The 144,179-nt window shown below is 41.9% G+C and overlaps 2 protein-coding genes and 1 long non-coding RNA gene across 5 annotated transcripts; 2 read left to right on the forward strand and 1 right to left on the reverse strand.

The window, feature by feature from the left end:
- Nucleotides 1-36,800: 36,800 nt before the first annotated feature.
- Nucleotides 36,801-43,354, reverse strand: LOC306930432 (uncharacterized protein). Of its 3 annotated transcripts, none has more exons than XM_079511394.1 (8): nucleotides 43,336-43,354; nucleotides 43,088-43,170; nucleotides 42,293-42,327; nucleotides 42,089-42,154; nucleotides 40,523-40,615; nucleotides 39,680-40,018; nucleotides 38,723-38,860; nucleotides 36,801-37,017 (listed from the first exon to the last, which is right to left on the reverse strand). In XM_079511394.1, the coding sequence occupies exons 2-8, from the start codon at nucleotides 43,167-43,169 to the stop codon at nucleotides 36,889-36,891; spliced, it is 882 nt and encodes a 293-aa protein (XP_079367520.1). In that variant the 5' UTR covers nucleotide 43,170; nucleotides 43,336-43,354; the 3' UTR covers nucleotides 36,801-36,888. The 3 variants fall into 3 exon arrangements, with proteins under 3 accessions (XP_079367520.1, XP_079367519.1, XP_079367521.1); XM_079511393.1 differs by having other exon boundaries at nucleotides 43,328-43,346; XM_079511395.1 differs by lacking the exon at nucleotides 43,336-43,354 and having other exon boundaries at nucleotides 36,801-37,014; nucleotides 43,088-43,329.
- Nucleotides 43,355-55,326: 11,972 nt separating this feature from the next.
- Nucleotides 55,327-102,744, forward strand: cntn3b (contactin 3b; the record flags this gene model as incomplete). Its single annotated transcript, XM_079511342.1, has 22 exons — nucleotides 55,327-55,381; nucleotides 61,233-61,368; nucleotides 71,202-71,377; nucleotides 77,109-77,207; nucleotides 81,114-81,317; nucleotides 82,566-82,668; nucleotides 83,017-83,201; nucleotides 83,603-83,739; nucleotides 84,442-84,571; nucleotides 87,026-87,176; nucleotides 87,958-88,085; nucleotides 88,972-89,147; nucleotides 92,137-92,254; nucleotides 94,267-94,425; nucleotides 94,567-94,716; nucleotides 95,357-95,427; nucleotides 96,087-96,321; nucleotides 97,609-97,718; nucleotides 99,273-99,459; nucleotides 101,082-101,194; nucleotides 101,317-101,482; nucleotides 102,131-102,744. The coding sequence occupies 22 exons, from the start codon at nucleotides 55,327-55,329 to the stop codon at nucleotides 102,223-102,225; spliced, it is 3,084 nt and encodes a 1,027-aa protein (XP_079367468.1). The 3' UTR covers nucleotides 102,226-102,744.
- Nucleotides 102,745-108,556: 5,812 nt separating this feature from the next.
- Nucleotides 108,557-114,974, forward strand: LOC306929690. The gene is made up of 3 exons (XR_013790832.1): nucleotides 108,557-108,713; nucleotides 109,015-109,071; nucleotides 114,875-114,974. It is a non-coding gene; the product is annotated as an uncharacterized lncRNA (long non-coding RNA).
- Nucleotides 114,975-144,179: the final 29,205 nt, after the last annotated feature.

Below are 144,179 nucleotides of genomic sequence, written 5' to 3' on the forward strand. Positions count from 1 at the left end.
CTGTGAAAATCTTAAGCCATGAACAGAGAGAGAATCAGTGAAGTTGTCCCAATTAAGTTATCTCCTTTGCAGAAAACTTGATTATCTTAGCTTGATCTCCAAGTTATTGCTTGGTATTTTACAAATGAAATGTGGGCCCACACAAGTATATGTGTGTTTTTTGTTGTTGATGTGTGTATGTGCGTGCTCTGTCAGTGATTCGTTGGCTTGCCATATTCATGGCACAGGTACATTATGCATGATGCACAGCATTTGCCAGAGGACTTAACACTCTTTTTGTGAATGCTTAAGATGCTGTAACATGAATAATTGTCTTGTCGTCACCATGGATACGTGTTAGTTATAGTATAACTAACACGTATCCATGGTGATCCATTACCCTTTTCATGTCACGCACCCCCTGCAGTTCGTCCACGCACCACTAGGGGTGCGCGCACCACAGTTTGGGAAACCCTGAGTTATACTATATCTGGCCTAGCTTAGTGGAGTGCAGGAAGATCGACATCAATGTCAAGAAAACAAAGGTATTGGCATTTAACATGGAGGACAAAACCATTGCCACTGTCGACGGGACGGTGCTCGAGGGGACATTTGGTTCCATCTGTACACCCCAGCCTGCATGTGTGATTTCTGGTCTAGAGGGGCGTGTGCCGGCGAAAACAGCTGGTGGATCCTATTGGTTCACCAATCTAAGCCCGCCCCCCTCCTCCCCTCCCCTCCGCTCCCCGGTAGAAAACAGCGGAGAACACTGACGTCACCAAATTTGGAGCGACGCCCCTCTGCACTTATTATTAACGTTATTGGTTAGCGAAACACAAGTTGGCTCACACTTCCTATATGTATAGCCTCGGTCCCAGCCTTACTCATCTGCAAGAGAAAAGCCTGGTCACACAACCTACATTAAGGCAGAGAGTGTATCAGCGGAAGTGTCGGGTCGGAACATCCGGTAGATATATTTTTCGACCAATCACAACACTTGTTTATTCATGGTGAATGTAAACCGATTTGTAAAGCCTCAACGCCACTTCCTTGAGTGGTACTTCCGGCAAAATCCTGCTACTTCCGTCGATACACTCTACACAGCGTAGGTCTTGCCTGGCGTGCTTCCTATGCCAGATTTTCCGATGTGGCTTCCCCAGGCTTTTCTTTTTGAGCCGAATGCGAACGAAAATAAAAGTACCGAGGCTAGCATGGCGATGAATCCTGCGTATGATGCGGCTCATTGTGCTCTTGTAGATCTATTGTTGGTGTGCGACAGAGTTGTACGACAAAGTAAAAATCACACCCGTGTGAACTGAGTGGTGCAAATCCCCCCCCCCCCCCCCCCCCCCCTCTCTCTCTCTCATTAGCAGGCAACAGTGCAATACTATCTCTCTGTCTCTGTTTCTGGCACAACAGCACCCCTACTGGTACTCATGAGTCACACATGAGTCACACACAAACATAGGTTAACACGAGTCACAAGTCACAGACATTGCTGTTCCTTGGAGTGGTTGCACCACTCAAAAATATGTCTTGAAAGTAGCTGGCCACCACGCCACGAAACAGACTGCAGATAAGTGGTGTCCAGACCACAGAGGTGTGCTGGGGTGAATAGTTTAGCCTTTTTCAGCCTGATTGATGACCACCTGTTCCCCATGGATTGTGATAAATGAAGCCTTTCAACATCAGATCACAAGAGCTTTGACAACTTCTTGTGCAGGCGGCATGAGAAAAAGGAAGTAGATGGGCAATAATTCATCAAGAGTAAGATATTGACCATTTGAAGACCTGTAACGTTTTAATTATATTAATACTGTATAATGTCACGTCAAAGACATTCTAATCATTAATGAGAGAATTGGGCCTCAGGATCAGGCAGTTCACTGATTTAACAAAAACAGACATTTAAAGATGCTGTAAGTGATTTTTTTTGTGGGGGTTAAAACAAAAAGTGCATTGTTAAAAAGTTAAAGGTCTATACTGATCATTGCTACATACATCAGGAGATTCATACAGGGAAGAAATAGACTACAATGTCATGCAGTATAGGACTATACTTTAGGTGCACTCAGTAGCTAATACTTGAGTAATAACAGTAGTATTAATACCCAACCCAACAATTGATTGATTTTGCTTTGGCGTTATCAATAGAAGCTACCGGTACCTACACATTGTTAACACTCTATCGTTTCTGAATGGCCCAGGAAGAAAATATCATGGATTAGATTTTATGTACTTGGATATGTAATGCTTAAAGTCTCGTCATACTCAAATGAACTGCCTGGAATTTGTTTTTGTTTGTTTGTTTATTTGGGGGTTTTTTGCCTCAGAAGCAGATTTTTATTTTCTGAAAGGAAAGAAAAAGAAAAAAACACACACACATATGATATGAACAATCACTGAGTAAAAAGGAGAACTGGCCCATCTGTGACGAAAAGGTCCACTCAGCACTAAATGAAGGAAGCCTGATTTCAATGCCTTGGCTAGACACTAAAAGACATGGTGTATGACTACCCAATTCTGCTATACAATAGCTTATTTCATTTTGGCGAGTTCATTCCAATAAAATGTGTTTCCAGACTAAACAAAGTTCCACATGAGCCCAACAAGGCCTGGAGTTTTAGCGACATTGCAAATTCCACTTCCGTCCTCTTCCCTTTGTACATTTTTGGCATTTTAAATGTTCCCAATTTTATTACCACTCCTTCTGGCACCAGCATGAAGTGACCTAGAGCAAGACTGGATATCTACAGTATCTGCTCCCGATGAGCAGGTGTGCAACTGTGCATGGCTGATGTGTGAATAGGACGGGTGAATGTAATGCACGCTTTGGAAAAAGGCACTGTATAAATGCAGACCATTTACCAATTACATGCATGCAGCTCACTGGCTTGGATGAACAGCACTGATTGTGGATGTGGGTAGAATTCCACTGCACCAACGTTTCCCTGCAGCTTTCCAGTCTCATGATCAGCGTTGGTTCATTGTCCATGTAAACGTTTTCCTTTAATATGCATCATCTACTGTACTGCTTGGCAAAATTAGCTTTGCAAAAGAAGCAGTTTAGGAGATGGGCCACACCAGGTCATCTTAGTCTGTGCTGACAATCTTTCGCAACATGTTGTGGATGTACCAAAGTGCTATACCACCATGCCTAACCTTATGTTTAACCTAATGTACTGTTCCAGCTGGATGTATGTATCTGTATATGTATCTGTATATGTAGTATCTATGTGTATGTAGATCTTACATTTTTGCCTATCCGTGATGTGTTTCTATTTACGGTCTGATTTATTTTTCTCCTTGCCTGCCCCCACCCCCTTCTTTTCATTAAAAACAACAAAAACATAATTTGCAAAAAAATTACAATGGAAGGATAAAGCTCTGCATGGTTCTGCTTCATGCTTATGACAGTTGTTCTTTAGTGGGGTAGGTGAAAGTATAAAAAACACAATCCATGAAGTCTTGCTTAACATTATTTTTGTCGTGCAGACAACTGTGGGGTGATAAGAAAAAAAATCACACCTGTGTGAACTGAGTGGTGCAACTCCCCTCTCCCCTGCCTCTCTCTCTCTCTCTCTGTAATTAGCACTAGGCAACAGTGCAACACTATCTCTCTCTCTCTGTTTCTGGCACAACAGCGCCACTTTTGCCCCTACTGGTACTCATAGTCACATAGCCACACACATAGCCACACACATAGTCACATAGGTTAACACAGACATTGCTGTTCCTTGGAGTGGTTGCACCACTCAAAAATAAACTACTCCGTCTTCAGGTGAAATAATATTGCAAATGTATTATTTGAGCAAGCAGACCAACGCATATCGACTCTTCATGAAGACTTTAGAGTCAATAATAAATTCAGAATATAATTTCACCTGAAAACAAATGAGTCACATGGTTGTCTGACTAATGTCTAGATAATGAACACAACCCTCTCCTCAGCATTAACTACCAATGTTGATGCTCCCCAGCGAGCAGCTGTACTTTTCACCCTTTATACTGACAGCTGTCGTATTGAGGAATGCTTGTCTGAATGTCACACTGACACACCAAACCAATACATTCTAAAATACTCAATACTAGATGATACAGTTTTGATTTCTCTCCTAGATAGTTCCAGTGATCCTGGACTGCACCAACACAGAGTACATAAGGTGGTTGAATGGAGTGATAACAATGCTCTCATCATTAACACAAAAAGGACAGAAGAGATTGTTTTTGGTACACCACCAGAGATACACAGATCCCCCATTACTATTCATGGTGAACCGATCAACCAGGTATGTTCGTACAAATACCTAGGAGTGGTAATAGACCATCTGTTGTCACCAGTTTCAATTGAAATGGGCCTCCACCCTCAAGGGGGCCTCCAAGCTCCAATTGACCGTCAGGCATCAGTCAACTCCCCGCCACCCTTGGCCCTCTCTCTCTCTCGCTCGCAGCCTTGCTCTCTCCCACGATGTTAAGTTACACCTATAACCTAACTAATGACAGGATTAGGAGAGGTGTTGTTGCTACGTAATTGAATGGCTGTGCGCGATATAGAACAGTCCAAACTATTTGAATCAATACGGCTGTATCAACAGAATATGTGATAGATGGGGGCCTCATATTTGATCTTGAAACGGGCCTCCAGATTCCTGTCTGTTGTCATGGAAAGATCAGATTGATTCAGTGTGTAAGAAAACAAAGCAAAGAATCTACTTCCTTCGCCGTCTAAGATCCTTCGGTGCTAGTAGACGGATTCTTCTTTTGTTCTTCACTTCTGTTATTATGAGTGTTCTTCAGTACTGTAGTACCACCTTGTATGGATGTTTGTCTGCAGCCCTAAAGTCACAATTGCTGCAACAACTGAACATTTGTTCAAAGATTGTTGGACAACCACTTTATACATCCACATATGATAACAGCATCCTAAGGTTAGCAAGGAATATCACCTCTAATACTAAGCATGTGTTGTATGGAGAATATAGGTTGCTACCTTCAGGAAGGAGATATGGTGTACCAGCATACAATAAGGTCAGACTAAAGAGGTCCTTTGTCCACCAGTCGACTTTGAGGCTTAATCAGGAGTTGTAGTAGCCATGGGGTTATCTAGGCGGTGGACATTGCTCTTGTCTTCATGTCTTTATGTATGTAAATTGTCTTGTTCTTTGTGTTATGTCAAATGTGTGTATATGTGTTCTGCATACTTGGCTGCTGGGTCGCAAGACACATTTCAGTGTGAACTGACAATAAAGTACTATCATATCATATCATATCATAACATTTAAGGACAAATAACATGCAAGGCTTCCTTGATTCTGGAGTATTTGAACATTATCAGAACCAAAACATTTTGACACATGATTTGAAAGAATATCTTGCGCAATGTTGTGTAATACTTTCACTTTGTGACAGTGTGAATTTGTGACACCATATAATGACAGCATATGAATTAGTGATAGGCTACCATATTCTATATGGTTTACACATGCATAGCCTGGAGCCTTTCACATCTCCTCAACATGTTGTCCCAGTCCCACTGCAGCCCTTGCCCCAGCCAATGGAGAAATCTCACCTCAAATCATTCAGTGCAGTTGTGCTGAGGGGCTTGGAGACTCAGCTGAGACATTATGTTGCTGTCTGACAGCATTGATGGCGCTTACTCAGCACTCAGAGACCGGTAAATCAATGATCCTTCAACTGTTAATCAATCACAGCTCATACTGCTATCCTCATAAGACCACTGGAGCTTCATTAATGCTAACCAATTAACACTACCAGGAGACAGAGTCCTTTACAACTGATGGCCATGATTAATGCTGATATAACATTTTGTGGGAGGTGTCGAATGAATTGAATGAAAAAACAATGTCTATCTATATTTGTAAATGCCTGCTATTATTATTTACTCTAACGCAGAGCACATATTGTACACAGTCAGTATAATGATGTGCCCTCCCCCCAGGACTGAAACATATTGTGGTACATTTCAACATTTTATTGTCTCTGCAGTGCTAGCCAGGCGGCAGAGTCATCTGTCCGTCCATCCCTCCATCCAGCTCCCACTTTGGTCCCAAACAGGATATCTCGAAAACTAGAGGCTGGATAATGATTGTTGAGGCATTATTGCTTTTTAATTATGGTACCGTTTATGTCACTTTAAAGCTTTTGCTATCATTTGTTAATCCTACAGGCACTAATAATAACTATCATCAGTATCATCAGCGGTCCAAAGGTATGTTTAGAATGAGACTATGGCTGTCACGATGATGACATTTTAATCATTACTCTCTGGCTTAAAATGCTGGATCCATCCCTATCTGCCCCAACCATTGTTAAAGTGTGTCACAATTTAAATCAGTGAGCCTACAGTAATTACTATTTGTACTTCCTTATGAAATGCTACTTGTGGTATAGGCTGGAATACCGTACGATTGATTGGTTTCCAGTGATCCAGTTTTAAACGGACTAGCTACTAGGAATTGGCAGAATACGACACTGGTAAATAGGCCCAGAATATGAGATGTGTGTGAAAACAAGGTCGCACCTCCTACTTGTAGCTGTCAGGCATTACATATTGCATCTTGCAACAAGAAGAATGAACTTGCAACTCTTTCTCTCTCTCCCTCTCCCTCTCTGATTACCTTACTCTTCAGTCTAGAGTAGACTAGAGATTTTGAAGCGAACAGAAAGACCCTTCCCAAGGATCACAGATGGCGCTCCTGCTAATATGGGGTTAAAAGTGTTGTGATGTATAAGGAATAGACTTGACCAAGCAAAGTAATCAATACAATGATTAAATACATTTGAAAACGAATAGGGAGAGCTAATAAAGTCAGGTTAAAATGTGCTTCTGCATTTCGTAGAGTGTGTGTGTGTGTGTGTGTGTGTGTGTGTGTGTGTGTGTGTGTGTGTGTGTGTGTGTGTGTGTGTGTGTGTGTGTGTGTGTGTGTGTGTGTGTGTGTGTGTGTGTGGACTCAATTAAGCACTGTCACATGCGCCTGCTATATCATGTTTATGACTATTCCCAAATTAATGACCTAGCATGATTGTGTCTGCAACCAAATCAGGGAGATGTAAAGTCGTGTTTCTAGCAGGCTCTCCAGCCTCATCATGTAATCAGTAGTTTCCAGGTAATGTAAGGATGGGTGGGTATGTTTTTCATTCAGTTATTGGTCTCAAAATCCCAGGTTTTTCCAGTACTTGACATTACTGTTATTATGACATTAGCCTACACTGCTGCTACTCCATCAAGTCCATGATTGTGTCATGTGGCTTGCATTCCCGTTCTGGTTTGCCATCACAAGATGCTGCTGCTCTGGGTGTCACGATATGAATGTACCACAGCTTTTAATGGTGATGTATTTTGAGACACTTCAAGTGGCATGAAACCTCAAAGGATGGTGCTCTTTAGTATGAGATAGGCTAGACTGACTTAACGAAACAAAACTTTAAAGGCCTTTACTGTAAGAATGTGTGTGTATGTGTGCGCGTGTTATTTGTCATGAACGGAGATTGTTGTGAATGCCTGGATGGGGAGAGAGGAACAGATCCGACAGTCAATATGAACAACAGGGCTTTTTAACTGAGCCAAATTACAGCTGGAAAATTAAATGTCCAATTGCTATAGAGGGCTTCAATTCCCATTTCTCATTATTATTATTTTTTTTAAATCTTTACCATACATGAAGAATTGAATGAATTGTTCATGGGAGATTTGTTTTTGTTTTTAATACTTTTTGTAAAAGACCCACATGTACTACTGTGTTGTCAGAATCTAGTTGTACAGTTCCTGAGTTGAAGTAACAAACAGTTCACTGGTGTGTTCAAGCAGGCATTTGTATCCATCATGCATTTACTGTGGTGACTTGCCTATTTATAACTACACTGAAAATATGGACTACATTTTTGCTTTTTTGCAGTTTAAAGTGCTGTTAGTTCCCATGGGCAATCAATTTTTGATGAGAGCATTGGGTTACAGTCCTAGTTAATGCCTGTAAAAGCACAGAGGAGCAAAATGCTTTTTTTGCAAATTGCTTTTGTTTTCCTAATTTAACATTTTATTCAGAAAAAAAAGAAAAGACAAAAATGTGCTGACAACTGCAAACAGTGCGTCCGAGGAAGTAGGCCTACCTGATGAATACAATACATAAGTGATCTTTTGTAGGGAGTTACAATTACTTACTTAGTTATACGGCTTGGTTGAATGCTTGATTCTGATTGATCAATCAATGAATTCAGCTGTGCATGTGTTATTTGTGAATCATGACCGATGGGCTCAATAACAGACCGCTGTCTAGTCAAAGCCTCAGAGCACCTGCTGCACCACTTGAATTTGATGCTGTATCCAACATGACAGCCATGTCAACAAACATACATTGTCAATTATTTACAACCAAACATTGCTCTCAAGAATGATTTTGAAAACATTTGAAGCGAAAATAGATAATGCAGTAACCAAAATTCCTATTTGATCAATACTTTCTTGTTTTTCGAGGTGATCCAGCGCGCAACACATGGAATACTTTCATTACCGCAAGGAAATATTTGTTTTGTTGTTACTTTTCGGTAAATGTATTAATTAATTTATTAAGTAGCCGTGTGACAACAATGACCGGATGGCTGTAAATTATCCCTTGCTTATCAAAAAGGAGAAATACTGAGGCAGCTATGGTAGTAAACATTTAAAAAAGAAAATTCTTGGCTAGTTTGCAATATGTTTCCCCAGAACTTTTTAATGTTCAACAATAAAGTTGCCATAGTTCATCCAGTATCTCTGGATCACTTCAGCACTAAAATAGCTCACATCTCCCATTGATCTTTTATCTAGATGTATTTTTTATTTTTCATACTGCTGCTTACCAATCCTTTCATCACAAACTGAAGCAATCATGGGAGCCACTGCCGTTAGCATGCAAGTGTTGGCATTTCTAACCCCAAAAGGTGCATACGTGCTATATAATCATGTTAGGAGAACTTCTGTACTGGCTGCCTCTCAAGATGAGTGTGTTTTGAGGCCTCAAGCCCTCTTCATACTGTCCCTGCACAGTTAATAGACAATCTCTGATACACTGACATGATCTACAGTTGAATAGAGTGCTGCAAAAATAGACAGCATATTTGATTTGAAGTCATTCACATTTAAACCCAAGGACAACATTTAGAAAAGTGAAATGCAAATATGTGATTTGTTATTATTCCAAAACACACAAAAGTGTTACTTGGGGTTTAGTTCATAATAAATGTTAATACTGTAGGTATCGTGGCAATTGTGTGGATTTAATATGAGTATTTTCACATGGCTACATGGCTCAATCAATATACGTAGGTGTTCAGTTCAGCCAACTGGTCCGTTCAGGTTACATATCCAACTTAAATTCTCTTAGGAGGTGTTTGCCACACAAACATTAACAGTGCTTTGGTTTCTTTTCCTCAACTAAACCATAAATCCGACTACCCAATGTTCCGACCATAGAGCCCCATGCTAACCCTATCCCAAAACCCTAACCCTAACTGCACGCGGAAGCCACGGGTAACACGTATCCTTCCATTTCACCCAGTGCCAATAAAAATAAGTTGCTCCCTTTCATAAATTGGGATTGTAGCTTTAACTTACAGAGAAACATGTACCGGTAGTCTACATCTGTTAACTGTGTTAATTTAACTATAAGGACCGCTATGGAAGATGTTGGCTTTCTTGCTATTTTCATCCTTTTGATAATTGTGACAGTATTTTGTAATTTACCTATGTTTAATATCAATAAAGAGGTCGAAGTCAAACTTTGCGAGCTACCATTGGAAAAATTAACACTGAGCATTTTACTGTGTACATTTTTCTTGGTACACATCTTCATACAGTACGTACATCAAGTACCAGTTTTCAGTTCAGCACACAATGATTCATAATATGACAGTGATAACAACATATTATAATATTAACATATTATAATATAATATTATTGTGATAAATATATTATATTTGCATTGTGGCATTTGTTTGTTTAACTGTATGTAATGTGTTTTTTGTGTGTGTTTTTTTGTTATTATTATTATTATTTTTTTAATTTGTTCTGTAAATATGGACATTTCCTGATGTTTCTTCGAAGATTTTGTTTGTATTTGTGCTGCCATGGGGATGTGGGGGGGGGAAATATATGTGAATAATTGTTTTGAAATTACTATTGTTGTTGTAAAGAAAAATCAATAAACATTATGTTTAAAAAAATAATAATATTTGCATTGTGAGAGAGGGACAGTTGACCATGGATGTACAAGCTCCAGACAGTGTTCCTAAAGGTTGTGTTGTATGTGGGTGTGAATGTTTTAAAAATCCAACTGTAGAAAAACATATTTTGCAATGTGCTAGTGAATGATGGCCCCAGGCAAGCTCAAAGTCAAATTCAAATGCTAGAATAAATCTTTCTTGATAACATACACTACAGTATAGTGTTGCTGTCGTGTTCATGGTCATTGATGGAGATTGGTCTCCAGGAAGTGTTTAATTGACAGTGTTTAATTAAAGAGAATAGAGATAAAGCAGCAGTATGTATATATTGTGGCAAAGCAAATGCATATTGAAAGACTGGTAATACGTGTCAGCAGGCTTATTATTTCTGTGTTATAAGGCAGAATGATGCTATGCTTGTTGAAAAACAGGTTAAATGTATTAATTAATGTTAAGCGGTGTACAGAACTAACAAAACTAACAAAACAGGTTAAATGTATTAATTAATGTTAAGCGGTGTACAGAACTAACAAAACTAACAAAACAGGTTAAATGTATTAATTAATGTTAAGCGGTGTACAGAACTACACAAATAAAAAATCGTGCTTGTGGTGTGATTTACAAGTGTGTTTGTTTGTATTTTATATGATGTGCTCAACAGAGAGTTTACAGCTATAATTGATATTTTTTTCAACTCTTGTCCCTAGTTACAGTTGGGTGCAATATTAAAATTAGTACTGGTTTGTTTTGCTTTCAGGCAGCCGTCTGAGTCAACCTTTGTTGTAAAATGTATATAGCTGGAATTCATTAGATTTGTTGGTAATGTGTTTTAAAGTTTACAACCGTTTAAGCTGATGTTGTAACGGATAAGCGGTTGAAGATGGATAGATGGATGGATGGATGGATGGATGGATGGATGTGTTGTTCTACAATGTGATATTTTACAATTGTCTTTCACCATGCTCCTAGTTACACTCTTGTCTGTTGATATCATCTGGAAAGAAGCTCAGGGGCTAGGCCGCTAGGCTGTTAAGGTCCTTGTAGACTGGACGTGATTTTCAGAAAAGTGGCGGCAAAACGCTGCTAAAAATCTGAAAAACGCAGCACTGTGCATACACATTTACAGTCTGCTTTACCTGTGTTATGCAACCTTCCCATGTATCCGCTCTAGCATTGTAATCAATATCCTCTAGAGAAGATCAAAGCAGCATAGCCTTATGCACTAACATAGGCACATCAATTATGGATGCCTCCGATTAATCGATTTTCCGATTAATTGCGGGAGTCTCCAAAATAGATTTTAATATTTCATAATAAAAAAAAATTAAAAAAAAGTATAGCCAAAATATAGGCTAATAAGTAAGACTGCATGATATATCGATGTACCTTCATCAGAGTGGAGAATAGAAGTATAAGTCAAATTGAGCACAGTTAACGATCACTCGTTAAGTGCCTGCCAGACAGAATATCAGCTGAAATGAAGGCAGCTGTAGACTAGTGAACTGAACGTTTGCTGTTTATATCAAGTACTTCATACCAGCCCCTTATGAAACTTCTTCTCCCCGAACGGATTTCATTTTCCATCCTGAATGGCAGTAACTAGCCTACAATGAGAACTGAGAAGATCTCCACAAAGGTTTACTCATCAAAACTGATTATAAAACTGTAACCATCAAAGCATGCACTCAACATGTAATGGTTATGTGACCATGGCATGTGCATAATGTAAAATCTTCAAAGTTTTATCTGATATTGATTCAAAAAATAATTAATCGATTATTAATCGTCAGAGCTGCCGATTATTCGATTTGGCTGATGGTCACTTTCTGGCATCCCTTACATCAATAATACACACATTGTGTCCAGTGCTTGTCTTGCTCCAATTCCATGGAAACTGCAGAGCTGTTTCTCCATTTCTGCTTTGTCCATAAATAAACTCATGTTCATGGACCCCTGTCAGGGTGCTTTAGGTTGTAGCAGAGTAGAAAGAATTCCGGACATTCTCTGAGACCTTGAATTTCCTCAGCTGGTTGACGTGGTACAGGCACTGCCTTGCCCTCTATGCCACAGCCTTGCATTCTCCAAGTCAGGTCCTCTGTGTTGTGTGCCCCGAGGTACATGAAGCTGTCCAGTAATAATAAGCAGACTTCCCACTGTGAACACACTGAGGTGAATCTACCTCCACATGTCTCTCCAAGCATGAAAATAAAATGTTGGACAGGGAGACCCCAGGACTCCGCCACATACTGTACACAAAAGGGACCACGGGCGAACAGGAGCTGGATTAAACATGGTCTGAGTCATGTTTGAATATGTCCTCATGAGGCTTAGTGAGACTGACTCCTCGCAATCGCATCTCAGAGCCAAGATTCTCTAGTGGTGAACAGATGAAATCCAAACTTAATTTCACTGCTTGTCAGTTACAGCATGTTCCATCAGGAATGTGGAAGAGGCTAACCTGGGGGCTGGGGTGTGGAGTGTGAGAGTGCGCTGTTGTGAAACGCTAAAATCAATAGATGGATAAAGACAGACAGATGGATTATCCATCATCCTTGGACAGATCGATAGATGGATGATGGAGAAAGACAGAGAGAGTGGTAAAGATTGATAGATGGATAAAGATTGATAGATGGATAAAGACAGACAGACAGACAGACAGACAGACAGACAGACAGACAGACAGACAGACAGACAGACAGACAGACAGACAGACAGACAGACAGACAGACAGACAGCAAGGCAGGTGGTACCAGCCTACCAGGCAGTTGAATGGTTAGTGCCACCCCCCCCCCCTCTCTGTGCTCCAGTCAGCTGGGTGAAGCTGAAATTCCCTTGTGGGATAGGTATAGAGAGAGAGAGAGAGAGAGAGAGAGAGAGAGAGAGAGAGAGAGAGAGAGAGAGAGAGAGAGAGAGAGAGAGAGAGCATAGACATAGACATAGTTACATATTCAGTTTAGTGCAACAGGGAACAGGTACCTGTAACAGGCTGGCATGAAACTAGCAACATAGATTCAGAAACACTGAAACATTGACTAGTTGACACACTAGAATATTCAACGATGATCTGAGAAACACCGAAGGGACATACACATAGGTACTGGGGACTAATCACAGGACAAGGCACAGCTGGAGTGCAGAAACCAGAATTAGCTGTGAAACAAGAGGATTGGATAACAAGCTGACTAGGGGGGTGTGACAGCCAGGCGATACACAGGGCAAGGTTGACGAGGCTAGCACAAGACAGGTAGGGAAATGCAGGCTGGGGGAGGAAGAACACAGGGAAACAAACACACAGACAACCTGACAAACACAAAATACTCAAAAGTCCCAAACATAAAACTGTTCCACCAATCAACCTGGAATCACTCCTATAATCTAATTCAACTCAAAGATGGAAATCAAACAAAGCTTCATACAGTGAAATTGTGGTATGGAGACAGGGCGAGCATGTCAGATAGATACAGTAGCTAGAAGGATGGAAGGATCCAATGAAGTAGATAGATAGATAGATAGATAGATAGATAGATAGATAGATAGATAGATAGATAGATAGTACAAAACACAATCAAACTTGTAGGCTTACCCTCTCACAGTTAGGAAACTGTACAGAGGTTAGAGAAGGACACAGATAAAGAGAGAGGTAAGATTGTGGGGCTCTCGCCGTCCACAACCCAACCCGCACTTGCAAACCTGAGAACATATGTGAATGTGTGACTGCACTCTGAATCCCACCGCTGGGGAACTTGAGGTTGAATGTGACATGATTGATTGTGTTGTTATTGCTAAGGACTCTCTTCCGGCTGGCTCCAGGACCCCTTTCCATCCATCCTGTCTGTTGGTACTTCTGCTCATAAATTTTATAGCCTGCGCTGGGAACCCACTGGGAACTTAAACAATTGCGTTATTGATGATTCGTCTCATACGAGGACGAGCACCACAGCCTGGTATGGGACTCTCCAACCCCAATAAATCTGTTCATTGTTTATTACAGCAGTTAATTAGTATTTGTGTTCCTTTTGATGCCGTCTGATTAGTACAGCGTAAGGTCACACAGGCCTGGGCTGCAGTTGATCATTTTCTTCTCTCAGACGAAATGTGTCTTTGAATTAACAATTTAAGCCCTATATTATTATAATGAATAGTGAAGATAGGTGATCTACAACAAGCTCATTTTCTCTTAATTTTTGGGGGAAAATGTTGTTTAACACATTCCCTCCCGAACATGAGTTACCCGAGTTATGTTTTACTTTTTTTTTGTTTCGTTTTTTTCGCAGATTTTGATAACTTTTAAGACATACAAGGTTTTCCGCTGACACTTTGGGATACGTCACACGTTTGGATCACGTGACCGGAAAAAAATAAAGTGTTCTGTCGCTCGCTTCTCACGGCTTCTGGGTAATCGAGTCACAATGCAATCCTATGGGGAATCATGGCAGCCTACTGGTCGCTCTGCTTCTCTTAATTGTTTTGGACGGCAGTGGTGGAATATGTCTCGACATTATGAGAAACGATCGCGCTATTTTAAGGTGGGCGGTCGTGAAATGGAGCTATGTTTACGACTGGGTGATTCTTCAAAGGTTAGTGAAAAACGGTGGCAGTGAAACGATGTTTATGATCGAAAACTTTGCGGCGACAAATTCAATATTGGGTGGAAATGTTTGCCCATAATGACATGCCCAAAATAGGCACGCCAGATTGAAAGTGTTTAAGTGGTGAAACTACTGTAGGGAAGTGCCAAAAAATTTTCCGCTTGGCAACCATTTGCAATGTTGGTGAGAATTATTCAGCTGTTTTCTTACCTTTCCTCCCCAACACTTCGACGATGGACGTGAAACTCGCACAAAATCACATGTTTTGAAATTAACACAATAAAAGTAAACCTTTTGTTATTCCTTGTTAGGAAAGAAAATACATATCTTAGCTGTACAGTAGTTTATGTGTGTGTGTGTGTGTGTGTGTGTGTGTGTGTGTGTGTGTGTGTGTGTGTGTGCGTGCGTGCGTGCGTGCGTGCGTGCGTGCGTGCGTGCGTGTTAGAAATATAAATGTGTAAAGTATAATGTACAGTCTATCACCAGAAATACGTGTGTACCGGTAAGTGTGCATGTGTGCATGTGTGCAAACGTCTCATGTTTCAAGGGCTTTTCTGTGAGTTTAATATGATACAGGTATGTGCACATTTGTGTGCAACAAACGGTGCAGTGTGTGAGGCTATTTATAGGTGGTAAACGCATGCAAGGGAGATATCATAATGCATGCACAGTATATTTTACTAAGCAATGTTTCATGCTACTGCTGCACATGTATTTCTACCAACCTATGTTATGTTCCACCAGTGTGCATTTATATTCAAAATATAAATGCACAAAACATAGGTTAAACCTATATCTTTTTTTGGTTTTTTTCTTTCTTTCTTTTTTATTAACTGGTGGGTTTTTTTAGCTACAAAAGATAGGTTAAACCTAGCTCTGGTCCATAGCCTTCTACTGCTTCTACGATTCTGCCCTGCAGTACCTAGCTCTGGTCCATAGCCTTCTACTGCTTCTACCGATTCTGCCCTGCAGTATAAGGCTATGGGACTTTCGGTTTTAAATCTCAAATCGAAATCAGACCAGCCTCTCCTCTTTAGTGGAAATCTCACGAACGTTTGACCTACTCACCAATACAAAGACGGGTTGTGTCAATAGAAAGCCTACTTTCCTTAGTGGACGCACTCTGAGCCCCCCACCACACGTATAAACGGTACTTTTTGGCCAAAAGGGGATTTTGTTTCCACCGGAAAAAAATTATTTTAGTTACTCCAATGCGCCCTCTACCGATATTACCCAGAGAACTGCCTCATAGAGAATATTTTTCCTCCGGTGAAAAAAAATCCCTTTCTGGCCAAAAAGTACCGTTTATACGTGTGGTGGGGGGCTCAGAGTGCGTCCACTAAGGAAAGTAGGCTTTCTAATGACACAACCCGCCTTTGTTTTGGTGAGTAGCAAAAACGTTCTTTTAAAATACGCTAAAGAGGAGAGGCTGGTCTGATTTCGATTTGAGATTTAAAACCGAAAGTCCCATAGCCTTATACTGCAGGGCAGAATCGTAGAAGCAGTAGAAGGCTATGGACCAGAGCTAGGTTAAACCTATGTTTTGTGCTACCAATGTGCATCTAGGCTATATTCTACTAAACTATGTTACTGTGCATGTATATTCTACTGAACTACTGTACTGTATGTGCTACTAACCTGCATCTGTGTGTCAGACACACAGAGAGCGAGAGAGAGAGAGAGAGAGAGAGAGAGAGAGAGAGAGAGAGAGAGAGAGAGAGAGAGAGAGAGAGAGAGAGAGTAGATGTATAGTGAGAGAGGATGCAAGTTGGGGAAATAAACAGTGATGGCCGGGCTATACACATTATTTCAAAGCATTCACACCAATGGTCTTTTTAATGGACACAAGTTCAAGAACACTCATACAATATAGACTATAGTAGTCACGTCTTGAAATCAACAATTCAACGAAGGCAGTGTGGCTGTTTTTAGAAAGCAAATATTGCAAGCGATACATGTTTAATTCTGGACAGGATCAGCCCTGGGTTCCTGGTGAGTCAACAGGGGGTTGGGGAAATAGGATCGTGAAATATTAATCAGACCACTGCATATTCAACTGAGGGTCCTTTGTGAGTGCTCATGTGATCTTCGGCAACACGTTCACAAATTAAATATTTATCGTATTTAAATAAAAAGGCGAGAGTGCCCGACGAGAAGGGATGACTGGGAGAGTGAGGGGAGCAGCGAACGGTATGTTATCAGGGATGATTGGTGTGGTGTCCCATGGGACCGCGGGGGTGGGGCGGCAGGGGGGGGATTGGGTTGCGCTGAGCCTGTCAGGGTGTACATAGATATGAGACCCACCTCCCTATCTACTCATTCCCAGAGAGTGGATTCAGCCCCAGCTTAACCAGAGCACTGCGGCTACTGAAGGGGGCTGAGACACACAGACGCCATCCTCCGCTTTTTGTGGCCCGAAGTGCTGAGACACAGTGGTGCAAGATAAAAGGTTAAAAAAAAGACTTGAAAAACTAAAAGCTTCTGCTAGCTAGAGTCAACTGGACCAAAGGAATGTGAACCGACTGACAAACATTGGCATCCTTGGGGGAGGTTGTATATTACTGAAGGCTCGATGCATATTACATCAAAAGCTATAAAAGTGAAATGAAATAAAGTACCATAGTATAAAAGCTACAAAGTGTCTTTTGGCCTAAAGGTGGCGCAAAATGAAAGGACAAAGGGTCACCAAAATCAGTAGTGGTTATCCTTTGGGGAGCATGAAGATAGATAGAAAATTCCTCTGCAAGCCAGCCAGGCGAGCCAGCAGTTTCTGACATACAGTATGTTGTTTGGGACCAAAGTGTTCAGTGGACGGACAGATAGACTGACAACATGACAGATTTTCCACCAGTTTGCCTTTGAAAGACACCACTGCTTTGGTGTAGCCTCACGTAGCCAGATAATATCTCACTGCGTGGATATTAGTCTGGTTAACGCCTTTTGTTTAGATATTTTCCAAGGGGCGACGCAAAAAGCTTAAAACAGACTATTGGTTAGACCTACAACTGCAGCGCAGCCCACTGTGTCACACAGGGCGCGGGCACATATACGCGCCAAGAAGACGCCTAGTCCAGGCGTCTCTTCCTGGTTTTTAAACAGCTGGTGGATGAAAATGACGCTCACGCACGGCTTCAACTTGCAGCGTCGGCAAAGCGTTTCCGTTTCTTTGCCCTGGTTGGTTGGGCCTTAGTTGGTCCTCCACTACTGCTAGTCTGAGAAAATACACACACAATTGAGCGACACCAGACTCAAGGCTGGCTACGCGAGGCTAGCTTTGGTGCTGCATGCTCATGTGAGTAGAAGCCATTTCTACCTGTTTGAATGTGCAGACGGGCTGTCAGTGAAGGGTACACTGTTTCAGCTTCAGGAAAATGTTCCTTGCTGTTCGCGGGCTTCCATGTGAAAGTGAAAGTAAAATCATTGCATGAATACTATCCCAAAGCTGTCAGCATGCCAGTTGAGGCTCTGTTATTAACAGAATACCAAGACAGGCTGAGGTGTAAACTGTATTTTACAACAACCACAGGAAGAGGAATACTGAATAAGTAGCCGGAACCAATGATTCCCGAGCCATGGCCCATACAGTATCTCCTGTTTACTTAGTGTATGACAGCTTGATGTAATATAAAAGTACTCCCCTTGGACATGAGGCTAGTACCGGATGTTGCAGGGACTTGCAGGGTATTGAGTGTCATACCGGGAGGCATTGGGTAAAAGATTTTATAGTCTTTGTATGACTGGCGGGAGATTGAATCCCCGACCTCCCAATCTGAGGGTGGACCACAAGGCCATTGAGTTTGTTGGGAATACAGAATAAAGCCAATGAAAAGAGGCAAGCTATGCTTGCAATAACTTGTACTGCTGACGGTGCTAGAGGAGCATTACTCCACATTCACTTGTGTGTTGAGTCTGTTGACAAGTCACCAAAGCCTGGCATTCACACCAAAGGCATTAAGGCCATGGATTCCTTGTTGCTGCATCCAGCTTCATTTTTTAGGAGCTCGGTGGACCAGCACTGGACCACCCGCTTCGAATTTTATCAACCCATAATAATCACCAGTATGTTACTCCTCAAGACCATGCAATTGGCCATATGCACACCGCGGCTATCTTGCCATATAAGTTAATGGCAGATTGGTAATTAGGTGCAATTTCCCATTGACAGCCCATACATCCAAACAGAAAAGTCCTATCTGATTGTATTAAACAATGTCAAACCAACATTGCAGCTGTACGAAAAGCTTGAATTATCCTCTTTTTATGTGCAAAGTGTTTGTTTCATAAACATCCACTGTGGACATATTTCCTTGCAGGTGATTATTTTTTTAAGTGTTGCAGTTTGGAAGTGCTCGTTATATCACTCAACTGCCCTGCGTACCACCTGTTTTGAATTTGCACATAATGCAGGAGGCAGCAGGGATACCGGAGAACTCGCCAGTTTACCAAGTCGCCGGGGCGAAAATTCTTCATCAAAGTCTTCATCGTTATGCTAACATTCTGTCCTCATCAGTGTAGTATGTCAAACTCACAGATGTTATAGTTCATTTCTAAAGTGATCAAATTATTTTGTGCAATTAAATGGTCAGCTAGATAATGATAAAAAGGTGAGTACCGGTATGTGAATACCAATGATAAGTAGGCCATTTCAGGATATTGTTTACTAATGAATTACATTGTTTCGGTAAATGCACTAAATCGCGGCGACTTGGTAAACTGGCGAGTTCTCTGGATACCAGCAGCAGGACGTTGCTTTACTGAAAATGAGCGCTTCCAAACTTTGATGGCAAGATGGCCGCGGTCTGCAAATGGTCAATTGAGCCAGTAGGCTCTACTGGAGCCTACTGCCTGGAAACACTAGGAAACGCGGAAGTGAAATTACTGCCGCCGAAGCGAAAACATTGTGAAACTGCGCTATACAACTTTGCTTTATGTTTACTTACGTGGCCGGTTAAGACTGAGGTTAGGTTTCTCACGTCGGACAATGACAGACAACAACATCTGTAAAGTAAAAGTAAAGTTCTTTGTTTACCCAGGGTGAATGGACTAAGCTCGAGATGCTTGTTTACAGCCAGACCCTGCTCATAGAACATTTCATGGTAGGGGTTCAATGCCTTGCTCAAGGGCACTTCAGCGGTGGTAATTTTAACGTGCCGGTCCGGGGATTCGAACTGGCGACCTCCGATAACAAGACCGCTCCGCAAACCGTTCGGCCACCGCTGCCTGTTACACCCAACGTGACTAAATCTCTCCAATAAGTCTCTTCCAAGGAACAGGCAGATGTGTTGTTCTGTGGACTGGATTTAGTGTGAAACTGAAATAATATACAGAATAGCACACTGCGGGGGTGGGCGTTGCCTGTTCCCTGTTCACAGAACAGGTATTAATATGCTAATACGGTGGCTTTTGTTTCACTGCTGCCAGGTAGACTAGCGAAAAGGACTTGCACTCAGTGGTTAGTTTTCCTCGGAAACCCAAACGTTTTTATTTAGTGACGACTTGCCTTCTAGCCCCCGGATAAGGATAACAACAACACCACAGCCACCACCCAACCCCTATACCGGTAGACGTGACATTTCTATCACATAGCGTGCAGATTGCACAGGGAGTGAGTTGACAGACACAACAACATGACAGCAGTGTGTGTGTTAAAGTTAAAGAAATGTTTTTTTTCTTTTCTTGTAAAGCTGTGCAGGACTTGGGGGGGCACCCACTGCCGTTATAAGAACTATTCGTGCCTGGGCTGCACCAAGCCCCCAGTAAGGCTATCCAATGTTGAAGCTGCCACTACCTACTGGCGAAATGTGGAATTACAGCACTTTCATGGAGGTGGACGGACGTTCATGACTTCACGTGCGTAAGCCCGGACCTCAAATTTGAGATCCGGGGCTAGGCTAGGCTAAACTTCCGCTCGCTCGAGCCATTGAGTTATAATTCACCCTTTGTCAAGTCCCGCCCGTGGTTTTGCCCCTCTGTTGGTTGGTCAGTCAGGGACCAATCAGAAGGCTGACAAAGGGTGAATTGTACTTCAGGCAGTCTTCCCGGGTGCTTCAAAACGCCACTGAGCAACTTCTATTGAAATTAATAGCGGGAGTGACTTTGGGGCAGGCCCGTCTAGAGGGAGGATGGATGGGGAAGGATCAACATTATGGAATGTCAGAAAAGGTCAGCTCCATATATGGAGATCTAAGGGTTTGAGCTTTGAGGTCAGATGTAGAGTTGCTGGCCAATAGAGCGTCGCAGTCCCACCCCCTACCATGGACCAGGAAATGATTCTCTGTTCATTTTCCTCATAGACATTTCAGAAAGTATTTATTTAAAGACGTTTACGCCGCGGACAAAGCCAACTCGAGTCGTGACAAATCATGAACAAATAATTAGAAAGAAGAAAAAAACGGCAGGTTACAACACTTTTTGTTGTTTTTCTTCTTTGTAATTATTTGTTTAGTCCAAAATATTGTTTGTGTTGTCATGAGTTGTCACGACTCGAGTTGGCTTTGTCCGCGGCGTAACCGTCTTTAAATAAATACTTTTTGAAATGTCCTGGTCCATGGTAGGGGGCGGGACTGCGACGCTCTATATTGATGACATACGGGATCTCCATATATGGGCTTAATATTGATGACATCAGGGATCTCCATCCCTGATGATGTCACGTAATGTCACATGCTCCATCCCTGATGATGCCACGTGATGTCACGTGCTCGACCAACACACTGACTGGAAATGCATGATTCCATAGTTAACTGCGACCTTCGGTCGCAACAAGTAGGCCCAAAGCCTGAACTAACATCACTGTCATGGATGGCAATAAAGTATACAAAAATGTAGAACATGTATCACATCCACTTACTCATTTTGCCACTCAAAGGGCTAGAAACCAACAGATGGCTTTGGATGAATCTTCAGATAACATGCTGCATGTTCCCAACATGTGGAAAATGGGATCCAGGATCAGGTCACTTCCTGTGCTATTTGCAGCGACTGAAGCACAGCAACATAAACAGCGCCCCATGGAGACAGGGAGGTATTAACCTAAAGAGCTATGTAGCAACTATGTCCCCTAGAGGCAGTGAAGTAAATCAAGGAATATGTTCCATTACACTAGTACTGGCTCCAATAAGTAACCTACTGGCTGACACAAAAATAGCTCCTGGTTGTATATGCTTCACTTTTTGCCAAGTTCCATCTCATCACTCAACAATGTAGCCAATAGCCATTAGCCATTGAAAATGAATGACTGCCAGTCGCTTTGTCGCTTGTAGTCATTTATTTTATTTTATTTCCACCACAATTACGTGGAAATAAAGGTGGAATTAAGGTGGAGAAAAAAATCAAGCATTATTAACTGAAAAATGCATGATCACATTACTTTACAGAATAATTAGTCTTTAGGTTCTCTACAACAAGGGGAGCCAACCCACTGAGACAAAGACATCAGAAATGAAGCAAACATAATTAGCATACAGATAACCAGCATGTAGGGTCTTTTACATCAACACGTTATTAGTTTATGACAAAATTACTATATTGATGAGAACAGCGTAGCGTAGCATGGAGCAGGCTATAAGTCATAATATGTCCCACTGAGGTTTAAAATAATTGTCTCTTACTCACTTAAGCCAGCATGTTTCTGAATATGATTTGGCAGACACCTCAGTACATAATAAGGTAAAACAAGTTAAATGAAAAGACTACACAAGTTACACCCTTGAAACAATGCTTGTTATGAGAGCTTATTTATTTGTAGGGCAAATCAGCTATTTTGTCCTAACAAACATTAAATGCCATTGACAATGAATGGAGCACCATAAGAGTGCCCCTCACTTCTACAGGTGTGATTTTTAATGGAGGCTAGCCCCTCCTATATGCTTTTCGTCAAACTCATGTCATCTGCCATTGACAATGAAAGGAGAATTTACGTCTCATGTGTCTGAACAAATCGGCTTTTTTGCACAGTGCAACTGTTTAAATTCAGCTCGGGCATATATATATATATATAAAATCACACCTGTGTGAAGTGAGGGGCGCTAATATAGTAGTCTAACTCATGTTGATTAGGTGATGCAATGGTGATGTAAAACAAACATTAAACGCCATTAACAATAAAGAGGCAATATGACATAAATGACACATTATGTAAAATTTCCCTTCATTGTCAATGTGTTTACTAAACAAACATTGAACTAAAGACAAACATTAAACCACACGTCTCAAGATTTGCCATCGACAATGAAAGGGGAATTCAGGTCAAATGTCCGCTAAATCTTGTCCCCACACGTCTCAATATTTGCCATTTACAATGAACAGAGAAATTACGTCTGAATTCCGCTAAATATGACGTAAATTAAACATCATTCAAAACATTAAATGCCATTGACATTGAAGGGAAAACTTACGGCATATGTAAACGAGCAAATCGGCTAACCAATCACATGTTGGTGGGCTTTGCCAAAAAGGGACCACCTTTTGGAGCAATGTCAAATGTCCGCTAACATAAATTGATGTACAATGACAAGAGCGCCCCTCATTTCACACGGGTGTGATTTTTAACAAACATATAGCCTATATGTATTTCTATTTTTGAGGGGCGCTAGCCCCTCCTATATTCAGCTATTAGTGTAGATTTGTCTTACACAAAAAAATCCCATTGACAATGAATGGAGAATGTGGACGAGCAAATTGGCTATTTTTGTCCTACACAGCTTTTGAATGCTGCTCTCAGGGCAGCTTAAATGCTATACTGTACATAAAACCATGTTTGCTATAGCTACGTTTGAAAATGTTAACACTGAAATTCATGCAAGAGAAGTTCCACATTTAAGATGAACAGCTAGAGTCAACATAACAGATTAGTTATGGTAACATTTGATAGCTACAGTAGCCAACACTAGCGAAATGAGATGAGCACCTTGCTAAGTTACAAGTAAGGGAATCAGTGAGGGGAATTGTCTCAGGTAGAGCATTCCAGAGCCTATAAGAACTCGGACAGCGTCTATAGCATCTCCATGTACAATTAAATTTGCCAGATCAGACGCATTTTTTTCCTCCAAAATGGACCCCTCCCGCACATTTTGGAAGCCAATCATAGCCAATTTTACATTTCTGACTAATAGGCCTACATCATATGACTCCAGAGAATATATCCCAAATCTTGTCTGGCCTACAGTATATGAGGAGTTGCATCATGATGGTTCAATAGTTATAGGCCAAATGTGAACCGCCCTAGGCTATTGTGGTGCCACCATGAGGCCTTTTTCTGTGTGAGTGTGAATCAAGGTGTTGCTGAAAAATAGCTCATGTAGTACCTGGAACCAATAGCCTGACTACTTCACCTCCCGCTTGTTGAGGGGGACAGGAGGAACCCCTAAAAGATGTACACCTTATAACTGTACTGTATATTATCAACTAATGTAACTGACCAACTTCCCGTTAACAGGAACAATATTTACGAGAGGCATTTGTGGAAAACATATAAACACTTTATTTCAGTTTAGCTTCACAGTATAAATTAAACAACGTTAGGGCAATATGTAAGTAAGGCAAGATATGATAGTGACAAGTGTATGTTTAGCTCTCCTAAAGGGCGGGTCGGCCCGTGCACACAGTAGACTAACTCAAAATGAAATGGGGAAAGAAAGGGGACAGGCCTAGCACCAAAACTAACACTTCAATAAAAACAATAAAATCAATACAAAACATGCAGTGCAGGGGGTTAACAAATACACACCAATAAAAACCCAAAGGTCCCACAGTGCAGTCCCAAAGGAGAAGAAAGTGCTGTGTGCAGCGGGGCGGACCCGGCCTTTAACAGAGTTACACTGTAACAGAAAATGGAGAAAACACAATTAACACATGCCAGTAGGGAAACAATTCAAACCAAACCTACAGTGCCCCAAATATAAACTAAATTGAGAATTCAAATAAACAAAACAAAAGGGTAAAATAAGTGGCTGGACTGGTCCCTTTAACGAAACATAAAAAAAACACATTAGTGCCAGCCCTAGTAGTACACAAATTCAAATCATTATTAAAAGAACAATAAACCCTACTTTGATTTGCAGTGAATTAACTACAAATAATTAAGTGCAATAATCAATGTGAGGGCAAAGGCAGGGGGGGGGGACATCAACAGCCTCACAGCTATAAGAGAAGACAGTGAAGTGATATTACAAAGCTGCATTTAAATTCAAATACATACAGTGCATGGAATATATATACCGTTTTACCAGTCTCAGTCTCTAAGCACAGCAGCAGATCACTTGAGTATGGTGAAGTCATTGAAGATTGAAGACTGAAATAAACAAATAAATACATTTAAATAAGGTAAAATAAAACACTATCGATAGATAGTTTTAGCATAAAATGCTAAAACAATGGCCAAACGTGGCATGTGCTGTGCTCTACCCAACAAAAGCCATTAGCAGTATTAGCCGCAACAGCTTTGGCCTACCATGCTTCACTCCATGAGAAGGAAACACCAGTTCTTGCAGCAGAATCAAAATGGCTCTCTACTAGGAGGAACAAGGCTTTTGTACTTCCTGCTGGTCATGTGACTAGATCACACAAATGGTGCAGTAGGTGCACCATTCACCTCGATTGTCAATCTCCGTCCTATTTATCAATCTCCGCCTCCTTCGACAAGGTATTTGGGCCCTATTCCTCACAGCAATAGGTCTTTGAAGAGCTCTCCCTCCTCGTACAGTCGGCCCTGCAGGATGGTTACGTTTGTTGTTTTGCGTACGGCCAGACGGGGAGCGGCAAAACTCACACCATGGAGGGAGAAGACACGGAAGATGGCTGGGGAGTCATTCCACGGGCAGTGCAGCAGGTGTTTAAGGCAGGAAGGAAACTGGAGGAGAAAGGCTGGCAGTTCGCATCCATACTGGATCATATTCGTGTGGTATTTGGCAACGCAGTCAGCAGGGAGCTGATCGAAGTGGGCTGCGAGGATCGGAAACTGGCCTACAAGCTGAAAGGCTATATCTCCAATGCAAACTACTGTCAAGAAATGCATTCTCATCCTCTTCATCAATCATCGTCTGGTGGAGTCAAGTGCCTTGAAGAAAGCCATTAAGACGGTTTATGCTGCATACCTACCCAAGAAAACCCACCCCTTTCTTTATCTAAGCCTCGAGATTGCCCTGTGTAACATCGACGTGAACGTCCATCCCACAAACTACCCAGAAAAAGTCATCGTTGAGAGTGTTCAGAAACACGTCGAGAGCAAACTGCTGGGCTCCAACTATTTCACACACACCTTGCTGCCAGGGCTGTCAGTCTCTGCCAGCAGTGAGGTGAAGCCCTCTTCTAGCACAACGTCTGAATCTGGCGAGCGAGTCTACGCACATCAGATGGTGAGGACCGACTGTCTAGCTCAGAAGCAGGATGCCTTCCGCCGCCAGCCAAAGGAGAAGGCAGCAGTGCCTGTCGCCAAATCGCCGGGCACAAGCAGCGGGGAGGCTGGGACCAGCGCTCAGCTCTCTACCATCGATGTGGATGAGATGGACGATGCAGAGATGCTGGAGGCTGTGACAGGGCAGGAGGTGGGGGGGTCCACAATATGGCGGCATCGCCAACCCAGATCTTCCCAGTGAGGCTGAGCTAAAAGTCCTGTATGGGGTCAAAGCTGATCTCGATAACATTACCAGCAACAAGAGACATGGGAGAAACTGACCTCTTGCCAGGAGACGGTAGCCCGCCAGAGGGTTGAGATCCACTTTGGCGAGATGGAGCGACGGTTTCTACATAACATCCAGGAACATCAGAGTTTTCTGTAGAGTGCACCCTCTTCTGGCTGGAGGGATGGGTGGCCACATCCAGCTCCCTGCCCATGATGACAAGACCCTGATTCTGGCCAAGAGTGAGTCTCATACAGGTTGTACAAAGAACTACTCCTTTGACAAGGTCTTTGGGCCAAATTCCTCACAGCAAAAGGTCTTTGAAGAGCTCTCCCTCCTCGTACAGTCGGCCCTGCAGGATGGTTACAATGTTTGTCGTTTTGCGTACGGCCAGACGGGGAACGGCAAAACTCACACCATGGAGGGAGAAGAAGACACGGAATATGGCTGGGGAGTCATTCCACGGGCAGTGCAGCAGGTGTTTGAGGCAGGAAGGAAACTGGAGGAGCAAAGCTGGCAGTTCTCCTTCACAGCAAGTTGTGATAAAGTGACAAGTGTACGATTTAGATCGGGAGTTATGAACGTTTTAAGATTTTCGTTTGTCAGTAAAACAGGCAGGGAACACTTTCGATGACGTGTCACTCTTGCGCGTCATCGAGGATTGGGCAACAATCGCTCCTAGGCTGTGGAGTGATGCGATCGGTTTTGATATCATTAATCTCAGTCCTATTTATCGATCTCCGCCTTGGGCACTTGACCATGAACTTGAACTTGATGGAGATCTCCGCCCCGGGCCTCCATGGTGTTAACAGAGTTACACTGTAACAGAAAATGGAGAACACACAATTAACACATGCCAGTAGGGAAACAATTCAAACCAAACCTACAGTGCCCCAACTATAAACTAAATTGAGAATTCAAATAAACAAAACAAAAAGGGTAAAATAACAGTGGAAAACAGTGGCTGGACTGGTCCCTTTAAGGAAACATAAAAAAACACATTAGTGCCAGCCCTAGTAGTACACAAATTCAAATCATTATTAAAAGAACAATAAAACCTACTTTGATGTGCAGTGAATTAACAGTGCAATAATCAATGTGAGGGCAAGGGCAGGGGGGACATCAACAGCATCACAGCTATAAGAGAAGACAGTGACGTGATATTACAAAGCTGCATTTTAATTCAAATACATACAGTGCATGGAATATATATATACTGTTTTACCAGTCTCTCAGTCTCTAAGCACAGCAGCAGATCACTTCACTTGAGTATGGTGAAGTCATTGAAGATTGAAGACTGAAATAAACAAATATACATTTAAATAAAGGTAAAATAAAACAATATCGATACAGACTAAAATGCTAAAACAATGGCCAAACAATGGCATGTGCTCTACCCAACAAAAGCCATTAGCAGTATTAGCCGCAACAAACAAACAAGCTTTGGCCTACCATGCTTCACTCCATGAGAAGGAAACACCAGTTCTTGCAGCAGAATCAAAATGGCTGAGTCTCTACCAGGAGGAACAAGGCTTTTGTACTTCCTGCTGGTCATGTGACTAGATCACATGAATGGTGCAGTAGGTGCACCATTCACCTCGATTCCCATTTCCCACACTCAGAATACCTACCCTGGGTAAATAAAGGTAAAACAAAAGGCTGATATAAAAATGTGGGGTTGTGGTTCTTGTGTGTGCAAACAAACAAACAAACAAACAAACAAACACACACACAGGCACACACGGACACAGGCAAAAGTGTCTCACTCTCAAGAGAGCTGAAGTTTGACAATGCTGCTTGCCTCTGCCCATGCTTCTGTGGGACTATAATGTCTCACACTTCTAAGGAGACACCTTGTATGGTAGCAAACTGAAGGAGAGGTCTGGAACTGGCTGACATTGTATTGGGAAGCTCTTTTTTCTTTTTAATGAATTCCAGTGGGCCTCCAAAGGACTCTGACTGAGGACTCATGGAAGATGGATGCTCAGTCAACCGTATTGTTACAGCAGTGGTAAATCCACACACATCAGCCACGTTTATTGATCTTTCCCAAGAATGCACTGTATGCATCTTCCGTCTACTCGTATTGTATATTGATATCATATCATTGCATGCTTTCACATTCACTTTTCTTTTTGCCAGCTGTTAAATGCCTGTAGTTATCTCTTGATTAAATCATCATTAAATCAAATAATTGTTATTTCAGTTATTTCAGTAATTTTCTTCTTCTTGTTATGCAGCTGAACTGCGAAATGGGCCATTTTCAGCATGGCCAGCCATTCGCAAAAGCTATTGCATGCTATTGTTGAGATTAACCCCGAGATAGCTATCCTTCCTCAAAATTGATGAGTCAGTCTGAGAGTGCAAAATGGACCCATGACTCAAGATTTCGCTTTGGTGCTGATTGCATGCACTGCAGTGTACTGTACACTGCATGCACTGCAGTGTACACTGTGCAGTAGCCTACCGTAGGTGAGCAGGTCTGTTCAGTGTTGAGAGAAGATGGGGGGGATCTCTGATATCAGACATCCATCCATACACAGTAGGTGCTCACCCTAACATAACCTCAAAAAAGAAAAGTACCGCCCAATTGGCCTGGTCCATTATACATCAGTATAATAGTATTGGGGTGATAAATATCTAGATAGCATTAACTGTCACTGGTCTTGTGAATTTTGAAAAAAGTCTTAACTCTCTTAAGAAAACTGATAGAGGCTGAACGTGCTGAATGGACAAGACAATGTGGGGAAACAGTTATGTTGTACAAACAAAGCAAGAGGGCCCAAGGGTATGACTGGGCACTTAATAGATGTGGAGTAATATACAAACTGTTTAAGTTTTGACAGAAAATATGCTCTCACATTGCTGTGACAGCGATTCTGCCAGCAAGCTATCAAAAGGAATGGATGATCTCTTGTCTTCTCCGTCTCCAAACCAAACTTGACTGGTGCATGACACAGTTCCTCTGGCAGTAGGTTGCAGGGTGGCATGCTGCCAATGAACAAAGGCCATCATTTGGCAGACACACGTGACGGAACAACAGGAACATCTTCATCCAGGAACATATAGAGTTTAAAGTTAAGAAAAACAGCTGTGTGCACTAACAGCTACCAAGGCTGAGAATGGTACTCTGCAATTATTTAGGTGTGAAAACACAGCTGGTTGCCATGCTCAGCACTGTACTGAGTCACATCAATCTATGCGCTCAGGATCTTAACTTCCTTTCCAAATGTTGCCATATGTTACAAGCGGTGCTCTCCTTTTTATGGAAAATGCACATTGCAGAGACTCACCGCCTGTGTTTGCATGCATACCAATATACCCTGGATACTGGGAATAAGGAGGTTGTGGCACTAATTAGAATCTTTACAGTACATGCATAGAATTACTGTAGTACTGGTTTGCAGCATTAACCCAAGGCAAGGCAAAGGCAAGGCAATTTTATTTGTATAGCATTTCAACAACAAGGCAATTCAATGCGATTTACACATCAATCAAAGGAAACACAATTATTATAACATTATTAAAACAAAATAAGTAAAATGTATAGATACTGTTACAGTGCAGAAGAGAAAAGAAAAGAGAACAAATAAAAATAGCCCAGTATTACATATTTTGCTCAAAAGTTGGGTTTTGCAGTGAGGTTGTCTTACGACTGTTTGAAAATGGCTGTGTTCAGAGACCTGCACAAATTAAAGGGAATGTAAGTGATTGGTTGTGAGCATTGAATAGCGCTACATTCCGATTGCAATCATTGCGTCTGTTCAATAAAGGGGGTCTCGCCATCTCTCTAGATCTGTAGTGAAACGAAATACATTTTCAGGTCGGGGGATGCCACACTTGTATCCAATCAGGAGAGAGAAATCTAACAGAAGACTCTTATACCGTAGTTCTTTACCAGGCTTTTCTCCTATAGTTGAATGAGAAAAACTTTAGGAGGTTAGGATAAACGAGTTAAATTGGAAGTGATGAAACAAACAAAAAGAAAAAACTCTAACTGGAACACTACATTTCAAGCGTATAATTTGTGGGGTTCTCTCGACTTGATAAAATCAGTATGCTAATCTGACAAATGTTCTGTTGTCAAAGAGCTGGAGAGACCCCTGTTACTGAACCAACACTAGCTATTAGCAATAACTATCGAAAAACGGAGCTTTCATTTTACCAGAAAATTGGACAGAGCATTTAAATGATCCATAATCACCCATGGCAGTCACCAAGGGCCTGATACGTGTTTTAAAGGCCTTTCTGGTTTGTCCAGTATGTGCTCATGTGTGTCGTATAGGTCATATATACTAACGTCATATTGTAGATGGCCACATGGCTAACCATATGAAGTCTGACATCCACAATGGGTTCACATTCCCATGTGGCTTTACAACCCCAAACATGTTTTGCAGACACTGTAGGCTGGCCGGATGCAGCATATCCATCCTGAAATCCACCATACCCTCTCCTTAAGAAACCTTCCGATTTTGTCAACTTGTAAGGCTTTTATACACAGACCACCCATCCACAGCCCTCCCCACATAGAAGACAGCACAGTTAAAGCATAATAACAATAATAATAAAAAAAACAAAAACAAGAGACAAATCTACTATACAGAAAAAGTTGTTTCCGGAAGCAATAGATCCAGACTAAGATAGCTGAAAATAACTAACCTATAACATTTCTGATACAGGTAAGGACACATTTTTCATATAATTCAAATAAGGTTGCCAAATCTTCATACTTGTAAGGCTTCAACTGAAGAATTGGCATAGTGTAGAAATTCTACAGTAGAGTAGATCCCATATACCGGATGGACAGCTTGCGCTCGTGGTCCATTTGCAGTGCACACACAAACGCACGCACGCACACACGCACACGCACACGCACATACATACATACACTCAACGTGACGCAATTCTATGTTTTTGTATAGTGGCAAAATTAAACATCCTATGGCATTGATTCCCTGTGTCTCTCCTGACACAGGCAACAAGCCATATGCATCTTGCATACCTGCTTTCCTTTGAAGTGACAAATCCCAGCAGGTATAATCCACCAGATGAGGGCTGCTTGGTGCTATGTGCCACTACATGGCACGATAAAACGTGTTCTGAAGTAATCGAGTAGGGCACCTTGAGTAGCACATTGCTGTGAGTGAGACCCATTTCAATCTTTCCATGTATTCATTCAGGTGGATGAGAACAAACCGTGTCACTATGCCGGATCAGTCCTTCCCAGACATACAGTAGGGTAAAACAAAGAATCACACCTGTGTGAACTGAGTGGTGCAACTATACATTTATTTGTTATAGTTACTGTACTGTACTGTACTGTACTGTACTGTGCTCTGTACTGTATTGTATTGTAATATACTATGCTCTGTACTGTACTTTGATTATCTTCAAAGTCTGAAATGACAGAGTTACTGTGTGGGAACGTGCCCAGGGGGGCGGCCCATTTCCGGGGAGCCTTCCCGCGTCCGAAATGATCGAGAAATGACATAGTTACCGTGTGGGGTCCCCGGAACATCTGGCGAGCCTGTCTGGGCTCATGGCGTCGGCTATATCTTTGGTTCAGTTGGGCAGACTACAGTACATATGAGACCTGTCACCTTTCCAGCGATGGATACACTCTCTACAGGTGCCCACCAGAGCTCTCTCACGTCGAGTGACAGTCTCAGAGAATTTGCGCTGAGGTGGTGGTCAGGTAAATGTCATCCGTCTACCTACTCAGATATGGGCAGCAGTGGTGGACATTTTGACCTTCCTACAAGAGTTCCTGGATAGAGATCTGGGAAAATCTTCAAGTAAGGTCAACCTGGCGACCATTTCAGCCTACCATGTGGCACGAACAACAGACCATGCAGTGAGTGACTTGCTGATCCGCCAGTTTATGAGGGGCGTCACGCATGCCAGACCGATGCTGGGATCTGACTCTGGTGCTGGACACCAGAGTCAGAGCAGGACTACACCTGCCGAAATCCGAGTAAGGATGCTGGCATTACCGTTCACGGAAATATATTTTAAAATATCTTTACATTTAATTTGATTTATTATTTATTTATTTAGGGGTTAATACACATTTCCTGCCGGCATGTTCTTAGGCACCTCTATTACCCTTGCCACGCGAAAACGGCAAAAAACTACATAGCATTACTACGTGGCATTAAAGTGAAGGGGTTTATTAATTGTAAATATACGATTATGGCTCGAAATGTGTACATTATAAGCAGCAAGCTATATATGCTTAGATGATTTCTATTTATATTAGGATAAATTTGCGCTACTGTAAAGACGAAACGGAAGACTGTATGATGGAAGCATTTTAAAATTGCAAGAGGAACATGCAAGACTAGACCAGACCACACTAGACCAGAGCCTGCATGGCAAGAAAGAACTGTTGGAGAAAATTTGTTGTCAAAAGTTCAAAATAGGCTGCAAAAGGTTTAAATAAAATAAATTGTGTTCGATATGATGCAACGTTATCCCTGGGTGACTCTATAGTCATTAAATATACTCACTGTATAATTCAATTACTACATTATATGAGAAGGAATTAATTTGTTAAGCATTTCAAAGTCTTAAAGTCTCATGTGTTAATCAAAGCTAAATTTGTTTCAGAATAATACAAATTACAATATGCAATGATGACAAATAAAACAACCATTCATCAATGGATGACATTGCATCACACCCCCCAGTTAATGCTGCCAAGGTTGGTACTCATGAATTCGTAAATCTCCTTCTCAAAACTGTCGATCAACCTACAGTTGCTACTAGACAAGGCAGCTTTAGATGAAAGTCCCTGTTCTATTCAGAATTCCCGTCATAGATTTAGACAATCTTGAAGTTGAGAGCAAAAGCACTGACATTCCCAAAACAAAAAAGAAAACACTGAAGGGAAATCAGAACACAAACCTTAAATATTTAGAAACAGAAGAGTCAAGATTGAGTGTGGGAGGGGGTCGAGTCGAGACCGAGACCAGAATATTTTTTTTCTTTTTTTCTCATTTGATAGGTACAGAAAACACTGCGAGAGCAGGAAGGCACGTCAGCTGCACTCTGTTACTTAACAAGATATAGCTGTCTATAAGCGCTAGACAGCTCTCTTATAATGTTATAGTGTGAATGGGCTCCTCATAATATAATACATTTATTTCATTGCATTGTAGTGACTCGAGTGGATTCGCTGGTAGTCCAGCAGCCAACATGCAGGCTTCTTTTGTTTAAAGTGGGAAATTTGGTATATATTTTTTTTTATTGGCCTAAAATATTGTCTATATACATTCCTGAATACACCGGCTGTCGGTATTGAGCTTTTTTTTTTTTTTTTTAAATAGGGGAATATATGTGCCCATACCATTAACAAGGCAAGATTTTCACATTTTCATTATGCTTTATGTAGCATATGTGACATGTCAAACTAGGGAATCCATTCCAAGCATTAGTTTTGCACAAAAAAACACTCCTTGTGCCCAATGGCCGTTTTAGTCAGTAAGTGGATTCATGAATGTATGTACCAATGCCATATTTCCCAGAATATAAGACGACCCCCATTTTTCAAGACTCATTTGTGGAAAAAGAACATTGAACGTCAAATATTCTGTCCCCGATTATAATACGACCCAATTGTTTAGGATATTTCCATTGGATATATTCTGGCCAATAGGGTATATACTATATAGACAATATTTTAGGCCAATGAAAAAAAAACTATATACCAAATTTCCCCCTCCTGGTGGAGACCTGTGCCCTTCTGGGCACAGGTCTCCACCAGGAGGATAGGAGTGTGTGTGTGATGTTTGGCAAAATGTTTAGGAGCAATATAAACAATAAGCAATATATGTGTGTGTGTGTGTGTGTGTGTGTGTGTGTGTCGCGGCTTGGCCTGTTGTAGCACCACCATGAGGCTGATTAGAAAACGGTCAAGTGGCATTTCTTCCAAAGCCTAGTGGGAATATGCATGCACAGTTTCACCACAATCGGATGCTGCGTTGTAGTAGTAGTTGTGGCGATTTGTACAAAACGGGTACAAAGCGGGCTACTCCTGAAAAGTTTAGAAGCCAATCGTAGCCAATGAGGGTGGATTATGAGAAATCAAACAAACCTGTCTTGATCACATGACTATGGAGAACATGTGTACCGATTTGCGTGAAATTTGGATAAAATCTGAAGGAGTAATATTAGAAAATGTGTTTTACATTTGTCGGCCTCCTGGTGGCGCTATAAAGAGATCCGTGCAGTTAGAGGTAAAAACACTTTTCGGCCAGTTATAGCACCACCATGAGGCTGAGTTGAAAATATTCATGTGGCATTTCTTCCTCGGCCTAGTGGGAATGTGCGTGCACAATTTCACGGTAATCACACGATGTGTTCATGATTTGCAGCATTTTGTTTGAAACTGAGCACTCCTGCAAACTTTGGAAGCCAATCTTAACCAATCAGGATGGAGTCTGAGAAATCTGAAAGACCCGTTTCGTTGAATGGCTCTAGAGAGAGACTGTGTACCAATTTGCGTGATGTTTGGACAAGAGTTTTTTTCCGAGAGTTTATATATATATATATATATATATATATATATATATATATATATAATATACTGTATTTGTATAATCTATTTAACCCTTGACATGGTGGCGTCCAAACTAACTGCCTCGACTCCAGCTAAAAGCTGAATATTGACCATATGCAATTATGCACACTGCGGCCATCTTGCCAGCATCATAGGTTGTAGTTGTAGGACTAGTGACTGGTCGCAAAAACGAGAACTGTCAATCACAACGACTACTGGCCAATCACAGCAGGGCTTTCCTAGAACTGCGGTGGGATAACTAATAACGCCACTCAGACCTTTACTGCATTGTGAATGTTGTTAGTGTCATGGCCGCCCCAATGCCTTTCCAATGGAAGTCACATGGTTTGAGGACTACATTTTGGATTACAAGCCGTTGTATGGCTTTCGGCTGTGTTTCGACTGCGCCCCTCCCCCTCATACAACACAAGTGTTGTGTCAGACCATGTGACTCCCATTGGAAATGCATTGGGGCAAGCTGTGTCACACCCTTTGTATACAGCAAGCATACAGCAGTCTGCAGTGACCGTGTGAGTGAGGCAAAGGGCCGATTCATACTCCTATTTTAGAGCCGAATAAAAGTCGGTTCGGCTCTGTAGAGCCTACAATGTGACGTCATTTGAGGTTCGGGGGGGCGGGTACCGTCCTAAAGTCGGCTCTTCGGTGCTACTGAAAATTTCTGACGAGCCGAAATGATTTCGGCACTACATTGCCGAAACAGCTGTAAAATAGGAGTATGAATCGGCCCAAAGGGTGTGACACAGTAACCGTGTGAGTGCACCCTGAGGGTGCACTCACACGGTTAATGCAATTCTCTGTGCTCGTTGGATCAATGCTGTGTAGTATCATGGCCGCCCAATGCATTTCCAATGGAGGTCACATGGTTTGACACAACATAGGGGGAGGGGTCTGTTGTATGGCTTTCAGCTGTGTTTCGACTGCACCCCTCCCCCTCATACAACACAATGTTGTGTCAAACCATGTGACCTCCATTGGAAATGCATTTGGCGGCCATGACACAACACAGCATTGATCCAACGAGCACGAGAATTGCATTAAAGGTGTGAGCTCAGCCTGAGGCCTCACTCAGACCTTTACTGCATTACTGTATGCTTGTTGGATGAATGTTGTGTAGTGTCATGGCCGCCCCAATGCATTTCCAATGGGAGTCACATGGTTTGACACAACATTTGTGTTGTATGAGGGGGAGGGGCGCAGTCGAAACACAGCCGAAAGCCATACAACAGCTTGTAGTCCAAAATGTGGACTACAAACCATGTGACTTCCATTGGAAATGCATTGGGCGGCCATGACACAACACAGCATTGATCCAACGAGCACGAGAATTGCATTAAAGGTGTGAGCTCAGCCTGAGGCCTCACTCAGACCTTTACTGCATTACTGTATGCTTGTTGGATGAATGTTGTGTAGTGTCATGGCCGCCCCAATGCATTTCCAATGGGAGTCACATGGTTTGACACAACATTTGTGTTGTATGAGGGGGAGGGGCGCAGTCGAAACACAGCCGAAAGCCATACAACAGCTTGTAGTCCAAAATGTGGACTACAAACCATGTGACTTCCATTGGAAATGCATTGGGGTGGCCATGACACTACACAACATTCATCCAACAAGCATACAGCAATGCAGTAAAGGTCTGAGTGAGGCCTAAGACCGATACATAGTTGTCCCTTTTGTGCTTGTGAGTTCTTACCTGTTCTGAGCCAGACAATAAATTGATGTTCTCAATCCAGGTTTACATAGACTATAGCTTTTTGTATAAAATGTGGTTCCTATAATCATCATGAATCAAAGTAACCCATGGAGACATATTCTGTGAACCCGGAGGCTTAGTTTATTTCAATTTATTGAAGCTGGCTTGACAGAACACTTTTAACATCACATTTAGATCATCAATTCTTAAATTTGTATAATGCATGCAGCCAATAGTAACTCCACCCCTCCTGAGTCCTGCTCCACCTCTGGGATCTTCCTCCTCCCGGCGCCACGAGGGGTCAAAGGGGGTACTTGACCCCTCAACCCTGCCTGCTTGACGCAGAAAAAAAGTTTTTTTCTCTTTTTTAATAATGTCAATAATAAAATATAAAACTACCTTTTGTGCTGGATTGGGTTTCTAGTGATATTTGGCAGTGATATTCACTAGCAGCACTGGTTATAACAACTCGAAACATGCTGCTACAAACAAAAACATGTATTGTACAGGCATGCAAGGAACATCTAACATCTAACATCTCCCATCTGGAAAGAACAGGAAGTATGACTTTCCTGAGGCACAGGAATTTAACACATGTTAATTCGGATCAATGTATGTGTCTGACATATGATGGTCTGCCATGGGGGAGGGGTGCTATTGATGCAGTGGATCAGAGCAAGTGGCAAAGTGGGCTGTGGACTATTGTGGACACGCTGAAGAATGTATTCTCTGAGCACAGACTCAGTTCACTTAATGCGGTCTGCAGGTTAATATCAGAATACTGATATGTTATTGATTTCAGCTGTTACAATTCCAAACATGACCCACTTTAATTACTTCAGTCTATATTAGTAGCTTAATGACTAGTACTAGCATTTTTTATGTCCAATATTTGCATTTCAGTTCATAATCATAAAGTTAACATAACATATAAATGTATTTGAAATTAAATAAAAAAATATTACTTTTCCGGATTCCAATTAAAAAAATGGGTGAAAATAATTCAGGATTCCAATTTAAAAAAATAGCAAAAAAGCAAATCTACAAGCTCAAAATGCATCGCACTGCGACACGTTTTGAGCTTGTAGATCAGCTACTCTTGACTATATGCATTGTGGCCCTCTGGCGTGAGTTTGAAATATAGTGGCCCTCTCCATCATCAAAGTTGCCCACCCCTGTTTTGTAGCCTACTGTGATGTTGGCAAATGGCAATAATAGCACAGTAAAGATGATAATAATCTAATATGATGTGTGTAGTTCTTTATAGATCTAGCCTCTTCATTTTTATCTCAAAGTGCACCAGATTGAAGCATTTTCATCGCAAATTAAAATAAAAAGTCTGGACCCCTGGACCCCCCCTGGCGGGGCAGTGCTATCATTCCAATATTGCATATGACCAGCTGAGTCATAGAACTGACACTGCCTGCTTGCTTTAGCAACATAATAATATTGTGTTGCCCCCTCAAAAATCTCAATTGACCCCTCCGGCATTTCATCCTGGCGCCGGGCCTGCTCCTGAGTCCTGCAGGACCTGCTCTCCTTCAGAACACGCAACACACAAAAAAGAGAACTTAAAAAAAAAACCTTAAAAAAGTACGTAATTTATTCTAATTGTTGTTATTGCAATTTACGAGCTGCGTTCGCTTCCCGCGTCCGCGCGTCTTACTTGCAGTGGCGTGCACAGATAGACACTAGGGGGTGCTAGAGCACCCCCTGCCCTTTTGGCAATGTGCCCTTTTGAAAAAAAGAATGAAAAAAAAAAAAAAAATCTTTTTGATTTTTCAAAAATAGCAGACCTACAAGCTCGTAGCGCGCCACTCGGTGGCGCGCTATGAGCTTGTAGATCTGCTATTTTTCCCGCCCAAAATGGATTAAGGCAACCGGCCGGTTCCACGCGCTGCACAAGGTGCCCTTTTTTAACTTGAGCACCTGCCCCTCTAAATGTCTGTGCACGCCACTGCTTACTTGTACTTAGTAGTATTACAAATAGTGTAAATAGCATTTTATACATGTGGGTCTGTCACTATCCGTTCACATTACCTGTTCAGAAACACGACGCACAGCAGTAAGTAGACCAGGATCACGACCCAGAGCACGACGAAGGCCAGCGTTATCGAGGAGAGTAGCACGAAGGAGAGCCTTATAAAGGAGAGCAGCAGCTTGACGAATGTCGGAACCCTAAAGGGACAGAATGTTTCTGAAGTTATACAGGTTGTTGAAGTCCCTTTTCGTTTCCCACTTTTGTTTAGCGTACAGGGTTTGATGCGGTCAGATCATCGTATGGAATGAAGTCTGTATTGGCCACATAATGTGACTGTTTTTTATACAGAGACAGTCATGGCAGGCGGCAAGACTATAAAGGTGCGTTCAGACTTGGATGGTTAGAGCGGCGCGATTACTTACAAAGTCAATGCAAAGACGAGAATTGCTCGAACGGGCGCGGCGCGACCTGGCGCGGTACAAACGGGACGAACCGAGGCAAATATATATTCTAGTCTGAACGCAGCTTAACTGTTCAGGAGAGGAGGAAAACTTATTTTTTTATCCAAAATGAGTTAATAGCACAGGCAGACTCTTCACATATACTAGAGCATGTCTGAAATAAGTGTCAGAGCTGAAATCGACATGTAAATATGAAATAAATGCTTAAACATGTAGCTAGGTGTAATGTTAGAGACCACAGAAGACATGTAAATATGAAATAAATGCTTAAACATGTAGCTAGGTGTAATGTTAGAGACCACAGAAGTGAACCTTTCAAACCTGTTCTCAACTCGCTGTTTTCTGCAAGACATTACTCTATAAGCCATATCTCCAAAACTGGTGGGTCAAACTGAACAACCAATATGTCAATTTTGAAGCTATATGATTCCATGACATGAAAAACGGAAATAAAAACAATAAATGGGGCATGTCACGAGGCGTGACGGACGGACGGACGGACTGAATGACATGTTTTTTTTCATAGTGGAATGTGTCTGTATGTGTTCACGTTACCTTAGGCTGATCATTGTCCGGTGTCCTGTCGTTAGAAACACGGCGGACCCTCGTAAGTATGCGAGGATCCCGAAGGAGAGCTGCATGAAGGTCAGCATCATCGAGTTGAGCGGCGCGGAGGAGAGCGTCACGAAGGAGAGCACCAGGACGGTTGTCGGAAACAGCGCCCCCTGCAGCAAGGCCAGCACCGTGACCGACAGCACGGCGGATCTCAGCGAGGAAGTCGGTGAACATGCGAGGATCACGAAGGAGAACATGGCCAAGCTCAGGAAAGCTAAGGACAGCATCGCAAAGGACAGGGTCACGATGGCAAGCACTGTCAACTTGGTACCGAACATCCTGAAAAGGGACAGAACGTTTTCAAGGGTTAGAAGTTGTCGAAGTAGCCGTTTTATAGGTTCCAACTTTTGTGATCAGTGGTTCCCAAAGTGGGGTCCGGGAACCCCCAGGGGTTCCCTGAGGGAGTTCCAGGGGGTCCCCAACTAAATGATAGTTTGGAACCATATTGACCCTTATGGGCCTGTAACTCTGAGAGTGTACAAATGGAACCAAATGGACCCCATTTTGGGGTCCCAGAGATAGAAATGCATGCCATTAAATGGGGATCCGTAGACTAATATGCATGTGAAAATGGCGGGGAAACGGGTTGAGAATCACTGCTAGCCTAGGGCCGTAAAATTATTCTCCTATGAGGCGACATTGCGTATCTTTTCAAACGGGGGGTCCGCTGGCTAATTAATTAGTCAATTTGGGGGTCCTTCACATGAAGGTTTGGGAACCACTGGTTTAAACATAGCATGTTACACGGGTCTGTCACTACGCGTTCACAGACATTCACATTACCTGCGTGGTGTGGTCGGAACCAGCATCGTCCTGATCATCGTCCTGATCCGCTGTTGGGTTGTCAAGCCGTTCAAGGGCTCTCCAACCAAAAACCTACAAGGGACATCAAGTTTCTGAAGTTATACAGGTGGAAGTCTTAGAGTATATATATGAATAGAGACGGCACCCGGAGGAAACCCTGAGGAGAAATGGACATGGTGGCCGAATTTGGTATTGCAGCGCTGGCCCAAACACATGAGCGCGCTGGTCCGTTGACTATCATTGTGCACGTTCACGATGACACGTGAACGCTGTTTCATACGTGAACGCACGTGAATGCGTGCAATGATAGTCAACGGCAGACTCTGTTCCTACCCGGAAGGAGGAGTGAAATCGCCTCATGCGCTTTAGGCCTCACTCACACCTTTCGATCTAGCATACAACATTGATGCATGCTAGATGTAAGCAAGATGTAAGTGTCATGGCCGCCCCAATGCATTTCCAATGGAAGTCACATGGTTGTCACATTTTGGACTACAAGCTGTTGTATGGCTTTCGGCTGTGTTTCGACTGCCCCCCTCCCCCTCATACAACACAAATGTGTCAAACCATGTGACCATGTGTACTTTTACTTAAGTACTGTACTTAAGTACAATTTCGAGGTATTTGTACTTTACTTGAGTATTTCCAATTTCCAGTACTACTTTCCAATACTCCACTACATCGCAGAGCCAAAATTCTTACTTTTACTCCACTACAATAATTTGAAAACTTTAGTTACCTTGGCGATTTTAATTTAACCACTTCAACCCTACACATTTCGGCCATTTTCAATAGATTTTGTACACATTTTTAACTTGTGAAATGGCACCTTCTGCACAATGAGTACTTTTACTTTTAGTACTTAAGTACATTTTGATGCCGATACTTTTGTACTTTTACTCAAGTACATGCTCAATTCCGTACTTTTACTTGTAACAAAGTAGTTCTAAATTGCAGTATTGGTACTTTTGCTTAAGTAAAACAATTGAGTTATTTTTCCACCACTGCTTACTACAAATAGTGTAAATGGCATTTTATAGGAGTCTGTCACTCTGCGGTATAGAGAGTCGCAGCCCCGCCCCCTCGAGAGACCCGGAAAATAAATCCCCATTCATTTTCCTCATAGACTTTTCAGAAAGTATTTATTTAAAGACGTTTACGCCGCGGACAAAGACAACTCTTGTCGTGACAAATCATGACAACAAAACACAATTTTTCGGGCCGAACAAATAATTAGAAAGAAGAAAACGTCACGTTACACTTTGTTTTGTTTTTCTTCTTTGTAATTATTTGTTTGGTCCAAAATATTGTGTTTGTTGTCATGATTTGTCACGACTCGAGTTGGCTTCGTACGACGCTTAAAACGTCTTTAAATAAATACTTTTTGAAATGTCTATGAGAAAAATGCATTGGGATTCATTTCCTGGGCCTGGCGTCGTCATGAAAGGGGGTGGGACTGGGCCTGGCGTCGTCATGAAAGGGGGTGGGACTAGGCCTGGCGTCGTCATGAAAGGGGGCGGGACTGTGACGATCTATATACATTACCTTATAATCTTCATCCAAGACAGGATCACGGTTACCAACATCAATGGTGGACCAATCAAAATAATCCTGAGGGACAAAAAGTTTTCTGAAGTTACAAATTGAAGCCCCTTTTTGGTTTTCTACATTTGTGTTTACTTTACAAATTTAAAAAGTGTAAATACAGCATTTTGTTACAATAAATCTGTCAACGTGGGTTCACCTTACCTCATCTATATATGGGTGGTATATCCGAGTCCCGTCTTAAAAGAAACAAGGAAGAATTAGTTGGTTCACTCTGACATTTATTTTTGTTTACTAATGCCATTGCCAAATACAACATTTAACCACTTAAAGTGTATTCATACTTTCAAACAATTTCTAAAATAACAACGGGTCACAATGTGACATGTTGTGAGCTCATATAGATTGTCTCGTTTAGCCATTTTGGAAAATGCGTGACTTCAAATGGCCGTGGTTGAAAGTAGTTTTTAAGTAAGAGTTTGCCTCTATATTGGGGAATTAGTGTGCACAATGTAGGCCTACTTGTACTATATAAATAGTACAAATCATAACCTTTTGTATAGTTGTATATTGCAATAATAAATGTGTGGTTGCCGAAAAGATCCCTGCGAGACCTCTGAGCTGTAATCTTGACAGTTCTGAAAAACCTCATGATTCCATGTCAGTGGTTCTCAAACATTTTCATGTCAAGGACCCCCAAAAATATATGTAATAAGCCACCGACCCCCATCTGAAAATATGTTGTTCCAGGAGGCAGGGACCCCCCCAGAAGCAAAGATTTGAGTTAGAAACGTTCGCTCTGAAAGAATATACATTCAAAGATTTGCGCCACATTGTCACAATTTTTCAAAAATAGAAGATCTACATAGCACGGCTCTCGGTGCCACGCTATGAGCTTGTAGATCTGCTATTTTTCAATAGCTAAAGTATAACATAATGCTTTAAAACACCAAAAGGGGGTTCCCGTCTAGATTAAAAGATTCAGTTTGAACCACTTACCAGCAGCCCAATTTATGGATTTAGCGTCCATCGGATCCAGAAGTACCAGCATGGACACAGCGAGCAGCGAACACATCTTCATTTTACAAACAACACAAAAAGAAGAACACGGAATGCCATTACGCGTGTAACAATAGTTCTACTGCTAATTGTGCTAAATGCATACACCAGTAATTTACGACAATGGGTGCCGGCAGACACTTAGCCACGATGCCGTATATTTATTGAAAAGAAACCAACGTTTCGACCTGTCTGCCTTCTTCAGGGAATAAACAAGCCAGAGGACAAACACACACTTATAGGGGAGCAACAACAGGTGGACTCCATAGGGGGGTGTGGTCGTCATCAGGAAAAACCAATCAAGTGATTGGGAAGCCATTTTGAGGCAAGTAACCATGCATAAATGACAAATATAACCAGAATAGAGCGCCGTCGCCACGGGGGGCACTAGGGGGCAATGCCCCCCCAGATAGACTTGGTGCCCCCCCAGTCCAGAACCCTACCCCACCATTATTTTAATGTTTTACAGGTTTAAAATATATATAATGTGTTCTTTTCATGTTCTTTGTGATTATAATAAATATACATTTTCTAATGAAGTCATAGTAATAGAAATGCAATAATAAAAAGTAGACTGGCGGATTCGTTTTGATGCAGCGCACCAAACGCTACGTCATTACCTGTGTGTGGGGCGGATCAATTCAAATTGAAAAGCTGTATGAAAAGCTTGAATTAACCTCTTTCTATCTGCAAAGTGTTTGCTTCATAAAAGTCCACCGTAGATATGTTATGAGCTATGCCTCCTGCATTATATGCAAATTCAAAACAGGTGTCACGCAGGGGTGTTGAGTGATCATATCCAATGAGCACTTCCAAACTCCAACAAAAAAATCACCTGCAAGGAATTTCTTGACAGGAAGTATAGCTCACATATCTTTTTTATGAAACAAACACTTTAATTGCAGATAGAAAGAGGATATACAAGCTTTTCATACAGCTGCAATGTTGGTGAGTTTAACATGGTTTAATTAATACAATCAGATAGGACTTTTCTGTTTGGTTACTGTAGGCCTATGGGCTGTCAATAGGAAATTGCAGCTAGTTACAGTAGGCCTACCACCTTGCTGGCAAGATAGATGGCCACGGTGTGCATATGGTCAATAAACATTGAGTTGACCACTGCCAGGTAGGCTACAGTAGGCCTAGAACCATCATGACCAAGTAAACTGCAACTTGGAGCTCCTCTTTTATGTCTTTTGTATTTTTGGTGTCAGTGAATAAACTTCAATAAAGCACTTTTGGTTGCACTTACAAGCGCCTATAAACTCAAGCTCAGCTCTGGTCCAGAGCGTTATAGGACGAGCTCATTGGCTCGAGAAAGCTCAGAATAATGGACAGGGTCAGCTTTTGTTATTAAACACAACGCAGATCGTAGACGGAGGTCTACTTTAATTGAGCAAAGCAGCAAAGCCATGGGTTGGTACAGTTGGTACTTGGTAGCGCATTACTAATGCGCGCGGGTGTTTCCACGTGCCACCAGTAGGCGCTTTCTGCCTCTGCACAACGACTGGAGCACAGGGATGCGCACAATCTCGGCTCAGATGCACCCATGCCTCCCTCCTGGCAGCAGCTTACCTTGTGGAGTGTAATACAGCGGCTAGAAGTCGAAGAACAATCCTCGGGCTTACTAAAGGCGTACGTGTAGCCTATACACAGCGATTCAGCGGAGCCCAGCATCCTGACCTAGCCAACTTGATCGGATGATTCGGGAATAATTGCAAAAAAAAAAGCTCATCCTTGCCGAAAGACGGACTCGTACGATGGTGTAGCGCGCACACTCTGCAAACACTGGAGCAGTGAGCATTTGAGAAACCGTCTAATTGGCTTCTGAGGGATCAAGACAAGAAGACTTGATAGAAAATGCGATCCAGCCACTAGTATATTTTACTACTAGGCTACTACATCTCGGACAGTCACGTAGGCTGCTACAGTCCTTATGGATATTGGAATTAATTTTAATCCTATTTGATGAAGAGGAAGAAAACTGCACCCTAGAACAAGTGAGTGTGTTGCTCCAATAATATTCGATTGCAAATAGACTTGTAATAATTAACTACGGTGGCATGCTATATACGCAGTCCTTTTCTTCAGGATTTTAGATTTAGGACAGCTGCTTTTTTGCTATACCTGGTCCTCAGATCTGCAGTGAAATGTGTTAAAACTTATTTAAAGTATTTCCTAACATGAATGGAAAACAAAATATTTACTGTATGGAAAATGCAATTGTAGGCTACCTATAGGATTTAATTGAGAAATACTTTCTCCCCTAAAAATCTGTGAAAAGGCATCATTAAATATTTACCAGAGAGAGAGAGAGAGAGAGAGAGAGAGAGAGAGAGAGAGAGAGAGAGTGTGTGCGTGTGTGTGTGTGTGTGTGTGTGTGTGTGTGTGTGTGTGTGTGTGTGTGGTCGAATTGTTGTATGAGACAATTGGGATTTCTACTGTTGGGGCTCATTTTTTTCAAATAGGACCCTAGTCCATATGGTGTTGGGTGTTGCTGCTCCATTCCGATCAGTCACACAGATGCCTATGTTCATTTAATTTCATTGCAATTCTGTTTCAAAGTAGGCTTATCCTTGATGATTACAACTCCAAAGGTCTCTTTCAAGTAATTAGGATTTTTTTTAAAGTGCTTGCCTTGGAAACATGGAGAAAATGATTTCACTAGTTCACCCTAGCTGACTCTCCCTGTGTTTTCTGGGAAACCAGTAATAGACTGTTCTCCACAAGTAGCCCATTTTCTTTTTCTTTTTCTTCTACTTTATGTTGTTTGCGTGGCCTCTAAAAACAGAGAACCAACAGGAGCACAACAACAAAAAACAGCCTGCTGTATATCTTCAAAGTATGTTACTATTCAGTGGGGATTGTGATTCTCCTCTGTTATATTCATGTATATTTATAGGTTCTTTACACATTATTTGGATACTAACAAGCACAGCCAAATGAGAGGTGTGAGCATCTTAGAAGACATATGTTGAATTATTCTCTAATAATAATAATGCAGCCATATCAGGCATGCTAGTACAAAGGACTTGTTCTACTTCATCTTTCAATCCTCTTAATGGCTTTGGAAGCCCTTTAGAGATGGAATCACAGGGTAACAGTTGCATAGAGCAGGTATTGTGTGGGAAATGTGTGGTGACGGTGGTCCATCAGAAACACTGTAGGTAATGATGACAAATTGGCTAGAAGTGTGTGGGGGGTTTGCAGACTGTAGGCCTCAGTCCAACGCACGCACGCACGCACGCACGCACGCACGCACGCACGCACGCACGCACGCACGCACGCACGCACGCACAGACAGACAGACAGACAGACAGACAGACAGACAGACAGACGCACAGTCCAGTTTGTGTCTCCAAAATATTCCTCTGTTCATCCTTGACCTTCCTCAGTCACGTGTTTGCAGCGGTAGCCTATCTCTGGATGTGGGTCTGGGGATATGCCCTTCTTTGATGATTGGGACCGTTCACTTCTTCCTCTCTCTTTAAGCGCACTTACACTCTGCTGTCCTGTGTTAGGCAGCAGCCTTGCTTAACATCACAAGGAACCACTGTAATCCAGGAATTTAGTTAATTTCTCACATGTGTAAATGTAAATTGTCCAATGTATTTTGTTTATATATGTTTATATTCATAAAAAATCACACTCATGTGCGGGCATGCACAAAGTCCATAGACGTCACGGGGGGCATGCTTAAAGTAAACATAAAAAGTCCATAGACTTGGCTGCCACATGACGTCAGGGGGGAATGCTGATCTTTTGTGGGAAATGCAGTTTTTGGGGGGCATGAATAAGACAAACATTACAAGTCCATAGACTTGGCTGTCACATGAAGCCATGTCTGAAAGCCAGACGTTCGCCCCTCAAAAAGGCTGCTTGTTACTGTAGCTATGACATAAGTTAAGGCTTTTTAAGGACTGTCATTTTTTTTTTTTTTTTTTAACTTAATTTTTATTTGCAGGTAGACATAAAAATAAAAAAACATAAAATGACAATTACAGTGCAAGAGTTCAGATACATCATTAATATACAACATATTCCAGTCCATTTATGAATGTCCATCATTATTAACATTGGTGTCGTTTTGTTGATCCTTATAGTCAGTCCATTTCTCCCATTTTTAAATGAATAGTTCCTCTTGTAGTCTCAATATATGAGTTAGTTTCTCCATTACAAATATCTCCTCCACAATGCTCAGCCACTGCTCACAAGCTGGGGGTTCTCTTTTGTACCATCGCCTTGTAATTGCTTTTTTACTAGCTGCCAATAACACTTTGACCAGGTAAATATCTTTTCTCTGTGTATTATCCTGTGACAAATCACCCAGATACAGCACAACACTAGTCTTAGGTAAGCACTGTCATTTTTTAATGTGAAAAATACAATAAGTGAACCTTGTTATTATTATTTGAGTGACAGAAGCCACTATCCCACTCAGTTACTCACCATTATGTTGTCCTCTACAACAACTATCTGAGTGTTAATTTAACTCTGACAGGGTAACAAGCATGCATATATTGAAGCCCACGGTGCAGTGGTGAGGCTATTCAGCCACCCGCTTCTCTCATGCCTAACAACACCAATGTGTGTACCTAAAACAGAGATATTTTGCGTAGGCGGTGTTGCAGTTCATCCATGATGAACCTGTCCAGAATGTGGCATTGTATGCCCACGGCTGGGATGTGAGGAAAATGGACCCATGCAGTGTGGTCTCATCACAGTTGGTCGCCTAAGTTATTCATTTTTGCACAATAGCGACATACCAGTCACGGTTACGTATTAAGTGGTTGCTTTTTACATTTCATGCCTCCAAAGTTGTGCTTGAAATTGAATAGCCAAAATTGGGAATTGTTCTAAAGTAAAAGCTGCTGGGCGGATGTGGTCATTAACATTTTTTTTTTAAAACAATATATTTATTGACATTCTTTTTCAATTATATAAAACATTACAGTTATAGCTCTCTTGTTAAATAAAATGTCCAGAAAAAACAAACATAACAGATACACAAATACAATACAAATACAATGACAACAAATAAATAAAAAATACAATCATAACAAACACAACTCAACAATAACAATAAAAAACAAAAACAAATAAAACAGATATGTTTTTTTCCTCCCCACATTACTGTGGATTATCTAATACCGGTCCTAATGGATTGCTGTTCATAAAATGCATGAACTGTCCCCATATTTCTTGAAAGTCATCAGATTTCCCTTTAATGGCTAAAGTCAGTTTTTGGTCATTCACATTGAATGCTTTGCTATTTGAAATCTTAATGCTTTCTATTAGCACAGGCATCCCTTTATTAGGTTGGCTTGGTAATGGTCGTAGTGTAATCAATGTAAAAGATGTCCGCCATCGCTGAATCGATTCCTTCCTTTTGACATGTATCCCTAGCTAGCCTATACGTCTAAGCTGTGGTATTGAAATGTTAAGCCTTATGTTTTGATTTGTTAATCACGTACAGTAAATGATTTATGTAAAATGGACTCTGTGAGTCCTTAGAGAGACTACATTGGGAGGCAGCGGTGCAGACGATGGCAGATTCATTGGTTCATTGGTTCAATCACAGACCAGCTATGTATTCAGGCTGTGTCGTTCTCAACTGATGGATCCTTCTTTCCCAGGTTGTCTGCTGACCTCTATAATGGAGATGGCACAAAATCGTTGTTGAAAGAAAAACAACTATGAGCTGTTTGTACAGTGAATGAATACCATTTTAGCAGCATACTTGATGGCATGCTTTGGGAGTGCTACAGAATTTCCTTCATCACTTGTAATTGGTTTGTCCAGCAGCTCTGTGTAGCTTGTACTCTGGATGTGATCTGAATACAGACCACGCATACACATTCTCACATGTTATGATGGAACCTTTCTCCTTTGCTCCTTCCCTTATTAGATTCTTTGCAATTACGGTGCCCCTCGGGGGGAAATGGATGCCTTTAACCACCTCTCCTATCAATTATGTGCCAAACAACAGCCCCTCTAACCAAGAAGGCATCTAATTTTCTCTGGAATACTTTTAGCCAATGACTTCCATTAGGCTTAGCTACTGTGGAGGTGAGACCATAATGCCTCATTATGTTTGGCAGACCAATCTTGTTTTCATCACTATGGTTCAGATTGCCCACATAATGATACCCTATCATTATATATGGGGTGGCACTGGCTCTGGTAGCAGAGTGAAGGTCTTGAAATGTGAAGTTTCCTGGCTTTGTGTCCTTGTACTGCTCCCTATGAACAGGCTAGTGCCTTGCATGGTTGCATGTGAATAGGTGAATGTAATGTGTGTTGTAAAGCACATTGTGTATGTGCTATTCAAATACACAGTATTTATCAATTTATCCTAATCACCACAACCTGTGCAAGTACTGTATGACACTGGCTCTCAAAGCAGAAAAGCAAAAGCAAAGATATAGATCTGCCTATATACACAGCATCAAAAAACCAGCAGGTACTGTATGTACATGATGTTAGATATAAAGTGCAAAAGTGGCAACTCCATCGATGATGAGGATGGATCCATCAGAGTCAGAGATGTCAGCTCATACAGTAGTGCTCTGAAATTGAAGGCACATTTTTTTCCTTTCCTCTTTTCATTTTTTTCTCCTTTTGCCAGTATGATCTCAAACCGTGTAATCCAATGTGATGGAATCTTAGAGTGGCAAAATAACCACTATGAAAGACACCAGGAAATCCCACTCCAAATCTAGCTGTGCTTGCAATTACAGAAGATGAGGATCAATGAATGCCATCGTGCTATGCCAGGACTTGCTGGATTATTACATTATTAATACACAGCCCCCACTGCCCCCACCACCCAACCCCACCCCCGCTGTGTGTTTCTCCTCATCTGTTCAGTTCTGTTTACTCTACTATTCTGATGAAAAACTAACATTAGACTAACAGACAGTCCTAGCTTGAAGCGGCTGAAGCCACATTTGCAAGTTGATAAAACAAAGTGACTAGTGTTATTTTGGATTCCTTTCAAGGATCCCAAAGATACCGCTGGGGTTAATCCATACTTCAGGGCCAGGTAATTATGGGGATGTGGGGGCACGGGTTAGAGTTCTTAATCCTAGGAGACATATCAGTTACCAGTGACTGTGATTTAGATTAAAGCATCAGCAGGAGCCCTTCTGCACAAGTGATTCAATTCAAATTCAAAACAACTGTAGGCCTATTAATCCCACTAGGGGCAATTAGTTATGAATACCTTGTGCACAGACAAACACAGTAACATGCAACCGAAAGCACAAAGGCACTAAACCGGGGAATAACATATATTTATAATCTGGAAAATAACCTTGATAAACAATAAAGATTAAACACATTGATCAAAAGTAAAAACAAAAAAAGAAAGAAACATACAGAGCATTTAAAACTCAGATTTCAGTTTGTTTTACAAGCAGGTAAAATGACACCCGGGTGGCAATAGAGACAATTCACTTGCAAGGTGGTCTCTTTGTTTCACTCCATTAATCTGGTTCTGAACACAATCTTTCAACAATACTGTTCAGGCTGTTTCTGTCTTTTTCTGTAATGCTGTGCAACCAGCAGATAAAAGCTCAGTCAGAAGACTCTCAGTAAAAGATTGACGGAGCATGTTTGGTAGAGCATGTCACACCAACATTTCTCACACACGCACGCACGCACGCGGCACGCACGCACGCACACACACACACACACACACGCACGCACACACACACACACACACACACACACACATATGAGCATGACAAATAAATCTCTTGAATTGGGCCTGACAGAAAATTAATTTAGTTCACGCAAAAGGTGAATACTCTATTCTTACAATAGTGTTATAGTGTTTACAGTACATCGCATCCAAAATTCTACCCAAATATTTGTCTGGTGTTGTCAATTTCAACACTTTCATTCTGTATGATGCACTGTTTGTGCTTCTTTTACATCTAAAATCAATACATGGTTCGGTTTTAGACACATTCAAGTCCATCACACCAATAAATTAAGTACATGAGAGCAGAAGGGAGAAGGGACAGCATCGCAGTGTCATCAGAAAATGTGACCGAATAGCTGCCCTCCCGGGAGCTCCTAGTGCATCTGTCAGTGTACATAATAAAGAGTAAGGGTGAAAGAAAGGATGCACCACTGTGGCGAGCCTGTTGACATAACTACGAGTCTGAGAGATGGCCTTTTACAGAGACCCTCTGCTCTTTGTCAGTCAAGAAGTCCAAGATCCACAGTACAAGCTTGTGAGGCAAAAAATAAAGTCACATAGCAACCTTTCTATTAAAATATGTGGCTGCATCGTGTTGAATGCAGATGAAAGATCTGTAAACACACGTGCTTTATATAGGTTATTATAAGAAGTATTAAACACTTTGCATCCTCTACAGTCTACACATCTCCCTCTCTGGTAAGAACATGTATGTTAGAGTGCACGTCTAAAATTATCAAGTAGGATTGTGTTTTTTAAAGATTTGGTTACATATGAAAAAGGACACTAACACTAATATCACAATGTCCACCCACAAATGTGATCTGGAAAATCTCTAGCTCTTTGTTAATCTATTTCAAAATCTATATGTTATTAACTATGAGACTGCAATAATAATAATAATAATAATACATATCTATCTAACTATATGTGCATATATATTTTTAAGCCCCTTCTCCCCAATTTAGTCAAATTAATTCCTCCCACGCCCCACACATTTGTCTCTGCTGTTGCATCCTGCTGACCCACCTGCCAATGAGGAGCCCCCACCAGGATGATGTATTGTACAGCCTTTGTTCTACTCTTTCTGCCCAACACTCCTGACAGGTGCCGCCCCAGCCCTTAGGAATACATGCAGAGACACCCTCCCTGCCCGGTTTCCCTCACCCGGCCCGAACACCTACCAATTTTGTTTGTATAGACGCTCGACAAAGCCGGATGCACCACCGTGGTGCCACGGTGGTGGGCAGATACTTTTCCACTGTGCCACCTGTAAATGCATTTATATAGCATCTGTTCTAGTCTTTCCAACCCCTCAAATGTGCTTTACAATTTCACACACACCACAACGGTAGAACACTCACATTACGTCTTCTAAGCAGTATCTATCTAACTAAAATTCACTCAATGTCGGAATTAATGAATGTCTGTCTGAATGAATGTCTGAAAGTCTGTCTGAATGTCTGAAACACTGTCGCTGCTCCTCACTGGCTGCACCAATCGCTTTCACTTTTCACACAGGCATTGACCATAACATTATGGAGGTCTTAACGAAGCCCTTTTTTCCATTTAACAAATTATAAATTAATATATGCCCCTAGCATCACTAGCATCACAGGCCACCGTTGTCAGTGTTACCCCACTGTCATGCTTCCTCTGCTACAGCCGCAACACAACAAACAGTGGCCTATACAATTCCGCGCCTGGCCCAGTGCTACGACTGCCGACCTGCCAACACACTGTGACGCCCCTATTTCATCTGCTGCACTCAGTGGCCTGGACTCTAACATTACACCACGGCGAACACGCGCAGGGTCATTTGGTTACACTCCCAACGTTTACTTACTGTGTACTATCTGTTGTATCCTAATATACCGATAATATAATCCACCACTCGAGGGAGGGGGAAGACAGCTACAGCTCTTGCATGGAAACGAGTGGCACGAAAGGACTTTTTTTTTCCTTAATTTTTTTGTTTATAATTTTTATCCCACGATTTTGTAACCCATTTTTCACCCCCTGTGTCAATTATCTAATGTGATCCTGGGCTCTACACACCCTCCACCAACCTAGTCCCCCTATATGGGGGACATGGGGAGAGCAACGTACTTGAACTCATGCTTCCTTCATGCCTGAGTGTCCAAGTTGCTATTATATATCTTCAGCTTTGAACGTACCTTCAGTCCCCAAGTCTCTAGCCTAGCTGCCTTTAGCCATACTGATAAGTAACGTGTATTATCACTCTTGTTTCCTCCCCATATCATAGCGACAACTTTGCAATGTTCGAACATCACTCGATATCACATCAAACCAAACGCGGGTGAAACAGCACAGGCATCGTGCTGGGGGGTGTGTGGCAGACAGGCAGCTGAAAGCCTGCTGATGTAGTCTCAAGTAGTCAAAGCCAAGGACAATGTTACAATAGCCTAATGCACCGAATGTGATTTTTTTTTAAAACATCGCCTCGATTATCTGTCTCACGACGGGTCACGCGCACGTCATTCACAATCCCTATAAGGTGGTGCCGTAAACACCCGCCCCCGCCTGTCAGTGTACTGTGCACACGCCGTCCAGGGCGCTGCTGCTGTGTCAAAACCAACTCTGGGGCATGTGCCGTGTGTGCGTGTGTAAGTGTGTGCGTGCGTGCGTGTCTCAGCCACACAGAGACGTATTTGTCTCTGTGTGGCTCCGCAGACCACTTGCCTAATAATATTAACTTTGTGCCCTTCTCAAGCTCATCCGTTAACAATACCCTCCCAATCAATAATGTGATCTATTACTCTATTACTATTAATATCTCATTACCCACACTGTACCTAATTTGGTGTTCATATAGGTCAGGACTAGTATACAACTGAGAAGAGCACACTTTGTGCGCACACAGCTTTGTGCACAGTTCGGGTGGCCAAGTCATAGACTTGCGGAGTATGCGTAAGTGCCATTTACGCCAGTGCTTTGTGGCCACACTAACTGGCCCCACTAACTTTACCTCTGCGTTTTCAACCCGGCTTTGTGGGTGTTCGCAGTTTCCCTTTCTGTCATGTGTGATTGACCGATTATTACAGAGCGTCCACATAACTACATAAATCGCTGTCTGCCTTCATTCCCTCAGATCGCAATGCCGTTACTAGTAGCCTACATTCACATGGCGATGGCAGAAAGGCAACATGCAATGAAGGTGCCTCTCAGAGTGTTCTAAACTGGTTCTGAACACAATTATTACAGGAAGGACATTTTTGTGTCATATCAGGGAAATATGACATAACTCGTGTTGCACAATGGACCCAGCAGAGGCACAATACCTTAGGCCTCTGCTGTTCTCACTATATGCTTACACTAGGTGATGTCAGACTCATTAGAGAACATGTTAGCTTTCATAGCTCTGCTGATGAGACACAATTCTACATACATGTTTAACCAAACAATGCAGAAACTCCCTGTTTGTAATCATTAAATTAATGAGTAATACATTTCTAGAATGAAAAGAGCATAGGACATTTTGCCCCTAAACAAAAGGGGACGAGCTCTTTAAAAGATTTGGAAGCCTGACTCCCCGATCAAACCAAAATACTCTGATTTGAGGTTTAATTCCCAATAAAACAAAGTGACCAAAACAGCATTCTTTCATCTCAGAAATATTGCTACAACCATTGCTATCTCAGCAGCAATCCTTAAAAACGAATTCATACTTTGCTTATCTCAAGTAGGTTAACTACTGCAATGCACTTTTTATAAGTCAGCCTCAGAAGTCCTTTGAAATGCTACTGTGTGAAGTGAGGGGCACCTTTGTTTGCTTTTCACGTCAGGGGGGGCATGCTTAAACCAAACATAAAAAGTCCATAGACTTGGCTGCCACACACATTAAAGGCAACACATGCATATTGAGTTGTAAAATTATCCACCAAACCCTTGAAGTAGCATTAAGTGGCATTTTACTGCTGAGAGTACTATACTAGCACATTGTCTGCCGGCTCCTATTAATAGTCAGATACAGTAGGCAGAGGAGAGTGTCGTTTGAGGTCAATCATTCCCACCCTCACTTCCCTCTGAAGAAGTAGAATTGAGCTTGTTATGCAGGATGAAACAAAATGCATTGTAAAGAAAAAAAACATTCACATTTTTGTTTTGTTTCCTTTTTGGCATGACAATGAGTTCTGGGGACTGGGGTTGTATTCTCACGTTGTATAATACGGTATAGTAACTGTAGTTCATACTTCTAGGAATAGGATTAACTTACTCGTACCTCTTACAGACAGTAATTCACAGTAAACTAGTTAAACACATGTTCTAACAGTATGTAGGCAATGCTAATCATCTTTGTTTTGATTAATGCTTGTAATATGTTGCACAAAATTATTTATTTAAAAATGTCCTTGATTACTTTCCCCACAGATTGAGGTTTCTGTTTCTTCGAGAGCTTGTCATTCACAAGCAGTTGGATGAGAGTCATATTTGCCCGTGGCAATTGAAGATGATGTTACCATGGAAACATATTGTACTTCTAGCAATCACTGGATGCCTTGCAGGTAAGACATTTTACTACACAATTTAATGGAGATGAACTGCATCTGATATGGCCATCCATGTCATAACACCATTTCTTTTAATAGCTTGAGGTGATTTCTAATGTACATTTCTTAAAGGATTAGTTTGCCCAAGAAATTACTTTATTTCTATAATTTACTCACCCTGTGATGTCTTGAATACAAGGCAAATGTTAACATTCCTTCATAGCTAATGAATCCAAAAAATAAGAAAATACTTGATGAATTGAGGTAAAATGCAGGCCAAGATTAACAGCAGGAAAACCATATAAAAAAACCTGCATTTTACTGTGGGAGCAACTGGGAGGGGTGGGGAAAATGGAGAACAGGGGGCAACTGGGAGGGGTGGGGAAAATGGAGAACAGGGGGCATCTATGAAACAATTCAAGGCCAACATGTACAGTAGGTTGAGACAGGATTATAGGCTGATTCAGGGTACATATGTTTTGGTGTGGTGTTCTCCTTTAACGATGAACTACTCCTTTAATGGTAATTTTTTTTTTAAACATTATATCACACTGGGTAAGACCTACGCTGTAGAGTGCATTGCTGGAATTTGGCGGAAGTAGCGGAATTTTGGCGGACGTCTCGCTCAGGGAAATGATGCTGACGCTTTACAAATCTGTTTACAGTACATTCATGTGTATGAAACGTGTTGTGATTGACCGAAAGATATCGTATCCGCCGGGGAAATGCATCTGACGGATGTTCTGGCCCGACAATTCCGGCTATGCAATCTCTGCCTTAGATTGTGACCAGGCTTTTCTCTTCACAGATGAGTAAGGCTGGGGCCGAGGCTACCATTATATAGTATACTTTTATTCTCCATCAATATTGTGATCATAACTGTAGAACGTTAGAATGCTACCAATAAGGTTATATTGATTAAGTTGCTGTTATCTTCACTATGGTGTCCTTCACCAATTCCCACAGCAACCTCCATCTGTTCATTTACAAAACACTGTCAGGGGCATCTGGGATTCCATTCCTATTCCTGTTTGTGACATGTCCGAGATTATTATCAGAATCCCTAGAATGGAACTGGCTCTGCATTTTAGCACAATCTACTTGCTAGTGTACCTTGTTCTGCCCTTGTGGCCACATGGGATTTGAAGAGGAGAAATTCAGATACTCTACAAGAATGTCAACCTTTGCACAAATGACATTGTAAATCCCAATGAATGTTATTCAAATTGGCTCATGGGTAATTCACACCCACGTCTCGGGGGAATAAGCTCCAAGCAAACTAACCTTAAAGGACAGTACTAGTGGTATTAACATTCAGGTTATTCTGCTCTTTGTTCTGCCTTTTGTAGCAGTTAATACAGACCATTATTAATATTAGCTTTACATTATTTAGATAGTAGTGTTACTTTTATACATTTCGGTAACGCTTCCGTAGGGTCCATGAAGTAGGTTTAATTTATTTGTCACTACTCGTGCACTTCCCACACATGCGTTTTGTTGCTAGAGTAGTACCAAAATGAATACACCCACTTGATTCTGGAATCACTGTATCTGAAAATGGACTCAAAACACCAACAAATGAAATGCAAACTGTGAATGCAAACTGTGAATGCAAACTGTTCCACCACCCGCACATCTTATTCTACGTGTCTCTGAGTTATGAGCTGCAGGTCATTTTGACCTTGACCCTTGACCCTTGCAACCCAAAATGTAATAATCTCTTCAAAGAAGATTACTGATCATTCCAAGTTTCATGAAAATGTGTCCATCCACCCTTGAGTTATTTTTTGTTCACAGACAGATAGACAGACAGACAGATGCACACACATGCGCGCGTGCACACACACACACACACACACACACACACACACACACACACACACACACACACACACACACACACACACACACACACACACACACACACACACACACACACACACACACATACACACATACACACACACACCAATTTCAATACCCTGCTATGCATGCGGGCAGTGTAACAACAAGCTATCTAATTGGTTTAACCCTACTGTTTCTGTTCACCCAATGGCCTTTCCAGCCACCATTAGGCCAAAACGTCCACTTTCACACAATCTAAAAAATGAATGGGCAGATTGTGATAAAACTTCTAGAAGAGATGCTCCCCGAGCAGTAATCATTTGAGTGTAAAGCCCAGTCTGTAAACCCAGTTCTAGTTGCCAAATGAATCATGCAGATGGGGTCTGTGCACTGTGCAGCATGCAGGCATTTCTTAGTGTCTGCTGTCACGATCATGACTTGACGATTGTCACACATTGTTGCGATTAATGATTCAATTGTGTTTTTGGCATTAATGGACATATACGGTAAATAAATATTTATATAATATAATTTATTTGTTTGCTTTTTAGGCTTTGTAAACAAACGTTGCACAGGGAAGATTATAATAAATAATTTAAACTGGGAAAAACCCTGCCCTGTGGGCATAGTCCCTGTGGGCATAGTCCCTGTCCAGAATCAGAACCCTGAATCACTTTATTTATCATTTTCCTATGTACTTGCATACAAAAGAACATGAAATACCGTTTCCCCTCAGTTATTGGCAGTGCAACATAAAACATAGAGCCTATTTAAAAAACACAAGCTAAAAACTAAAACAAAACACGGACAAACATTTAAAAAGTTACCAACACCACAACCTATAAATAAATAAAGTGGCATGGTGCTATCCTTAAAAACAAAACGTTACCAGCACCGTTTTTTAAAGTGCTGTTGTGCATCAAAAGTGCATTTTTTGTCCAATTCAGTCCAACGCTTCATTCAGGTTTTTTTTAAATTTCCCCCCCAATATAATTCTTCCCATACCCTGTACCCCCCAACTCCCCCACCTCCATACCAACACGCAGCGGCATTGCTGTGTGTTGTCACTGCTGGTGTATCCTACTGACCTACCTGCCAGTGAGGAGCCCCCACTGGGAGGGCGTAGAGCCTTCGTCCTACTCCTCCCGCCCCCACTCCCCACTGACAGGTGCTGACTCACTTGGTAGGTCTTCTTGTAGTGACAAATATAACCTTCCCCGCCTGGCTTCCCTCCCCCGAACACGGGCCAATTGTGTTTGTAGACACTCGACAAAGCCGACTGCACCGTCGTGAATTCAACCCCCCAGACTCCCCAGTCTGTGCCACACAAGCCGTAGCCTGGGGTCCACCTTTGCTTTCTATGGCATAGGCAGCTCCCGGCAGGATCCGCCGGGAGAATCTAGACGCAGCTGCGCGACATGAGACTAATTAATTAGAGCGACAGAGAGAGAGAGGAGTGTGTGTGTGCGGGTGTGCGTGTGTGCGTCAATTCAACAAAGGTGCAGACAATCAGAAATCAGCAGAGAGTGATCGACGTTTGAGCTACTCTATGCCGAATTGAAGTGGACTCGGTCGAAGACTTTTTCTTTCTCCCTGGAAATAAAAACGTCTGTGTTTCCGAGGCTACACAAGCCAAAACATTGTTATAGAATAAATCTAGCTCACAACACAAAAAGTTGAAATATGGAGATACAAGATTTCTGACTGACAGCAATGATGACTGCAAAGGTGTATGCATGTATCTTGCAATGGACGAGTGCTGCATGCCTCGCTATAATCTGCTTGACCTTGTCAAAGCAGGCTGGCTGTGGTTGTGATCCTTGTCAAAAGCAGTGCAGCACTGATCTGCAAACAACACAACCCCTTCTGCACCCCACCTCCCACATCAGCATGCAGCAATAAGGAACCCCAAATACCAAACACAGGTGGGAAAATACACGCCACTGCGACTCAGGAAATTGTCAATTCTCCCATCTGCCACATGCCTCATGCTACTGCCCCCAAATTCTGCAGGGCCCTTAGGTTTTTTCAGAATAGACAATTGGGCTATAAAGGCTACAGATTGCAGTGAGCTTCCAGAAAACCAATTTCCAGCATGGTAAAACCATTATTTAATGTTTGGTTCAGTATAGCTTATCACTTATTATTCAGATATCTATCTATCTACTATAATTCACATAATCTCTGTCTGTGTATCTCACACACAAAATGTGTCCCAGGTATGACTCGGAAAAACGTCCAAACGTTCGGTCTCAAACCTGGCGTGTGTCTCATATGCCCCCAAGGTGTGCTCTGCAGAATGGCAACATTTCAGACCAACAGTTTCGGAGAACCCAAAAAAACACAAATACTGTACCTGAGAAAGAGGCAGAAAACCACTCTAGTGTCTCCGACATTTATGTTTGTTTTGTTTATTAATTTCTACAAGGTAACATCATAATGAGAATCAAGAGTTAAGATTGTATCCCTACAATCTGCCAGGGGTCTGCTATTAATTTGCCTTCTGTTGACTTTTGGTTCATGTTGGACTGTTTTTTACATAATTTTATCCTCAGCAGCTTGCAAAGCACATCTATGAAATAAAGTGTATTAATAATGGTTTTGAAAATTGACCACATCGTAATAATCAAGTCAATTATTCAGTAAATCTTGAAGGAATTATCTTTAAAATGCTGATCCCTGATGTGGAGATTTTCCATTGTAGTCATAAACTATTTGTAATTGCTTGGCTACTGATTTTCACTGTCCCAGTTATGCATAGCATTAATAAGCACCCCAAAATGCAGGAAAAATTACTCATCTTGCAAAATATTCTATCATATGATAATATGGAGCAGCCATATGGAGCAGACGTTGCATACATACTGTACAAACTATGCAAATATGGCACTAAATGAAACCACAAAATGTGGTTATTTGGCTTGCAATCATAGGAGAACCTCTTCCATCCTGCTACGCCTTTAGAAGTGTGTGTACAGATGGAGCCGCAATGATGACTGGAATAGTTCTTTAAAAGGATCCCTGGCTAATCCCTGGATGCCTTGGATGCCCCTGTATGCCTTAAAACATTATACTTGCCCTCTATAACTAAAAATTAAAACTTAAAACACCATCAATATTTTATTTCTTTCATAAATAGAGAATCTAAACCAACTAAACCAAGCTGAAGCACCATGAGTAGAGAACCATACAAAAGGTTAAACAGGTTCTTTGTAAGGCAGTGGTGCTGTAGCACGTCAACCTCTCCAAAGAACCACTGAAGAGCCATTTGTTTGTAATGTCCCGGTTTGTAATGTATCGGTATAGGTGGAGATCTCTGATCATATGGCAACATGAGACTAATGATGACATTATAAGTGACTATAATAACTGGGCTCTACTTCTGCTTGACAGTAGGCACCTACACTGTATATTTAGAAATATAATGTAAACTTGTTGCATCATTAAAGCAGAATAAAATAGTAGAAGTAATAGAAGTCACATCCTACATTTACGTTTGTCTTGTGTTTTTACAGATATAATAAAATGGTTCGGAACAAAAGTGCTCACATAATAAACCTAGCCTGGTAAACATCCCGGTCAGGTGAATTCACATTATTATGTATCTTCTGCAGACCGTCTGGCCCCGAGCGCTGTGGGCGTTTTGCAGAAACCAAAAAGTGGAAGAGCCAATCAGCACCTGTCAATCACAGGGCCCTGAGTGCAGACCAGGCTATCATATAAAGCATAGTACTATATCTATGTATCATCAGTATCTATGCTATCAGATCTGTTGATGATGTTTTGCTCAGTTCGCTCACTTTTTTCTAGCAAAAAAAAGGGAACCTTCAAAGAAAGAAGGGGCAATACCGAAAAACACAACAATCACAGAGTATTTACCCTGCACGCCATCCCACAACTTGGTTGTTCAGATACTGTATATCCTGTATTGAGTTTAATCTTTGTACTATTTTCTCTGGGGGTTAAAGGGACTTTTTCTGTCTGTAGTAATATCATGACCTTTCTCTCTGCCTTTCTCTAGCCTGTGCAGAGGATGTGATATTTCAAGGGCCAAGATGGAGGACAGAGCCCAGTGACCTTATTTTACCTATCAATTCTCCAGACCAGCAAGCTACCATTAGATGTGAGGCAGAAGGGAGCCCTTCTCCACAGTACAGGTAAAGTGCAGAGTCTAACTTACATTACTGCCATGTCATGGAAAATCTCCATCTGCCCACTGTTTACTCTGCATTACCATCACATCATAGAAAACCTCCATTCGATGGTGCCTAATTGGTTGATGCTTGCAAATCTTCACTGCTGCATTAAGCAGGATACCGATAGAATAGATTGTTATTGATTTGGTTTTTCTGGATGTAATTGCTTGGGGGAGATACTGTACCGTCCAACAAATAAGTTAAGCTTGAAAGAGTAACTCCTTAATTGAGTGTCTCTTCCTAACTGAAAAAGTTAGGAAGTTATTTCAGTTTGATTTTGAGCTAGTGTCAGAAAGCTAATGCATTAGGTAATGCATACACCATAGATGTGAACAAGGTTAACTTAATTAGTCATGAGATTTACGCGGCTGCTTTATGATTGAAGCTGATATGTTATAATATGGTGCAAGGATTAAGAAATCATTAGACGAGTAAAAAGGATTAAGATGACTAATTGCACCATAGATCCTTTGATATTCCCGTTGCTGCGGAGTATGCCTGAATACAGCAGATACAGTAGTACTTCTTTTGTGGTAGATTGTGTTTCACAGCTTGGTCAGCATCATGTAAATGCACAGCAAGCAGTGGAGAGATGCAATAACCTTGTGAGTGACATTCCGTTAAATGCTTACATTTCCTCTAATGCGTCTGTGCTGGAAACATGGTTTAAGCGGAGCACCAGGGGGTATCATTATACTTTGTGTTGTGCCAGCTGAGCTATCCTGGATGAAGTCTCAGCTGTAGCTTGCATACCGAAACAAATGGAGTGGAAGGGTTTCCACCAGTAAGTTAAACCATTTTGACATTCACTTTTGTTGTTCGAAAGCACATTTGGATTGCTTTTGGGCCTAATAGCATGGTATAGTAAAATGTGTTGCTGTCAGTAATGTATTTTTTTCCTAGCTATGAACAATCTTAGGTTTTCCCGCTGATCCCTGCTGTGAGAGCGCTATATCTATATATTTTACCGTGATTCAGTACTGAAAGTTACTGCTTAGTTACTCACTTCAGCTTCACCTACAATAAAAATGTGTGTTTTGACGAAAACAGTGAAAATTTACATTGAAATGTACATTGTACCATTTTTTAAATATGGATGTTTGCCCATGTCAATATTGCAATTTAAGCAGCAGATGACCTAATACTTCAAACTCAGGATTACAGTAACCACTTTAACCCTATATGGTTGACCGGAGTCTAGGCATGTAACAATTTATCGTAAAACGATTTTAATCAATATACAGTGTATTTCCTTAGAATAACAGCTATTTTTGCAAGCAACCTCTCTGAACTTGAGATTGAAATGTGTCATCATTCTTTTAAAGGCACTAGTTTTGTGGAACATTTTGTGGCTTTAGTTGGTTATGTCGAAGGTTGTTTTCCTTTACACTGACTGTACTTGACTTGTTTCCCTTCTGGCAAGGAGAGGACTTTTCTTTTTTCATTCCGTATGATTAAATGGAAGAGATAAAACACTCAAATGTCCTGATATTGCCCTGAATGTCCTTTGGAAATATCCTTTGGAGTTGTTAATGCCTTGACACCATCATTTGTAAATATATTCATATATATACTGCTGAATGATACCACGTGAATAAACATGAATTTTATAATTAGTAATAAATAGTTTTGCCTTTGAAAAGTGTAAAACATTTCAAGCTTCCAATGTGTAATAATTTCCAATTTAACAGTATTTGACAGTACTGTATTTGTCCATAAGAAATTATTTGACATTTGTTATGCACCAGAAATATCCTCTTAAATAATACTGCCTGGTCAGTGTTTATCTTTAATATTAGGCCTACTTCCGGCTAGGAAGCCAAACATTCTCAACTCAAAAGAAACGTTTGGTGTCTTTCCAGGACCAAAACTTGCATTATGAATTAACTACAATTATGAATTAATGAACTGCATTGAAGATCTTTAAGTAGTTATGACCTTGACCTTGTAGATATGCTATTTTTGTAATTTGAGAAACAAAAAAAAGCATGCTATTCATGCTATGTTTATAATTCATTATAAACATATCTGTACCTATAAATGCATTATAATCTGCTTATAAAACTATATAATTATAGTTACTGTATAAGAACTCAGTTATACGAACATGGTTATTGTTATAAGCATTATGATAATTGTATTAATTTATGACTACAACTATAATTACACAGTGCTATATATTCATGCAGATTATAATGCATTATAAGCATGTTTATAATGCATTCTCAAGCTTTTCTGGATCAGGACCCACTTTAAATGGTGAAAGTGTTCGTGCCGTTAAGTGTTCATGAAGATAGAGCATTCAGAGCATGTTTATTTTAATTCTATCCTCACGGCCCACCAAGGAGTCACGGCCCACAGGTTGAGAACCACTGAGACATTGAAGCATGCCAGGCCTATAAGAATAGCCTGATTCATGATTCATAGCTGATGATTCAGGGTTCTCTTGGCCCCTCCCACATCATAATGTAACCCCCTGGCCTATAGCATACCTGGGCATGGTATAAGTCCAAATATTGTCCATCATCCGTTGCTTCTGTGCTCATAGATCGAGGAAGTGACAATTCCGATTCACTCTCATTGTTATGTATATGACAAAAACGTTCTCACCCATACAATCAGTGGCGCCGCTGACTGTTTGCTCTCTATTTGATGTATTTGATGTATGTACTATATATATGTATTTATATACTTTATAATGTTGGTGCTACATAAACCTTAAACTCACTGTTAGACGAGGGGCTGCTTCAGTTCTTCAGCTCTGAGCACTGTGTGTGTCTTCTTGGTACCCATTGCCCATGCATGGGTGAATTACCGGTATGCACAAAAGCTACAGGCCAGTCAATGACATCAATACTGTGCTGTGATTGTGAAGCTGTCTATATCCGTACCCAGCTGTGCCTACCTAGGTTATTGCGTTGTAGTTGTGTATGTCTGTCTAAAATCAGTATCATTGCCCAGGTTATTATCGCTGTAGTTTTGAGGCCAGTCTATGATGGCACATGGCAGGCATCTATGATATATCAGTACTGTGATATCAGGCATGTCCATTATTATGGGCATAATTCAGGAACACAGACACTCTTACCTACAATGTCAGCTTTATCACGAGGAGAAAATGCGGTGCGAAACTTGCCCAGTATTGCTGGTATTACTTATGACAATGTGCCGCGTCGCGAGTCGCGACGTGTCAATCTGCATGTTCAGGTTTTAGTCCTCGCAGTTGGCCGGCTTACTGTGTGGATGTAATATGGTCTCCTTTTCCCTACCTCTCCCCATCTCTATCCTCCCCCACTCAATCTCTCTCCTCAGTCCTCACCCTAACTCTCATCTCCCTGTGTGCTCACCCATTCTCTTTCTCTCTTTCTTTCTTTCTTTCTCTCTCGTGCGTGCGTGCGTGCGTGCGTGCGTGTGTGCGTGCGTGCGTGCGTGCGTGTATTTGATGGAAAACCTCAAGGTCAGCCAGAGTTCAGTCAGACCATGTCAGACCACAGACACAATGAAAGTGATCGGCAGGAGTCTTTGGACTTTGTGCTGGAGTATTGTACTAAAGCCTGGTTTTATACTTTACGACAGTGTCTGGTCTGGTGCCGAAAATAGCCAATCTACAAGCTCACAAAGTGTCGCAGAGCATATTGAGCTTGAGATTGCACATCTGCTATTTTTGGCACGGGACACCGTCGTAATTAAAAAAGAAATAAGATTGCCATGGTGGGGTTAGGGTTCATTTATAATATGTAATATATTGTCTATGGTATAGGGGGAAAAAAAATCCAGATATCAAGCAATGTCTGCCATTTGTCCATTATACATCAGGCAGGCTGATAACAGTTTGACTTCTAAAAAGTAACAAATTATCGAAAGGAAGGTGCCATGTGGTTATGATTCTTCCACAAAATCTATTAAGCTCTTATAAAAAAAACACAGCGAGGTGGGAGTATTAGTATGTATCCAATGCCTGTGTGGCCGCTCTGAGGTCTGAGTGGTCCCTTTGTCAATATCCAAATGTCTTCAATTAGTTCTTAAATTTAGCAAAAATAAATAAATAATAATAATTATTATTATTATAATTATTTTGACTGGTTTAGTACAAAGTAACTACATTATGTAGAATACTTCCATGCAAGTAAAAATAGTACCTCTCCTCCTTTTTGTCCTTGGCAAGTTCAAGTTAGTTGAGTTTCATATTATTTTGTTAAATGTGACCTGTTCTCATTTCCAGCAGTTGTATTCTTTTCTGGGACTCCACTAGAGTAGCGTTGCATGATTCACAGTTAATTCTTTTCTTATATATATTCTTATATTATGCTTAGGGTCTTTGAGACTCGAAATTCAGCCTCTGCATATCCCAGCATTTCCCAGGTATAGCAGGTGAAATACCCCTCCCCTCCCCTCACCCCCCCCCCCCCCCCCCCCCCCCCCCCCCATCTCTCTGTCTATCTTTCTGTCATCTATATGACGTCAGTTCTGTGACATCAGTTATGTCCATGTTTGGGCATAATCCAGGCCCACAGACACCTTGAACTTTATATGTGGAGATTGCTTGGATAGACAGGATAGAAACAGGAATGAAAAGGGAGAAAGGGGGGGGGGGGGGCAAAAATCAATCAAGTGGTGTCCTTTCACTACAGCTAATGGCAGACATTTTATTGTTTAGCTTTGTTCCTCCGCTCTTTCACCCGTTGATCTTTCATCATCAGTACCTCTCACTCCATAGACAGCTTATGAGGGCCAGGGTTTAGAAGTCTTTTGTGACATGACAGTATGTGAAGGTTGTTGATGACAGGTTTCTCATGTACTGCAATGGCACAAAGGCTAGGTTATCTAAAACCTAATTTATAGTTTGTCGTACCAAAGGGTTGTTCATCAATCAATATTCTTTTTTTATCTGTCATTTTTAGCGAGCGATGCCATCATGGAGCATAACTCAGTCATACGGTGTCGCCGCTGCCAGAGTGGGTGTCTTAGAGCAGGGGTTCTCAGCCCGTGGGTCGCGACCCCTCGGGGGGTCGCCAAATTAGTTTAGGGGGTCCCCAAATTATTTTCAAAAAAAAAAAAAAAAAAAAAAAGATTTTCACGATTTTTCAAAAATAGCAGATCTACAAGCTCGTAGCGCGCCACTCGGTGGCGCGCTATGAGCTTGTAGATCTGCTATTTTTAAATAGCTAAATTATAACAATGCTTAAAACACCAAAAGGGGTTCCCGCCCAAAATGGTTTAAGGTTATTGTAGCAGTCGGGGCGGGGGTCCCGAGACGTTGCCAAAGCATTTCCGGGGGTCCCCGGCCAAAAACGTTGAGAACCCCTGTCTTAGTGCTTGTGCGCAGATATCCCCACCTGCACCCATGGCAGCCATGTGCTCTAGATGTGTGTGATCTGTTCAAGCTTCCTGCCATCCTCTCGCATTAACTTGAGGCATGCTGTGTGGCTGCAAATATAGCCAGCTTCCCCATCCTTCTCTTGGGATTCTTCCCCGTTCATTCCTCCTTTCCGCTTGTACAATACTGTACATACAAGATCTTCCTTCCCACTGAAATCATCCTTCCAGCAAAAACACCAGCGGATTATGTTACACTGAAATGGAGAACGGCAAGCACAGCTGGAAGGAACAAGTGCAGCATTTTCCACACAGTATAATCGAAGATTGGAATAGTGAAATGTCTGTTTATTTAACAGATAGCATAAGCTAGTGTATGCCATATGAATTCATATACTTTAGAAATAATTTTGTTTGCCGAATTGACAAAATCAGTCAGGATTAACAGTGAAAGGGCATAGGCAGGTGGGAGAACAAGGAGAGCCCTGCTATTTTTTGTAGTTTGTGATTTTTATTTCCCGTAATTTTACAGTAGTATCATTGCCGAGGCAGTTACTAAAAGTATCATCCCAACCATGTATCATATCTTTTTTTTTTACAAAGCAAAGCACTATTGAAATTTTACTTACAGTATTTCTGTAACATCCTCACTTGCTAGAATGACGTTCCTTGCATACTGTGTTTTCAGAGATGGCTAAAGTCCCATCATTAGGATGCCATTCATTGTGGAACCCCATCAAACAATCTGCCGACAGACATATATAGGAATCTGACGCTATAATCAAGTTACTTGTGATCCATCAACTGTGCTATGCAGTTTATCTTATTTAGGTACTTATTTTTGTTTTGTTTATACAAGTGCAAGTGCAATATGTGTGTGTGTGTGTGTGTGTGTGTGTGTGTGTGTGTGTGTGTGTGTGTGTGTGTGTGTGTGTGTGTGTGTGTGTGTGTGTGTGTGTGTGTGTGTGTGTGTGTGTGTGTGTGTGTGTGTGTGTGTGATGAATGTCAAAAAAAATATTATTGAAAAATAACTGTGCTATGCACATTTTATCAGTCTAAACTCTATACTCTATAGTCTATACTATACTTTGGCCGTGAATTAATTACTAAGTAGTGTTTGATTCTATAGTTTTGACAGCTGTAATGGATAGCTTTCTAGTTTTTGTGTGCTCATATTAAAGTCATTATGTGATATGAAATTCATTAAAGGGTCCTAATTATAATTTTGTGAATTTCAAATAGGAAATAATCTGCTTATCATGCTGCCAAGCCAAATTTATTTCTCATTTTTAGAATTGTGCCCCCATTAAACATAACATACAGCTTGTATAAGTTATATTGATACTGACACAGAGAAATGAAAATCATACTTTGAGTATAACTTTATTGATTTAACATGATATGTGAAATGTAAACATTATGTTTACATTTTCTCTGAAGTCATTAAAGTGTTACGCAACTTATCTGAATAATTCAGCATTGGTGAAACCTCATTGCATAAGTCATGCACTTTTGAATTTCCTTCAGAAATCAATCTTTTCTCCAGAGACTATTTTCAGGCAGCCTTTGCAAATGAATAGGCTAGTGTGTGTGCTTTAAATGCAATATTAATGTAAATTTGACCACCAAACTATAAATAATACATAAAACATCCCACACAGGGATATTGAGTGTATGGGGTTGTCTGTCTCGAGAAATTGTCTGCACATTTTCATACCATTCTGAAATGAATTGAATCTATGTGGCTTTCTCAAAACTGATACAAGTGAACTTGTAAATTGCTTAGAATGGAGGCAATGTCAGACTGAAGCTTCTAGCTTCACTCAAATAATCAGGTTACTGTAGTGCAACTTTGCAATGTGCAATTTATTGTTGGGGACTACGGATACAAATAAGTATAAGACGCACGAACGCGGGAAGCGAACGCAGCTCGTAAATTGCAATAACAACAATTAGAATAAATTACGTACGTGTTTTTTGTAAGTTTTTTTAGTGTGTATGTGTGCGTGTGTGTTTTTAAGTTTTTTTCTTTATACGTTGTTTTTTTAAGTTAAGTTTTTTTTTAAGTTAAGTTTTTTTTCAAGTTTTGTGTGTGTGTGTGTGTGTGTGTGTGTGTGTGTGTGTGTGTGTGTGGTGTGCGGGTGGTGTTACGCTGTAACAGTTACAGCGTGACACACACACAGACAGACAGACAGACACACACACAGACATGTTCTGCTAGGTCTCATAGTTAGTGCTCACTGCGTTCGCAATTATTTACATTACATAATGTATATGTGTGTGTCAAATACACCAGAGTAAGGTGTATTTGAGGATGCAGGATGCATCCTCAAATACAGGATGCAGACGCATGCAGGATGCAGACGCATGCACAAGGATGCAGACGCATGCACACCGCACAGACGCACAGTTTGGTAAGACGTAGGAGGACCCTAGGCAGGAGGCAAACCATAGTCCTACAGACCTCTCAGTGCCTGCAGTCCAGCAAGAACACACAAGACAGAGAGAGCCTCCTGTTGGTTCTGGCATGAGAGAAAGGACAGTGGGTGGATCCGCGGGGGGGGGGGGGGGGTGCCCTGGACATTAGAAATGGATTATAATCGCATCTTTGATGTATATTACAAACTAAATGTATTGTCCGTCCATTACTATGCGTTGTCCCATCCAAGTAAACAAATAGTAATAATAATAACTAGAGAAAGGGCCCTTTTGGGCAGGAGCATAGGAGTGTGTGTGATGTTTGGCAAAATGTTTAGGAGTAATATACATGTTTGTTTTGTGTGTGTGTGTGTGTGTGTGTGTGTGTGTGTGTGTGTGTGTGTGTGTGTGTGTGTGTGTGTGTGTGTGTGTGTGTGTGTGTGTGTGTGTGTGTGACGCGACTTGGCCTGTTGTAGCGCCACCATGAGGCTTATTTGAAAACTGTCAAGTGGCATTTCTTCCTCAGCCTAGTGGGAATATGCATGCAGTTTCACCGCAATCGGACGCTGCGTTGAGGAGTTGTGGCGATTTGTACAAAACGGGTACAAAACAGGCTACTCTTGAAAACCTTAGAAGCCAATCGTAGCCAATCAGGATGGATAATTATGAGAAATCAAACAAACCCATCTTGATCACATGACTATGGAGAGCATGTGTACCGATTTGCAAGAAACTTTGGATCTGATGGAGTAATTGTAGAAAATGTGTTTTACATAATGTCGCTGTCATATTGCGCTATAAAGAGCAGATGTGAAAAATGCAGGCAAAGGTATTTCCTTGGCCTCTAGGGAGTGTACCTACATACAAGGTTTTACACAGATCGGTGCAGTTATAGGTAAAAACACTAATTGGTCAGTTATAGCGCCACCATGAGGCAGTTGAAAGTTTTCAAGTGGCATTTCTTGGCCTAGTGGGAATGTGCGTGCAAGATTTCACGGAAATCACACGATGTGTTCATGATTTGCAACATTTTTTTTGAAACGGAGCACTCCTGCGAACTTTGGAAGCCAATCTTAGCCAATCAGAAAACATCTGAAAGACCCGTTTCGTTGAATGGCTCTAGAAAGACTGTGTAACAATTTGCGTGATGTTTGGACAAAATCTGTATGTGTACTGTCAAAATATTTGTTTTGCACAAAGCGGCCTCCTGGTGGCGCTATAACAGGCCAATGTGAAAACTTTGGGGCAGAGGTTCAGCTCTGACATTCAGGGAGTGTGTGTGCAGACAGAGTATGGCTGCGATCAAGCTAATGGTGCCAGAGATTAGCTGGTCACAGACGGACGGACGGACACACAGACGGACGGACTGAGTGCAAAACATACTCTCTCCCCATGCCTTCGGCCTCGTGGAGACAATAATAATAATAATAGTAATAGTAATAATAATAATAATAATAATAATAATAATAATAATAATAATAATAATAATAATAATAATAATAATAATAATAATAACAATAACAATAACAATAATACTAATAATAATAATAATAAGGATAATAATAATAATAAGTAACTCTCTGGAAGGTGATTACAACAAAATGTAAAACAAGCATTGCTTGACCTTGGGGATGACTTCCAGACCACCCCTGTGAGTCACCCTATGGTGGGATGATCAAGTGTGTATCAAGAAAGAAACAAGAAAGATGCAAAGTAAAGTCTTCAGTGTTCATTTAACGACTTGAATCCTAGTGTCCTTATTCTGGGAATCTGGGCATGCCATAATAAGTGACCATTCGACATGCCGATTTTACTCTGTACTCTGAAGGTTGAATAATTCTCTATTAATAACTCAACTGTATGTATTCAATACATTTTGATTTTGATTTCTCTCTTAGACAGTAGCTGAATAAGATACTGTAGATTCCAGCAGTAACTTATTACTGCCTGTTCTGTTCTCTGAATGACATGGATGGACCAATCAAATCGATCCCTTTGATAATGTTTGTGAGTGTGCTTCTCCAGGGACCTGGGTACTGATTGTGTTTGCGTCCTCCCAGATGGTCGCTAAACGGAACAGTCATTGATCTGGGGAATGACTACCGGCGTCACATGTCTGGGGGCAACCTGATCATTAGCAGTCTGGACAGGGACCAAGACACAGGGATATACCAGTGCACTGCCTTCAACGTGTGGGGGTCCATCCTTAGCCGAAGAGCCAGCCTCCAATTTGCATGTAAGTGTCTGTGCAACTCATAACATAATTTATATCATTAACTTTTTTTGCATATCACAGAGTGTGAACATGTTTTAGTGAGTGTGCAATTTCACTGTGGCCACTCTTCATGCATGTAACATGGTTTCGGTCTGGCTCCGGTCTCATTTAGCATTCCAATTGCTCATTTGGCATGCCTGGGAATAGATTTCTGACAGGGAAATGGTAATCGAATGAAATGTCAGATGCAACAAACACAGAGGGCGAGGCAGCCTCGGACTGCCTCTGAACTCCATTGATTCTCATTAGCAGTTCCAGCTTTGACAGCATCTATGCCGAGACCACATTGACTCATTCTGCCAAGCGATACGCTAGCCGTTGCCATCCGGACATGGAATGAAGACCAACTCAAATGCTTAAAGGACCACTTCACCACTTTTCAACATCTCTTCATATATTTTATCATGAACATTAGTGAGGACCAATTATAGGAAGAGAAGTTGAAAAGTGGTGAAGTGGTTATTTAAGAAGTGTCCGTAACTTTGTAATAGATGTGTGCACTGATGAGACAGTGGCAGTCTCCTTGAATGCCAGGCCTTTTGTCCAAAGGAAGGGATGGGAATGCGATGCTGCAAAGCAGGACTATACTTTTGACAGCAGACAGCGATGAGGCACCTCCCTCCTCTCCTGATCAAGCCTGCTGGCTATTGATCATGTCCCAGGGACAGAGAGCCTTTCACTTCCTCTCAGGAGATGCTCTGTACATTATCCCTATGGCTCAGTAATGAATATCACTTGTGCGGTGGACTGGGTGAAGAGCAGAGCTGCTTGACATTTATTGTCTAGCTGCATGTACAGAGAGCGAGTTGTAGAAGATCAGCATGTTTGCAACAGCCATAGATGGATCTTTATTTTTTCCTCCTTGTAATGAAGCTACTGCCATGATACAGGAATGCCTCATCTGTCTTTTCCTGCCTGTTTAAGTTGTAGTTCATGGTAGTTTCTATTTTTGGTAAAACATAATTGTATATTAATAATACCATATGAAGTTTTTAATGACACACAACTCTAGCTTCCCTATTCTGGGCATGGCCAAAATAGGCGAACATTCTGTGAAGATCTACAAATCTACAAGCCATGAGCTTGTACGTTTTCGTACCAAAGAGATTTGGTGTTGAGGGGAAAACGGAGTGGACTCTGGGAGACCCTGGTCAGTGAAATTCATAGGGTTTAAAATGTAAATGGTTAAATTAAGTGTTAATTACTAACCTGCAAATTAAATGTGAAAATCTATTCCCTGGTATTCACAATTTCTCATGCCGCTTAGCCATAGCCTTCAAGAGCATTCAACAGGGCAAAATCTTGGACTGGTCCAAAGATCCTCAGTCTAGCTCAAAGACACTTGAGTAATGGTATGTATTGGATCTGACAGCCAGGAAAAGTGTTTATGTCAGAACCGTGGGCCCAGACAATCACCTTTTAGCCACATTCAGTGGCCGATGTACTATATCCCCCTAGGCCAGCCGTTTTCTGTGCTAGATGGATTCAGCTAAGAAATGTATTGCTGCAGCTTAGGTTGCCCTCGGGCAGTTTTGAGTCTGTTTTCAGAGCAGAGAAAGGGGAGTTTGTTCTGTACAGCATCTAGACCCACTGCATCAATACTCTCCATTGTTTCACTTTATTTTTCGAGTTCTTGGGTAAATAAATCATCCGCTGCTTATTATTTCCAGAGTGATTATTACCAGCTCTTTTATTAGCCACCCACTGTTTCCAATGATGAACGTCATTACAGTGATCAACTGCTGTGTAGATATGCCTTCTTCAATCAGTTGAATATGTGAGTCTCACCAGGCTGCAGCTTCAATCGTAATTTATACTTTGTCGCACGACAGTGTCACTCGGCATTGATAACTTATTTTCATGCTAACACTTTGCGCTTGAATCATGTGAAAATCAGTTATTATTCTGCCTAACTTATGCTCCGCCATATGACCACGTCGTGGAAATTGCAGATCTGTAAGCTCACAGACACATTTGTGTATATATCAGCTATTTTTGTGGTCCACGACACAGCCTTACTACACAGTATACATCAGGCTTTCATCCGCCCCACATTGTGCAAGGCGGGTGTCTACTCCTCCTGTGGCCTACTCTCTGTCCTGTCGTGACTTGGCTGTGTTTGATTTCCGCCACGGTCAGAGAGCCACTCATTAATCTTGCCCCACACACTGTCCCACTTCTCTCCATAATCTTCTCTCTCTCGCTGTCCTCTCTGTCTCGCTCTCGCTCTCTCTTTCTCGCTCTCGCTCTCACTCTCTCTCTCTCTCTCTCACTCTCTTTCTCGCTCTCACTCTCTCTCTCTCACTCTCTTTCTCGCTCTCACTCGCTCTCTCTTTCTCGCTCTCACTCTCTCTCTCAATCACTCTCTCGCTCTCACTGTCTCCTAATTTCTCTTATCGGTCACAATGACTTTCTCTTGTTTGTTTTTTGGAGGGTGACTCCAGGCGGTTAACTGCCGGTTGTAGACAGAACGCATTGCCGGCTGTAGTGTCTCACCTCCATCACTCATGAAGCTAGGGGGTGTGAGGATGATTTACCCTCCCAGGTTTGGGTTTTGTCTGCCAGCCATTCATTTGCCAGGGATAAATTGTGTTGAGAGTATTGATAGAGAGGCTAATGCTTTTAAGTGTGAGATTAAACCACATTTAATAATGCTCATTGCTCTTGGCGCCACAAAGTGTCAATTTTGTTTGGGCCTCGTTTCTCAAACATGAGCCGAACAGATTTGATCATAAATTGCTCATAAAGGGCTGTTATCATAAAAGAAGGTTATTTGACAAGTTCACATCACCTTCTGATGTTACCAGCCCATAACAGGTACAGTAAACAGACTAGCAATAGAGACCTATTGCACATTTGAAGAAAAGGTCAGAATCGACCGGTTAAGCAAAAACAAGATCATTCAACTCTATATTATACTTATTTTATAACATTTTCTATGAAGCCCATGTCTACAATGTGTTATAAACATATCTATAATGCATTATAATCTGTGTATAATTGTATAATTATAACTATATATTTATAGTTATAAGCACTGATAAATACTCATGAGTTATACAAAATTATCATTATAACACATTTTAAGCACATTACAAAGAATTGTATCATGACTTACAAGGTCAAGTATCATATACATTTCTAATCCTGAGCGTCACATTAGCCCAGGGCAAGACTGTGATTAGCAAGACTGCTGCTGACTTCCTCGGACACCACCACACGCCACGGCGCACGGACAGCGTCCCGGGACCTCGCGAAAAAACACCCTCAGCTCCGCCACAAACACTTGCGTGTAATACCCTAATTTACTACATTTACACCAAAACCCACACCTAAGCCCCGCCATCGTCCCCGCACTGCATGTTGGGAGGGACACAGCTTAATGTATGGGTCACTGATTGCTGTGCAACATCCCCCTCACATTCTCACCACCTATTTCGGCTACACCACACACACTAACCTACACAATTCTCCACACGCAGCACAGAGCCCTTATTGGCTAGCCCACTCAAATGCCGATCCCCACGGAACAACACAGCAAAAAACAAGCCCGCAAACCCTGACTTTCTACAGCCTACTTACACACACTACCACTCGCTTACAATACGCGGAAGTGGCAACACTACATCCCGTCTTTCCATTGGCTCCGCTGCCCACGAGTTTCCATGCTACACACAACTTCCGACACAACTCCCGGAAGTTACACACTACACACACACACGACTGATTCACTGATTCTAACTTGGATCATAGAGCACCGGTTACATACAAAGTCAATGCAAAGACGAGAATTTATAAGCTGTTGTTCTGTCAGCCAATTGGTCTCTCTGTCTGTCCAAAATGTTCAAACTAAAGCCAAGAGCTGGTCACATCTTAACGGGCGCACGGCGACCTGGTGCGGTACAAACGGGACGAACTGAGGCGAATATATCTATTCCGGTCTGAACGCAGCTTTATCGGGAGAAACAAGCGTCAGCCACACGGACACTCACATTGCATCGTGTCTCGGTGTCCCCCTCCCACACGACACCCTCCTTCACAGCAGTTTCACTGTTACTTCTGACTACGCCTCTTGCCACAATTACACGTAACTTCAACTTACGCATGTTTGTGCGCGCGCGTGTGTGTGTGTGTGTGTGTGTGTGTGTGTGTGTGTGTGTGTGTGTGTGTGTGTGTGTGTGTATGTGTGTGTGTGTGTGTGTGTCTGTGTGTGTGTGTGTGTGTGTGTGTGTGTGTGTGTGTGTGTGTGTGTGTGTGTGTGTGTGTGTGTGTGTGTGTGTGTGTGTGTGTGTACAACAATAATAATAATAATAATAATAATAATAACAACAATAATGCTAATAATAACACTAATCACAACAATAACAATAACAAAGACAAATGAATACATGACCTTAGTGGGAGAGGAGTTATTGTGTGTTTGTTTTGGACAAACGGCGTGCTGTTGATTTGTGTCAGCTTCATGCCAGAGTGTTTGTGTTTGAGCGCCTCAGTGTGGCCGCTGGGGGAAACTCTTCCAGAGAGAGATGGAGACACTAGAAACTCTGCTGGAGTTTATGGTTTAATATTGTGGTGGTTTCTAAGTATGTATAGCCGAAACATGAAGTGGAGGCTGTCAAATCCCGCAATTTCCTTCTGCCCATTGCGTGGCATCGTAACTAGGATTCTAGTCATACAGTTTCATAATTCGTGCACTGCATCACTTTTTCTTTTGGCCAGGATTATAGTTGTATTATAATTCCCATAGTTTGTAGTTTCTTTTGCAGTATAAGTACTGTTATAATGTATTCTCGTCCTCTGGTAGTGTGACTATAAGTCACTAATACATGTTTGATGGGTGCTTTAATAATGACATTCCTGTAGGTGTAGTCAGTGTACAACCATTATTATACATTTATAATTGACCTTTTAAGTCACTATGAATTTCTTTATCATGTTTTAAAATTTGTTGAGCGTTATCAGCAGGTTATACTGTAGGTCTATGACAGCAGCTGAGCATAATATGGTCAACAAATTGGTCCGCAGAGAAGCACTGTGGATACACTTGACACTTTAGAACCTAATGGCCTGAATGAAGAACTGAGCCTTTCATGTTTTTTATAGACATGCCCCTTTTGAGACGGTCCCTGAGGTCTTCATCTTTTGCTCTGAGAGTGCTTTGTTGTCTTGTTTTTGTTGTGCCTCTGTATTTTACTTTTTCTATATATTTTGGCCACAAGGCCCCTAATTATGTATGTGCACTGTTGTTCCTAAATATTGTTTTTTAACTTTGATGGCTTTTTTATGGTTGAATCACTGTTTTACTTTTTTTATTTTACTGTTCAACAGCGATTTTTCCATAGCCACCCTCTTAACTGTTTAGACTGCTGGTAGTAACTGGTTATTACATGTATCATGGCATCTTGTCATTGGCTCATTGATAGCCCAGCCTGTATTTAAGACATGCCCAAATGCTGCCACCCTATGACTCTGATGAAGACCGCAAGGTCGAAACGTTAGTCTTTGTATACTTTAGCACCTAATAAAAGGCTCTAAATGTCCGTGCTGCTCCAGTCTCTTCTCCTTCCATATGGTTCTGTTTGTCCCCTAAAATACTCCTCGATTGTACATCTCTAATTAACTCATCCAGACTATTTCTCTATTCTTCTTCTACTGTATGTCCTAAACTCTACTCCTACTCTACTCTGTTCAGATATCGACGACTTCAAATCCCAAACAGTGAGGAGTGCTGTCAACGTGCGTGAAGGCCAAGGAGTGGTTTTGTTATGCGGTCCACCTATGCATTCTGGAGGTATGTTTATTACAGCAGTCAAATAACTGCTTGTGTGTGTGTGTGTGTGTGTGTGTGTGTGTGTGTGTGTGTGTGTGTGTGTGTGTGTGTGTGTGTGTGTGTGTGTGTGTGTGTGTGTGTGTGTGTGTCACATGGAACTATGGTTTTGTGCTGCTGCTGGCGTAGTGATACTGGCCTCAAAAACTCTTTTTTTTTTTACGAATTCCTCCCCAGCTACCACCTTTTGTGTGGCTGTTGTGTGAGACTTACTTTAATGAGGGTTGGAGCTGGTGAAGCTGAAACTGAAATACCCCTGTGGGATCAATAAAGGTCTACATTTCACAAAGTTATAACAAAGTTTATCAGTTCTCCATTTTGCAGTCTATATAATAGAGACATAATAGAGACAGTGAGGTATGAGCTGACAAGATACTTGTCAAACATAATGGACCAAAGAAATAATGAGCACATAATCCAGAATAAGATGTGACCAGCTCTTGGCTTTAGTTTGAACATTCTGGACAGACAGAGAGACCAATTGGCTGACGGAACGACAGACCGATGTGGTCAATGTGTGGTCACAGCTTATAAATGGAGCCAGATGGCTCACTAGTGATCTACGTTGAAAACACACATCTTGGAAGGGATGCCTATACAGGTAGAGGGAGACTGTGTTGTCTGAGGGTGTATTCTTTCTGCTTCGCTAGTAAGGAAGTGGAAAATTGATATGGTCTGCTGCTGAGCTAAGTCGTTGTCCAATAGCTTGCAGACTGGAGTAGCTCATTGAATTCTCTTAACCACTTTCAGCCAGTTGTCTATATTTTGGGCATGTCGTTATAGTCGAAGACAAAGTCAAATACGTATTCCCCCCAAACAACTATAGGGTTTAAGTGCTTAAGAAGACTACAGCTCGTATTGTTGTGTGTGTTACACATGACCAATGATATACACTAATGGACCAGAGCACCTCAGCTTACCTCTCTGACACAAGCGTATGCTTAGTTTGCTGTCAGAACTAAATTACTGCTGAACACTCTGTCTCTTTCTCTCTTTGCTCTTCCGGTGAGTCACCCTCTAGCTTGCTCTCGCACTCTGTTGCATTTTTGAAGCATGAATGTTGTACATAACCTTGAACTTCACTAACCCTTTGTAGTCAACTTATACAAGACACCTGTAAAGGTTTGCATTCTAGCATTCACTGGTTCTGAAGCCTTCACAGTTTTTCCAAGAAACGGCACTAGTCTGCAAGGACATTTAGACAAAGTAGACATGGTCTACAATCTAAAGGGATTGCGTTACTTTTGTGATCCATCATAAACATTAATTTACTCTCAAGAGCTCATTACAAAGCTTTTTTTCGTCATAGCCGAATGTCACAAGTAACTTTGCTCTGTTGCATGAAAGCGTGTCCAACAGTGGGAGAAGTTGTTGTACAGCGTCTCCACTCCGCCCTGTACTTGTACTTACTTGGCAAACGCTATCATCCCACAGTCACAGATCCCCTGCTCATTTGTACTCAATCAGAACAAGTTAGTGTCCCCATTGCCATGCCTAGTACAGAGACCTGGTCCCTTCCATCGAGGCTCACTCCCTCGGGGTCTGGATATGATTGACAGTCATTGCATACACCTTGTGACTACCAACCCCTCACCTCCAAAATGCTGTCTCTTCAGAGGGCACTTCCTCGCTTCTGCATATCTGTGCTGCACACTCTTCTCAAAGTGCCGCCCTCATGCAATGTGACAGGGCTCTCTCTGTTCAGTTGAACTTGCTGGCCGAGATGCAACATGGGATGAATGAGTCAGGACTGAGGGATGCCACTCCCACACATCTACATACCCATATCCCTCCCTCCCATGCACACCCATCCATCCATCCATCTCCTTTCAAAACCTTTTTGGTAAGACTTTATATTAAGGTTGGGTCTATAATGTATTATAACCACCTTTATAATGCATTATAATCACCTATAATGCTTCATAACACTTGTTAAAAATGTTTATAATCATGCATAACAACTTATAATAACAAAGATACTTTATAACTAGCTAAGTTAAGGTTCGTTATAATGTGCTGTTCCACTGAGCTTGTTGGTGTTGTAGCACTCGAGTCCTTGACTCATCTCGAGTCCGGTCTCGAGTCCACATTTTAATTTACTTGGCCTCGTCTTGATCTCGCACATAATTTGACTACTTGGTCTTGACTCGGTCTCGGACCAAGGGACTCGATCGGGAATCTTTCTCCACCAAGTCCACTCACACATCAAATGAAAAAAAAAAATAAAATAATTCTGGTCTCGGTCTCAACTTGGTCTTTGTCTCAACTCGGACTCAACCCCCTCCCACACTCGGTCTTGAATCGGACCGCCTCTGACTTGGTGTTGACTTGGACTCGCTTTAGGTGAACTCCACTACAACACTAGAGCTTATATTGTATTGCCTTATGACCAGCTGGAGCTGGCACTAACTGTTGTTATTGACATACATGATTATAAACATTTATAATTTATAATGAGTATTATAATGCCTTATAAGCACATTATAATGCTCTGTGATTATAATGTATTATAAACCCAACCTTTAAGTAAAGTGTCAACAGATCTTTTTAAAGGCCTTTTAATTTCTTAGCATCATCATCATCATCATCATCATGGATGATGATGTAAGGGTAGCTTGCTGATCTTCTGTTTACCCTATATAATATTTTTTTTTACTTCATTGTGTTTTATTGATTTACTCTGTTTTACTGTTTCTTTAATTGTTTACATTATTCCGTTTCTTTGTAAAGACACCTTTTAACATTGTTAAGGAACTTAACAATGTAACTATTATTTAACTATGACATCCATTCATTCATCTACCTAACCTTTCCATCCATCTAGCTCACACCCGGCTCCATGTAGTAAGCAGTTGAGGAACCGGGGGAATGAACAGCAATCCACTTTGTTTTTTACTTTTGACTTTCACTTACTGTAATATACAGTAGCTATTATGTTTGCCAGGAATAACGCTTTTTCAACTAAAAACTGAGATACAGGACAGAGAAATGTACCATTCTCAACATTTCAGACCTGTGTGTGTGTGTGCGTGTCTGTGTGTGTGTGTGCGTGTGCTCGACCGGAGCAATATACGTCTACTCTGTAACGTGCAACCAGACGAGCCAGTAAGCAGCCCAGTTTAAACACTCTCTTTCCAGCGGGCGCGGTGAAGGGCCCTTCATAATAAAGCGTCTCCCTTTACCTCCCAATGAACTACATTTTACACTGCTTATTATTGACAGAAAATGTAGGCTTGCGGTAACTTAACAGTGTCTGTTTGTGGGAAAGAGAGCCAGAGAGAGAGCGAGAGTGAGAGAGAGTTTACTACCACAGTAGGAGCGGCCGCCAGGCCCTACTAACTATACGGGCCCTGATGCGACTGCTTTTGCTGCTTTGTCTATATTTTTCGCCAGTGGTTAAACTTATAGTTAGGAAAGCACAGCCCCAGACAAACATGGCAACCTTGGTTGCGATGCAGACCTATGGAGCTTTTTAATTGGGTAGTGGAAAAGGCCTTTTTTGGCATAAAATCACTGCCAAAAATCTGAGCATCTGTAAAAACAATTTGTACTTGAGCAACTCATTTTTTTCAGTTCAAGTTCAAACCTAAGTTACAAACACGTTATGTTTTACGTTCAGTTATGTTTTACAAGAGCAAACATTTTTTTACGAATACAAAATCTGTCTTACAAGTGCACAAATTATTTTACAGGTGCACACATTTTTTTTTACAAATACAAAATAATATTGGCATCAATTTGAGCCCATAGTGCGTGCGTGCGTGCGTGCGTGCGTGCGTGCGTGCGTGCGTGCGTGCGTGCGTGCGTTGACTGTTCAGAATTGAGTGCGGCCTCTCACTGCTTTAAATGCATTTGTGTTCTCCATTCTAGAGCTGACCTTTGCCTGGCTCTTCAATGAATACCCCTACTTTGTCCAACAAGACAGTCGCCGGTTCGTCTCCCAGGAGACGGGCAGCCTGTACATCGCCAAGGTGGAGACTTCAGACGTGGGAAACTACACCTGTGTGGTCAACAACACTGTTACCAGAGAGAGGGTCCTCAGCTTTCCCACACCACTGGTCCTCCGAAGTGATGGTAAAATAACTTTAAACGCATTCCCTTTCCAAATGGAGCCTTGTTGTACATTAGGCTTAAAGGACCATACCAGTGGCCAGGCATGTACTAACTCATTAGCATACAGGTATTTGCCAAAAATGACTGCCAAAGCCTTCCATGTCGATATATCGATATATCCATCAACAATAATGATATTGGTTTGGCGCATACAAATGCATTTTATTTGAGTCTAGATGAAAATAGTATCTAGAGGCACTCGGATGGCACAGGGGTAAAGTTCCTGTCCACCACCACGTAGACTAGTGGTTAAAATACACTGGGTTCCATCCAGCTTGGCCGAGCGTCAACACAATTGGCTGTGTTCAGGTGGAGGGAAGCCAGGCAGGGAGGCTGATCGTTTTTCGCTGCACTAGCAACTCCTACCGGCTGGGGCAGCACCTGTCAGAGGGGTGTGTTGAACGGGAGGAGTAGGCTGGAGGTGCTAGCTCCTCCCGGTGGGGGCTCCTCACTGGGAGCTGAGCCAGTATAGGGTACAATAGCAGTGGAAACACAGAAATGTAATTGGCTACTCTAAATGAATTGGAAATAGTCTCTAGACCGGTGACTAGAGTATACTGTACATTGATTTACAAATTAAATTATTAACAGTGACATAATTATCAGTCGGAGTAGGTAATTGTTAGGAAGTTTTATATGAGACAAGTGCGTTGGTGGAGTATGCATACAGATCAAAGAATTTAAAAAAGCACCCCACACACTATAGCTGCTTTCCCTTTGCTCAATTGTGTTTTCTTTATTGAGCAAGTATAAATACATTGTGTTGAGGTTTTTTATTATTTGATTACCTGAAGGTGTGAATCACAAACAATGGCTCTGGTAATTATTTCAAAATATGTGTTGGAAAATGGTTGGCAACTAATGTTTAAGTTCTTGCATCTAGTAATGGTATTAAAGGATAAACCCTACTGCTGTCTCTCTTCAAGATGGAATTCATGGAAAAACAAAGTTTTACAGTGTCACAGGTGATAAATCTCAACCATGCTTTCCCCAGGTGTGCTTTCAGATTCTTTCACAAACCACCTCCAATGTTCTCCCCTTTTACCATCATTTCAGTGGTCACCTTTGTTACACACACAAAGACCTTTGTGTTTGCCAGTCCCTTGTCGTGTCCTTTTGTCTTTAATCCAGGCTGAGGAATGTGTGCCATTAATCATCCATGCAAAAAAGAAAAAGAAATGCTCACCGTCAATTATCTCTCTTTTGTAGGAGTAATGGGAGAATATGAACCCAAAATAGAGGTTCATTTCCCTGACTCTGTTCCAGCTGCTAAGGGATCCGTGGTGAAACTGGAGTGCTTTGCATTGGGAAAGTAAGTCAGCATGCCTGTGTGTACACAGCTCTACTGTAGGTGTCATGCACACATTTGTGCCTGTGGTAACACCCAGCAAGTCACGTTGAGATCGGGAAGGTGTTACTTATGCAATGTGTGAACACGCATTTCTAATTTAAGCATCATCAATCTGTTGATGAAGAGCTGGGACTGCAGTATAACAACGTGTGGTTGTGGAAATTACCATAGTGAAATGGAAAAGAACCACGGATATGTGTATACCACGGACATGGGTACAATAATAATATAAATGGCCCTTTGCTCTGTAGAGCGTGTTTAATTGCATTTATCATTTAAGTCATTTAAGTTTTAATTTCTGCATTTCAGCCCTGTTCCAGAAATAAGCTGGAGAAGAACCAGTGGTGTCCCTTTCCCCAGTAAAGTCAAAATGAAGAACTCAAACGCCGTCCTTGAAATTCCAAATTGTCAGCAAGAAGATGCAGGGACCTATGAATGTGTGGCAGAGAACAGTCGAGGCAAAAATGCTGCGCGGGGTCGCATCTCCTTCCATGGTAAGTGGATGATTGGAAATTGCACAAGAAACAATCCAGAAGCTCAAGACTCAATATGTTGTTGTTTTATGGGTACTGTTTGTCAAATGTGGAATCAGAATAGGTACTGACAAAATATAAGATGGAAATGCAAAATGAGGTTTTTACTGCCTTATTAATAATATGCAGTGCATTCAATCTATTTGTTAGCAACTCTTCTACTAAATTCCCTGGTGAGAACACCATTGATATTACTGTTTACCAAGTCCTGTTTCTTGTTATGCTGATAAAACAATTGCTCAGTTGGACGTTTTGTGATTTATTGGAAGCCTGGTGCCTTGTTAGCTAGGCTATATAATAATCGTTATTCCCCAGACTTAAGATGTAACTGTCTCTGTAATGCAATCTTTGTTTATTCACAGCAAAACCTCACTGGCTCCAAACAATAGCTGACACAGCTTTGTCAATTGAAGACAACCTTTTCTGGGAGTGTAAAGCCAATGGAAAGCCTAAACCGTCCTATAACTGGCTGAAGAATGGAGAGAATCTAATGGCAGAGGTATGGAGACCTGGAACACCGGTTATAGCAAAATGTAGATGAAAATGGGCTGTCCGGTGGCATGCCGGTTACAGCCAGCTGGCGTTAGCATTGCTGCCATTGCATTGCAATTAGCATTCATTCTTAACATCTTACTGTCCTTTGACAGACAGACGAGCAAAATATTTATAAGCTGACATGGACAAGATTATGAGGGTAGGGGATGAGCATGTAAGTCCATTAAGTGGCGGTCCACATGTTGTAGCAGGTCTCCACATCTGCCTATTGTGATGAATGTGATCTGAGAAACCACTCCCACTGTCAGATCCAATGAGCATCCCCATGCGAGGGTGTGCTGCGATCACGAACCCTGAAAAGCTGATGGGGTTACAATTTACTCTAAGACATCAGCAGACCTGTCCTCGTGGCTTTTCCAACTGGATAGCCATGGGAAATAAATGACTTATTAATGTGCTACAACTGCTATTGTCAACATTGCTCCCCCTCCTTTTGCATCTAAACTGCAGGTCAGCAGTCCCCCCGCACCTCCTACCCTCCCCCGTCTCCTCTTACAAATGTGAACACAACCAGAGACTGCAATGTCTATTTCTCCTTTCCCACTCTCCTCATCCCTTTCATGGTGTAAAAGTAATAGACTTCATGTATTCCAACATAATAGACTAGCATCGGAATGCAGATGTGCCTCTTTTCTATCCCCTGCAGGGCCGGACACAAATCGAAAATGGGGCCCTCTCGATAGCAGCGTTAAACCTGTCAGATGCCGGGATGTATCAGTGTGTGGCTGAAAACAAACACGGCATTATTTATTCCAGTGCTGAACTAATAGTGTTAGGTAAGATTGCCTTCCTTCTGCTCTTATACTGCTATCTGTCTCAGTGTTTGATCATTTCCTTAGATAGAACCACCATCTGGTTATTGCTCTCCACAGCAATCAGTTGGCACACTCATTCGATGTCACTATGGTCTCCGGCAGAGAAAATATGAATCTGATGGAGTGTCTCATTTTACTACCAATCGTTTCGTCATATTGATTTGGATGCTCCAAATGCATTGCTTTGTGGCATTGGAAGGGCATTCTCATGTAAATGGCGTATCGATTTATTTGCAGAGCTTTGATGAGTTCTATGTGACTGGCTCGATGAGAAATTCAATTCGTACCTGATATTTGATGACACTGGGAGTGCTCAGATGATGGCTGACAAAATGTGATGATGACAGACAAAGCCTGATGTAGACACCGATCAGAGTCTGGGTCGGTCTGAGGTGGACTGTGGCGGGGGATGGGGGTGCTCGTGTCTTCACGGAGAGAGACGTGCATCAGTGCCTTCATCCCACCAGGCATTTTGGCTGAGGTACCCAAGGTGCACTCACTGAGCAGCAGGGGAGAGACAAAATTAGCAGATCTTGTAACATGTCACAATACAGTATGATGTATCGCAAGCTTGTAGATCTGCTAGTTCGAGTGGACCGGCAGCTGCATGCAACTAAAGCAGTGTTTTTACTATAGAGGGGAGAGAAATATGTCACTTCTCTCTCCGGTCCGTGCGGTGGTTGATCATAATAACAATGGATCATTACACTGACTGAGACAAACACACTGGAACAATTCAGAAGTACTTTATTAAGAAAACTCAACAAATGTGTGTTTGTGAGTGCGTGCGTGCGTGCGTGCGTGCGTGCGTGCGTGTGTGTGTGTGTGTGTAACTGTTAATCTGACCGATTCTGACGTTAGTAGATTATGTTTTCTTCTTGGACATGCGTTGTGGCAGGTTATTTAATATAGTATTTTGATAGCTCCGGTCCGCTCCGGGGGGTCAGGTCTTACAGGGTCGGCAGCTCCGACAGCTTCGGCTCACTTTCACCGCTGACTATAGTGCCAGTATATTAACGGCCAAACATTTGCATAACTTCCTGGAATGGCAATGAGAGACCATTTTCACATGCCGTCCTTAGCAGTAAAAGTGCTGGTATGCGACCATTTTCTCACTGTAAACAAGTCTCAAGTCTCAAGTCTCAAATGCGGGCAAAATTCGTGAGAGCCTCAAATCCATAAGGCCACCATAAACAACCTGGCACAATAAGGCAATAGCCACTTGCCCAAATGTGCCCAAATGTGATGACCTCATCACATTTGTGCTGACGGCTCTGGGCGTTTTTAGCCCAAGGAGTGTTTGTTGTGCAAAACTAAAACATGACATTTAGAAAATGTTGCCTTATTGTGCCTTAATTATTGTGCCTTAACAGGCATTTTTGTGAGGGGCATGGGCGCTCAGTTTGTTTTTCAACCTTCATAGATGATAAATCCACTGAGAAACAGACCTTTTCTCTCCGCGGTCACGGAAGTATCAGATATTACCCAACTAAGGCTCATACAGGCTTGTTAATCCGTGTAGTTGGCAGTGATGTTTCTAGCCTGAAATCTCATGTCCAAGACGACATATCTTGAAATGTCAACTTAATCGATTTTAAACGGTCACTTATGAAATCATATTAAAGACAGCTGTGCGCTGCTGTGATTTCTCTCTCTCTCTCTCTCTCTCTCTCTCTCTCTCTCTCTTTTGTTTGCCGAAAGTGTCCGAACACCAAAACTGCCGGCATACAAAATCATGTACTGTATTATATACACATGGATTTAAAAATGTCCACTATACTGCTGGCAGTGAGATGTGAAAACAACACGGTACTGTATACAGATGTGCCATTTGAGAACTTCACACGTCATGCCATTGGCGAGACAGTGGATTGTCAGTAAATTGTCAGAACATTGTCAATCGAAAAGTGACACTTTTCAGTAACAAAAGATAACAAGGCTAAGCAGTGAAAAGATCCTTGGGAAAACCTCCAGTAAAAATGCAGGAAAAGTACAGGAAAGCCTGAAGTGTTGGAATGGCACATCTGTAAGTATAACTCAGGCTTCAATCTGAGTGCAGCACACAGTTGATCTGCAGAGGTACAAGTTGATTTGCAGAGGTACAAGTTGCCTGTGTTTTCTCATCCTCGTGTTTCTCTCTTCCTTCCTTCCCTCCCTCACACACGCACATGCACACTCGCACATGCACACTCGCACGCACGCACGCACGCACGCACGCACGCACGCACGCACGCACGCACGCACGCACGCACGCACGCACGCACGCACGCACGCACGCACGCACGCACGCACGCACGCACACTCGCACGCACGCACGCACGCACGCACGCACGCACGCACGCACGCACGCACGCACGCACGCACGCACGCACACACACACACACACACACACACACACACACACACACACAACAGCTTCACCTCCCAGTTTCTCCAAGAGTCCGTTAAGGGCCCTGCTGAAAGCTCGCTCAGGCAGCGAAGTCACTCTTGAGTGCAAGCCCCAGGCCTCACCCCCAGCAATTAGCCTGTGGAAGAGAGGCAATGAGATCCTGCAGAAAACTGAGAGGTAGGAATGAAAGGGGCGGCTGATTATTCACAGCCTTCATTCACGTTCCCTGTGAGTGGACTTGTCTGAATGGAATATTTGGTATTTGTGCGGCTACATGGAAGAAAAAGCTAATGACGAGAATAAGATGGCCACAAGAGAAATGAATCATTTCCCTACAACATTGCTCCAGCTCGCATCCTCACGTGCAAAAAAGAATCTGTTTTTATGACTAGATACTGCATCATCCCAACGGGGTGGACACAAGAGCAATCTCACAAGTACACTGTCAAATCTGTTAACTGCTGTTCCATTTTTCACACTCAGAGTTCAATGAATACTTGATTGTAACTTGAATGAACGGATTTTACAGTGAAATGGCAAAAAAACAAAAACATCTCAGCACAGACACCAAATGGCAACAATGTGAGCAATACAAATGTAAGCATCTCTATCTGCTGAGGAGATTTTAGAATGACACCTTCTGCTGCCTGTTGGCATGGCATGAATTAGCTATTAGTTCACCCACTGCCGCTCTAGATCGTCTTTTGATGTATTTTGCTCCTATGGCTTTAATCGTCGAGATCGTCTTTCGACGTCTTTTTTTATATGAATTGATTACGTTTCAAAACTCTGTTCTACACACGTCTGTAACACTCTTTCTGTCTGTCAATAGAAAAGTATTCTCACATTATGGGGTCACCTGCACAAATAGAGCATCACCTGAACTCGGGCAACATTCAAAAAGTAAACCTTAGTCTGCCTTAGTCAAAGCTGTGAATAGCTGCTCTCCATCCCTTAGGATTACACTGCTTCCCAATGGCACGCTGAAGATTGCCAATGTCACCAGACGGGATGCAGCCAGCTATACATGCATCGCGAAGAATCAGTTTGGGACAGCAAGCACAAGTGGAAGGCTGCTTATCACTGGTGAGCCTGTATAATATCCCACACAGTAATATGCTGACTCCGAGAGTGTACAAATTTAACCAAATTAACTCTTACAGTACCTGTCCATTTGGTTACATTTGTCCACTCTCGGATTAACAAATGGATGAAAACACCCCCAAAATACTCCACAATGTGAATGAGCTATTATTGTGTCTCGTTCTTTTGATGGTAAAGGTCAAACATTTCTTGTAACTGTCTCTGCGTTTTATAAATCTTGTAATTATCTCTAGTTTGTTTTAAGAGGTCTGTCTCTATTATCTGTGCATTGTATTGTATTGTAATCAAAGTGAAAAATTATATATTTAATATAGTAGCACATTATGCTTAAATTAGTCAAAGGTCATCATTTATGACTGCAGAGAGCTAAAGTATTCCTCTACTGGAATCTATTATGTCCATAGCCACCTCTTATTTTTCTCATTGGCTTTTTTCTTTCTTTTTTTTTCTCCAGACAGTCAAACCCTTTAATGTGATTGAATTTAATTATGGTGACCTTTCTTGGATGAGGCTAACATACTTCACTGCTTCCAAATCACTGCCGCAGTCACCAGTGGGAATGTGTTTCCGCCTCCATAATCCTATTTGAAACATTTTCCCCCAATTGACCATGCAAATATATGACTGCACCCAAATATGTTGTTAAACGTTGCTAACGAATGGGCTAGAAATCTAAGGGTGTAATGAAAAAATTAGGATAAGCAGAGCAAACACCCGATAGCTGCTGTAATACCGTTTGGTTGATTTAGCCCTGAATAGGAGTGCAGTGCGGTGGTAGCATATTGTTTGTGGTCATTGTAGTGTGGTGTTAAGGGTTCCCAATGCAGCGACATTATCATGCGCACACTGTCATCTGTTGTCTGGCCAGAGCCCACCCGAATCACCCTGAGGCCCACTAACATGGAGATTATTGTTGGCGAGAGCACAGTGCTGCCCTGCCAGATTGCCTGCGATCCGGCCCTGGATGTGTCTTTTTCCTGGGCGTTCAACGGCCAGCTCATCGACTTCCAGAGGGACGGGGATCATTTTGAGCGAGTGGGCGGGGTGAGTCATCTCCAGCACTATAAACTAAGCTCTCCAGCTATTCTGCTATTAACTGGGACATACTACTTTGCGACGTGTGAGGGTATGCTCCACTGCCCTGTTGAGGGCTTAATAGACACTCAATTGCCCTCCAATGAAAAAGTTATGCCAGGACTTGTCCAGTCAAGAACTTTTTACATAAATTAATATATGCAGTGGAGGAAGGAGAATATTAGATGGATTAATGGGATATCAATAAGCACACACATAATTTGTGATACGCTGCTACCAGCTCTCGCTTTGCATATATTGTAGGTTGCATGTGTGAGTGAGGATGTAGTACAGTATGTACAGACCGTAGAGTACATTGCAGTTAAACATTGTTCCTGTAAAATTCAAATGATCTTTAATAGTGTTACATCAAACTTTCAGCCACATCTTTGAATACATTTTGATCCATTTCAAAATGTTTGTATTGCATGCCATCCCAGCCAATCAGAACACTGCAATATCATCAGTGGTGTAGCAGAATGCGGTGCTTGAACATCTTGGAATGACAGACCAATTAACCGTCCAATTAGAATTACTACTGGTGATTTTCATATGCTCAAGAGAATCGCCTGCATTTTAAAACAACAAATTGAGAATGAAGGCAAGGACAAAATGTTCCGCATTACAAAACTCCAGGAAAGGAATCTGGCCTCCTCTTGTAGATTATAATCATGACTAGGTTTCTTTGCTTGGACAGAGCTAAACATCACACACTTCCATTTCCATTCCTCGATTGTAGTTGTTCATACCGTACCATTTTCCTTTTACACATTTCAAAATCAGAATAGTAGATTATAGAATATCATTACAGTATGTGAACCACCGCACGTTATACTTCTGAGAATCTCTTGGGGAAATACCATTTCATTGTGTGTCATCAATAAAGTCGCTACACATTTCTTCACTTCCAAAGCCTAGTGAACATATTTTCCTATCATGGAGAAAAAGTATAAACATGCACACTCATCTGCTCCAATGTAATTTAATGACAACATTTCGAGCCAAGGCAATTCATCAGGTCAAACTCTATGTGTGTACCAAACCCACATACAGTAAATAGACACCCATATGTCACGTTATTAATTTGTGGGTGACATGTACTGTACCTCTGCTGTAATTAAATTTGCACACCTACAGTATTGTGTGTTGTGGTATGTTATGTGGTATTTTGATTGATTGAATATTGAATATTGAAAAGTCCTGGCAACAGTGAATGACACCTCCTTTCTATGGGAATTTGCATTTACCTCCACCTTGTAGTCTCCTTGTTTTTTCAGGATTCTTTTTTTAAACTCCAGTGAATGACATATTTTACATTTACATTTTGGTGGCACAGTAGTAGAATGACACAGTAGTACCCTGAGCCATCCCAAAGTGTGTGTGCATTGACCAACTTGCCTGGGGTGCACACTGTAAATGTTTATGCCTTGTAATTATAATGTTTTTGTTGAATATTTTCACCTTTTAAAATATACTTCCTTGCTCATCATTGACAAATTGTTTGGGTTGTTTTTAACAGAGATCTTATACAGTAGTACCAATCATCAATCGAGGTCTTGCCAATGTGTGTGAAGTCATATATGTCTGCCAGCCATACAGTATATCAATTTGTTATTGTCATCATTATCACTGAACATGCTGTGGTCATGCTATGTTCGTACTGTATGTAGCTGCATGGATGTGCAAATGCCTATTGCCAAATGACATTGAATGTGGATATAATGAGATATAGTTTTCCCAGATCCTGTTTCCCCTGCCCAGAGGGATTACCAGCCCTTTGCTCAACAGCTTCTGATGAATGAATTAACATAATTAAAGCAAATCTGCCTCATGACTTCCTGCCTGCCAAGGCGGGGGCGCCTTATCCGTTAGCTCTCCACTTGGCCAGCTGGTGGCTGATGCAGAGAGTGAGACAGACAGGATGACCTGAGCACATTTGGTTGTCAAACTAAAAGACACACGATTACAGGAAGAGGAAAGGGGACGTGAAAGAAAAAGAGAGAGTGTCAACTTTTACCCCTCAGCCAAATTTAAGTGCTGTTCGGCACTGCTCTGCTTTGTCAGTTCCTCAGAGAGGTGACGATCCCTGGGTGTTCATGCCCGGTTGCCACAGAGTCGATCTGTGGTCAGTGTCCGATGAGGTGATGAAATCTGCAATGGCTGCAGTGTGTCTCGCCGGGCGAGGCCCCAGGTGAATCCTCTCTGATCTAACACAATTCATCTCAGACGCTGACAGACTTGGCGACAGGCCACTTTAAGAGGTGACTTTTGGGAATTAGATACCCATAACGGGTGAAAATGATACAGTAAAAAGGCTCTGCAGGAGGATGGTAGCAGCTGCAGAGCATGTGCATTATTAATGTCTTATATTAGCCTCTACAACCCCATACGCAATGTCATTCTGAAGTTCCGGTCGGTCCGTCATGAAGTGGCTCAAAATGAAAAGGTTTTTTCCCCATGTTATCCTAGACCTAGTACATAGTTGTTTTTTCTTAATATTTGCTTTTTACGCTGCATGGGAGTTATATCCACATCTCCGCCGGGCTCATGTAATTACAGAATAATTAGGATCGCCTTGCCAATTAACATGAGTTTGTTTGTTTTGTGCGTCTTATGCGTGCGTGCGTGCGTGCGTGCGTGCGTGCGTGCGTGCGTGCGTGCGTGCGTGCGTGCGCATACGTGTGTTAGTAGTTGTTGTGGGGTTGTGCCTGAAGGACAGCCAATAGCACTGTTTGTTCAGAGTACATCAGCCATTCCTGTTTGCTTTTTGTGTGACACATAAATGGGCGGCCTGGGGACAGCCTGATAAAGCACAAACCACAAAATGAAATATACACAGTCACAAGCGGAAACTACAGCTCACTGAGAAGGATCATAATAAAACAGTATTGCATGGCTAATGGTGCAGTTCCATTAGCTGCACTGACCTTGTTTTATCAATGATGTCTCGGCCTGCTAGAGCATATCGGGGGATCTGATGATTCGGAACATCCAGCTGAACCATGGAGGGAAGTATGTCTGCGTTATCGACACAGACGTGGAGAGCCTGTCTACATCTGCCATCTTGGTTGTCAAAGGTAAGAGTACAAAATCACTGTGGTTTCACACAGCTATGTTGACATTAGTGGGGGATTTCAGGTGGCATAAGGGGGGATGAATTGTTAAATTGTAAAATGATAACATTATTAAGAAAAAAGCATGGAAAATCATGTCTTGGTTAGCAACCGCTAGGCATGAGTACATGAAACAAACACAAGCACAAGTACGAGCCAATATGGAGTCTGTTATGAGCAGCTAAATTATAGTAGTAATAGTCAGAATGTTATACTACACTCTTTGTTCTTTAATCATTCCGAGATTGCACTCCCTTTGCTGGTTATTTCAGGGGTTCACATTCCATGTTTATATTCAGTTATGTGCAAATTGTTTGTTTTATATTTCTTGAGATTAGTTTCTTCTGACATGAACCTCAACTAGCTATATTAATAAAGTCTTATGTTCTCATTTGCACAATGTTCATTGTGTGTCCTTCAAGGATGACACAAACTTAAAATGGTCATGCTTGTACTACAGTATAGTATTGTGAGAACCATGAGAAAAAACAACAAATAAAATGTAAACATGTACTCATTACTTTAATACACAGTTATGAAAACTCATAGTACGGAAAGATAACTAGAAAAAATGGATTTGTAGTAGCCATGTCAGTTATGACATCTTGATCTTGGAACAAGTGAGGTACACTTTACACATAATTGGCTAGGGGTGTGGTGACAGGGATCACGCCCCCTGTAAAGAAAAGTAATACATTCATATGAGTGCTTGCTACTATATATATATATATATATATATAAATATTTGCTTGACATTCTCAAAGAACATGCAATGCTCACATTACAAATAATTAGCAGGACCATATTGATTTGAAATTGAAAGACTGCATACATCATTGTCACACAATACTCTGTTTCACGTGAAAGCAGCAGAGGTATTATTTGCTTAGCCTGGCTAATAAGCCAGACTCAAATCACACTGTCGTGTGGTATTTGAGTCTGGAGATGCTGTGTATGGATCTTGTTTCCCGGGGGGCGGGTTCAAACATTTTCTCTTTGACGCAATTGGTCAGAGCTACTGTCAGTCAAAGGTCTCAAGCATTGAATGTCACTGTACCAAAGCCCGCCCATATTGCATACCGTGTCCCGATTGGCCACACCAGTTCTCTGGTGTAGGAAATGGGCGTACAATTGAGCCTCTCCAGACCGTAATCCGCCGGCAGGCATTTTTATTTTGCCAACGGCTGATTCGGTCTGGCTTATTAGCCAGGCTATTATTTGCTAGCCCATGAAATATATTGTCTGCTTGTGGGCTGGTGGAGCTTCATTTCTAGGTGTTGAACTGATCTGCATGTACTTTACATCTCGAGACGAGCTGCAAAGATGCTGTGTTGTAGGGATCAGTCCGCTGCCCCCCCCCCCCCCCCCCAGACTGGCAGAGGAAGTGTAGCGCCCATGATTAGATAATTGACACTGGGTGAAAAAATGGGTTGCAAAATCGTGGAATAAAAAAAATCAAACAACTGCAATAGCTGTCCCAGGTGCATTGGAGCAGCAATGTTTATCATTGAAAATGGCTATAATTGGCTCATTTACAGTATGCGTCTGCAAAATACCATGGAAGACATCTGAATAATGTAACAGTAAAGCAAACAACATCATGGTAATGCTACTACATGTAACATTCATAACACACTCATCTCTCTCTCTCTGTCTTCTCCCCCACCCTCCTAATTCCATCCTATTCCCCTCCTTCCTATGTTGGTGACCCCGTGTTCAGTAATCATTTGGTAGCCCCCACCTCACACACAGAGTATGAAAGGTCCCTGTGAGCACAGACCAAGGACGTAAGCCTTAATTAGAGGGTGTGTGATGGCCTTGATATGTAGCAAGGAGCGGTATTATGAAGCTGATAAGGGAATGCTTCTAATGGATGTGTGGATGCCGGGGATGGAGTAGCTGCATGAGGGGGATGGGAATAGAGCAGACCAGTTAAATTGTGACCAGGAATCTCACTCTATACTGTATGGGATTAGGCCCTCCCGGCCCTCCGGATAAGGTGACGGTGGAGGAGATCACGGACAGTACAGCACAACTCTCTTGGAGCCCCGGCAGGGACAACGGGAGCCCCATCACAGGCTATATCATCCAGGCGCGGACTCCCTTCACTGTGGGTTGGCAGGCTGCCGACACAGGTATGTACAGCAGGATGTGTGGAATGAGTGAGTGAGTGCTTCTCATTTGGCAGAATATGTGAGTTTTGTTATATACTATTACTATTTGTTTACCTTTGTGTGACAGCCTGGAATGACAATGGTGTAATTTCCTATTTGTAGTGCCTGAGGTTGTAAATGGCAACTTGCTGACGGCCACACTGGTGGGTCTGAATGCTTGGGTGGAGTATGAATTTCGGGTGGTCGCCCGCAACAGTGTGGGCCTGGGGGAGCCCAGCCCTGCCTCAGCCAAGACGAGAACGGAAGATGCCAGTACGTGACTCTACTCTCCCTCGACGTCTTAACAGAAAAGACCAAGTTTGGCACAGACACAGTCAGACACTGCACGCTGGCATGCGTGAGCACACACAAACGCACACACACACATTCAAAGACACTGCCACACGAGGACCTGTATGACATTAGTGTACTTGAGCCATTTGCTGATATGACAAATTTAATGCAATGCACAATTTATTCTAGTATGCCATATACATGCGAGGACTTGCTTGAGTGCCCCTTCTGCCTATCACTGGTGTCATCACCCAGCAACATACAAACAAGCTGTCAAATCGTATGGCATTTCCGAAATATTGTGTTTAGCCAAGTCTTGGCTTGTTCTTTATGCATGGTGACATTTGAGTAATTCCAGCAAGTTGCTATACTCCAAAATGGTATTGCTTATTTCCACACACTTTCCACTGGGTTTGTGGGGTGTAAAATAGAAAACAATATCTGTAGCTTACAGTACAGCATCATCATAAGGGTAGCAGTACAGTATAGGCTTGTATAGCTGGCCTGTAGCTTACAGTACAGCATCGTCATAAGGGTAGCAGTACAGTATAGGCTTGTATAGCTGGCCTGGGCTAGTGTAAACTGGTCTAATTGTGCCCCTCTGGGGTTTACCTTGCAGTGCCTGATACGGCCCCCAGTGATGTCGGAGGTGGAGGCGGCACAAAGTCTGAATTAGTGATCACATGGGAGGTAAGTCATCTGTCACATTTTACTGTTCTTCCCATCACAGAGTAATGGTTTTGCTTAATTGTGCAGAATTGAGCGGAGCAATTTTATGACCTGCACTCGAGTGGAGACACCTCCGCTCTGGGTCAGCCGCCATTTCTCCTCCAAATGGGATTCAAGAGCAAAAGCATTTCCCCTGACTTACTTAATGCATAGTTATGAAGGAATGCAGGAGGAGCTACAGTAATAGGACAAAATGTGGTCTGTTGTTTATAGCTGGTGGTGCAATGGCAGCCAGTCTAACCATTGCAGTGCAATGGCAGCCAGTCTAACCATTGCAGCCCACATGGGGGCCCATTTTGACAAAGTGCTCAGGACGGTTAGGTTAGGCCCCGGACGGTCAACCGTCTGGGCACCTAGGCTGCCAAGCCATCCGGACGGCGTGCCGCGGGTTTGACTCCCGAACCCGATGGCCTTTGCCGTGTGTCACTCCCCATCTATCTCCCCCTTTCCTGTCTGTTTACTGTTCCCTATCAATAAAGGCATAAAAAGCCCCAAAACTAATTATAAAAAAAAGTTGCCGGCTCTCTGATCGTCTGCTGTCTTTAGCGCAGAGACGGGCCCGTCTGTGTCTTTGTCTGTATGCATTTTAATATCACTATAGTTTTGTGTTTTGCTCCCAGCCTGTGCCTGAGGAGATGCAGAATGGCGAGGGTTTTGGATACATCATCGCCTTCAGGCCAGTGGGCACCGTCACCTGGACACGAGCGGTCATCTCCACGCCTGGGCTGGCACGCTACGTCTTTCGCAATGACACAATCCCCCCCTTCTCACCCTTTGAGGTGAAGGTGGGAGCATACAACAACAGAGGGGAGGGGCCCTTCAGCCCCATCACCAGCGTCTACTCAGCAGAGGAAGGTACAGTGAACACGGCCAGCCAGACAATATCCTATCCCATATTAAAATATCCCGTCGGTCGGATCGGCATAACATAAGTGTGAGAGCCGAACCTCTAGTTGCTTGTCCCTGTCCACAAGTCCCTGTCCACATGTCCCATGGTGTGGTTTTAATAAATGTACATGTCAAGTATTGTCCCTAAAGGAGCTTTATAGTGCCTCTATCATTGCCCTCATTTAGCATTCCATATCCTATGAATATGTATAGGCTTCGTTTGATCCTCAAGAATTTGGTTAATCCAATGAGTGTCCACAGAGAACATCCACTAAACTCACAGCAGCAAAAACACAAGCCAGTCATATCCTCATGTAGATACGTGACTTTCTTGGTCCGGCAGTTCCAACTGGCATATTGATCAGTTACTGGCCATGGGAGGCAAACTGGAGCCAGGCTTGTCCAGCATGCAAATAAATGCAATTGATTCATGAAAATAAAAGAAGACATTTACACATTTTCTGATGTCTTGTAGATGCTACAGTATATACATTTATACATTTACTGAGTATATCCATTTACTGAGGTACATGATTTACTGAGTACATGTATATCCATTTTCTGAGGTACCTAAAGAGCACAAAGTATGTTCCTGACTGGGCTGTCTAGTCTGGAAACCTGACAAATCTGCTAGAGTGAATACAATACTGCCCAGCCAGAAACAATAAACAATGATAAACAATAGATCAAAAAAGAGCATGTGATATACCTTTATTTTCCTGAACCGTTTATCTGACAATGGTTGCAAAAACAAATTGTTTATAATTTATAAGCTTGTTCACCTGGCTCTCTTTGACTTCAATGCATTACATTGCATTTCTGGCTCCAATTTGCATCACAGTGCATATGATTAATAAATCATTAAAAACAACTACAAAAAGACTTCACACTAAAGTTTGCTCCGGCACTGTGGTTGCCAACAACACCCCCCGTGCCCCCCCTCTCCTCCCCCACACTCAAGCTGGGAATGTCAACTTGATATTAGTTATTGCGGTGGTAGATTACAGGAAATCCTAGCAGACATTTACCACACCGCGCTGTCAGGGAGGTATCCTGTTAATTGAATTTGCCGGGCAGATAGTCTTCCCTTATGTCAGTCACAGATCCCATTAAAAGGAGAGTGGGGGAAATAGCTTTTTAGTGAAACTACAGGTCTATTCTGTGCCTTCTTCTCATTGCTATTAGTGTGTGTATGCGTGTGTGTGATGGTGCTGGGGTGAGTGTGGGATTTTCACCAGTGCTCTATTTCTGCAGTCCCCAGTGTGGCTCCTAAGAGGGTTAGGGCTGGAAGTGTGTCTGCGGATCAAATTGAAGTGATCTGGGAAGCTCTCCCTTCCACCCCAGAAAGAGTGCTTGGATACGAGGTACGTATATGTTTACGGTTCATATAATTCAAGAGAGAAATTGAAGAAGAAAACAAATTGTTTTGCCAAATCACATGGTCATTGTGCTATTGCTTTATTTATTTTTGTATCATCTGCTTTTGTGACTATATTCCATCATGTCACCTTTCAATTACATTTTATCTTGTATCCCTGCTGTTGTTTATCCCTATATTTGGCCACGCATATCTCTGCAGAGGTTTGACGTTAAGATTTGTATCGTAAAATGACCTTGCTGCTTTTGGGAACAGCATCAACCTCTAGTAAGTGCCCCCCTCCCAAAAAAAATCCCTCATCCTTTTAAGAATGCGAGGAGGGCTCCTACATTTTCTTCCCGTTCTCTTTCAATATCTGTCACCTCTGGCCCTCGGCACAAAGCACCCTTGTTGCCATGGAACTGGCCATATTGTCCTGGTAGAATAGGGCTCATTTCTCCAAACACAATCCTAAAGTGGATTTAACATGCTGAATCTCAATGGGCAGCCATCAGTATGCACTGGGAGTTACAGACTACATTATTCTGTGCTTGTGGGAAAAAAAACAAGCTGCTACACTATGCTCTTACAGTGTGGCCAATATGCCTACAGTTATGAAAATTCCAAATTTACATAATGAATTCTTTTTGTTATTATTATGATAATTACATTACTATAAATTCAAGTTTGATTTTGCAATACCCAATCCTCAGTGTAGTGTTTTACTGATAATCCAATGCAAAATAATTTATTGTAGCTGCATCATGAATCCATGGAATAGTGGTGATATCCCAATGGCGGACTTCACATTTCTATTTAATTATTTATTGACGTAACTCTTATGTCTCTTAATCCCAGACACATGAATATTGACCAAATATTGTCAAAACTAGCATTTGATTGCTTCATTTTCTTCATAGAATATCTCTTCACCTGCACCCTTAATTAGAAGTTAATACCCTGAAGGAAAGTAATTAAGAGCGGAATTCTGTACCGGTGTTGTATTTCTAGTGCAAATACCTATTTCTTTTTTAATGGATAGATTTGTGTTTATCCATAAATGATCTGCAATTTATGGACGACTTGTTTCAACACTGTGTTGTGAGACAAACACATCTATCTGAAATTTCTTTATTAGGAACAATCCCTTGAGATGAACCATCTCGTTTTCAAGGGGGTCCGCGATTCACAAAGTACACTTCATACATAAAGACACTTTTTACAGACAATTCAACCAGCCAAAACACATGTGTTTAAGACAATGTTATCTCACGTTTCCACTCTGTGGTCAGGTTTGTATGGTCTACTAATGGCCATGTTTCTATGAAAAGAATGGGGTTGAGAGGATGTGCATCAGCAATAGCCTGTACCCAGTATTGAAAAAAATGCATTATTCATCAGCACTTCACCTTTTCCCCTACTGCAATGAATCCAGATAGCATTTTAGATTGGCTTATGTACGCTTTTCACAATAAGAAAATGAAACAAATCTGGGCTTCTACCTCATACAGTAGGAATCTGACAGTTTGTGTCTATTGTCCACACTTCTGGTGTTCAACAGGTGGCATACTGGGAAGATGATACCAAGCCTGACACAGTCGGCAGAGTGAGAATATCTGGAAACTACACACTGGTTAATGTCACAGGGCTGAGTGCAAACACACCGTACTACCTTGCTGTGGCTGCTTTTAATACAGCTGGAACTGGACCACAGTCAGCACCCATCAACACCACCACGAAGAAACCTCGTGAGTCTAAACTGTGTTCATAAAGCATGTTAGCTCCAGTCCACACAGATGATGTCATTCAGTTGTTATCAATGTGGTCCACGTCTCATGCTGTGTCTTCAGCCTTGTCGAATTCTGATTTAAAGAGAGCTCTACTGGAACTGCTATTTATACCATTTTGTCTTGTTTCTTCTGCACCTAGATATAGATGGAATAGCAGAACCTTGTGAGGCATTGTGAGCTTGTAGATGTGATCTACAAGCTCACAATTATTCTATGTACTGTCCATAAAAGGTTGTCAATACTGGAATGAGCTCCCTCTCACACTGAGGGAGATCCCCACTTTCACAGCTTTTAAAGGTCAATTGAAACAGTGGCTAAAAAACAACCAGTCTTCTGATCACGTATGACTGTCAGTCCACAATAGAGTTGGCCCTAGAAATAGTATTAATCTTTTCTTATTTTACTGTGTTTTGAAATGCATTATGTTTTTGCATGCTGTCCTCTCGTGTCTTGTAATGTCAGTTTTGTTTAGTGTTCAATGTCCTAAAGGGACTACGGATGTGTTTAGTGTTCAATGTCCTAAAGGGACTACGGATGTGTTTAGTGTTCAATGTCCTAAAGGGACTACGGATGTGTTTAGTGTTCAATGTCCTAAAGAGACTACGGATGTGTTTAGTGTTCAATGTCCTAAAGGGACTACGGATGTGTTTAGTGTTCAATGTCCTAAAGGGACTACGGATGTGTTTAGTGTTCAATGTCCTAAAAGGACTACGGATGTGTTTAGTGTTAATGTCCTAAAGAGACTACGGATGTGTTTAGTGTTAATGTCCTAAAGGGACTACGGATGTGTTTAGTGTTAATGTCCTAAAGGGACTACGGATGTGTTTAGTGTTCAATGTCCTAAAGGGACTACGGATGGAAAATAGCATCTCTGCTAAATCCGGTGTATTTACGCTACATTTGTTTTAAAATGTACTGTTCATTAATATGCTCTGTCCCATCTAAATAAACAAATAAAGTAAAGTAAAGTATCTATATATATATATATTTTTTTTTAAGTAAACAAAAGAAAAGAAAGAAGAAGGTACTTGGGCAACAATATTGTGATATAAAAAGTAATCTTAAACCAAGAAGTGGTCATCTACATGTACCGGTATATGCAAATGTTAATCAGTATAACAAGGAAACATGTTTAATTAAGCAATATTACTCGAGAGGGTGTGGTTTAACGTGATTATTGCCACGACAGTGATGCGGTCAGGAACGAGACGTAGACGAGTTCCGCAAGCATCACTGAAGTGGCAATAATCACGTTAAACCACACCCTCGAGTGTAATATTGCAATTATACAACAGTTACCCTTAAAACTAAGAAAATCGCTGAAAAACAGATGTAGTCACTATGACCACAAATGTCCCAAGAAACTAGCTAGCCTAGCCACCGAGTTTGCTGCGCTCTGGGAAAACAGAGTAGCTGAATTTTTTGTTTTGATTAGGTGTGGAGTGGTGCTCGTTTGAACCACGGCTAGAAGGCTGTTTCAACCAATCAGATTGCTTCCATTGAAACGACCTGTTGTATAATATAGTGTATGATGTTATTGGGAGATCTTTATCTACATGTTTTGACTGTCACTCTGCTAGCTCCTGGTCAGCCTCCGCTCAATGTAGAATGGACCATGATTGGCTCTGTGCTCACCTTACACTGGGACCCCGTGGTAGCCATGGAGACTGAGTCAGAGGTCATTGGATATTTGGTATGTCCCTGTGTCACTGTGACATCTTAAAAAATAAGTTCTAATCTTAAACCAAAATCACATTTTTGTTGCTGTTGTTTTCAAATTCAATCTTGGGTTGTGCTCTGGCCCATTTGTGACAGGTGCTGCTGAAGAGACACCGGTATAATGACATCAGCAGCATGCTAACAAACAAAACTAGTGTGGAGCTCAGCCTCTCTCCCAATGACAACTATCTCATCCAGATCAAGACCTTGAGTGAGGGGGGCGAAGGCGTGGGCAGCGAACCCATCCACATCCATAAATTAAGTGAGTTTGCTGCTTTTTCTCCATACACTAACCCTGTGGAGTAGCTATAGTCCGAGACGCGCATTTAATTTGGCTTCATTGCATCCATTTCCACATGTAATAGACTTATTTCAGGTGCAAGGCAGGCAACCTTTTTCAAGTAATGTGTGCCCGGTGTCATCCATCTCTGCCATGGGGTTATTATTCCTTGTTGACTGGCTGCATTGCACTGCAGCATATCAAACAGTTCCGCTCCCACCGCCCTGCTGTGCAAAATTGTATGGTGCCTCAGCCTTTTTTTCTTGCCTTAAAGCGATTTGCCTTTTGATGTGGTATACAAACCTCATCTTCTCCACATACTTTAAGTGGTCTCTCCTTTTGAAAGCCATTGTTAATGTAGATATGAGGAGATGGGTGCTGTGTAACTCACAGCTGACTTTTGATTTACGATGACTTCAGGGCATAGTTTTAAAAAATGTGGTTTTCCTCTGGGTGCGTGCGTGCGTGCGTGCGTGCGTGCGTGCGTGCGTGCGTGCATGAGGTGCATGAGGTGCATGTGTGTAAAGCGAGGAGAGACTTGCACAATTGCACATCCACACCCAAAAACAGAGTGTAGTGTATGTGTATGCCATTGTTCTTCAAGAGCTGCCTTGCTGCTTTGGGTTTCAGGCATGGGAGCACGGGGTTCAGGAGCTACTCCACTTAGACCGCTGCACCTCTCCGCTGTTCTCATCATCGCTGCACTGTTCAGCCCCTTGTTGTGATGTCCAATCACAGCCTTCTGAGTGGCCCTCCCCCCTCCTGTTCTAGTCAGCCGGCCCCTCTCTCGAGCCCTCCAATGGATTGGCAGCAAAACTCAGTCTTCGATGGAAGGACTAAAATGGAGTGGAACGGACTCTGCTGGACAGGAGTGGACTATTAAGGAGACAGTGATGCTGATTTATATGGTGGTCACATGCAAGTCAGGAGGATGATTTATGTGCATGGCCTTTTGTTTGTTTTTGTATTTTTCCCTTCCCACATCATAAGTGCCACCATGCTCTCTAAGGAACTTTTAAATGTTTTGTTCTTTCCCACGAGTATGCTTCCATTTGGAAGTTGTGATGTCTATGTGAGCTGCGTTTGACGGGGATCCTTGAAGAAACTAATGCCTTAAATCCATTTTACACATGCATACCAAAGTAGGTGACAGAGACATTGATTTATGTAATGTAACATTTCATTTTGGGATGTTTGTAGATTTTCTTTTTTTATGATCTACTTTATGATCTACTCAAGGTCAAGTTCTCAACCGAAGGATTAACCTAAGAGGTATACATCCATTATCATTATATCATGGCAGAGTATTTCTTGTGGTTAAAATTTAATTTCATTGGTTGAACTAAAAGTGATTATATTAATTTAGTATGTCCATTAGCGAACACCAACTTTTTTCCAGACGATGAATCATAAAATATGTTTGTGACTTTCCAATCACTGCAAAAGAAGAAGAAGAAAATCCCTGTTGCATGCTTTTTGTTTTCAGCTGGCTTCGTCAAAGGGACCAGGGCTACAAAGCAGAATGATCACCTGTGCCTCACAGACCCACTTAAATAGGATTAGGCCTAGCCGAGCAGCAAGCTCTTGAAGTTTAGATGGTCTCTACAATACACTGCTGTTCTCTATCTCATTCTCCTTTAAATAATACATGCCTATCGCAGTCTCCATTTAGAGTCAAGAGAGATGTTACCATTTCAGCGAACAGCCTAGCGTGTGGTGTTACTATATCAAGCAGGTCCCATGTGTGCTGGACCTTCTCTACATTTAGACGACCTGTGTTCTAGATACGTATATCATATTACAGCAACATGCACTATCATCTGCAGTTCAGTCAACCAGTCGGCCCAGTATACAACAGGACTAACAGGCTACTATGGGTGCCTTCACCAGAACACACTTTTTATTTATTTCATTTGTGTTTATTTTTGTTCAATTCACCGCCTTTGTCAAGTCCCGCCCGTGGTTGTGCCCCTCTTCGCACCCATTGGTTGCAGTTTTGTGGTTGGACAAAAATCCTCTCTCTCCATCCACTACCATTGAAATAACATGTTGTTCAGTTGCTTCATATTGATATTCTGTGCACTCAATTGTTATTTTAAACTTGGTGTCAGTAAAAAGGAACATCACATTCACAGGTGCAGCACGGTGACTGGGCATATCATGTTTTTTTCCAAAAATGAAAAGGTCTATAGACTGCGGCATAATATGATTCAACTGTAGCATAATTTAAGAGCAATTTAGTCTTCTGAATGAATAGGAAAGAGCCCTGACTGTAAAGGGAGCGGAAGGTTGGCTGTCATTTTTTATCTCTTGTCTCCATTGGACGTATACTGTGCTGGTACTGTAAAGCAGCTGCATGAATATGGCTACTGTATTACTCTGCTGCAGAGGGAGCTACTTTAACTCTCTGTTATCATGCGGGGGGCTTTTCTGTCAAAAGCCAGCCAGCTGACAACTGAGGTGTGACAGTGGCTCCCGATGATGTTCCAGGGGATCTGGAAAGAACCAGTCAATTGTACTGCTACACATAACTGTGCCTTTGCCGAACACTGGGCTGTGTATAGTGTGGTTATTTAGCATTGTCATTGTTTGTATTTTGCTCTTCTTGCCCTAAGTCAAAAGCACAAGGAAGTGATGCAAGGTTACTATGTGCCCTCACTTCATCAGAAACAGTTGTGCAGGCCCCAGAGGCTCCGTTAAAGTCCAAACAGCGACACAGAGACACAATCAGGCTGTCTTATCTGCACCTTGGCCAGTTTCATAAAGCTCTCCGCTTGTTGATTAGACCGCTGCCGGACCGTCAATGGGATATCGATTTTCCTGACCCATTATTGCAGCTGTCACAATTCAGCTGCCCTGATTGACTGATGGCTGCGTTCTTGTTGAGCATGTTTTGTTGGGGTACAGTCCTATAACTCCCACTTTTGCTAGTTCCTCATAGGAGCTCAGTCCCAATCAAATTATTTCATGTGCCATTTGTTTACGACCTCAGAAGAGTTTGCTGAATTAGCTTTTTACTTTAAAACAATTGAATCCTTTCTCATTCCTCCAGGAACTGACTGTAATTTTGTCAAAAGTCAAATCATTACTACAGGCAGTTGCAGGATGTCATGTTTCATACTTTATGTTGTACTCCACAACATAAAACATAGCCATAATTCTAGGCTTATTACCTCTCATTCTCTACACAGCAGAATACTTACGAGTGTTATTTTCATTCCGAATGTGTAGGAAATCTTCACACTAACTTTCTGTATAAGATATTTTAGTGTACTGGAATATCAGTTGATGCCGATGGTGTAACATTATTATTATTATGATTTGTTTTTAAGTAATTCAAATAAGGTAACTTATTCAATGAATTGCCAGTTCATAACTAGTTAACAACAGTGCTTAATTGTGTGCCAGACTCTTCTTAGCTCTTCTGTTTTTTACATAACTTAGTTCTAGTTTAAGTAAATGCTCCTTGTTATCCCTGCTAATACTCATATAAAGAATCCTTTAACATTCTGGTCTGGTGCATTGATAAATAACACTAAGTACAATCTAAAGGAAAAGAAGAACGATGGTAGGCTGCTAATAGAGAATGGTTAAAATTGTATCTGTCAACAACACACGTGTACTTAACATACACACAGTCAACTTGTTTAAATTGGTTTATATTGTGGCTGAAGTTGTTGTAAGAGAAAGAGTGTACTTGGTCCAATGTAAATAGCTTGCATATATTTTTTAAACATGGCAGCAAAGACAACCTATTGCTTTTAATACTGGTGTATTAATCAATTATCTCTGTGAGATACTGACCTGTAGAATGCCATTTTCATATTGAAAAGTAACCGTTTTGTCTTGTATACTAAAACTGTGCATGTTAATCATTGTTTTGTGAATTTGTGTTGATTTTTTTCTATAACTGTAACTTAATAAAAATGTTTACTCCAGCAAGACAGTTTGCATTTTCCCAACTGCAGTCTATCCCCTGTTGATGTTTACTCTTGCCAGTGCATGTTTCAGCATTCATCCTACAGCAACACTGATTACTAGCCACAATCTGTGTGTGTGTGTGTGTGTGTGTGTGTGTGTGTGTGTGTGTGTGTGTGTGTGTGTGTGTGTGTGTGTGTGTGTGTGTGTGTGTGTGTGTGTGTGTGTGTGCGTGCGTGCGTGCGTGCGTGCGTGCGTGCGTGCGTGCGTGCGTGTGTGTGTGCGTGCGTGCGTGTATATATATTTATGATATATGAATGGTCTTCCATGCTCTTCAAATTAATATTTGAGGCAGATTTTCTTCTGTGCCTATTCATCTCAGAATGTTTTACATCGAAATAATTAATATTTTATGTATGCCATGGGCTATCACCCCTGACCTCTGTTGAATGAATGTAACATGCCTTACATTTACTTTATGCTGTAAGAGGGCTTAATACATGAGCAACTGGGAATGGCCCGTGGGCAAGGATGATGATGTTTGTGTGTGCGTGTGCGTGTGCGCGCACGCGCGTGTGTGTGTGTGTGTGTGTGTGTGTGTGTGTGTGTGTGTGTGTGTGTGTGTGTGTGTGTGTGTGTGTGTGTCCAGTCTGGCCAATACAGAAGTTAGAACACAAGTGATGTCAAATATTCAAGAACCTGATCTCGTGTTTGTGAACTACAGAGGCATTATAGGACTCCTCTGACTTCTGATACAGTTTAGTAAGAGTGAACACTGTATATGTCCACTCTTGCATGCACCACTATTGACAAATTAAGATAGGTCAGATGAGAATGTCAATATTAATTAAAACCAGGTTCTGTAATTTTCTTGACATTTTACAAGCTTCGAAAAATCCTTTTGAACAAGAAAAGGATTTTAAGAAGCATTTTAAGACGATATTTGCTGTAAATATTGCGTATATGTGCAATAATGAGTATTTTGTTAATTACAAATAAATGGCAACCTCATCATGCATGAGCCATGGATAGTGGATGGATACTGTTGTAAACTCTGACTACTGGACCCTCGTCTGGTTCTGACAGACAGGTAGTGTGTGCAGGCTGGGTGGTGTGTGATAATCCGGTTGAAGTATTCCTTCGGTACGGCGACTGCGGCGGCGGGCCCGGAAGAACAATAACGCGACACGAGACAGCTAAAGGTTCACAAAGTTTATTACACAAACAGGAACATATATAGTGCTGGATCATAATGACCACAAGATATGAGACAAAATAACGTGCCTACTGCAGCAAGGCTGACCTTGCTGTCGCTGAGATGTCTCTCGTAGCCTATCTATAAAGTATGCTACAGTACAGGCAGTACACATTACAATACATATCAAGTACACTGTGTCTCAAGTTCAAGTACACAGACATGGGCAACTCATTGATTATTATAACACTGTTATGTATAAGACTGTTTTTTGTAATCAACGTTTTTTATTGATTTTTATATATATTTTTGAAAAACCCCAATGGACAACACCCCTCCACATTCTGTTGTTGACAATAGTGATGTATAACACTGTTGATATGTATTGTGTACTGCCTGAACTGTAGCATACTTTATATAACAGTGTTATAATAATCATGAGTTGCCCATGTCTGTGTACTTGAACTTGAGACACAGTGTACTTGATATGTATTGTGTACTGCCTGAACTGTAGCATACTTTATAGCTACGAGAGACATCTCAGCGACAGCAAGGTCAGTCTTGCTGCAGTATAGGCACGTTATTTTGTCTCATATCTTGTGGTCACGTCATTATGATCCAGCACTATATATGTTCCTGTTTTTGTAATAAACTTTGTGAACCTTTAGCGTGATACTGTCTCGTGTCGCGTTATTGTTCTCCCGGGCCCGCCGCCGCAGTCGCCGTACCGAAGGAATACTTCAACCGGATTATCACACACCACCCAGCCTGCACACACTACCTGTCTGTCAGAACCAGACGAGGGTCCAGTAGTCAGAGTTTACAACAGATACTATTTGGAAATAGTTAAAGTTGGACACTTTTGTCTCTACAGTCTTTAAACAAATCCTATTATGTTTATTAAGTTTTGCAGCAATCATTTATTATATGGGAATCAGGAAATTTCACGAACATCCAAAAATGTAAGAATGAATCCATGCTTTATGAAGAAGGCATGATGCACACTGAAATGTAATAAAGTCAACAAAATGTTGGGGGCTATTTTGTAATGTGCTGACTTTATTTCCCTTATCATTCAAATGGCAAGCAGGGCCAAGAGCTCTGGCATAGTGCCATAGGGAAAAACATGGATACCTGAAAGATTGTGTTCAAGTGAGGATAGATGGTTTTCTGTTCAGAGAAGTAGCAGTGCTCCTTCCTTTTGTCCTTGGGTATTATTATGCATGGGTACAATTCCATCAGTGTTCACTAATTATGAGGGCACCTTTTCCACACTTGACAAACAAAGGGAGACGGGAGGGAGGTTTCGTAAATAAATCACAGAGGTTTATTAATTACAGGGTATGTGGACTATATGGAGCTAACAGTGGCTGGCTGCATCCATCACCCTGGAAACAATGCATCGATGGAGCAAGATTTCAGAAACGAACATTCAGATGCCTGAAGAAAATAGCATTATTCAAAGACAACCACTCCAGGTGAAATGCATATTTAATTTTCATGCAGCGTTTTGTAGAACTGTCATGGAGTCATGAGTCATCACTTAGAAACAACCCATGTTTAGGGCCTGCAAGCACATCTGGATTCTAAACATTTTAGGATTTGGCTAAAGTATTATTGCAATAGACTTTGAGGTCGTCTGTATTTGTCACAGTCACAAAATGTTGTCTCATTGATTAATTGTGGTGTCTATAGGTCTTGTATTTCTATGTTTTCTGTTCCCTGGTCTATTTTCCTTGGTTCTGTTTCTGTCTGCCCCAGGTGTATCTCATTTATAATCACCACTCTTGTATATCAGCTTGTTCTGCAGTCAGTTCTTGTTGAGTCATTTGTCTTGTGTTACATGTTTAGTTTGTCTGAGATCACTCTCCTGCACTAAAACACTCACCACATCCTATATCAGTGGTACGTACGGCACATCATAAACCACCACCAAGTGGTAATTCATTTTTACAACTTTTCCTCAGCAGCTTCTCATCATTGGTGTGTGAGATGGATAGCTGTTGCAAGCTGTTTTGCATTCAGTAGCCTAAGGTGTAAAACACACATTTATCAAAGCAGTACCATTGACAATATTGAACAGTCAACTGAGTGATACAGGTGAGAATGTGACAACATTTGTATTTATCTTAAGCGTTCCAAATCGATAATTAGAAATGTGTAGAAAGAGATTGGTACATTAGTGCCCACTGAAAAAGCCTCATCAATTCCATCCTGAACTAGCTGTGAAAATCTGGATAAATGAAAGCAAACACTAGAATAGATAAACAAAAATCGAATATCTTGAATTTCAATACAGTATGTATACCAAACAGGTGTATCTTTGTATATTGGATATCTTATTGTGATCCTGTACCTTTGCCCTGTTTTAATGCCAGTGTTTTGTGTTTCTGTCCCAAAGGAGACGTTCTCAGCATGCTAAAGTACCACCAGCTGTTCCTGTTTGCTGTGATCAAAGGTAAAAAACACATCACTTCCTGTTTTTTGCAAACGTGTAGAAGTAAGGCATTTAGCAAATCTGTTTGATTAATACTTAATTCATTTGAAAGTAGTGCATAGCACAGATGTCAGGGAGTTTATACAGGTACCCTGATGTTGAAGACATTGAAAGATGATTATTTTCAAGCTTCATAAATTCCCTTATACCTCACACAGGTTTCTGCTAAAAAAAACAACTTAACAGGATTATGTCAAAGCTTAAATATTAAGCCTTTCATCTTCCCCTGGATCTATAGAGACTAGAGATCTAGAGACTAATGTGCTTAAATTAAATCCTAGACAGCAATTAACTGTTATTAGTTGTAGAGCTTGAATCCTGCAGCCAAGCCATATTATGTATGTATTTTAGTGTATGTCTATCTACGCATGTGATTTGTCAAATTTCATTATGTGAAGAGCCCTGGAGTGTGTGCACAATCTGTTGAAAATAGTCAGCATCATTTCTCGTCATATCTATTTTTACCATGAATCATTGAAAAATCACACCCGTGTGAAGTCAGGGGCGCTAATATATTAAAGTCTAACTCATGTTTATTAGGTGATGTAAAACAAACGGTGACAAACCATTAAATTATCTTTATTGTTAATGGCATTTAATGCTTGTTAGGGACAAGATGATGTACATTTTCCCTTCATTGTCAATGGCATTTTTAAAACAAACATTGAACAAAAAAAACATAAAACCCTCTTTATTGTCAATGGCATTTTTAAAACAAACATTGAACTAAAGAAAAACATTAAACCTGTATATAGGAGGGGCGCCCCTCAATGATGTCAGTTGAATAGATGCTGCTTTATTATTTATTATAATGTTGAAATGACATTTGTAGCAACAGACTACATGTCATTATTTAAAAATGACTTAGTGACATGAAGTCACTGACTGTAATAGATACATATGGAAAGAAATCAATTAACTTTTGATGTTGCACAACTGGGCATTGATAGACACCAGGTATCCCATGTCATATTATTTTTAGATCATTGTTTTATCAAATACCATGGACAGTATACAGTACTTGGGCAAGTTGATCATTTCACCTACCCTGTATATGCCTCTTTGCCAGTGAGGACATTAAGGGCTGACTCAGCAAAGTCAGGGATGCATTTAGAAAGCTCACAGGGGAGTCTGTTGACGAGAGGAATCTTTCATGGGCTTAAGGCTTAAGCAGACACCATGACAAAAGACTGACTGAAGTGGCAATGGTTCTCTATACGTATACCCACAACACTAAAAAAGAAATGTGGATGTGAATGTGGTTCTCAAACATTTTCATGTCAAGGACCCCCACATTGATATGTACACTGGTTACTGGTACTCATCTGAAAGATTTTGTCGGGGACCCTCAGATTTACATTTACTGGTCTACATTTCTACATTTATTTTATATTTTTGTAGGGAACAGAACCAGATCTTGTGAATTCAATGGTTTCAATCAAAGCTTTTAGTGAGAACCTGATATAGCATCTTTGGCATTTAAATGACCACAATAAGCCAGGACCCAGTAGATGACATATCAAATCATTGTCTTAATTCTTTGGCACATAACCCTAAAGAAACATAAACGTATAAGTGAAATATACATGCATTTCAGAGACAAAGTACGACTGTGCATTGTGATGTGATTAATATCCACTATAGCCTTGTGGGATCAACATTAGTCTTCCAGTTATGAAATGTGTCCATTTGAATATCTTTTTGATCTAAAGCTCGACTATCTGATCCTAATTGATCTAAAGCCCAAACCACACAAGGGTCGGGTTGGGACAAAACAGTTTTTAAGGTAAACACCAATGCAACTCATGCAACTCATTGAGTTGCATTGGTGTGGAAAAAACGTTTAGTCCCAACCCGACCCTTTGGTGTGGTTTGGGCTTTAAGCTAGACTTTATCTGATCCTATAATTGACGATCAAGCAAATTGGCATGTCTAGGGCTCTCCTGACTTTGTTGTTAATCTCAGGTGCACAAATATTTCCATATTACAATGTTGCAAGGCTTTAAGCATAGACTAAAACGTAATTTCCTTGCGCACTTTGTGGGTGAGGTTTCTTGCCTTTGAGGTTCTCTGAAGATGGGGGGTGCCAATCATGCAGCCTGGAGGTGTAAATGAGGTCTGACTCCCTGAGCAGGATGCAGCATGAGGTCTGACTCATGGGCATCATAAATTCCCTGAACAGGATGTAGCATCTCGGCTCCTTCATTATGGCTTAATTAAGCCACTCACTGCAGATGTGAATGCTGTGTGCTGCTGATCGTGTTGATATTCAGAGTTAATACTCACAGGAGTTTTTTCCTCTGAGGGGCTTCATTGCCTTTACTTTGCGTCTACCAAGATGTGTATATCAGCACAATATCAGAACAATAATTGATGAAGCTACAATGGGTCACATGAACTTCCTTATGCCATGGTAAAGCAGCACGCTGCACTGTTATGCTATGCTCATATCATTTTATGAATTTACTGTACGATTAACAGTATCAACAATGCGTAGATTACTATCAACAGTGCATATAGAATTCCTGGATGCGAATATGAGAATGACTACTTCTCATATTCACTACTGCAGTGAATATGAGAATGATTATACAGTCTGACAACAGTCCTTTAACAGATGCAGTGAGTATCTGGATGAATATTAGTACAATATGTCAACAGTGTACTGTACTTATGTACAGTACTCTCGCAACAGTTAGCCTTAACAGGCATCTGTCAATGTTCATCCTAGTAAGCCATGAGCTGAAAAGATATCTTAATTTTTGGAATGCTTTACCATTGGAGTGGACACAAAAATTCCTGAGTACATAATGAAAGTCACAGTAGTGGCTGTGGCGGGATCATATCAATTATCAGTGCCAGTGCTTTGGCATGGTGAGGCTTGGCAAGTTGATCGTCGCTAATCTTGTTCGCTCACATGGGTGTCGTGGGATCCAGTTACAGGCCTTCCTTGATCAGACGTCCGTGCACGGTGGCAGGAACCTGAGTTTAGTGAGGGCTTGTCGTGGCAGTAGGATGTGAATTACGACTCGATGTTCCTCGACAGTGCTGAGCCGGTGGCTTCATCTGTTCTGACAGGCTCTTGACTGTGTGTGATGATGAGAGACAGCACTGGCTTTGCACTCTGCACCGGCTCTTCGGCTGACAATGTGAATTATGAAGACCTGAAGGAGTAAGAGTGTGCATCAGCAGACCCCCACCCCTATTAATCCTTCTCTCCCCAAGGTTCCATCAAACCCCGAATGTACCTCAGTGAATGACTGAGGCAATGGTCCTGTGTGTTCCACTCTTTTGTATAAAACTAGACGCGATCACGTCTAACGCCACACGTCTAGTGGCATTGCGATCTGAGTGAGACACATAAACCGTACATTTTGAACGAAGGCAGACTTTATCTTTGGCCACTGACGTGTGGGCGCTCTGTAATCGGTCCATCGCATCACGGAAAGGGAAACTGCGAAGTGCGAACAGCCACAAAGCTGGGTTGAATACGTAGAGGTAAAGTCAGTGACGTATCACAGCCACAAAGCACAGGAGTAAATGGCACTTCCACATAATCCAGTCCGCACACTCTGTCTATGACTTGGCCAGTGGCCACCTGAACTGTGCACAAAGTTGTGTGCTCTTCTCAATTGTAATAAAGATAGACTCCAATATAATTTGATTACTGAAAATGCTTAAATGTTTCCCTATCAAACATGTATTGTAGCACAATAATTGATTAAACAATCTCATTATACAGACCATCTGATGAATGGTACTAAAACTGGCAGGGACTATGCAATAGATAAATGACACCAGGGATTTTTGTGTTATCCTTTTAGCATCATTGTATAACTGTAACCCTGTACTTTTTGCAAACTGTTGAATACTTTGTTGAATTATTTATGAGAAGGAGAGAGGTGGTGGAGTTAGCTGTTTTAGCAGACAGTTTGAGGGTCCAATGGAGTTAAGAGGTTTTGTAAATGTGTTTTTTACTACTTTCCATTGGTTCAATATTTTCGAAACAACACAGACGTAAAGGGTGTTCAATAGCACTGATTTATGGAATAAAACCAAAAACCTCAAATTGAGTTATGAGGTTTCCTCCAGACAGCAACGATATGGAAATTTTCTGTTTTAAAGTTACAGGATAATAGATTCTGCATGACACGTGCACTGATATCGCATTGAGAACATACAGGCAGACAGTGGATGAAAGCATGAATTTATGATTTTGTGCAACATGTTTAATTACCTCGTAGGATGGTGGCCTGGGCAGCAAATCAGTGGAGACCAGTCCACTAAGTAGTGACCTTTCAATCATGAAGTTTTATTTGTATTCTTTTTTTGAGTGGTGCAACCACTCCAAGGAACCCGTCTGTGTTAAATGTGACTCCGGGGAATTGGACCACTCAGTTCACACGGGTGTGATTTGTTTTTATCACTTTGACACAACCGTTCCTCTCATCTCACATACACTGGCTCACTTATATAGGTGGGTACCTACCTATTACCTGGCTGGCCCATACCAGGCCCATACCGGGTACCTCCCCACTATTCCCACACATAAACACACAATACAAACATGTATACTGTATGCGCCCTTAATAGACATATTTGCAGTTACATTATCACTTACCTACTAAATATAAGCAACCACCATACATGATTAAATTCATTACAGTCAACCCAACCTCCCCTCTATCCACTTCCCATTTGATGTCACCCTCCCGGAACTAATAAATGGAGTGCGTGTCACCGGAGGGAACTCTTTAGCCCGAACACCCTGGGAAGGAGGAGGCTACATACTAATTCCTACACGGGTTGTGTTTATAACCACGCCCATGTCTCAAGGGGGAGGAGGGGAGGAGAACAGACTAGGTAAGTTTAGACATTTAAATTACATTTTCAATACTTTTCACCAATCTCTTACAATTGCTGCTACTGTTGAGTCCTAAAACTTGTATCCAGTCATTTGTTCACAGTATAGGACACAATCAGTTGGCCCCAGCTTCCTTGCCAGGAGGTTTGGGACTTCCAAAAAAATATTTTAAAAACAAAACATAAAAAAACAATTTTAATGTCATTTTGAATTGAAATAGGATTAACTGCTATCTATTTGTGTCCTGATACTGAGCTCTTAGATTGTTTGTGTTTATTCATTTTGTATATTTTGTATATCTTGTCATTTGGGATTCATGTACAGTGTGCATAAATGCAAACTTGTTATGCTACTGTTGTGTGCCTTGTGTTTTTGGAGAAATGGTTACAAATTGAATGGTATTATCTCAGGTGGTTCTAGTCACCGCTCATTATTATAGCTTATCACACAGAGGTTAACACTAAGGTCTCAGAGGCACTGGCCCGTGTGTACTCACCCAATAAATAATTCCAAAGACTCGGAGTCAGATTGTCCTCTAGTTTCATATCCATTTGAAAGTTCTAGCAGAAAATGTGTGTTTAGTCAAATATATCCACTTTTCCACGAGCTGCACATGAACAACATTTGTCTCTGTCTATGACAGAATTTACCAGAACTTCCTTTGGGAAGCACAAATGTCATCATAAATTCACCAGGGAAGCACAAATGTATGGGGCACACAATTGGCAGGTGGTGTGATTAATTACCCCGCACCAATCGCAACGCACCTGAAAAGGGATCCCTCCTTTTCTCACTGTACACTAAATATCTTGGCTCTGTCATGTCTGCTCACGATCTATCTTATCACTGTTATGCCGATACACTAAACTGTCTCTCTGCTTCCCCCCCTCTGCCACTCAGGTGGAAGAGCGCACTGCTGCATGTTTGACTGACATCTCACAGTTGATGTCTTTTCACCATGCACCTCAAGCTGAACCCAGACAAGACCTCTTCGTCCCAGGTAAGTCAACTTAAGTAAGTAGAAGCTTATTTCAAACCTAAAGCTTCGGACTTTGAGACACCTCAAGTGCTTGCCGGACCGCATCATCTCAAACTAACTATTTTAACGTTGTTGCTTGTCTTCCATGATTCTTTTTTACCTTGTCAGGCATCTGCTGTTGTTTGTATCCGACAGTAGCGAAAGGGGGCTCCCTATGCTACACACAGCTGAATGCACCACCTTTCTGAAGGTGCTAGTCCTTCCAAGAGTGGTTCTTTGGGATGGTTGTGGTGCTATATAGCACCTCAGGAGTTCTTCACTGTGCCACCATGCCCCCGGCCTCATGGACTGCTTTAACGGAACAGGACCTGAAGGTTTCGAGGGCACTTGCCTGACTGTTATGCCTTGCATGGGATGAGGAGAGTGTAGAAATCAGGCCAGGAAAGGCAAAAAGCACACCACCTACGTAGATGCACAGCTTGGCTAACAACACACTACAGTAGACAAAGACTGATTGATTGATTAAAATATGTTGATTTGATTACGTTGGTGGCCATTTTATCACCGGAAAATTTTGCCTCCAGGTTGGAACCTAGGTAGGTAATTTCATCTTTTCGTGTGATAATATTGTCAAAATCCAAAGAGAATGGATTCAGTTTTTCCCAGGTGTAAAGATCAGTGAGCCAGGTGCAGATTCTACTGAGTTCAGAGCTGAGGGCCTTTTCAACCTGCAGTTTCTTCCTGTCCGACACCAGCAGTGCCGACAGGAACAAGTTGCAGTCACAAGCTGATGTCATGTTGTTTACATATATTATTTAGGAACAGTAAAGATCTTCATGCTAGATAGGCGAGTGAGGAGGGCAGTGATTGAGGAGTCCCGATTTGGTGTTAGCTAGACCGCACTCTCGCATTGCATAAGCACCTTTTTGTAATTTATACATTTATTGATTTTTCTTTACAACATAGACATCTTTACAAATGCACAATATCCCCATCACAGTTCCTTACCCCCACCCTACAGCTGACTACTCCAATGAACCACTATACATCCAAAGCCTCTTCAATATCACCTCGCTTAATGAAGTCCAAGAACCTCTCTCATATAGAATACAGCAGGTTTCTTCCTAATTACATACGTTAGTTTCTCATGTGCCAAACTGGTCGTTAAATTCCTCAGCCAAACGCCGATCGTAGGGGCATTGACATTCTTCCAACATAGCGCAATTGAGCGTCTGGCCTGTAACAGGCAAAGGTCAATCATTCTTTTTTCTTTACTATTTAGTATACAATTTAATGGATAAATACTGAGTATACATAATTTAGGACAAAGAGGAACTTGACCTGATGTAATCTGAGAGACATAATGGACCACAGACCTCCAGAATGTTTTAATCTCCTCACATTCCCATAAGCAATGGAATAGTACGGAGCCCCTATCTTGTCCGGACAAGATAATATCTTGTCCGGACGATATAATATCTTGTCCGGACAAGATAAAATATATTTTGAATGCATGGCCATTCAGGGGCTCCGTAGTTACACAAAATGTATCCAAAAGTCATCTTTTGGTGCACAGCTGCATTCTGGGACCTTAGCTTTAGAAACGGGTAGATTCATTGGTACTCCTGAGGGTTAGGGTTAGGGTTAGGGTTAGGACAGAGTGTGTCTAGTGTGTGATTTGAAAGAAATTGAAAATGAAATTCATTTTTTGTTTTACTGCCCATTATATGAAGAATTAAGACATGTATTATTTTGTAAAATGACAACCATCTGTGTTAACTTTTTCTTTAGGAAAGGTATTTTTGCTTTAGCAGACTTTTTATGCAAAGCGTGGGGAAAAAGGCAGGTTTTGGAAAAAAAAAAAGTTTCTTGTACACAATGCAATATTGCAGCAATGATTTGTATGGTGTGTCCTATCCCTTCTGGCCTCATTTGACCTCTCTCTATCTCCCTCCCCTCCCACTCACAAGGCTGGTAATGTTTTGGACCTTGTGTTCTCCAGAGCCTGCTCTCCCTCTACACTCTCTGTTACTCCGTTAATTAGGTCTGACCACCACTTCATAGCCTTCTCCCTCTCTCTCTCCACCCTCCCGCCTAAACCCACTAACCCTCCTAACGTCACCACCCGACGCAATCTCAAATCCCTAAACCCCTCCTCCCTCTCATCCTCTATTCTCTCCTCTCTACCCTCCCTGGAGTCCTTCCTCTCTCTCTCACCTGACTCTGCAACCTCATCCTTCCTCTCCTCTATCTCATCTGCATTCGACCAACACTGCCCGCTCTCATCCAGGCCAGCTCGCTCATGTCCACCGGCTCCCTGGTTATCTGAAACTCTCAGATCTGAACGAACACCTCTAAGAGCAGCCGAAAGGAAGTGGCGCAAGACAAAGCTACCTGATGACCTATCCCACTTTCACTCACTCCTCTCTGCCTTCTCCCTCTCACTAACCACTGCTAAAACCTCTTTCTACCACACCAAAATCCAATCCTGTACTTCTAACCCAAGGAAGCTCTTCTCCACTTTCTCCTCCCTCCTTAAGCCCCCTCCCCCCACCCAACCTTCATCCCTCACTGCTGATGTTTTTGTCAACTACTTCGAGAAGAAGGTTGACGATATCAGCAGCTCCTTCCCCCCTCTCCCCCATAAAGTGGCATCTGACTCAACCAACACTAACCCCAACACACCATGTATGTCCTCCTTCTCTCCTCTTTCCCCAGACGAGGTCCTACAACTAGTGACTTCCACTAGACCTACCACCTGTCCTCTCGACCCTGTCCCGTCTCCAATCTTCCAGACCATCGCACCTGATCTGCTCCCCTTCATCACCTCCATCATCAACACCTCAGTAACCTCAGGCTGCGTCCCATCTGCCCTCAAGTCAGCCAGAGTAACACCACTCCTCAAGAAACCAACCCTTGACCCCTCAGATGTCAAGAACTACAGACCGGTATCACTCCTTTCATTTCTATCAAAAAGCATTGAACGTGTTGTCTCCAACCAGCTCTCTCTCCATCTCTCACATAACAACCTGCTGGATCCCAACCAGTCCGGATTCAAAAAGGCCCACTCCACAGAAACTGCCCTGCTGGCAGTCACAGAAGCACTACATGCTGCCCAGGCTGCTTCCCACTCCGCAGTCCTGATTCTCCTAGACCTATCAGCAGCATTTGACACAGTGAACCACCAGCTGCTCCTAGACACCCTAGCGGATCTAGGCATCGGCGGGACGGCACTAAAGTGGTTCTCCTCTTACCTCACCGACCGGACCTACCAGGTCTCCTGGAAAGGTCTGTTATCATCCCCCCGAACCCTCCAAACTGGGGTCCCACAGGGATCTGTACTTGGTCCCCTCCTTTTCTCACTGTACACAAAATCCCTTGGCACTATCATCTCTGCTCACAATATATCCTATCACTGTTATGCCGATGACACACAACTGTTTCTATCCTTCCCCCCCTCTGCCACCCAGGTGGAAGAGCGCATCACTGCTTGCCTGGCTGACATCTCACAGTGGATGTCCTCCAACCACCTCAAGCTGAACCCAGACAAGACTGAGCTTCTCTTCTTCCCAGCTAAGTCCTGCCCGATGCGGGAGCTAACTATTTCCGTAGACAACGCCCTGGTAACGTCTGTCCCAACAGCCAGGAACCTTGGTGTTGTCCTGGACAGTCAGCTCTCGTTCAAAACTCACATCACAGCTGTCACTCGATCCTGTAGGTTCACACTCTATAACATACGACGAATTAGACCGTTCCTCACCCAGGAATCATCCCAGCTCCTAATCCAGACAACAGTCCTGTCAAAACTTGACTATTGTAACTCTCTCCTTACTGGCTTACCGGCATGTGCACTGAAGCCTCTCCAACTGATCCAAAATGCCGCAGCTCGCTTGGTCTTCAACCAGCCAAAATTCTCACATGTCTCCCCCCTGCTCCGCTCCCTGCACTGGCTCCCGGTCGCTGCCCGCACAGAATACAAAACTCTGATGTTGGCATTTAAAGCAACCAAAGGTATGGCTCCCCCATATCTTGCCAGCATGATTGAACCCTACAAACCCTCCCGCGCACTCAGATCAGCCAACGCAGGGAAGCTGGAAGTACCCTCACTAAAAACGCCGGGACAACGCTCCACACGTCCCAAACTCTTCTCCCTTCTGGCCCCAAAACTGTGGAATGCACTTCCCGTTGCAATCAGAACTGCAGCATCACTCCCGATCTTCCGCCGTAGTCTGAAAACCCACCTTTTCAGACTCCATCATGGCCCATAGCACTTACCCTACCCCCCTTAGACAGCACTTCTTAGACTTATATAGCATTTGAAACAGACTTATAGCATGTCATGTAGACAGCACAATAAGTGCACTGTATGTAGTCATAGCACTTCATAGTATATAGTGTATAGTAGTCATAGCACTTCATAGTATATATGTACAGCATAGTATAGCATATGTGTAGTTTATATGTATAGTGTCATTATATAGATATGTTCTAGTTATAGTTTATATGTATAGTGTCATTATATAGATATGTTCTAGTCACGTTCTTAGCTTACGCATGTTTCGCGATAAATGCTTTTTACATATGTGATGTATTCCCATGCTTTTTGTTCTTGCTTATTGTAAGTCGCTCTGGATTAAGAGCGTCTGCTAAATGCCTAAATTGTAAATTGTAAATTGTATAAGTCCATGTGGGCTGGGCACCTTGGGTGCATGACACAAAAATAAAGAATCTACTACTACTACTACTACTATACTGAATTAGTCTTAAAGGGATAGTTCTGGGTTTTTTTAACTTAAGCTGTATGAAATACTTGCCATTAATATAATGGTTGCAACTGTATTAATTGATTGCCAGAGTCCCGTGGTAGGAGTTCTGCTCTGGTTTTGGTCAATATTAAGTAGTTCCGGTCATTTTGTGGGGGGCACTGGGGCCACGCAGTAAACGGAAATTAATTCACAAAACTAATGTCATTTGTATTGTTGACCTATTTCTAAAATATTAGCGCAACTTTCGTTCAACTTTGACCCCTCTATGGAACTATTTTTTGGGAGTAGTGATATGGACACAAAAAACATAGTTCCTGTGATAGAGGGGTCAAAAATGAACGAAAGTTGCACTAATATTTTAGAAATGGGTCAACAATACAAATTACGTTAGTTTTGTGGATTAATTTACTTTTACTGCGTGGCCCCCTGTGCCCCCCACAAAATGACCGGAACTACTTAATATTTCACCAAAACCAGAGCAGAACTCCCACCACGGGACTCGGGCAATCAATTCATTAATACAGTTGCAACCACTATGTTAATGGAAAGTATTTCATTACAGCTTAAAGGTGTAGTGAAATGAAAAATACGTTTTTCACACTTTTAGACCATATCCATGGTCATCATATGGGCATACCTAACAATGGATGCCAAAAAAATGTGAACATTCTCATTTTTGTGTGTTTTTATATCAAAAGTCCATAAATTATTACTTCCTGAAAACGAAAACGTGCTGTGTGATGACGTGTCGAGGCCAACATCGATAAAAGCCAATAAAAATGAAGCTCACCAGTTTAATTCCCCATATCTCCGCATCCGTCCAGCACAGGCTGCACAGCTGCTACTGATTACAGACATCTTCCGTTTTTATTCCCATTCAAGATAACATCCAGAGAGTGTATTACTCGGTTTCAACTTAATCATCACGCTAAAAATGTATCTGAAAACATTATAGGGTAGAAATAAGCCACATTAAGTGTAAACTGGTAAAGCTGGCTGACTATCTGATTTGTAAACAAACGTCCACACGCTGTCCTGCGTAGCATAGCTACCCGTCCCTAGCTACCGTCCCATCCCCTGAAGGGATGCGACGCTCTGATTGGTTCAGAAACTTCATAGCGGTGTTTCAACTTGAGACCGTCTGAAACTTCAAAATAAAATGTCCACCATTTCCGTTTCACTACGCCTTTAAGTTAAAAAAATCTGAACTATCCCTAAGCACCTTTTAAAGATTGTTGCCATATAGCACCAAAAACGGTTCTATGATCAAAGAACCAAAGAACCGCTTTTGGTGCTATATTATGGAGACCGGCCTAAAGGGACATGTTATCTCTCTTTGTTGTCCTCAGATGAGCCCTCCATCGTCTCTTCCAGTCATCCCGGTTCCCCATACATCTTTCTTGAGTACATACAGTACTCTTGTCCTCTTGATCGATGCCAATGTGTTTGTTCCCATAGCACAAATTTGCTGTCTGGCAGTTGATGTCTTTGGCAGCTAGTCTCATCATTCTCCTGGCTGCTATTTTCTGGCTCACCCTTGGTATTTCCTCATACAGGATCTTGTTGGTAACATGTACACTCTTGCTGATAAGTACTGCATGCAACATTCTGGTGTAGCACCCATCTAGAGACTTCTGCAGGGTTGGCTTCAGGGTCCAGCATTCACTGCCATATAGAACAGACTCTACCATTGCCTTCCTCAGTTTCAGATCTTGCTCGGTTGAGTTGACCCATGAGCCCAGTACTTGAAGACCTTGACTTCCTTCAGCACAGTGCCTCCTGTTGTCAGAGGTGGATGTTCCGGTGAGTTGTTATAGGCGTTAACCTCAGTTTTCTTGGCATTTAGCCGAAGGCCAACCGTGGCACACTCCAACTCAACTCTGTTCAGGAGTTCCTGTGCTTGTTCCACATTGTCAGAGAGCAGGCTGATGTCATCCACATAGTCCAGATATGTCATGACTACTGTGGGGTGTCGTCTCGACCTCCTTGGTGTTGAGAGTGAAGCCAAGATCCTGCTCTGGTCCGCTGATGGCCTTCCTGAGTGCATAATCCAGGACTATGATGAAGAGAAAGGAGGCTACGTTGTCCCCTTGCATTACCCCAAACCAGATGTCAAACTCCTCACTGTTGCTATCTGGGGTCACCACCTTATCTGGGCTACGGTAGTTCTCCCCTCTCGAAAGAGACCATATTTCAGGCTGCTTGTTGTGCATTAGCACAAGGATGCAAAACTCTAGGATGAGGTTGTTGAGGTCACAGTTCTTTAATACCTCTGGGGGTATGCCATCCGGCCCAGCACTTAGTTTTACCCTCTTACTGTGGATTTCAGCCTGGCAAGCTCACAGGTGAAGGGAAGCAAAGCAAATCAAAGTTCTTTGTTTACCCAGGGTGAATGGACTAAGCTCGAGATGCTTGTTTACAGCCAGACCCTGCTCATAGAACATTTCATGGTAGGGGTTCAATGCCTTGCTCAAGGGCCCTTCAGCGGTGGTTTTAACGTGCCGGTCCGGGGATTCGAACTGGCGACCTTCCGATAACAAGACCGCTCCGCAAACCGTTCGGCCACCGCAGCCGAACATCGTTGATGTGCAGGTTCTGGAGGAATGCTGGTATATTTTCCTCAGCTCCATCCGCTGTTGTGCCCAACAGCCTTTGGAATTAGGATTGTTATATAGCACAATTTGTTTGCTAACATGAACGATGTCAAACACTTATGGATATTTTAAATACAATGCTGGGTAGGTAATGGTTTCTCACTTCTACAGATATGACTAGTGCCTAATTGTGTTGTAGAGACTGCAGCAGAATAGACAATATCCTGTTGCATATACAATGCAGCCGGCTAATCTCATTAGTTAGAATGAGCGGGTCTCCAGTATCGACATGTTGTCTGGGGTTAACACTCCCACACAGACTATTCTTATCCATCTCACATTCGCTACATTTGTAAATGTCGGTTGAGTGGCATAGAGATCTTTGCTCAACACTAATGAAGGCTACAATTGATTTTTCATTCCGGGAATATTCTTTTCCGAGGGGCTGAATCAGACTGTTCCACTATCAACATGTGTAACAAGTATTGTTTGTATGAATAGGTTAAACTAATGTGCACAGTATTGTACGTCCAATCCATATTCTTTCAGTTAAAAAGAAACTGCAGATAGGCATTATGTGTCTTTCTTTGTAACATGAAAGGCATGCTTCTATTCAAACTGAGAGATCAGGCTGTGTCATGTGAATTTCACCACAGTCACAAATTAGAATCTGAAACTCTTTATTTGCCAAGTAGTAGTACAATAAATACACAGAAAGTTGACATGATGCTGCAAGATGCATGCAGTTCGACATGTACTTCTATAGTAAGTTATGTAGAAATCTATGTTGAAGTTAAAATAATATAGTCCAAATGTGCATTAAATTCAAACCATACATTTAACCCCCTGCTCAACATATACTCTACCACTCTTCCAAAGAGGAATCCCCCCATGTCCAAGGGAGATAGTAGGCTGCTGGGCCTCAGGCAATGCTACTCTGCCTACTGTACACACTGTAAAATCCTGGATGTTAATTTAACTTCAAGCCCACAGGAGTGCATACGAGTGTATATGTTATACCGTATGTATCATTTTTGCATAGTAGGAAGGGATATTATTCAGGACATAGTTGTCCTTTGTGTTCTCTTTCCAAACTGCCAGGAACAATATAAGATCCACCCTGGGAGACAAGGCTTCCTGATTGTCTAGTCATATCATCAGGTCTTAACCTCTGCTAAAGTGGATTCTGTACTGTACCGGGAAGGACACATTATTGAATTGACAGCTTGATAGCAGATTGCGCCAAGACTTTCCATTCATGAAGTACTATATTCATCTGATTACATGAAACTAGATTACTTTGATTCCAATCACATTTCTGCCACTCAGTGTTTTCACACATGAGCATCAACTTTCATTACTGTTATTTTGGAATTCATCCATGATGCTGCTATTGTGGATTATTCAATTTCTGTCAATTCACGGGCGTGTGTGTGTGTGGGGGGGGGGGGGGATGCTGCCTGAATCTTAGAGACGGGTTTGTTTTATTGGATATGTATTGTACTGTACTGTACACGAAGGACTCCCGAGCCACAACTCGTGATTCACTGACACTGAATTCACTTGCCTGTGGCTGTGCCTGACCTGCTTGTTGGCCTCATGGATACCGCTGGGTATGAAACATGGAGCTGCAATGAATTTTTAAAGTTGTAGGCAGAGGTGGTGAGAGATGCTGTATAGTGGATAGTCAAATCAGAGCTGCACTGCTCTTTGATGATGAAAAAGAAAATATGAACTAGAAAGGTGTGCTCACTGCTCAGTAGGCTCTAGGTTAGACCTACTAGACCCTAACCACAAGCACAGGAGCAGCACATTCTTTCCGCATGTCGGGCCGTTGGTGTGTTGCATCATGTTTTTATTTTTTATGTTTCTTGTACTGGGAATATAACAACTCGTTCCTATACAAAATTTGGAATGAGAAAATGTACCATGTTACTGACTTTCCAAACCAAGTTCCTACAGCTAGGGTCTAGAAAAATGGCATTTCTGATTCATTCAGCTGGCTCCCTTGTCACTGTGCTAGTGTGCTTGGAGCTGACGCATAGAGATTACAGTCACTCTTGAGAGATCTTTAATTAATACACATAAACTGAGAAGTGTTGACAAAGTCAACAGCACTCACACTGTTGCCCCATTCGTAACTCCACAGGAAGTCTGTATAGCTTGAGTCAGGAAAATTCTCAATAGCATCCCTGTGCATATAATATCCCGTGCAAATCAACAATATGCCTTTCTACTCGGTGGATAAACCGAGCAGAGAACTTAATTAAACGTAATTTCCTTATTTTACATTATTGAACACTAATTTCATGGGCTTCGGTGGAATAGTCCACAGTTCATATGGAGGTCAATATGGGGATTTACACCTCAGCAAGGTACACATAGGGACTTTACAATATGTCCTTCATGCATGCGTATTTCAATAGAGGTGGCCATAGGAGCTCAAATAAAAGTCAAACTGCAGACAATATATATAGTAGCACACTAGTGTGTGTCAGGAGACAGGGACTTCAAAAGATTTTACGGCATGCAAATTTATTCCAAATGTGGATGTCAGAAGTAACATTTTAGGGAAGCAGACATATACATAAATTACCAACAACATGAACTAGGTCATGCTACTGTAGGCCTACAGTATATGGTCCATTTTCTCTGGAGTACTGACCTTGCATTTTCTTCAGCTCATTATTTGTTATGGTGTTTCATCAGGCTTAGAACTGGACCAAGGCAGCATGTTAGTGTTGTTGCCTCTTTCTACTGGGTCTCTTAGGGTTTCTTCCAACCTCCCTGAGTGCTCAAAACAGATGTGAGCTTGTCTATCAAAAGAGCTGGGTCAGCACAATTCCTGCAGTGCACACACACAGTAAAATGTACATGATGGAACCAAATTTGTCCCATTTGTACAATCTTTGGGTTATACGAACCACAAAGGGCCCTCCAGAGTCCACACCATAATGTTTTAAAAACTAGGGGGTCTATGGCCAAACTAGGGGGTTTTCATGATTCTGAATCCATTCCAAGCATTAGTTTTGCACGAAAAACACTCCTTGGGCTTAAAAGGGCCATAGCAGTCATCACAAATGTGATGAGGTCAGCACATTTCGGCACATTAGGGCACATTTGGGCAAGTGTCTATGGACGAATTTAGCCCAAGGAGTGTTTTTCGTGCAAAACTAATGCTTGGAATGGAATCACTATTGTCAACAGAATGTGGAGGGGTGTTGTCCATTGGGGTTTTTCTTTTTTGACTGCTAGTTGTTTTGTTTTGTTTTTTTGTTTGTTTTTCTTGTCTTTCTTTTGTGTAAGTCATGTGTATTTTGTATGCTTTATTGTAAAACAGAATCATGAAAACACCCTAGTTTGACATGTCACATGCTACTTCAAGCATAATGAAATTTAGCCTTATAATGGTAGTTGATGGTACCCCAAGCTGTCAAAAATTCCCCTAGGGTGGTTGAATATAAACCAATGTGGGATATGTTAGTAGACACCTTTACAAACACATTGGTGAAGAAAATTCTTGGTAAGAAATGTATTCCCAGATTTTATTAATATCCCCTGACTATAACAATGATAGTGGTGAAGGATATAGTTCTTGGTGTGGATGGCCCTTTAGCCTGATATTTACTTTGTCATACGATGTGTCTCCTCCGTGCGCTAACATAAAAGTGGAGTATAAATTATTAATGTTTTGCCTGTAATAACTTGCCCAAAATAGAGACTCCAAGGTTATTGTGGGTAACATTGAGCATTTGACTGCGCAGACACCCGCCCCATCTAATAGCTCTCCACTTGATGTGAGAGGAGGGCAGCTTGTGGTAGACCACAACGCATTGAATCATTGTTTTCCTGATGGAACACTCAACACTGTGCTGAATGCATACTGGGAGTCCATCTCCCGAGAGTGAGCAATGACTGCAGATGAGACACACAAGGAAGTCCATTTCATTTCGGGCAGATATAATAACATTGAGAATGTCACCTTGATTGGATGCCAATTCCCAGGTTTAATTGTGCATTTCTCAAATCAACAGTCTGGGTTTAGGAGCAAATAAGACTGGGGAGTAATTTTGGCTGTGACCATAAATGGCTAATCCCATGATTTATTTTGATAGATATCCTCTGATAGGAGTAATTGGGCTTCTTTCCCAAAAGGCATACAGAAATATTAAGACAAATGTTTGATTTGTGTGCATTTCCATTTTCCACTGATGTTATTCAATGTCACAAAAATCACACCCGTGTGAACTGAGTGGTGTAAGGTCTTATATAGACTGATCAGCTGTGGTCTGACGTAATGTCTGACGTAATGAAATCACACCCGTGTGAACCATAGCTACCATGCTCATTTTTGAGTGGTGTAAACCACTCCTACAACTGGCTTTGTTAGTGCAGAAAAAATGAGCATGGTTGCTATGTTCACCCTGTTCACCCGGGTGTGATTTCATTACGTCAGACAACTGGCTTTGTTAGTGCAGAAAAAATGAGCATGGTTGCTATGTTCACCCTGTTCACCCGGGTGTGATTTCATTACGTCAGACATGATTTCATTACGTCAGACAGGCTATACCTTACACCACTCAGTTCACACGGGTGTGATTTTTTTGGTACGGACAGACACGTAAACGGACAGACACGTAAACTAACAAAGCCAGTTGTAGGAGTGGTTTACACCACTCAAAAAAATATAGTGTGAATATTTTATTTAATTTTATTTAACCTTTGGCTATCCTATGGTGGCTATCCTCATTAGGATAGATGGCCACCACTGACATAAAACAAATCTCTTTTTCAAGGGAGGCTTTGAGGGAGCAGCATAATTAAAAACTTGGTTACAAACAGAAAACGAATTAATACATTAAAATGAAATTAAATTAAACCTAAAATGTTAGGTCATTACAAGAAGGAAAAAAATACTAGTAAAATAATGACCTAAAAAGAGCTGTGTTCAGGGGGAAGAACATTGTAAAAGGTCAGACTCCAATTTACGTTTTGTGAGCAATGAATGAGAGCGAGAGAGACGGAGCACAAGAAGCTAAACAGTTATCCATCAACAACAAGAGATGGAAATGGTGTGCAATACAAGCAGAGATGTTCCAACTGAGGCCCTAAAAGTAAAGTAGGCCAAAATGAAGGCTGTCAAATAACGTCACATAATGCATTAGATGGCAAAGGCATAGCTGTTGAGCTGCCCAAAAATTACAGGTGGGAGGTGGTTTCTCCCACTACAACTGACAGCCAACTGGCCGGGATGGAGCCTGGCGACATAGCAAAACACAAACGAGTCTTTCGTACCATTCATTTTGTTAAATCTGCTCATTTATGTAACTGGAGGATTTAAGAGGATTTAAAGTTATAGGATTTAAAGGGAATGTAATTATCACGGTAATAGTGCTGTCAAAAAGCTCCAGATAACATATTTTCCCAAAATTGCATGGGTTGACCAGAACAAGTGTCACATCACTGAGATTGAAAGAATTTATCACGGCTCCCTTATTTCTGGATACACTTGGGACAGTCTTGCCTTACTAAGATGAATTGTGACATGATTCATCACATAATTATTATGTGAAGCACCTTGAACTGAATTAAGACTAAGCCTAGAACAAGAGGATGATAAATTCATTGCTGTAGGTTTTCCCATGACCAAGAATCTGGCTCATGTGTTCTAGTTCCCAATTGGTACTTTTGTAGGGCAAGGACATTGTCTGTCAAGTCATATAGATGTCATCTAAGTCCTTTAACTTAAGGTTATTATCATATCTGTCTAGTTTGTATATTATTCCTCACCAAACGACGGACCAATCTTCAAACAATTTGACTATTTGGGGCAAATAGACATTTTCATTCAAGTATTGGTCTCAGTGTAACGACTGATGAATGAGTTTAATTAACAGTTTTGCTATAGGTGATTTAGCTGTCATCGTCATCAAGCATCTTTGAGTAAAAGCACAATATAAATTCCAGATATTATGTAAAAAACACAACACAGATAGATGGTTTTATAGATGGTTCATAATATTGCATTTTTTAAAAGATTAACTTTAGGTCAACGTTTGACTTTATTAACCCTGAGGGTAAATATTTTCCAGTAGGAAGAACACCATTTTACAGCACAAAACAACAACCACATCATTAAAAACATATACACACCCACAACACAAACTTGGCTATCTTATTTTGATAATTTGGCAGAAATGTCTTGGGCCTTGCCTTGCCTTCATCTCTTCACACTTCACAGCAAATGCTCTCTTCATCGTAGGGACTGAGCACAGCAGCAGCAATGAATAAATAAAAAATAATAATAATGTAATAATTTCCATGCTGAATTTATCACATGCTTTTTAGTGCACAAATCATGATAGATTGTAGCTGGTAACAAATGTGACATTTTACAATGTGCAACATTCCTGACTTTTGAAATATTAGTACTGTCAATGCAAGATGCAATGTGCTAAAATGATCCCATATGCACTTAGCTAATTTTATAGTAGAGAAAGAGAAGTGAAATATTGATGTCAGTATTTTCAAAAGCAGGTACGTTTTGAAAGTGCTGATTTATTCTCTACATGTATTCTCACTCCCTTTTTGCACCTTTGACTATCATTGGCTATTTGACATTCCAATTAATAGATTAAATTTGATACGCAATTATTCCTAATTAAAGTCATGTCATGCTATTAAGCAAAAACATTCTCAAATCTCCTAAAATAGAGAAAATAGACGATCTACAAGCTCAGAACTTATGAGCTTGTAGATCGGCAATTTTCCCAGTGTGACAGAATCGTATGACAAAGTATAAAATAGGGCTTCATTGGTTAAGTCAACCACATCACATGCTGAAAGTGTAATGGTATGATGCTCTTTTCACTCTTAACTCACGTCCCAGCAAGTCTCTCTGACATAATGCAGCACTACAGTATATCTTTTTTCAATGAATAAAATGTTACAATCCGTATGGTAGTCTGTTAATACTGTACAATACCAGTAAGACGCCCGGAGGGCGAGAATTTAGGGCGATGCACGCATCCACCTGGGTGATGGCAGACTGCTGGGTGAGCGCTGGCGCTTTTGCACGGGGGGGTCAGATCAACATATGGAATGAATTCTGTACTGGCCATATATGGAGCCTGTCTTGAGTGTACAGGGTTTGATGTGGGCAGATCAACATATCAGAATATCATATGTCAGAACAGGAAGGACGGGTGGGGGAGGATCAATATATGGAATGTCACAACAGGTCAGCTCCATATATGGAGATCTAAGGGTTTGAGGTTTGGGGTCAGAAGTAGAGTTGCTAGCTGGCTCTGATGATCCAGTCTGCTCAATATGTGGTTATCCAGGGTTAGATGAGGTCAGTGTCGTGATCTTCATATATGGAAATGGCCATATATGGTGGTGTGACGTGTCACGAGGTGTGATGTCACAAGGTGTGACCATATATGGAGGCCTGATGTCACGACTCACAAGACGTGACCATATGGAGGTGTGATGTCACGGGGCGTGACCATATATGGAGGCGTGACGTGACATGCGGAAAGGCAGGTTTTCATAGTAAATGCGACCTACTGTCGCAATAACGTACACAATGGGGGTGGTTGTGTTTTGTCTCCCTGCTCTTCTATTGAGACATTTAGATCGTGTCAAAGGTCAATGTCTCACCTAGACACAGGTCAAAGGTCAATATGTCTCACCTAGACACAGGATCTGACACACATTTTAACTTGAAGGTCAAGATTCAATGTATCCCCTGAGCAAGTAGGCAGGCTCTATTAGATCAATGGTAAAACAAAATGTCAGCACTTGCGCAGAAGAGGAAAGTTACATAGTGCAGCATACTCGCCACCCTTCATCTTAATGTTTACAAACCAACACACTGGCTTTCTGTGTGACCATAAGGATCAGTTAGTCAAGGTACACTACAAAATCCTGAGTGTTTTAACTCTGAGCATGTAAAACAAATTACTCGTATGGATAAAATGTTTTACGCTCTGAGTTAAATTATAACTCAGGTTTTTATATTGAATCACCATCCATCAAAGACTGGGGCATATTTTTACTCTTGCCTCCAGATTGGAGGGCGCTTTAATTGGTGAAATCTATTCTGTTGATTAGACATATCTCATGTTAGGCAGTGTGTAATTCACTGGTAATTAAAACACTGATTTAAGAGACGGGCTTGCTTAATTAACACTGACTGTGACTACCCCACATGTAGATACAGTCAATGGCACAATTCTTATCATTCATAATTTGCATATTTCAGAGATGAAATTTGACATTTCCAATTCCAAAATATGCTGAAACGATAGCGTACAGTATACTATGTTATGTTTCAGGCTTAAACCCTTGAGCTGAAATTGTTTATGATTGGATTTCAGTCAAACTGAAAGGCAGCTAAAAGTCAGCTTGCTCATTAATCAGAGTTAGAAAAATGTAGCTCGTGTGGCACTGCAGACATGAACCCACTCTGTCTTTCTATGCCATCTATCTCATTAAACATATCTGAAAAAAGATCATGCCCTCATTTCCCAGAAAGCATCTACAACTCGGTGTCTATGATGTTGGCATCAAAATGCTTTAGTCCCAAGCTGATTTATAGATAATGTGGTCCACTGCAGCTACTAGAGTTTCATATTTTTAAAATAGTCGAATGCACTTAAATAGAAATTGAGTGGTGTCAATAATTATCTAGATCCCTGGCTGTTGACATATTTGGTCTGCCAAATGGAGCAGGTCTGACGAAGCAGACGATTCTGACTTAATTTTCTTCCGTATCGGCAGTATCAGCCATTCACCTGCCTGTCATGCTGACATGATTACCCTGTCATCATGACAAAACGACTACTGTGGCCATCGCATGTAAAGGTTGGATTGAAGAAGTCCACATTATTTACCTCCAAATGTCACGGCAGATGCAGAGTTGCCAATGGAGACAAAATTGACCATATTGGAGATAAGATATGAACCAATTTAGGACCATGCTATAAGGTCCAATCCACATTTCTAGTCTGTTAAGCAGTGGGCCTCTATGGTCTAGTGGCTAGTCAAATGCAGCACTAAGATCCAATAATAGAGGGTATGCGCATGCATAAAGTGAATGGCATCGAGTGGCAAATCGCGTGACAAAGTGAGTTTAATATCGTTTAATGCAATCAGATCATAACTTCCGAAGTTCTGGGTATGATGATGTCACGCGCATACCTTCTATACTAGGACAGAAGTTTTTCTTTGTTTAGATTAATGTAATTTAGAACCTAGGGCAGTCTCGGTGTTGCCAAAATCCGGATTCTAATTTAGCTAAGTAATCGTTTGAAATAAAAGAGTTAAAAGGTTGTCGGAACTTGGAAGACAACGTTTTCAGGAATTGTATTTATGAATGGTAGATTTCATATAGTTTTGATAAATGATGCGTAGCTTGCGGAGTTAGTTCAGTCAGATATACTAGAGGGGTTTCATGCCGTGCTCAAGGGCGCATTCATATACTCAAGGGGTTAATCGACCAGCTCTGTGGCCTTGTGGTTAGAGTGTCCGCCCTGAAACTGGGAGGTCGGGGGTTCGATCCCCGGCCTGGTCATACCAAAGACTGTAAAAATGGGACCCAAAGCCTCCCTGCTTGACACTCCGCATCAAAGGGTTGGATTGGGGGTCAATTCTACTAATCAAATGATTCCCGAGCGCGGCGCACGCTGCGGCTCACCGCTCCAAGAGATGGGTCAAATGCGGAGAACAAATTTCACTGCGGTAACGTGTGTGACAAAAATCGTATGACTTTGACTTTGACTAATATGCTGCATTACTCTGGGTGTATTCAGTTTGTGCAAGACCCACATGTCATTCGCTGATGTGGCAGTCAGCTGACCAATTGGGCGGGCTACTTAAGCTCACTATAGACTGCATGCTCTTCCTGCCTTCCTTCTGCTTATGGTTCCTGGTTGCTGTTATGTGATGTTTGCTCCCACCACCACCCCAGCACAACCGGTGGGCTCTGTTATTTATGTTCCCCATGGGGGTTGTTATTGTCTCCACCAGGCCGAAGGCATGGGGAGAGAGTATGTTTTGCACTCCGTCCGTGTGTGTGTCCGTCCGTCCGTGTGTCCGTCCTTCCTTCCGTCCGTCTGTGTACAGCTAATCTCCGGCACCGTTAACCCGGTCGATGCCAAACTTTGCACACACACTCCCTGGATGCCAACGATGAACCTCTGCCCCGCATTTTCCAGAACAGCCTGTTATAGCGCCACCATGAGGCAGCTTTTCACATGTTTTACCTAAAACTTCACCGATCTGCGTGAAACGTTGCATGCACACTCCCTAGAGGCCAAGGACAAACCTTTGACCTGCATTTTCCGCATCTGCTTTTATATAGCGCCACCAGGAGGCCGACTTTTGTAAAACACATTTTTTTATATTACTCCTCCAGATTCTGTCCAAAAATCTCACAAATCGTTACACAGTATCTCTATGGTCATGTGCTCAAGTCGGATCTGTCCGATATTTCATATTCCATCCTAATTGGCTATAATTGGCTTTCACAGTTTGCAAGATTGCCCCGTTTTCAACAAAAGCCTCAAATCATGAACGCAGCAAACAATTTACGTGAAATCTTTAACACATTTTCTTACTAGGCTGAGGAATATATCCCACCCTTTTCACATTGGCCTGTTATAGCGCCACCAACAGGTTGATTTCTGCAAAACACATTTTTGGAACAAAATGCCTCAAATCATCCAATTGCCATCAAAGGCAAACATGTTTATATTACTCCTAAACATTTTGCCAAACATCTCACACAGTCCTATCCTCCTGGTGGAGACCTGTGCCCAGAAGGGCACTTTTTCTAGTTGTATCTATCTCCCTGCTCTTAATGTTTAATGAACCGAAAGAACCGAAAGATAAAATATTATATGCACACTTGTATTCTCATTCTTTTATAAATATTGGTTAAATCTATTCGTGAGTTGTCTGACTGAACTGTTAACTTTAACATTTCTCCTTTTTTCTTTTTTTCAAAATCTTTTTATTTTGGTTTTATAACAGTATGGATGTCAAGTCACAGGTTCATCAGATTTTAGTGTCAGTGACTCAGAGGTAACAAACATATAAATCACAGAGATATAATGAAGACATAATGAAATAAATGACTATGTTGTTGTGCAAAGAAATGACTATGTTGTTCAAGACAAAAGAAAAACATTTTCTCCCCTTCAAGTCCCAATTTAGTAAAGCCAGCCTCTCTACAAGTACTCCATCTCTGCTAACCCCCACAATCAGTCATTGGGAGGGTGAAGAAAGCCTCGGGTTTCCTCCGATACCCGGGCCGTCAAGCCAACATCTTCTTTTCACCCGACAGTGACAGGTCTCACTAGGGGGGCGTAACGCATGTGGAGGTACATGCTATCCCCCCCACCTCCTCCCTCCCCTGAACAGGCGCCCTGACCGCTTTTTGCTTAATATTTTAAGAAGATGGTACAAGGCAGAGGAATACTGTAGATTTGCCATCATCTCAAAAAGCTGATTAGACTACTTTTGGGTGTAAATAATGACAGTGGCATGACAGTTATTGATATCCTCACAACGATAGAAAGCCCTGTTTCTCCCAGCACAACAAATACTGCAGAGTGATTTGTTTGTGGGAAGCAGCTCTGCCGAGGTTTTACAGCCAACAGTAATACAGGACAAAAAAAAATCATCAAATGATTAACCAGTAACCAGTTTCAGTTGCATTGAACTGAGTAATGTGTTTACCATTTTCAGTGTACCCCCTTGGGAATACGGGAATCCTGATTCTCCATTTGAGGAAAAGAGGCCATCATCCTCACACTACTCCATAAACTGATTATCAACATGGACAAATGTGCATACACTTATACAACTAAAGAGCCCAAACGATTTGATCTGTGTAGTGTAAACCAAATGCATATGTCAGTCCTATCTTATCCTTACAACAAACAGCAGCAGATTGTGACATAATAAATTATTTCCATGAATTATTTGATGGCCCATAACTACAGCCCCTTCAATGATGAAGGGTCTAAAAGGAAAGACGCTGAGCATAACAATTAGATGGTCATGACCCATTAACAAGGCTTGACAGTCAAATTAATTGATTGTATACTGTGTAAAAAAAATAGATTTTGTTACATCATTATTGCTCCTTTATGAGGTTCCTGTCAAACAGGCGGTTGAGTGCCCCAACCCTAAACGGTATGTCTTTATTAGGTCTATTGCTCCAGGGACTGCAGTTCGTAATCATATGTACACTACCACGTACACCAGCACATATTTGTCATGCAGAAAGCATCATAAGCCCACTGTTGAGGCATTATGCTGCTAGCTCTTGCGTGCATTAGGATAACTGGTGTTTTGTAAATATTAGTCTTGCTACACATTTTCAGCCTGAGTGACTCCATTCATATTAAAAGGAGACAAACAGATGGGTTTTGTACACGAGAGAAGGAGGCAGGCTTAGGGGCTGTTAAATCAATTCTAAGAGAAGTTGTAATGGAGGCCACACTAAATGATCCCTTAATCAAATAGAAAGACTGATGGAGCTCTATTTTTAGTTCAGAAAGATGTAGCTGGGAACAGGGGATAGCCTTTTATTTATGTTGAGCTTTGATCAGCAGCAGTTGTAGGGATCCCACACAGCAGGAAAAAGAACGCTGGAAGAATGTGTTACTAAGTAGAGTATTTTACAGTCCAAAACATTTTTAATGAACCAACAAGTCATATATTTTCTGTGGCATGGTGGAACATGTTTTTCATTGTTTTCCAGTATAAGCCAGAAAATCTGAGTTGGTGACTTAAAGCAATGTCGACAGCCGTTGCTGTACTTCAGGCTACTGAGACTGAGGAGGATACACAGCAGAGCCCTGCCAAAAAGCAGAAGTGGCAAGTGCAAGTGCAAGACGGGCTGCTGAGACACCTATCAGCCGGATCTGCGGTGCAACATAAGTGTGAGTGAGGGTCCTATAGTATGCTAAATCTGTTAATATATGTTAAATCCATGCCACCTCATGTAGCTAACATATAGGGCTGCCTGTACATTATCTCATCTTTTCTCACCAGCTTTTGTTGATCCATTTTTCAATGCGAGCAAAGGTATTACGGTACAGTATTCTTGTCGGCTTGCGCTGTTACACAATTCAAGGCCTCATGAATTGCCTTGCCAATTTGCGTTGACATCAGGCAGTTGTTGTGTTGAGAAAGCATTGGAAATGTCCAGTACGGATATATTGGCATGTCTGCCACAGACAGAGACCACCCGAAACAGCTTGAACTTTTTATAGTGGAGTGCATTCTTCACTTCATTATGACATTCATCATACAAAGCCTTTAGTTGCCCCAGGTGAAGGGAGTGATAAAAGGATGATATTGAGGGTAATAAGGTCATAATAGCGTTCAAAATAGCACTTGGGTGGTGCAGTGGTAAAGTCTCCTGCGCACCACCACGGAGGTTGTAGGTTTTAATCCACCGCGGTGCATCCGGCTTTGTCAGGCGTCTATGAACACTATTGGCCTGTGTTCGGATGAGGGAAGCCAGGCGTGGAAGGTTATATTTGTCACTGTACATAGTACGTGCTACGGGCTGGGGCGGAAGCTGTCAGTATAGGGAGTGTTGGGCGGGAGGAGTAGGACGAAGGACCTCCTAAGTCCTCCTGGTGGGGGCTACTGACAGGCAGTAATCGGTAGGATACGACGGCATGACAACGCAGAAATGTGTGTGGTATAATTAAGTGGCATAACTAGATAAAGTGCCCCTCGGGGCACAGGTCTCCACCAGGGCAGGTCAGGTTGTGGCCTCCTGGTGGCGCTATAATTGGCCAAGGGTTAGGGTGCCTTTTCTTCTTACGCCTTGGATGGCAATTGGATGCTTTGAGGCATTTTGTTCCAAAAATGTGTTTTGCAAAAATCCACCTGTTGGTGGCGCTATAACAGGCCAATGTGAAAAGGGTGGGATATATTCCTCAGCCTAGTAGGAAAGTCTATGAAATTTGATTTCAGAAAACGACAATCTTCGACATTTATTAGAATGGTAACTAATGAGCTCAACCAACTTTCTTGAACAGGAGAAAAAATCATAATACCAATGGATTTCAGCTGATAAAGCCTTCATTGGGGAATCCCTGTATTGCTGAATTCCTTCCTGAACAATTCAATAAAATGTAGATATTTTCGTCTTGTAAAGAGGTGTTGACAGGTTTTCATTGGCAGGAAACATCTTTAACCCCTTCACCTTCCTTTCATGCTTGCCTCTGTACCCATGCCACGCACAGTACATCACCACCATCATCATGTGAAATTAGCCAGATGTGTACTCTGTGGACTGAGAAATATATAAATTATTAGGAAGAAGAGTGAGCTTTATCTTTAGTTCTGGCTTCACACATCTGCCAGCTATTTATAGGTGCCTGCTTTGGCAGAGGTGGTAGCATGTCGTGTTGAAAGGACAGACAGACAGAGAAACCTTTATCACTATACTGGCGATTCATCTTTGCATGTGTGTTACACTCCCACACATACAGTGCCCCACTCTTGTATTGCACATCTAATCTCATTTACAGCCTGAGAAACAGCAGATGTCCAGGAGAAAGTAAACGGAGGGGCAATTGGAAGAAAGGGATCCACTTTGCCCCAGCCAGCCATTATGTGGCGATCCCCATTGGCCTAAAACAAGGAATCATCTCTCCTGGCATGCAGCTGTTTATTTCCCCCCCTCAAGCACTCAGTTGGGGGTGGGGTCAGTTGGAGTGGGGTGCAAGGTCACACTTTGGAAAATGCTACTCTACCCCTAAAAGCATCCACCAGTGAGACCATTAGGCAACCCACATGTGTGTTTGTCATTCTGCTCCTGTGGTGTGAGATGGCTGAGTGCCACACTGACCGATCATTTTGTCTTGATCACAAATTAAACTAGAAAAAGTGCCCTTCTGGGCACAGGTCTCCACCAGGAGGATAGGGGAGTGTGTAATATAATGTTTTTTTTGTTTTGTTTTTTTTGCAACAATTTTCTTCATTTTGTTGAGGAAATGCAGAGCCAGATCACTCATAGCATGAGGATATAATTCTGGATGAGCAGGACATTTTGAACGAAACGGGCCACTCCTGAAAACTTTGGAAGGCAATTTTAGCCAATCAGTGTAGAGAAATCCAACAGACTCGTCTTGATCACATGACTACAGAGATGTGTACCGATTTGCGTGACATTTGGATGAAATCTGTGCGACTAACATAAGCAATATGTTTTGCAGAAATCGGCCTCATGGTGGCGCTATAACCGGCAGATGTGGAGGGATGCAGGGACAATGTTTTTCCATGGCCACTAGGGAGTGCGCATACATAAGTTGTATACAGATCGATGCAGTTATAGCTAAAAACAGGAATTGGCCTGTTATAGCGCCACCGTGAGGCTAATTTGGGAAAAAAATGAGTGGCGTATCGTCCTCGGCCTAGTGGAAATGTGTGTATAATTTCACGGAAATTGCACACTGTTTGTGATTTGTGGCATTTTGTTCGAAACGGACCAATCATGTGAGCTTTGGAAGCCTATCTTAGCCAATCAGGATGGAAGATGGGAAATGGTGCAGATCCGTGTTGATCACATGACTATGGAGATAGTGTATACCGAATTGTGTGATGTATGGATAAAATGTGTACGAGTAATCTACAGAAATGTGTTTTGCCTAAATCGGCCTCATGGTGGTGCTATAACAGGACGTTGAGGAATATTTGAGGCAGAGGTTCGTCGTTGGCATCCAGGGAGTGTGTGTGCAAAGTTTGACATGGATCGGGCCAACGGTGGCAGAGATTAGCTGGTAACGGACGGAAGGAAGGAAGGACGGACGCACGCACACACACACACACACACACACACACACGGACGGAGTGCAAAACATACTCTCTCCCCATGCCTTCGGCCTGGTGGAGAAAATGAACTCCTGCATTATCAGAGCAATGGTTTACTTACCGGTTAAGGAGGAATTCCAGCGTCAGTTGAAATAGACAGATTTCAGTGCAATATTGATAAGTCAAAAACTATGGTTCAAAACCCCATTGAAAGCAGTGGCAACAGAGCATCATTATGGTGTGGTTGTATGTTGTAGCTGCGGTGTTGTAGCCACAGCTGTTGTAGAAGTACAATTAGCATACTGTCAGTGTTGTCATTTTAGTTGCCCTCCAGTCTCGCTGCAGTGACCTTTACTGCAATTTGAACTTTCGCTCTATGTTAAACATGTATATTCTCCTACCACAACACATGCTCCTATTCCTTCTGACACGTTTGGTTGACATTTTCATGGGATTCACTTGATTTGACATTTTCTTCTTTTTAGCCCCGCTGGCAGTGGAGCTCTATCTGTGTCAGTCGGTCGGTTGTTTCTCTCTGTCCGCCCGTCCATCCACCACTTTAGTCCCCAACAAATGATCTTGGAAATTACTGGATTGCCTTGATACTTATTTGTACGATCACATGGAACCCTACTGATTTTCGGGACCCCATGCATGGCCTTTCCTCTCATGTCATGCAGGCTAAAATCACTACTTGCACAGAAAAAAAAGAGCAGCACTTTTGCACACCAAGATCGAGAGATGAGCCAACTAAAAGAACTCCTGCATCTTCACTTGCAATTTAAATGTATATTTATTGGGAACACTCAACATGGCAATTGTCTGTCAAGCAATAGAGATACGTGTGAGTGGAGTACTGGGATGAACATAGCCACACAGCAAGTCAGAGCGTTGATTTCATGTTGAAAGTGACAAATAGTTAAATGATTTGACAATAGTTAAATGAACAATATGAATGTATTGGAGATCATTAAGAATTCTTTGGTAAAAACAGGGTTAACCAAGTATGAATGTATAAGCCAGTAAAGCAGCTGGTATGAATAGACTTATACGTGCTTCAGTAGGCTGGCAAAATGATGTGATTGTGATGTAAGGAATGGAAAACATCATGGGGAAGATAACCAAGGATGCTGCTTTTGTTGTTCAGAGGCAGCGGGAAGTAAAAAAATATGCTCTTAAAATGTACATTTTTCTGGCAATAATGGCTTGCACAGAATGCTGCGCAAAACATCTCATTTTGCAGATGTTATACAGCACATTGTGCTCTAGAAGCTTCCATACTGTGTTACCAAATCAAACGTTGCCTTTGAGATATGAAACACTGACAAGATCCATGTGCCTTATGTGCCAAATTCAGCTTTATGCACTCCTTTATGCACTCCTTTATGCACTCCTCCCATACATTCTTTGTCAAGGTCGATTTTCCTGCTCAAGGTTGGAAAATACTGCTCTGACCACCAGTCCACTTAAAATAAAGTTCAACCAGAACATTCATTTATCAAACAGGCTAAGCAGTCTTCTCTGCTTCTTACACCCTGGATTTGAACAATTATCACCTTGAGTGCCGGTGCAAACGTTTCTGCAAATATTACTCTAAAAGAGAGCAATAAGTATTTGTGGTATAACAATCCTTCGTTCTTCACAGGATTAAACTGTCAAATTTAATTTCATGCATTGTGAAAAGTGAGAAGAATGTGATAAATGTACAAATTAATGTAATAACTGCTAATGAAATTGTACTTTATCAAATTATTTACCATTGGATATATATTGTTAATGTACTGTATGTCAGCAAAATATTAGATCTATACACTTGCAGGAGGACCTTATATTTGGAAAGGTGAGGCTTATGACTGTGACTCATAGTAAAACCCATGCATAAAGCTCTTCAGTTAAGACTGAGGATGAGGGAAAGTTATTCATATTCAGGCGTGTGCTGTGAGGTTGTTTAAGTCCTATTTTGGGCTGCACATCCCCAATATTAAATTCAGCCGCTTGCCGCACCTGCCCCATGGGGATGCCAAGTTTTTGTCAGTGGAAAGTTTTTGGAGAAAGGAGATTTCAATGTGCCCCATGCGTCACTTTTTTCAGTAGTTGCTTTTAATATAAAGGTTTTGTTTTGTTTTGTTTTGTTTTTGTTTATTATTTTTTCCTTTTTTTTGGACACATTCTTTCTGAAATGTATGCCACATGAAATGTCAACATAATTACTGATTAGTATGACTACTATGTAATGTACGCCTGTATTCCAAACCCTTGCTTTGCATTGTCTGGGCTTGCAGTAACACTGTTGTACATGGACTTTGTGTTAGCCTATGATCTGAATGGGACTAAATTAGTTGTTTACCAGGATGACCTTAAACCCAGTACTGCTTGTTAAAGTCTCCATAACCTCTGTGCCTGTCAGTTAATTAGCCCAATTGTGTTCCGCCAGGCCTCTGGACAGCCAGTGCATGAGCCTTCGCGTGGGCATTCTGCCCGGGCCATGACTTATGTTCTATTAATGTGAAGCCCCAATGATGACACGGCCTGGGCACAGCACCATCCACCTTCCACACTCACAGTGGTAAGCATCTCACCCTCCCCTGGTGCCATGAGCCCATCCATCAGCCACAAACATCCCACAGTGCTTGTTCCATCCAGACATCACTCTCCAGAATGCAGGGGTGGAATCTAAAGGAGCATCTTTTTATCTCCACTGAGATGCATTCTATTCAGTACATAAAACAAATATTTCATATAAATATAGCCCTGTGAGAGTGAAGAGATTTTGTTCTATAGATAGATATGTTATGTAGAGGGCTGACTTTGGAAATGCTGCTGTAGCTGAAATATCTGAGAAATGTGTATGCTATGTAGTTCCCGGCAGTGGCATGTCCAGACACACACACACACACACACACACACACACACACACACACACACACACACACACACACACACACACACACACACACACACGGAATGGCATTAATTACTTGAATAAATTGACATAGTGGCACCTTAAATATAATATAATGCTTCTTTATTCTTTAAAGAAATTGTTCCTCCAAATGTAGGCTATATACAAAGGAAAACACTGCACATCAACAAAATATTTACTTGACAAAATAGTGCTAAACCTAAAATCTACAATAAAATAAATTGCTAAAGTGAAATTCTACAAAGATACTAGCTGCCTTTTGCAACACAACCCAGGATACAGTAAAAACAGTTTATTGCTGCTTCTTGTCTTGGCTTGCAAACACTTATTACAGTATATAAAGCCATCTATGTTCAATGCTCATCTTGACTCAGTGCTTAGCACAACAAAATGGCTTAGCCTGCAATCTACTGTACCATGGCTGTCCACAAATTATTTTTAATGAGCTTTAGAGCTGAAAATCTCTGCTCACAGGCAGCACTGCTGAGTGGAAGGGCTATATATTTTGCACAGTCTGAAGAGCACATGGAACACCTCTTGGTACGGTTCGAATAACACGGTCAAGTCTAGAATGCTTGGCAACTACACTGTCCCACTCTCAGGGGACTGACATTGAAAGCGTCAGACGCGTTCGCATCAAACGCACCCATTGTTTGTAATGGTGGTAGCCACACTGGAGGCGTCAAGTGGACGCGGCCGCAGCAGCATGAACAGATTTTGGCTGGGGTGGTAAGTGTCCTTGATGATCCTCTTAGACTTGTCTATACACCGCTTCTCCTACATTCCCTGTAGGGAGGGAAGCTCGATCACCTCCGGTGATGCGGTGGGCCATCTGCAGCACCCTCTGTAGTGCAATTTCCGGCCGATGAAGATGCAGGTGTGACGTACCAGGCGGTGATGCAGCTTGTCAGGATGCCCTCAATGGTGCTGTTGTAAAACGACTTGAGGTCTTCAGGTGCTAAGTGAATTGTATTCCGACACAGAGGAACTTGAGATCACTGACCCTCTATCCATTGCAACGCCATCGATGTAGATAGGGCCATGCTCTCTCCATGGCATCCTGAAGTCCACAAGCTCCTTGGATTTGTTGATGTTGAGAGCAAGGTTGCACCAAAGTGAGAGTGATCTGACCATCGACAATCCAATCCAGCCCATCACTGTTGTGTTGGGGCATTGGAGCTATTCATACACGCTCATGTGTGTTCAGGGAATATAGAGATGAAATGGACCGAGGGGCTCCTGTGTTGATGGTCATATGTTGCCCATTCTCACTATTTAGTGGTGACTCGTCAGGAAGTACAGTATCCACTATCCAGTTGCACATGGTCAGGTGACGAGCCTAGGTCTCTGAGTTTGTGTCAAGCTTGGCAGGAATTATTGTGTTGATTGCTGAGCAATTGCATACATTTGTTGAAAAAAAGAAAGTATTTTTGTCTCCACCAGACCATGTATGTGTATGTTTTGCACTCCGTCCGTGTGTTTGTCCGTCCGTCCGTCTGTGTACAGCTAATCTCTGGCACTGTTGGCACGGTCGATGATCCATACATTAAGCAAATCGGTATACACGATCTCTATAGTCATGTGATCAACACGGACCTGTCCACTTCCCTATATTCCATCCCTCTTGACTAAGATTGTCTTCCAAAGTTTGCAGGATTGGTCCGTTTTGAACGAAATGCCTCAAATCATGAACACAGCGTGAAATTCCCGTGAAATTACGCATGCACATTCCCACTAGGGCTAGGCAGAGGAAGATATGGCACTTCAAAAAATTAAAATCAGACTCATGGGGGTACTATAACAGACCAGTTCATTGTAGGCGCACTCCCTAGAAGCAAAGGAAAAACCTTTGCCCTGCATTTTTCACATCTGCCTGATACAGTGCCACCATGAGGACGATTTTGGCAAAAAGAAATCTGTAGATTACTCATATTCATTTTATCCATACATCACGCAAACCGGTATACACTATCTCCATAGTCATGTGATCAACACAGATCTGTCCGCTTTCCCATAATCCATCCTGATTGGCTAAGATTGCCTTCCAACGTTTGCAGGATTGGTCCATTTTGAACAAAATGCCTCAAATCTTGAACACAGCATATGATTTCCGTGAAATTATGCATGCACATTCCCACTAGGCAGAGGAAGAAATGGCACTTACAAATTTCAAATCAGCCTCATGGTGGCGCTATAACAGGCCGAGTGAGGGGTATGATGTTCGAGAGACCCGAAACCCTGATGATCTTGGGATACATCCCTGAGGATACATCCCAGGTGCATCCATGTGATATTTTTTTGTTCTAGTTATTCTATTTATAGTGACTCATAGGAATAGACTACGTGACAAAGTCTGGTGACCACCGGAGAGACGAGTGACAGCCGGAATGTAGACGGCACCCGGGAGCAGTATGGGTTAGCACCCCATCCTGTGTCCTCCGTGAGGAGGAAGCCCAACAAACCCTTGGTGAGGCCTTTAGGAGGGCCATTCAAGCCGCAAGCGGAGCCTGCAGCACCACCATTGCTCAGGTGGAGCCTGCGGAACCATTGCGGCTCAAGAATCCACCACTCCTGAATGAAGTGTCTGGTGCTGGGACTGGTGGAATGTACAGGTCCTGGAACTGGTGAGAGCAGGTGGTGAGACGTAGGAGGGGCCCGGACAGGAGTCAACCCACAGAGCCTAGTCTTTCCACGCGCCAGAAGCGTACCTCCCAGTCCCGGCAGAATAGTTCCGGAGTAGAGGATTTAGACCAGTAGTTGTACCAGGTAGTAGACACTACCGGACACTGTACTTCAAAGTAGCTTACTGTATATAGGGACTCAGAGCAGCAGAGAGCTCTAGGACTCAGGTTGTTTTTGGAAGCGGTGATGCCAGTGGTGAGTGCACACAAGTAGGCCATACATGGTGTGTGCAAGGCGCAAGTAGGCAAAGTATGTTTTGGAGTTTAGCACCACTAAAGAGTTTCATTCTGGGAAGGCGTGTCCTCCATTGTCCATTGCGCGATTTTAATTTAGATATGAGGATGTAGGTGGAAGCCTGAGCAAATCCACTGTTAAATTCATAATAAATGTGCTATCCACTGCCTGCAACTGATTG

Source organism: Electrona antarctica (genome assembly GCF_951216825.1).
Source record: "Electrona antarctica genome assembly, chromosome: 9".
Taxonomy (NCBI): Eukaryota; Metazoa; Chordata; class Actinopteri; order Myctophiformes; family Myctophidae; genus Electrona; species Electrona antarctica.

Excerpts from the sequence above, each read along its gene's own strand:
- LOC306930432 (XM_079511394.1), bottom strand. The coding sequence starts at position 43,169 with ATGAAGATGTGTTCGCTGCTCGCTGTGTCCATGCTGGTACTTCTGGAT. Across the intron at positions 42,155-42,292 it reads ACCACCCATATATAGATGAG|GATTATTTTGATTGGTCCAC; the intron begins GTAAGGTGAACC and ends TTTGTCCCTCAG. Across the intron at positions 40,019-40,522 it reads GTTCCGACCACACCACGCAG|GATGTTCGGTACCAAGTTGA; the intron begins GTAATGTGAATG and ends GTCCCTTTTCAG.